General features: G+C 46.8%; 1 protein-coding gene across 3 annotated transcripts; it reads left to right on the top strand.

Moving 5' to 3' along the window:
* The first annotated feature begins 10,956 nt into the window (after positions 1-10,956).
* Positions 10,957-96,522, top strand: KLHL12 (kelch like family member 12). 3 transcript variants are annotated; one of them, XM_045012596.1, is made up of 11 exons: positions 10,979-11,440; positions 25,981-26,134; positions 26,695-26,912; positions 50,882-51,031; positions 52,119-52,233; positions 54,716-54,822; positions 66,656-66,851; positions 67,782-67,940; positions 68,978-69,076; positions 86,883-87,069; positions 87,643-89,250. In XM_045012596.1, exons 1-11 carry the CDS (start codon positions 11,258-11,260, stop codon positions 87,767-87,769), a joined length of 1,695 nt encoding a protein of 564 aa, XP_044868531.1. In that variant the 5' UTR covers positions 10,979-11,257; the 3' UTR covers positions 87,770-89,250. The 3 variants fall into 3 exon arrangements, with proteins under 3 accessions (XP_044868532.1, XP_044868531.1, XP_044868533.1); XM_045012597.1 differs by lacking the exons at positions 86,883-87,069; positions 87,643-89,250 and adding an exon at positions 93,582-96,522 and having other exon boundaries at positions 10,957-11,440; XM_045012598.1 differs by lacking the exons at positions 25,981-26,134; positions 26,695-26,912 and having other exon boundaries at positions 10,981-11,440.
* Positions 96,523-106,530: the final 10,008 nt, after the last annotated feature.

Raw genomic sequence — 106,530 nt, 5'->3', positions numbered from 1 at the left:
GTGTGCGTATGTGCCCAGTGTGCGTGTGTGCATGCCTAGTGTGCGTGCCCAGTCTGTCTCCTGCAGTGTGTGTATATGTGTGTTCCCAGTTTGTCTCCCGCCATGTGTATGTGTGCCCAGTATGTGTGCCCAGTGTGTGCATGTGTGTGTGTGCCAAGTGTATCTCCCTCTGTGTGTCTGTGTGTGCCCTGTGTGTCTCCCCCAGTGTGTGTGTGCGCTCAGTTTGTGTGCGTGCCTAGTGTATGTGTGTGTGCTCATTGTGTCTCTGCCTGTGTATGTATGTGCCCAGTGTTTCCCCCAGTGTGTGTGTGCATATGTGCCCAGTGTGCGTGTGTGCATGCCTAGTGTGCGTGCCCAGTCTGTCTCCTGCAGTGTGTGTATATGTGTGTTCCCAGTGTGTCTCCCACCATGTGTATGTGTGCCCAGTGTGTGCATGTGTGTGTGTGCCAAGTGTATCTCCCCATGTGTGTCTGTGTGTGCCCTGTGTGTCTCCCCCAGTGTGTGTGTGTGCTCAGTTTGTGTGCGTGCCTAGTGTATGTGTGTGTGCTCATTGTGTCTCTGCCTGTGTATGTATGTGCCCAGTGTCTCCCCCTGTTTGCGTGTGTGCCCAGTGTGTGTGTGTGCATGCCTAGTGTGCATGCCCAGTCTGTCTCCTGCAGTGTGTGTATATGTGTGTTCCCAGTGTGTCTCCCACCATGTGTATGTGTGCCCAGTGTGTCGAGCCCAGTGGGTGCGTTCACCCCCAGTGTGTCGAGTCCAGTGGGTGCGTTTGACCCCAGTGTGTGTCTGCCTCCAGTGCATGTTCACATACCCTGTGTGCGCGCCTAGTGTATGTGTGTGTCTGCCTGCAGTGTGTGTGTGCCCAGTGTGTCTCCCCCAGTGTGCGCATGCGTGCGTGCCCAGTGTGTGTGCGTGTGTGCGCATGTGTGCCGAGTGAGTCTCACCCAGTTAGGTTTGGAGTCTCTAGGAATTAAAGATATAGTTTAATTAAAGATTGTCATGTAATGAAACCTCCAGGAATATGTCCAACTAAAATTGGCAACCCTATCCCTCAGTGGGTGTGTGTGTGCCCCGTGTGTCTGCCCCAATTGTGTGTGTGCCCAGTGTGTGCACCCCCATCGTGTGCATACCCACTGTGTGTCCCCAGTTTGTGTGGGTGGGTGTCTGCTCCCAGTATGTGTGTCCCCAGTGTGAGTGTGTGTGAGCACACCCCCAATGTGTGTGTGCATGTGTCTGCCCCCAGTGTGTGTGTATGCCTAGAGTGTGTGTGTGTGTGTGACCCCAGTGAGTGAGTGTGTGCCCAGTGTGTGCATGGGTGGGTGTCCGCCCCAATGTGTATGTGTTTCCAATGTGTGTGTATCCACAATGTGTATGCATGTGCTCAGTGTAAATGTGGGTGTGCGTCCACTCTCAGTGTGTGTGTCTGCCTCCAGTGTGTGTGTCTACACAGTGTATGTGTGGGTGGGTGGGTGTGATGGCTTCCCCCCGGTGTGAAGCCTGGGACCAAGAGCCACTCATGAATCACACAGAGAAAGGCACCAGCCAAATCCCTCCAGTTCCCAGCACTGTACCTCAGGAATATACCATCTTGCACTGCTCAAGATGGGCAGTGCACATTTATTAATTGGTTCACCACTTCAACAATGGAAAGTGGACATACACCAGCTTTTGCCAACCTGAGCAGATTCGCTACACACTTCATACAAACTCACTGGTAAAGATAAACAAACAAATTTATTGACTATAAAAGGTAGATTTTAAGTGATATTAAGTGATCAGCAAAAAGTCAGAGTGGTTACCAAAATAAAATAAAATATAAGCACAGTCTGAACTCTCAACCCTATTAGACTGGGCAACATCTAGATTAACCCCACTGGATATTGCAGTCCTTAATATACAGGTTTGTTCCTTAAACCTGGGCCAATCTCCTCTTCTCAGTGTGTTGGTTGCTTGCAGCATAGGTGGGGGCAGGAGAAGGGCCCAGTATGTGTCTGCTCTGTCTGTTTTATACCCTTAGTCCATGTGCTTGGGGAGCACAAGTCCAGGCATGTCTGGGTGGGCATTACTGAATCTCCAGGCAAGGTTGAGCAATTCCCCTGATGTGGCCTCATACAGGTGAGTCATTGCATTGTAGCTCCTTTGCTGGACAATGGCTGTTGATGGGTTGTTTGACACCCCACCTGGATGTTGGTTACTTTCCTTGCTGTTGCCTCTAGGGAGCTAATATCTGGCTGAGTCCCCAACTTACAGCATGTTTTAGTGACAACCATACAACCCAATTCTCATAACTTCATATGCATTAATGATACACATACGGATAGAGAAATGACTTTCAGCAGATCATAACCTTTCCCCTGATACCTTACAAAGCATGCTTTATATTAAGATCATGATTATATGAAAATGAGGAATATGGGGTTACAGTACGCTCCCCCAAGGTATACAATGTCACAGTGGGTCTCTGCTCCAGTGTGTGTGTGTGTGTCTAACTACAGTGTGTGGGTATGTCCCCAGTGTGTGGGTATGTGCCCAGTATCTGTGTGTGTCAGCCCACAGTATGTGTGTGTGTGTCCAGTGTGCATGTCCCTGTGTGGGTGTGGGCGTCCCTGCCTCCAGTATGCATGTGTGAATGCACCTCCAGTGAGTGTGTGCGTGTGTGTCCAGTGTGAGTAGAGTGTTTCCAGTCTCTGCTCCCAGTGTGTGTGTGTAGGTGTGTGCCACCAGTATGTGCATGTGCCCCCTGTGTGTGGGTGTGTGCACGTGTGCCCCAATACATGCCCCCAATGTGTGTGTGCTTCCAGTGTGCCCCCAGTGTGCATGTGCACCCCCAGTGTCTATGCATGTGCACACCCCAGTGTGTGTACATGTGCATGCATGTGTGCACCCCAGTGGGTGGGTGTGAGAGGAGACATGGTGCATGTGCATGCTTCCCTCACTGTGAGCATACGAGTGGGTGTGAGACACAGCATGCATGCATGCACATTTCCAGTGTGTGCATGTCCATGTGCACACCCAGTGGGAGGCTAAGACAAGTATATGTGTGCATGTCTGCGAGGCGTGTGTGTGTGTATGCCCCCATGGATGAGTGTGAGACACAGTGTGTGTGCATGCCCCCCAGCAGGAGGGTGCGAGACAAGGGGTTTGTGTGTGAGAGAGAGAGTCATCAGGAGACTGGGTCCTGGCTAGGGGCCAGAGTCAGCCCATGTTCCCCAGGAGTAGAGAAGCTGCTCCCATGTCATTGATCCTTGGTGGCACTAGTATGAGATGAATTTGGTGGGTCTCCAATCCAGCTCCTATATCACAAACCCACCACTAGCTTTTGCAGTAACTTGCAGACTCAGCCGGCAGGCGAAGAGCTGCTTGGGCTATGGAGTGTGAATGACCCCTGACACCCCTAAAGGAAGTTCCCCTGGGATGAGGCCTGCTGGCAGGGCAGTGTGTCTGAGCAGTGTGCCCTGCTATTGCCTTGTAAATAGAGGATTCCATTCATCAGGATCGTCAAAGAAATGCCTTTCACCAACATTAAATCCACCCACCATTTGTTTTATACTTCTGTATATGGTCATGCAAATTATCTCAAAATATGCAAATTAACACATTAAATAATTTGCATACAATGATTGGGTAACAGGAAGCTGGTCCTTATTCTCCATTGCACTAGATACACACATAAACCAAGTTCTGTTTCCTAGGAGACTCTGCAGAAGGAAGATCATCTTTCTATGTTAATGCCCAGAGCAAAATGTTCATGGAAATCCGTCCAGAAAATATACCATAGAGGAGCAGGAGTTCCTCTTTCACAGGAATAATTGCCAGGAAGTGTTGGGAGCTCTTTAAAGTTGTGGGAATTGGGGAAGGCTCCCCTGACACTGTTGTCAGTGTGCCCCCAACTATATCACCATACAGAGATGCCTGCTGGGGAGTGGGTGATAGCAGGGTAATACCCGCATAGAGCCCCTTGCTGGGGAAGGAGATAGTATCACATGCACAATTCCTTTGCTGTGGGGTGGGGGGAAGGGGGATGGTAACAGAATAACACCCGCACAGATCCCCCTGCTGCGCGGGGGTTGGGGGAGGGGAAGGGGAATGGTAGCAGAGTAACACCTGCACAGAGCCTTCTATGGGGGAGGGGATGGTAACCATAGAATCATAGAATCTCAGGGTTGGAAGAGAACTCAGGAGGTCTTCTAGTCCAACCCCCTGCTCAAAGCAGAAACAACCCCAACTAAATCATCCCAGCCAGGGCTTTGTCAAGCTGGGCCTTAAAAATCTCTAAGGAAGGAGTTTCCACTACTTCCCTAGGTAACCCATTCCAGTACTTCACCACCCTCCTAGTGAAATAGTTTTTCCTAATATCCAACATAGACCTCCCCCACTGCAACTTGAAACCATTGCTCCTTGTTCTGTCATCTGCCACCACTGAGAACAGCCAAGCTCCATCCTCTTTGGAACCCCCCTTCAGGTAGTTGAAAGCTGGTATCAAATCCCTCCTCACTCTTCTCTTCTGCAGACTAAACAATCCCAGTTCCCTCAGTCTCTCCTCATAAGTCATGTGCCCCAACCCCCTAATCACTTTCGTTGCCCTCCGCTGGACTCTCTCCAATTTGTCCACATCCCTTCTGTAGTGGTAGGCCCAAAACTGGACACAGTATTCCAGATATAGCCTCACCAGTGCCAAAGAGAGGGGAATAATCACTTCCCTCGATCTGCTGGCAATGCTCCTAATAATGCAGCCCAATATGCTATTAGCCTTTTTGGCAACAAGGGCACACTGTTGACTCATATCCAGTTTCTTGTCCATTGTAATCTCCAGGTCCTTTTCTGCAGAACTGCCGTGTAGCCAGTTGGTCCCCAGCCTGTAGCAGTGCATGGTATTCTTCCATCTTAAGTGCAGGATTCTGCACTTGTCGTTGCTGAACCTCATCAAATTTCTTTTGGCCCAATCCTTCAATTTGTTTGCGTCACTCTGGACCCTATCCCTACCTTCCAGAATATCTACCTCTCCCCCCAGCTTAGTGTCATTCGTGAACTTGCTGAAGGTGCAATCCATCTCATCATCCAGATCATCAATGAAGATGTTGAACAAACCTGCTGGATACCGGCTGCCAACTAGACATGGAGCCATTGATCACTACCTGTTGAGCCCGACAATCTAGCCAGCTTTCTATCCACCTTATAGTCCAGGGGTCCCCAACCCCCGGTCCGCGGCCTGTTAGGAACCGGGCCGCAAACCGACCCCTAGCACATCAAGCGGCGTGTCTCCGGCGGGGCCCCTGAGCCCCGCCCCCTCAGAGCCGCGTGGTGAGGGGGTGGGGCTGTGAGCTCCGGGCTGAGCTCAGCTGCCTCCGCTCGGCGTGGAGCTCCCAGCCCTGCCCCCTCACCACGCGGCTCTGAGCGGGACGGAGCTCAGGCCCCGCGGGAGACACGCTGCAGCTGTCGGGCGAGGCGCTGAGGCTCCGGGTGAGGAGGGAGCCGGGGGTAAGAGGCTGGGGCCAGGGAGGTTGGCTAAGGGGCAGGGAGTCCTGGGGACAGTCAGGGCACAGAGAAGGGGCGGAGGTTGGGGGGGCAGTCAGGGGGCAGGGAACGGGGGGGTTTGGATTGTGGGTGTTCCGGGGGGGTCTGTCAGGACTCAGCGGGGGGGGGGATAGGGGTTGGGGCAGTCAGGGGACAGGGAGCAGGGGTGGGGTCCCAGGGTGGTGGGGGTCTCTGGGGGATGGTGAAGGGACAAGGAGCAGGATGGGTCAGGGATTCTGAGGGGGGCGGGCAGTCGGGGGGGCAGAAAGTGGGTGGGGGTCAGATAGGGGGCAGGGCTCCCACTAATTCTGCATTATGGTCAGTTGTATAATTATTTCATTATATATTACAATAATAATAGAAATAAAAGTACAAAAATAAATGTAATGCGCTTGAATTGTCCCAAAACCATCCCACAGGTCCGCGGAATTTTTTTTTTCTACGAAAACGGTCCCTGGTGCCAAAAAGGTTGGGGACCGCTGTTATAGTCCATTCATCCAATCCACACTTTTTTAACTTGCTGGCAAGAATACTGTAGGAGACTGTATCAAAAGCTTTGCTAAAGTCAAGATATATCACATCCACTGCTTTCCCCTCATCCACAGAGCCAGTTATCTCCTCATAGAAGGCATTCAGGTTGGTCAGGCACGACTTGACCTTGGGGAATCCATGTTGACTGTTCCTGATCACCTTCCTCTCCTCCAAGTGCTTCAAAATTGATTCCTTGAGGACCTGCTCCAAGATTTTTCCAGGGACTAAGGTGAGGCTGACTGGTCTGTAGTTTCCCAGATTCTCCTTCTTCTCTCTTTTAAAGATGAACACTACATTAGTCTTTTTCCTAATGTCTGGGACCTCCCTTGATTGCCATGAGTTTTCAGAGATAATGGCCAATGGCTCTGCAATCACAACAGCCAACAACCTCAGCACCCTCAGATGCATTGTATCCACCCCCATGGACTTGTGCATGTCCAGCTTTTCTAAATAGTCCTTAACCTGTTATTTCACCACTGAGGGCTGCTTACCTCCTCCCCATACTGTGCTGCAGTCTGTGAAGACCGAGGCAAAAAAAAAGCATTGAGTACTTCAGCTTTTTTCACATCATCTATCACTAGATTGCCTCCCCCATTCATTAAGGGTCCCACATTTTCCCTGACCTTTTTCTTGTTGCTAAAATAGCTGTAGAACCCCTTCTTGTTACCCTTCACATCCCTTGCTAGCTGCAACTCCAGTTGTGCTTTGGCCTTCCTGATTACACCCCTGCATGCTTGAGCAATATTTTTGTACTCCTCCTGAGTCATCTGTCCAAGTTTCCACTTCTTGTAAGCTTCCTTTTTGTGTTTAAGCTCACTGAAGATTTCTCTTTAGCCAAGCTGGTTGCCTGCCATATTTGCTATTCTTTCTGTACATCAGGATGGTTTGTTCCTGCGTCCTCAATAAGACTTCTTTAAAATACAGCCAGCTCTCCTGGACTCCTTTCCCTGTCATATAAGCCTCCCAGGGGATCCTGCCTATCAGTTCCCTGTGGGAGTCAAAGTCCACTTTTCTGAAGTCCAGGGTCCATATTCTGCTGCTCCTCTCTTCCTTATGTCAGGATCCTGAACTCAACCATCTCTTGGTCACTGCTCCCCAGATTGCCACTCACTTCTACTTCCCCTACCAATTCTTGCCTGTTAACACACGCACAGATCCTGCTGCTGTGGGAGAGCGGGGGGAGGAAGAAAGGGAATGGTAGTAGAGTAACACCTGCACAGAGCCCCCTGTTGGGGAGGGGATAGTAGCAGAGTAACACACACACAGATCTGGCTGCTGTGGGGCCTGTGGGAGGGTGATGGCAGCAGAGTAATACGCACACAGAGCCCCTTGCTGCGGTGGGAAGGGGGACGTAAGCAGAATAACACCGGCACAGAGCCCCCTGCAGAGGAGGAATGGTAGCAGAGTGACGTTCCTACAGAGCCCTCTGCTGAGCAGGTAGTAGACAGGGGCCCACACAGGGCAACTTACAGAGGAGAGGCATCAGCAGCTGGGATATTTCTTTTCCTCTGCCCCTCCAGCTGCCTGAAGGAATGTGCACCAGACCTCCAGGGTCTCCTGCTCCCACTGGTTTGCTGTAGTGCCAGGAACAATCAGTTGCACACATACAAAATGGGAAATGACTGCCTAGGAAGGAGTACTGCAGAAAGGGAGCTGGGGGTCATAGTGGATCACAAGCTAAATATGAGTCAACAGTGTAATGCTGTTGCAAAATAAGCAAACATCATTCTGGGATGTATTAGCAGGAGTACTGTAAGCAAGACATGAGAAGTAATTCTTCCGCTCTACTCCGCGCTGATTAGGCCTCACCTGCAGAATTGTGTCCAGTTCTGGGCACCACATTTCAGGAAGGATGTGGACAAATTGGAGAAAGTCCAGAGAAGAGCAACAAAAATGATTAAAAGTCTAGAAAACATGACCTGTGAGGGAAGATTGAAAAAATTGGGTTTGTTTAGTCTGGAGAAGAGAAGACTGAGAAGGGACATGATAACAGTTTTCAAGTACATAAAAGGTTGTTACAAGGAGGAGGGAGAAAAATTGTTCTTCTTAACTTCTGAGGATAGGACAAGAAGCAATGGGCTTAAATTGCAGCAAGGGCCGTTTAGGTTGGACATTAGGAAAAACTTCCTAACTGTCAGAGTGGTTAAGCACTGGAATAAATTGCCTAGGGAGGTGGTGGAATCTCCATCATTGGGAATTTTTAAGAGCAGGTTGGACAAACACCTGTCAGGGATGGTCTAGATAATACTTAGTCCTGCCATGAGTGCAGGGGACTGGACTAGACGACCTCTCGAGGTCCCTTCCAGTTCTATGATTCTATGAATATGCAGCTGACACACAGTTCTACCTTCCTTCACTGCATATGACCACACCACTACCACCAATATGAGCCAATGTTTGGATGAGATCAGCTCATGGATGTAGGGTTGCCAGGTGTCCCAGTCAAAAAGGGAAACCATCTGTGTCCAGTCAGTTACACAAAAAGTCCGATTACATGCAGTGACTGGCCACCACCAGGGGGCAGTAAGAACAGCAGCTGCTGCTGGAGTCTGGAGGAGCTCTGCTTACTAGCCGCTGCTGCTCTTCCTGCCCCACAGCCTGATGGAGAGAACTGGCTGGCTCCTGGACCGGGCTCCAAAGTAGGTACCTGCGCTGCCCAGGGAGTGGAACCTGTCTGGCCCCACTCGCTGTGCCCCAATTTCCCCACCTCTCGCTCCAGGGATAGATCCTTGCCACCTTGCTGTGCCCCAGTTTCCCCATCCCAGCCCCTCGCTTCGGGGACTGACCCCTGCCGTGCCCCGCTGTGCCCCAATTGGGCAGGCGGGTAGGCTCCGCATCAGCTCCTCCAAGCCTGGCTCTGCAGGGGATAGGTGAGTCCCATGGGACAATGGGATTGAGAAACTTGCCTCATGTGAAACTGTTCCTGTCCCATAAGGCATTGCAAACCCTTCCCAAAGCATCCTGCGATAGTTTCCCACAGTGTACTGCTCTCTGTGCCGATGCAAGAGCTGCTAGTGTGGATGGGCTCTGCCAACACAAGGAGCATAGTGTGGACATGCAACAGAGGTATAGTTAAAACGGTTGCTGTATGTTGGCATAACTTTTGTCAACAAAACTCTGTAGTGTAGACAAGGCCTACATTACGGCAAACTCCTCACAGGTGCCTTGCTGGGTGCTGTGAAAGGGAGCAGTGTTGGGCTGTGCAGACCCAGCACTGTTCCTGCACGGTGGGAATGCCTTCAGGGGACACTGCAGCCCTTGCACACCACTGGAGAAGAGAAGAGGAGCTGCAGGTAGGGCTGGACTCTGAAAGCTGAAGGACTGAGGACAGCAACACTGTGATTTGATGGATAAGACTGGAGATCTACGTTTTCTTCCTGGTTCTGCCACTTTACCTCACTGGGCTTCAGTTACTTTTTTGTAAAATAGTTCCCTGCCTCATAAGGGTGCTGTGAGGCCTCCCTAAGTAAGGTTTTGGAAGTGCACAATATTGCTAGGCCAGGCAGTGATGGTGATGCAATGGTGAGAAGTGCCATGGAAATGTCAAGAAATCAGAGGTGAGTTCCGGTTCAGCCCCCCTGCTCCCAGCCCAGGGCCCCAGCTTGCATGCAAATGAGCCATGCATTCTTGAAGGAACAATGGGTCAGGCCTCTCTCTACACAGTTATAGAACTTTTCACCATGTGGAGTAACTCTGCAGGTTACAGTACAACAGGGTTTGCACCATGTGGAGTACAGTGCAGTTTGTAGTGTAAAGGGGAGGTTGCACCATTCTGAGTAACACTGTATCTTAAAGTCTAACAGGGTTTGCACAATCTGGAGTAACACCGCAGCTTAAGTATAATGGGATTTGCACCATGCAGGATAACACAGCATCTTACAGTGTACCAGGGTTTGTACAGCACAGGGTAACTCTGCAACTTACAGTGTAATGGGGTTTGCACCACACAGAATACCATTGCAGCTTACAGTTTAATAGTGTTTGGACCACATTTCAGTGGGGGGGAGGGTAACATTGCATCTTACACTGTAAAAGGGTTTGTATCAGGCAGAGGTAACACTGATGCTTCCAGTGTAACAGGGTTTGCACCACATGGGGTGTAACACCACAACTTATAGTGTTAACAGGGTATGCACCACATGAGAGAGGGTGGTAACACTACAGTTGACAGTGTTTACACCACATGGGGGGTAATACTTCAGCTTACAATGTAACATGATTTGCAGGGGTGGTGGGGGTAACACTGTAATATATAGTATCAGAGGGGTAGCCGTGTAAGTCTGGATCTATAAAAGCAGCAAAGAGTTCTGTGGCACCTTATAGACTAACAAACGTATTGGAGCATGAGCTTTCGTGGGTGAATACCCACTTCACCCACGTACATGCATCCGACAAAGTGGGTATTCACCCATGAAAGCTCATGCTCCAATACGTTTGTTAGTCTATAAGGTGCCAAAGAACTCTTTGCCGCTACTGCAGTATATAATGTAACGGCCTGCACTGTGCATGACAGGATTGCATTGCACAGGATAACACTACACCTTATAGTGTAATTGCACCATGCACGGGATCAGTGCAGTGTACAGCGTAAAAGGATTTGCATCCCATGGAGTAACATTGCTGCTGACAGCAAAGTGGGGTTCGGGCCCCCGCTCAGTGACCCGCAGCTTACAAAGCAAGCTACAAACGTGCTCCCTCCCGTGGATTGGCCAGTGTGCAGAGCGTGGTCATTTTATCCCCACGCACGCCTCGCAGCTCTCGCAAGGCTCTTGCTCCCGGGCCCGAACGGAGCAGAGGCCATTTTGGAAATCCTGGGAGGTGGGTGGGCGCACACACCCTCCAGGGCTCGGGTACAGGGTCTGTTGCTGGGCAACAGGAGAGGGTTCCGTTGCTGGGTAACGAAGGGCGGGGTCTGCGCGGGGTCACGTCACCAGCGTGCGCCGGGTGGTGCCGCGCGGCCGCAGCGGAGCCCAGAGCTGGCGGTTGGCGCGGCGGAGGCGGCCGGGCCCCGCCGAGCAGCTCCGGGTGCGCTGCTGCCCTCGCCCCCCCGCAGCCGTTCCGTTTAGCCGGATCGGGCCCCGCTCCAGCCTCCGCGCGCAGGGGTCCCCTCAGCTGAGCCGCCCGGCCCGGGGGCCGCGTGACTCTCCCGGGCGCCCCCAGTGCTGGGAGAGCCCCGGCCAGGCGCCCGGGAGCTGGGCCCTCCCGTGCCGCCATGGCCCCCAAGGACATCATGACCAACTCCCACGCCAAGTCCATCCTGAACGCCATGAACGCCCTGCGGAAGAGCAGCACGCTCTGCGACGTGACTCTGCGCGTGGAGCAGAAGGACTTCGCCGCGCACCGCATTGTGCTGGCGGCCTGCAGCGACTACTTCTGCGCCATGTTCACTAGCGAGGTAGGGCGGGAGCCACTTGCTGGGCCCAGCGCTGGCAGGTGTCTTGGCCAGCGCACTCTCGTGCCGAGCCCCAGGATGGCTGCGTTGGGGTTTTGTCAAACTCCTGAGAGCATCCCCCGGCGCACTGCCATGGTAGCGCTTAGCCCTCTTGTCCTGAGTACAGCCAGAGACAGTTCCTGTCCCTCAGAGCTTACAGCCTGTCATAGAGAAGACTGAGAAATGGTTGGGAGGGGAGAGGTACAGACAAGAGAGGGGATTGGCTTATGGTCATACAACAGGTCAGTGGCAGAACCATAGCGCTGAGCTCCAGGTCTAGTGCCCTATTCACTGGACCAGGCTCTTCTTCATAATATTTGATAATGATTTACACTAATTGCAGATTCTTTCTTTGCAAAATGCTGAAAGGCGATAATGTTTGAGCTGCAGTTCACTGTTTGGTTCAGATTGCTAAATAGGCATGCTGTCTGTGGCTTTGATTCAAACTTAATGCTGGAGCAGATAGAAAAAAAACATGAAGGGGGTAGTAAGGGATTGTGGAACTGGGTTTATAAAAGATACATTTCTGTTGCCTCTTCTTACCAGAGAAGAGAAGATAATTTCCTTTTTCTAGTAGCCTCCGAGTTGGTATGGAGAGAACATGCTGAAGCAAACGGAGAGTCTATCTCCCTACAATGCCAGTAGCCCTTTCTGGAGATACCATTTCTCCCCAGATCTTAGCAAAAGATGTAAATAGATATATGCCTTTACCTTATGTTTCCTCATTTTCACGATTTTCAATTTTGCATTGTTGTCCTTCAGCAACCTTGGCTGGCTTTTATGCAGTGTTTGTGTAGATGAATATGTGATTTTAAAAAATTGGAGTGAATTTATTGCTGGTAAATATACAGGATTCGCTTTTCTGGAGATTGATGCTCTCTATCCAACAATAGTCACAACATGGGCAGCAAGCAATACAAACTTCCCTGTACACCAGCCACTAACTCCCTGTCAGTGAAATTTAGCCCTTATCAGAGGGAACACACCTAGCAGTAGCAAAGTCAGTCCTTGGGACCTCTGCTGAGACTGCCAGTAAGGGCCAATGGCAGCAGTGATTAGTGTGCATTAGGAACTAGGCTGAAACCGTTTCTCCATGACCCCCACAACACACCTTTTCAAGATCCATGGGTCCTACACGTCATGTGGTATACCTCATCCAGCATATTAAGGGTATGTTTACATTGCAGTCAAACCCACGGCTGGCCTGTGTCAGCTGATTTGAGCTCATGCTCCTTGGCCTAAGGAGCTGTTTAATTGCCGTGTAAATGTTTAGGCTGGAGCTCAGCCTCTAGGACCTTGTAAGGTGGGAGGGTCCCAGAGCTTGGGCTGAAACCCATGCTGAACCACCTACACTGTAGTTAAAAAGCACCTTAGCCTGAGGCCCACAAGCCCAAGTCAGCTGGTACGGGCCAGCTGCAAGTGTCTAATTACTGTGAAGGCATATCCTAAATACCCCAATAACTATGTGGGTGAAATGAAACAATCAAACTCTCAAATGAACTCTCACAGGGCAGGTCTACAGTTAAAATGCTGCATCAGTGCAGCTGCGCCGCTGTAGCAGTTAAATGAAGACATTTCTGTGTTGACAGGAGAGCTGCTCCCATCGGTGTAGTTAATCCATCTCTGCGAGGTGGAAGCTATGTTGATGGGAGAAGCTCTCCTGCCGACATAGCGTTGCCTACATTAGGGGTTAAGTCAGTATAACTATGTTGCTCGGGTGTGGATTTTTTGTAGTTATACCAATATAAGTTTGTAGTGTAGACAAACTTATATTGGTATAAGTTTGTCTACACACTTATAGACTGGCCACAAAAAAATGAGAATACAAAAACACCATATTACTCGTGGGTGGACACTTCACAAAATGATCATTCCATACCTGACCTCTTAGAAGAAACCTGCACAACATCTTCAAAAGATGAGCCTGGGAGCTTACATTCATAATTTTGTTAGATAGTAAAAATGAAGAACTCAATAAAGACATTGTTGAAATGAGCTATAAATCCAATCTGTAATCCACTAACCCTCTTTTGTCCTACCACTGCGAGGTATTAACTGTTCACTTCACCTTGAATGGTCTCTTGCAACATGTTAATGCCTTTCCTTAAGAATATGTTCCGTCTTGTATTAAGCTGTGGCACTCTGAGTACCTTTTCCAGACCTGAAGAAGAGCTCTGTGTAAGCTTGAAAGATTATTTCCTTTCACCGACAGAATTTGGTCCAATAAAAGATACTACCTCACCCACCTTTGTCTCTAATATCCAAATAGAATCACAGGCTATGCTTCTGTCTAGTTTCCTTCTTCTCCCTGAGTTTTTAATATTTACTTTAAACATTTTAAATCCCTGTTTTAATGTTAATTTTTCTCCTTCTCTGCTTTACAGGAGGAGAAGAAGCCACTGATCAACTGTTGAATCCCTGGCTGTTGACAGCACTTTTTCGCTGCCTCTGTGCTGAGTGGAGTGGGGAAGCTAAAACAACCCTTCAGTTTTAACTTCAAAGTTCTTCCTCATTGTGAAAACTGAGGGGCGGTTTCAGCGTGTTTGTATCCCTACTTCCTGATTTTGCACTGGGACTTCTGTCTCTGAGGAGTCTATCACAACATCCAAGGATGCTCTAAGAGCTGATCACTGGCTCCGATCCTGAAAAGCCCGTATGGTTTCAATGATTAGCAAAAGTCCTCTCTAGAAACTGTTTTGTCTGGTAAAAACAACATGTAGAAACATCTTTCTCATTTTGAAAATAAACTACCTTTGAGTCTGTTCAGGTTTTTGTCTGGGCATCATCACTGTAGTGTGAGCACTTTCCAATAGTGCATTAAGCCACAGGACTAGCATTTGTCATGTTTCTTTTTTCTCTCCATAGATGAAATTATAGTTTTTTGTTTGGGTTTTTTTAATCATTTAATGTGTCCTGTGTGTCTATATCAGCAAAGGCAAGGTGGAAGAAAGCCTTGCAGTCAGAGCAGAAGGTGGTGATGCTTTGGTTCGATGACCTTGGGCTTGCCCTAAGAAAGCCCTGTCTCCTGCACAGGATGAGCAGTACCCCTGGGGGACAGCAGCTTTGTGCCTGAGAAATGGAGCTGCCTGCATTCCTTGTCCAGGAGCTTTAAGTGATCTTTTAGGTATCCTAGGCCCAAACCATTGATGTTGCTAAAGGTCTTATAACTCCTTGAACCTTTTCTAATAGCACTAAACCGTATTGAGATGTGCTTTCCTGGACCTTCCTAAGGCATTCAGGAAAGCATGGGTTTTTGGTTTATTGCCTGAATAAAGATAGTAAAAATTCTAATCCTGGTCCCTTGTCACCCTAATTGGTGCTGGATGAACAGAACTAAGTGAATGCACTTGATAGTAAATATGAGGTAAATGATCTTAAATATTTCCAAGATATAGAGCTACATTAGGTGATTTAACAGCACTACATTTATACTAAAGAGAAACTTACCAAATCTCATTCCATTCTCTTAGCAATTGTCTGAATATCATTTGTTGTGCTCTTGTGTGTAGACAATAACTGAATCCAGTATAAGCAGCAAAGAATCCTGTGGCACCTTATAGACTAACAGACGTTTTGCAGCATGAGCTTTCGTGGGTGAATACCCACTTCTTCGGATGCAAGTAGTGGAAATTTCCAGGGACAGGTATATATAAGCAAGCAAGAAGCAAGCTAGAGATAACGAGGTTAGATCAATCAGGGAGGATGAGGCCCTGTTCTAGCAGTTGAGGTGTGAAAAGGATAAATGGACACAAATCAGACATTAGGAATGGCAATATACAAAAACCTGTAGGAGAACTCTTCAACCTCCCTGGCCACACAATAGCAGATCTTAAGGTGGCCATCCTGCAGCAAAAAAACTTTAGGACCAGACTTCAAAGAGAAACTGCTGAGCTCCAGTTCATCTGCAAATTTGACACCATCAGCTCAGGATTAAATAAAGACTGTGAATGGCTTGCCAATTACAGAACCAGTTTCTCCTCCCTTGGTTTTCACACCTCAACTGCTAGAAGAGGGCCTCATCCTCCCTGATTGATCTAACCTCGTTATCTCTAGCTTGCTTCTTGCTTGCTTATATATACCTGTCCCTGGAAATTTCCACTACTTGCATCCGAAGAAGTGGGTATTCACCCACGAAAGCTCATGCTGCAAAACGTCTGTTAGTCTATAAGGTGCCACAGGATTCTTTGCTGCTTCTACAGAACCAGACTAACACGGCTACCCCTCTGATACTTGAATCCAGTATGTGTTCAGTATTATTAGGTTTGTTCTTGGTCATTTTTTTTTAAATGGTGATAATGGAAAAATGATGGTAGGGTCCCCTCAGATACCCAGTCTAACTTCAAACTACCCGTATATTGATTAATGGGGATGAGACTTTCATCCTAGATGCATGCACTCTGATTTCATAGCACTGTTTGCTGCCTGGGTTGGTGAATGGAGGCTAAGGCAGAACATTCTCAAGAAATAAATGATTCCAAAATAATACAGATTTATAAAGCAAGGTCAGCTCCTCACACTGAATGTGTTAAAGGTCTTCATTCAACAGGGCATTGAGGCAGAAAGAATCATGGTGATGCAGTGGCTTATAATCTCTTTTATGGAAGATCATTTACAAGCAAGCTAAATGTTTTTGTGGTATTTGAAAGAGCCAAAATGAAGCAGAGTTTGGATGTCCTTGAATAAAAATCCCACCTGATAACCACAGAGACAAGCGGTATAGTTCTTGCAGATTGTAGGTGCTGTTCTTGATAATCTGGGCATTGAATTACTGTCAGTGTGTTATGAAATAGTAGCTATTGCTACCTTCTCATGATTAAAGTTGCTAGTGAGTATCTCAGAGCCCAGCTTTCCCCAACTGCCCTTCTTCCTGGTCCACAAGCAGAGGCTTCCAAATTGGTAGACTGGGTTTGGGGCCAAGGAAGAATTTTTCTACCAGATTTAAAGTGGATTGGACCAAGAGTGTTTCCTAACTATTCTAAATACTGGAGCTCTTCAAAATCTGAAAAGTTTGTGTGTTTTGGCACTTAGTTTCAAGAAAAGTTGAGAGAGAGAGAGAGAGCATGCATGCTTAGTTTTCTGGTCTCATCTAGTTTAAGAGTTGATGTCCAAGTCCAAAGCTTAGGTGAGTAAAAAGCTAAGAATTTAAATAGGAGCTTCACGTGCCAGCCCAGAAGGCAGAGGAGGTATCTGAGCAGGGATGGGTTCTTTGCTCCTCAGGACACCTGTATGTACTGTGTAAAGCCGAGGAAAATGACTGTGGGGAGCAGACTAGGAAGTCTTTGCCCCTTCACTTTCTTGGCATCCCTAGTCCCCCTTCAGATCCTGTCTCCTTGCTTTGCTTCCTGTACCTATATCATCCTCAGCAGACCTGCTAAGATGTTTACTTCCTGCTTATTTCAGGATGTTTACAGAAGTTGGAGAGGTATAGGGAAAGTATAGCGCTTGGGGACAGTAAGGTCAAAGATGGGAGAGTCACTCCTTCCTCTTTTTCATGAGCCTTGGGTGGGGCTCTTCAGGGACGTCCTACAATCCTTATTCTGTTCCTCAGCCCCCAACAAGACTACACATTGGCTTTTTGCATGGTTGACAACTCTGTCTAGTTCACTGGAGAGAGGGGTGTGTGCTTTGATTCTCCAAAGCATTGGCCCAAGTGCAGCACCATTCCTGCACTCCTTAGATTTTCATGTTTGGCTTTCCATCATCCACTCTTCTCAGTCTCCCATCCTCATCCTTGGTGACCTCAATCTCCACATTGATACCCTCCCCACCACACACACAAACACCTGACTTCTTGTCCTCCTGTCTTATGATTTTAAACCATGATATAGCTTGCTCACTTACCAAAATGGCCAGTCACCTGATTTTGTTTTCACTAAAAAACTGGTTCCTTCTTGATTTCTCTGTATCCAAAAGCTTCTTCAGTCAGAAAATCTGTCCTGGTAAAGAAGGAATGTGAAAGCAGCAATTTTATCAAATGGAAAAAGAGAAAGTTGATAGTAGTAAATTAGCAGTTATGCAGTGCAGACAATTGATAAGGCAGAAAGTAAAAGCATTATTGGGGGGAAAAAATACACAGTAAGATGTTAGTTGGCTAATTTATAATCCATTTGACAGATCTCAAAAAGTAACTAAATGGGGACTCATCATCTAAAAACATATTTAATAGTGTAACTAACTTACTTTGGGACATGCTGGATTCTCCATCTCTTGGAGTCTTTAAATCAGGAATGGATGTCTGTTTCTAAGAAATATGCTGTAACTCACCAGAAGTTATGGGCTTGAAGTCCTGCACTTAGGAAGGAAGAATCCCATGCACCGCTACAGGCTGGGGACTGACTGGCTAAGCAGCAGTTCTGCAGAAAAGGACCTGGGAATTACAGTGGACGAGAAGCTGGATATGAGTCAGCAGTGTGCCCTTGTTGCCAAGAAGGCCAATGGCATATTGGGCTGTATGAGTAGGAGTATTGCCAGCAGATTGAAGAAGTGATTATTCCCCTCCATTCGGCACTGATGAGGCCATATCTGGAGTATTGTGCCCAGTTTTCATCCCCCTACTACAGAAGGTATGTGGACAAATTGGAGAGAGTCCAGCGGAGGGCAACAAAAATGATTAGGGGGCTGGGGCACATGACTTACAAGGAGAGGCTGAGGGAACTGGGGTTATTTAGTCTGCAGAAGAGAAGAGTGAGGGGGGATTTGATAACAGCCTTCAACTACCTGAAGGGGGGTTCCAAAGAGGATGGAGCTAGACCGTTCTCAGGTGGTGGCAGATGACAGAACAAGGAGAAGTGGTCTCAAGTTGCAGTGGGAGAGGTCTAGGTTGGCTATTAGGAAACACTATTTCACTAGTAGGGTGGTGAAGCACTGGAATGGGTTACCTAGGGAATCTCCCTCCTTAAAAATCTCCAAGGCCTGGCTTGACAAAGCCTTGGCTGGGGTGATTTAGTTGGTGTTGGTCCTGCTTTGAGCAGAGGATTGGACTAGATGACCTCCTGAGGTTTCTTCAAACCCTAATATTCTATGATGTGAGAATCACTGGGTGAAGTTCTCTGGTCTGGCCTCTGTAGGAGATCACAGTAGATGATTTTAGTGGTTCCATCTGGCCTTAAGTTTTATGAATCCTCTCTCTCGGATTGCCACTCAGTCTCATTGTATATGATCCACTCACCTTCTACATCCCACTTCTCTGCAATCCTCAGGCTGCTGCCTTCCTACACTCTTCTTACCCACTTTCTTTTGCACCCTCATTCTGCTTTCTCCATCACCTTTGACTCCTGTTCCCCTCTCTTCTACTGTAAAGTGCATCCCAGTAACCCATGGCACTGGCTCAGTCTGTTTCCTCCGCTACTGGATTTCCTCCACTACTGGATTATTTTCTTTCCTTCAACTCTAGCAGTTCCGTGGCCAAGCAACAATCCTTCCTCACTGAATCCTTATCCATAACCATTTAATCTCATCTTTTACCAGAGAAGCTCAAGTGCTTTTCTCTGAATCATACTCGTCTGGTGCTGACACTGCCACCTTTAGCCATATACAGGCTTCAGGGGAAAAAAATCTGCTTCACAAGTCACATCCTGAAGACCTCATTAAAGGCCCGTGCATACTGACAGGAGATCCTCAACAGCTTGGAGGAGCAGGTTTTGTGGTTCTGTATGCTAGCCCATAGTGATTAGGTCCTATGATGGTGTCACTTGAATAGATATGTGGACAGAGTTGGCATCGGGCTTTGTTGCAAGGATAGGTTCCTGGGTTAATGTTTTTGTTGTATGGTGGGTGGCTGCTGGTGAGTGTTTGCTTCAGGTTGGGAGGCTGTCTGTAAGCGAGGACAGGTCTGTCTCCCAAGACCTGTGAGAGTGAGGGATCATCTTTCAGGATAGGTTGTAAATCTTTGATGCGCTGGAGAGATTTTAGTTGGGGGCTGAAGGTGACGGCTAGTGGTGTTGTTACTTTCTTTGTTGAGCCTGTCCTGTAGTAGGTGACTTCTGGGTACTCTTCTGGCTCTGTCGATCTGTTTTTTCACTTCAACAGGTGGGTATTGTAGTTGTAAGAATGCTTGATAGAGATCTTGTAGGTGTTTGTCTCTGAGAGATTGGAACAAACGCGGTTGTATCTTAGAGCATGACTGTAGACAATGGATCATGTGGTGTGTCCTGGATGGAAGCTGGAGGCATTTAGGTAAGTATAGTGGTCAGTAGGTTTCCGGTATAGGGTGGTGTTTATGTGACCATCGCTTATTAGCACAGTAGTGTCTAGGAAATGGACTGCTTGTGTGGACTGGTCTAGGCTGAGGTTGATGGTGGGATGGAAATTGTTGAAAACATGGTGGAATTCCTCAAGGGCTTCTTTTCCATGGGTACAGATGATGATGTCATCAGTGTAGCGCAAGTAGAGTTAGGGGCGTTAGGGGATGATACAACCACAGCTCTTCAAGAAGAAGATATTTATTTGGGAGCAAGACCTGTCCTCGCTTACAGACAGCCCTCCAAACCTGAAGCAAACACTCACCAGCAACCACACACCATACAACAAAAACACTAACCCAGGAACCTATCCTTGCAACAAAGCCCGATGCCAACTCTGTCCACATATCTATTCAAGTGACACCATCATAGGACCTAATCACATCAGCCACGCCATCAGGGGCTCGTTCACCTGCACATCTACCAATGTGATATATGCCATCATGTGCCAGCAGTGCCCCTCTGCTATGTACATTGGCCAAACCGGACGGTCTCTACACAAAAGAATAAACGGACACATCTGACATCAGGAATCAGAACATTCAAAAACCAGTAGGAGAACACTTCAGTCTCTCTAATCACTCAGTGACAGACGTTAAGGTGGCAATTTTGCAACAGAAAAGCTTCAAAAACAGACTCCAACAAGAAGCTGCTGAACTTGAATTAATATGCAAACTAGATACCATTAACTTAGGTTTGAACAGAGACTGGGAATGGCTCGGTCATTACACTAATTGAATCTATTTCCCCATGTTAAAGTATTCTCACACCTTCGTGTCAACTGTCCGAAATGGGCCATCTTGATTATCACTTCAAAAGTTTTTCTTCCCTGCTGATAATAGCTTCTCTTAATTAATTAGCTTCTTGCAGTTGGTATGAGTATTTCCACCTTTTCATGTTCTCTGTATGTATAAATATCTTACTGTGTATTCTATTCATCTGATGAAGTGGGCTGTAGTCCACGAAAGCTTATGCTCAAATAAATTTGTTAGGGCTTGGCTACACTTACAAGTTGCAGCGCTGGGAGTTACAGCGCTGGTCATGCAGCTGTGGAAGGGCCAGCGCTGGAGTGTGGCCACACTGACAGCTACCAGCGCTGCAGTGTGGCCACACTTGCAGCACTTTCCAGCGCTGTATTGAGAGGTGCATTGTGGGCAGCTATCCCACAGAGCACCTCGTCCCGTTTTGGCGCCGTTTTGGCGCTGAGTATTGTGGGAAGGGGAAGGAAGTGTGCGGGTCATTCCGCTTCCTGTTTGCCAGCGCCCCGTGGTGCATCGCTTCACATCCCAGCATTCACTCTTTCCAGCAGCGTTTGGCGCCATTGTGAGTGTCTTTCTGTTACTCTCTGTGTGAATCGCGATTTCTGTGGCAAATGGAGCCCGATCTGCTGAGGACTCTGCTGATGAGTGTCACCAGCACAACACGTTTGGCAGTCCAGCTATTCCTTCAGCTCCAAAGTGACAGTGAGGATTCCGACGATGATATCAATATGGATTTGCCTGCCGCGTGTGACACTAAAGTGCTTGCGGCATTTACGGAAATGCTCAGCACCGTTGAACGCCGCTTTTGGGCTCGGGAAACAAGCACTGAGTGGTGGGATCACATCGTCATGGAAGTCTGGGATGACGAGCAGTGGCTGCAGAACTTTCGTATGAGAAAAGCCACTTTCATGGGACTGTGTGCTGAGCTCGCCCCCACTCTGCGGCGCAAGGACACAAGATTGAGAGCTGCCCTGACGGTGGAAAAGCGAGTGGCTATTGCAATCTGGAAGCTGGCAACTCCAGACAGCTACCGGTCGGTCGGGAACCAGTTTGGTGTGGGAAAGTCGACCGTGGGAATCGTTTTGATGCAAGTTTGCAAGGCAATTAATCGCATCCTGCTAAGAAAGACCGTGACTCTGGGGAGCGTGCAGGACATTGTGGATGGCTTTGCACACATGGGTTTCCCTAACTGTGGAGGGGCGATAGATGGGACGCATATTCCTATTCTGGCCCCCCCCCACCTGGCATCAGAGTACGTTAATCGGAAGGGGTATTTCTCTATGGTTCTCCAGGCGCTTGTGGATCACCGCGGGCGTTTCATTGACATTTACACAGGCTGGCCTGGAAAGGTGCATGATGCACGCATCTTTCGGAACAGTGGCCTGTTCAGGAAGATGCAGGCAGGGACTTTTTTCCCAGACAGGAAGATCACAGTAGGGGATGTCGAAATGCCCACTGTGATCCTTGGAGACCCCGCGTACCCGTTACTGCCTTGGCTCATGAAACCCTATACAGGGAAGCTTGACAGGAGCAAGGACCGGTTCAACTACAGGCTGAGCCGGTGCAGAATGACTGTGGAGTGTGCTTTTGGGCGTTTAAAAGCCCGCTGGCGTTGCTTGTATGGGAAGCTAGACTTGGGGGAAAGCAGCATCCCCGCGGTTATATGCGCTTGCTGTACCCTCCATAATATTTGTGAAGGGAAGGGTGAAACATTCAGTGAGGCATGGACCACCGAGGTTCAAGTCCTGGAGGCTGAATATGCACAGCCAGAGAGCAGGGCTAATAGAGAGGCCCAGCACAGGGCTACAAGGATTAGGGATGCCTTGAGGGAAGAATTTGAGGCTGAAAGCCAACAATAATGTTTGCTGCCTTGCATGGGAGTGAATTGCACTGCTTACACTGTTATGCTATTATCCATAATAATAATATGATTTGTAGTGCCTCTTTCTTTACTGGGCTAAGGTATCTTTCACTATCTGCTATAATAAAGACTGTTTTCAAAGCCAAGAATTGTTTTATTGAAAAGAAAAAAACTTCCTTGACAGACAGACAGACACACAACATTTCATGAACACAAGAGGGCAGGGGTGTGGGTTGGTGAACTGTACAGTCACAAGTTTGCATATGCCCTGTCTGGATTGCTGTTTAATGAATCCTGCACTTCAGGGTTCATATACTGCATGGTGATGGGGGTTGAATGCAGAGGGTAAGGGTGGTGGTAGGTATCAGGGCTGGTTGGGGAACGTACAGGTGTTGGAGGCAGCTGGTGGTGGTAAGAACCTGGATGCTGGGGAAAGGTGGTTTGAGCTGACATTGGGGCACAAGGCACAAAGGACGGGGCGGGTGGGGGAGTAGCACGGTAGTGCTCTGCTTGCATGGCAACGAGTGACTCTATAGACTCCGCTTGGCGCTCCAGGATGCTTAGCAGCCGCTCCGTGGTTTTCCTCTTGGCCACTGCATTTCTCTTGCGTGTCCTGCTTTCTTTCTCTCGCCAATCCTTCAAGTCCTTACTCTCTCGAGCAGACTGATTAAGAACAGTTTTCAGCATGTCTTCTTTGCTCTTTCGGGGATTTTTTCTCAAATTTTGAAGCCTCTGTGATGTTGAACATCTGGGCAGTCCAGTAGTCAAGGTCACTGTAGAAACAGAAATGACAACATTTAACACGGGCAGCATTGTATCCACTATCTCCAGACATGAATTGTTACACTGAGGGAGTGAGTTCTTATTTAAGCATTCTTTTACCCACACGCATAACACTACAGAAGCCACGACATGGTGAGTGAGCAGTGCTTATATGGGGAGAAGTGGGGCTTGGGTGTAAGAGGGGAGCTGGTTGCTTCGGGTAATCTGGAGTGCTAGAGGGGTTGAGTGAAATGCAGATGCAGGGGTGATCTTATCTCCCTATCTCTTCACTAAAGAGTCTCCCAACATTTTTCACAGGACTTAATCCTGGAAGATGTTTCCCTACTGCGAGTCACTAGGGAACAGCGGGGGGCTCTTTTAGAGCAATGTGGATTCCGCCCGGGACCCTATGCGGCTTGCCTGTGTTCAGAAATGGTCCCCCCACCACTGGCAGAAGAGTGGCGCGGACGCGTCACCGTCACTGGGACAAGGGACACAGTGGCTCTGCCTATAAACCTGCGCAGGCATATTGCCCACGCTCTGGATGAAGCTTTTGCTGAGATAACTGAGGCAGATTACCGCGACGTGATAGACCACATCAACGGGCTATTCCACATCTAGAGGCTGGCATGCATGCATCCATAACCCCCCCTCCTCTCCAGAAACATTTCACCCAGAAAATAAAAGCCGCTTACCGGTAACACGCTCCTCTGCTTGTCCTTCTGCAACTGCTGGCTGCTGCGATTGGGTGCTTTCCTCCTGGCTTGAGAAGAGCTCCTGGCTGCATGCCTCCAGGGAATCTGCGGTTTCTTCCCCCATGCCAGGAGCTTCACTTGCGGTTTCCTCCCCCCCCCACGCCTCCGCCTCCGCCGCCTCCTCCTCCTGTCCCCCAGCCTGCTCAGAAGTGTCCATCGTTATCCTGGGATTGGCAGTGGGGTCACCCCCAAGTATCTCATCCATCTCCCTGTAAAAACGGCAGGTCGTGGGAGCAGCTCCGGATCGTCGATTCCCCTCTCGGGCTTTGTAATAGGCACTCCGCAGCTCTTTAATTTTCACCCTGCATTGTACTGCGTCCCGATCATGGCCCCGATCCAGCATGGCCCTTGATATCTGCTCAAAGATATCGTAATTCCTACGGCCGGAGCGCAGCTGTGCCTGAACAGATGCCTCACCCCAAACACTGATGAGGTCCTGCAATTCACCAGTGCTCCATGCTGGGGCTCGTTTGCCGCGTGGAGGCATGGTCACCTGTAACTGATTAAAACTGATTGCACTCCACACCTGGCTGCAGCAAACAGGAAGGAGATTTTTAAATTTCCCGGGGCATTTACAGGGCGGGTCACCTGAGCCAAGAGCAGTAGAGTGCAAACTGATGTGCAGAGTGGCTGAACAGGAATTCTGGGATACCTCCTTATTCCCTGGAGGACAGGTAAAGCGCTGGTGAGTGTCCACACCTGCTGGGCAGCGCTGGATCACCAGCGCTGCACTCCTTATACCCCTGCCGGGATGGGTTTTCAGCCAGCGCTGCAACCAGGGAGTTGCAGCGCTGGTTGTGCCCTGCAAGTGTGGACGGGGTGTTGTTGCAGCGCTGGAAAGCCTCCACCAGCGCTGCAACTTGTAAGTGTAGCCAAGCCCTGAGTCTCTAAGGTGCCACAAGTACTCCTGATCTCTTTATTAGAAACAGAGTCAGCAAGTTTATAATAGAGACATGAAACCAATTATAAACTGATGCTCTGTGAAGCACAATTTCAAGTATTTCACCTGCACATATATAATTACTATGGCTTCTCAGAATTTAATATGTCCATATTTGATGAATCCTTTAAAGCCTTTAGAAAAAGTATTTGATCCAAAATAACACATTTTAAAAAATTACAAAAGGAAGATGGAAGGTTGGCATTGCCAAGTTGGCCAGAGTTAAGGTTGATTGGGTACTTTAACTGTGCATTTCTCTATTTTCATGTTTTTCATGTAAATTTAACCTTGGCTCTGAAATTCCTGGCTTTTTAATAGAACGACGAAGTTCTTGTAAGGATTTTTATCCTTAAATTACTGATCTGTCCCTTCAATCTTAACTCTGGCTTAATGGAATATTTTGTGGTGTGATTATAAAGACAGGCGTGAGATGGCTGCTCCACACAACCCATAATGTGTCAGGTAGCCAGTCCAAGGTGAAGAGTTGGGGGCAGGGGACGGGACTCTCCTTCCCTCCTCACATCTGCATATCAAATGACACAGGTGCTGACTTTTATTTTTCCCGGTGGGTGCTCCACCCCAAGGCCCCACTCTTGCTTGGCCTGTTCTCCCAAGGCACTGCCCTCGCTCCACCTCTTTCTGCCCCACCCCCTCCCCTAAGTCCCCCTGCCTACTTGCTGCTCCCTTCTCTCTGCCCCCGAAGGGCCCCCCCCCCCAGCCTGCCCACCCACTGGTCCCTTGTCTCTGCCCCCTCTTCCAAGTGCTTACCAAATAGTTGATCAGGCCACCAGCACCAGGGTGAAACCACTGTGGATAGGGCAGTGCTTAGCACTGCCCTATTTTTTTCCCCTGGGTGCTTGAGCCCTGGAGCACCCGCCAGGTGATGTTAGTGAGTCTGCCATTCATCTTAGGTTAAATACTACCCATTAAGCTTCTGTTGTGTCAAATCTCATCTGGCTTCTTCCAAAATACAGTTTCCCTGAGGCATCCTTCTACACAAAATAAATACTGTCTCCTCTACACACCCTGAATTCTCCAAGGGAATTCCTTCATCTTTATCTTTTCCTTTTTACATGCACTGAAAAGGCAGAGTACTCTGAAAGGACAACTTTTAAGAGCCATCACTGGATTTTTGGTCTGACTTCTGGAAAATAAACCATTATCTCCCTTGCTTTTAATTTGTAGCTTTCAGAAAAAGATAAACCATATGTGGATATCCAAGGGTTGACAGCCTCTACTATGGAAATCCTGCTGGACTTTGTGTATACAGAAACGGTTCATGTGACAGTAGAAAATGTCCAGGAATTGCTCCCAGCAGCATGTCTGCTTCAGCTGAAAGGTAATTGCAAACCAATTAACCATGCAGTTGATGCTGTTTAGAGCTCTTGAATGTCTGACTTGCAAGTAAAGGAAAGATTGCAGAAGGCAGAATAGACTGCTGGGCTGTTTCCAGACCCAAGTCTTTTTGTCTTGAAATTGCATAATAGCTGTTTGTCAAATGTGCTGCTGCGTGTACTCTGTTCTCACTGATAAGAGAGTTTGAACCTCGTGGAGATATGGTGATAAAACAAACAAGTGTCCCAGGGCATCTCCCACTCTCAGGTCTTATAAATCCCCAAGCTCTGTAAGACTTCCTTTTGAGTCTCTCCTATATCTGTCAAGTTATTTTTAATATGTATAAATAGTCAATGGCCTAAACATACAGTCTGTTGCTTTATTTTTTTCCTGGCCCCTGAAGAAATGTTTGCCTATATGCCCCTTTGTGTGTGCATACCTCTAAGCAACGCTTTGGGGTTTACTTTTCAATATAGACTAGAGCTTAGTTTTCTAAATTACTTTCCAAAGCAGTGATTGGATAGCAGAAGTGCGTGAGCTCACTCACTCGTCTCATTTCCATAGGTGTGAAGCAGGCTTGTTGTGAGTTCTTGGAAAGCCAGCTGGATCCATCAAACTGTTTGGGCATCCGAGATTTTGCTGAGACACACAACTGCGTTGATCTAATGCAGGCAGCAGAGGTCTTCAGCCAGAAACACTTCCCAGAGGTGGTTCAGCATGAAGAGTTCATTCTCTTAAATCAGGAAGAGGTGGAAAAGCTCATCAAATGTGATGAAATTCAGGTAAAGGTAGCAGGAGCTGTTGTGCAAATCAGTGAGAGCAAAATACTACTTGAAAGAAAAGCAAATCGCGGTATGTCTAGCGCCATTGGTTAGCTCAGCCACTCCAAGAGTATTATATCTCAGGCAGGCTCTGAATGCTCTACTGACATCTGCTTCTTACTGAATCAGCTGCATAATCTGAAACTGACGGGTAGCGTGTAACCTCCCCTCTACAGCAAGGTAGCTATCCTTGGAACATGGAGAATGAAACATTGGTTACTGTGTTGGTTACTAGCTGATATGAAAAGACCAGTACTACAAACCGGAACCAAATTAATTACAGTCAAGGAGAAAAGCTAGGACACAACAGCCACGGAGGATATTTCTCTTTGGTGTAGAACAGAAATCGTGAACGTTGGCCTGGGCTTGACAGTTGGTGATCAGTTGGGTTAAAAGTTGTAGTGAAAACAAAAATAGTTACAATGGGATATATTTATTAGGCATCAGGTTATGCTTAGGCCAGTGTTGATTGTTGATAGGATAGTGCTTGTGGATTCTGCTTTCATCTCCAGTGTGTTCTGTACAGACAGGAAATATCTCACTCTTCTAGTTTCGCTGGCATTCATGGGATCCATGTCCCGGGATAAAGTTGTACCCCAACATAGCAGACACTTATGGAGCTGGTTTACATTAACTTTAGAAGTTCTGGAACAGAACAAATTTAGAGCAAATTAAAAAACACCCTGGCATTTGTATTGCTATTCTATAGGCATCACTAATACAATAGTGATTTTAAATTAATTGAAAGCTTTTTAATCCAGCTGCATTTTGTGAGGTGTGCTTGGCCAGCCCAATGTTGGGTAATGTCCTCTGTGGATGTGAAGTCTGAGCTCTTCCCCCTTGTCTCCCTTTGCTCATAGGCTTTAAGGCCAGAAGGGACCATTATGATCATCTAGTCTGACTTCCTGCACATCACAGGCCACAGATTCTCACCCATCCACACCTGCAATAGGGCCATAACCTCTGGCTGAGTTACTGAAGTCCTCAAATCTTGATTTAAAAACTAAAAAGTTAGAGAATCCATCGCTTACTCAAATCATCAATTGACCTGTGCCCCACACCACAGACGAAGGTGAAAACCCCCCAGGGTTAATGCCAATTGGACCTGGGACGGGAATTCCTTCTCAATCCCAAATATGGTGATCAGGTAGATCCTGAGCATGTGGGTGAGACCCACCCACCAACCAACCTCCTGGGAAGAATTCTTTGTAATAACTCTGAGCCTTCCCCATCTAGTGTCCATCTCTGGCCACTGAAGATATTTGTTAATAACAGTTGCAGATGGTCCATATGCCATTGTAGGCTACCTCATTGTACCATCCTCTACCTACATTTATCAAGCCCAGTCTTGAAAGAGGTTAGGTTTTTGCCCTTACTACTCTTCTTGGAAGGCTGTTCCAGAACTTGTTGATGGGCAGTGTATATCCCTTTTCTTTTGTGCCATCATTGGGCCTTAAGCACCAGGGAGAGAGAGGAGTTAAGTTATCCCTCTGATAGCAATTATATCTCCCTTCTGCCTTCGTTTTGTTAGGCTAAACCAGCCAACCTCCTTAAGTCTCCTCTTATAAAGTTGGTTTTACTTTACTCTGATCATCCTAGTAGCCCTTCTCTGCACCTGTTCCAGTTTGAATTCATCTTTCTTATACATAGGAGACCTCACCTGATGCATCCTAGGATTGTGTTAGCATTTTTCATGGCTGCATCACATTGGTGGTTCATAGTCATCCTGTGATCAACCAGTCCATCCAGGTCTTTCTCCTCTCTGTTGCTTGCAACTGATAAATCCCCAGCTTGTAGCAAAACTCCTGTCGTTAATCCCTAAATGCGTGATCTTGCACTCTCCACTATTAAATTTCATCCCATTTCTATTACTTCAGCTTCAAGGTTGTCCAAATCTTGTATGATATTCTGGTTCTCCTCCATATTGGCAATACCTCCAACTTTGTGTCATCTGCAAAATTTATTAGTACACTCCCACTTTTTGTGTCAAGGTCATTAATGAAAATGTTAAATAAGGTTGGTCTCAAGACTGATCCTTGAGGTGTTCCACTTGTACTTTCTCTCCAGCCCGATAGTTCACTTTTCAGTATGACCTGTTGTAGTTTCCCCTTTAACCAGTTTCTTACCCGCCTTTCGATTCTTGTATTAATCCTCATCTTTTCCAATTTAACTAATAATTACCCACATGGAACTGTATCAAATACTTTACTGAAATCCAGTTAGTTTAGATTGACTGCTTTTCCTTTGTCTAGATTAAAAGTCCTATCTCAAAGAAAGAGATCATGTTGGGTCTGGCACAATCTACCTTTTTGTGAAACCATGTTGTATTTTATACAAATTACCATTTATCTCTGTCTTTAATTACGCTCTCTTTCAGAATTTGTCCTAACATTCTGCCTACAACTGAGGTCAAACTACTGGGCTTGTAGTTTCCCTGATCACTTCCTCCACTTTCTTAAATATAGGTACAATAGTTGCAATTCTCTAGTCATAATGTATGAATCCTGAGTTTATTGATTCGTTAAAAATCTTTGCTACTGGGCTTTCAATTTCATTTGCCAGTTCCTTTAATATGCTTGGATGGAGATTATCCCGGCCTCCTGATTTGGTCCCATTAAGCAGTCTGAGTTTGGCTTCCACCTCATATGTGGTAATTTCTACTTCCATTTCCTTGTGCCCGTTAGCCATCTGGCCACTCCCCCCAAGATCCCCATTAGCTTTATTGAAAACTGAGGCAAAGTATTCATTTAGATGTTGGGCCATACCTAGATTATCTTTAATCTTTATGCTGGATTCCCCCTTCTTTTGTTGTTTTCTTTTTATTTATATGGCTAAAGAACCTTTTATAATTGGTTTTAATTTCCTTTGCAAGATCCAGCTCTGCTTGGCTTTTGGCAGTTCTCACTTTATCCTTATGCTTCCAGACCTCCAGGAGGTAGCTTTCCTTGCTAATCCATCCCTTCTTCCATGCCTTGTAGGCTTTCTGCTTTCTCTTAGTAAGCTGTTTTGAGATGTTTGGTCTGCAACCCTTCCCTATGAGTTCCCCCCCCCCCCCCCTTGCTTGGGTTGCAAGTTGCAGGTGGTTTCTATATCTTTGACTTAAAATAATTCCAAGCCTCCTTCATGTTTGCTGTTGTATACATCAGCTCTGGTCAGAGGGGCGAGTGTACAGATATTTTGGCTCCAAAAGCAGTGGAGACTTTCATGTTAGGAGCATTTTCTGCAAATAAATTAATAGCATTTTCTACCCAGTATTTTTGGTTGACCTAGAGAGCTCTTTTTGGTTCTTATGCAGAGCATCTTTTTCTCCATTTCCTGAAGGAGCTATCAGACATTCCAAAAACAATTTGTGTTGGTGCCCAGTGTCCTATTTCAGAAAGAAATTAAAGACCTAAATGTATATCAGTCATTCTTTGTATGCTGCTCAGCAGCATTAGGAGTGCATGCACCATTCCCATGAATGTGGGATTTTTCCACCTAGGTGAGCAGTAAACTGCAGGAGTGTATAGGGGATCTGTGATCTTCAGGAATTTAGGACCAGATTTACAGTCCCGCAAACTTAGCCTTTATTTTTTTTTTTTGAAGGTTTATTGGTTGCCTGAAACCTGGCAAATAATTGGTCTCAAGTTTTGTGGGAAAATTGATTCTTTTTCATAAATTTAAAATAAGTAAAACATTCCCCTGTATAAGAAACTCTGGTGTGTGTTACTTCTAATAGAAAAGTTTACTTATGTAGCTTAATACATTGATACCAACAATTACAAGATTGAAAGGGGCAATATTTGCGTGAAATGACTCTGCATTAACTGGACCAATGTGTAGATGCCTCTGCCTCTTCTCACTGTGTTACAGGACTGGCCCACCTGCTCCAGTAAAGATTTTGAACTCTACATTGGGTTTTGTGGCCTTAAATTATAATTAAAGCAAAGAAAAGTTAAATATGAAAAAATGAATTAAAATAACATTGAAGGGCCGTCTTAAATTCACCACTGCGGGAAATTCATAATTAATGTTTAAAGAGCCCAGCTGAGATTGGGACCTCATTGTGCTGGACACTGCACGGGCAAAGATTAAGAGACAGTCCCTGCCCTAAAGATCGTAGAGTCTCTAACTAAACCAAACATGGTGTGGGGGAGTGGCAGAACTCATCAGCAGAATGACAGGTGGCAAACGGCATGGTAATGCCACAATATCTTTTAAACTCTTTTGAGGGAAGATTTTCAACCAAACAGAAAAGGAGGGAGAAGAGTCACTGAAGACAGAGAGGCAAATGGTGTAAGAGAGGGGAGAAAAGGGAGAGGGATGGGAAGGGAGGAGGCTAGAGTGAGGCAGAGGTGAACTGACCATGGGCGGGGAAGCAAACAGCCAATCAGCAGATGGGAGAGACTGTCCAGTAAAGCTGTGAAACAGTCTGATAACATCAGGAGTCCCTGCTGCAGCCAATATCGTGTCAGCCTGGGCTGTCCTAGGCATACTCATAGAAATTTGGGGCACCACTGGGTCTTAGTGTCCACCCTCCCCCCCCCCCAGCCTCTTCCTGTCCCTGTTCTGACCCTTCCTGCAGGCTCCCACAGCTGGCTGTTGCTCCCTCCTGACTCTTATTACAGAGAGGATCTAGTAACTTAAAAGTGAAAAAGCCTGCCAGATCTATTAGCACAACATCAAAACTGTTAAAGAGCCATTCAATTGGTAATTAGGCCATTTAACAGGCATTTGCCAACCCCTAAGTATATACTGTCACTTTCAGAATTTACTGACAAAAACAGTTGTGCATCACTGTAGTAAGATCAAGTGTTTACTCAGAACATGTTAGTCTACAGGACCTTAGTTTAAAATTTGTTTTAAAAATATTTCATTAGTGAGTTGGTGTAACAATGTTGCCTCTGGCAGGACACAACTGAGAGTATCAATTCAGGACAAATTGCTTAGAGCAGGGCAGTCATAGCCCCAGGCTGGTGATTCTCCACCTCTAAGGCAAACCAAACCAGTCAAACAGAGGCCATGGCTACACTTGCAAATTTGCAGCACTGCAGCAGGGTGTGAAAACACACCCTCTCCAGCGCTGCAAATTGCGGCGCTGCAAAGCGCCAGTGTGGTCAAAGGTCCCAGCGCTGTACGTTATTCCCCACAGGGAGGTGGAGTACGGACAGCGGCGCTTTGACTACACTTAGCGCTTCAAAGCGCTGCCGCGGTAGCGCTTTGAAGTGCAAGTGTAGCCTCAGGCAGAGAGGACTTCGGTCTCACCCCCCTGGTTAACCTTAAATCATACAAGCAATTCCCTTAGACATTCCAGTTTCCCAGTATCACCACCAGTGCCACTCATTATGGGGATGAATGATTATGAAAACCAATACCCCAGTAAAAGAAAAAAGGTTCGCCCGATCCCAAAGGACCAGGCTCCAGACCCAGGTCAATATACCAGTCAGATCTTACCCACAAATCACACTGTTGCCAATCCTTTAGAATCTAAAATCAAAAGGTTTATTCATAAAAAGAAAGAAATATAGATGAGAGCTAGAATTGGTTAAGTGAAATCAATTACATACAATAATGACAAAGTCCTTGGTTCAGGCTTGTAGCACTGATGGAATAAATCAAGTCTCTGGAGTACATCCGCAGTTGGGATGGGTCATTCAGTCCTTTGTTCAGAGCTTCATTTTCTAGCAAGTTTCCTTCAGAAGTAAGAAGCAGGACTGAAGACAAGATGGAGGAGATGCAGCAGCCTTTTATAGTCTCTTGCCATGTGGCGTTTGCTTTCTTTGTTCCAAAACAAGCTACCCAGCACATGGCTTGGAAAAAAATCAAAATTCTGTCCATAGGCATGACCCTGCATGCCTTACTGAGTCACAAGGTGGATCTGCCTTCTCTCAATGGGTCAGTTGTATAGCTGATGGTCCTTAATGGGCCATCAAGCAAACTAGACAGCGCTGACGCCAAATTGTCTGGGGTGTCACCCAGAAGCACAGAACAAGTTCGAAATACAGACCGTATAGAGCCAATACTTACAACTTTAAATACAAAAATGATACATGCATACAGAAAGCATAATCATAACCAGAAAACCATAACCTTGTCTTAGACACCTTATTTGACCCCCTTTTATACAAGATTCGGTGCCACTACAGGACCTTGGTTGCAACAATGATCTATACAGTCCCAGTTCATATCAATAACGTCACAGTTGGTGAAGATTATAAAATCACATCTGTAAAAAATCCTTGCATAGATTTTTAGATGCACAATCATCTTTAGCTTTAGATGCTTGAATCTTCTCAAACACATTTTTTTAAAATAAATCCTTCAAAAGACCATCCTTCTCTAAAATACATATTTGTGTTTAAAAAAAAAAAATTGCTTCCAAAGTCTTCCTGTCCTTTGTCCATCCCTTTCTCCCTTGACCTCCCCCCCCCACCCCTGTTGAAGAGAGGCTTTAAAGGGACAAGATCCCTTTCTTTCCACATAGCTGGATAAAGAGTTTCCCTTTCTTTACTTCTGATTATCTGATGAACTAGTTTTAAGAGAACCCTCCAGCAAAATCAGTACTTAGTAAGATATAAAATCCTTTGTCATGCCTAAAATCTTTGGAAAAATATTTTTTAAAGTTGGTGAAACTTCATAAACGTCTATTGTTATGTAGATCACACACAGTAAATTAGTGTTCCCTTTTTCTAAAAGCAATGAACATTGTTATGAACAGACTAAATCTCTGTGACTGATTAATTTAAAATAATGTCTTTGTTTCAGTGAGTTAAATATGTAGTAATCTGGAATGATTACTTTATAAAGGCTTAAGAGTACATTTAAAATATAAAATCAGCTTAGAAATACTGATGAAGAAAATGTAAAACAGAGAAGAACTGCATCATGTATTTCATAATATTTAATGTTGTATTCAGCAAGATAGCTGACTCACCCTTACTACAAAGTTTTTGTAAATAAATCTCTGACAAACTTCAGGGTATATCAAAAAACCGGTGACTGACATTTTTAATTCCAAAATTTAGTGCTTTTAATTAGGTACCTTCTGCATAGCCAGTCTTCACCTTCTGGCATGCAGTGGAAAACATGCCCCATTTTCTTTAGAAAGAAATTGCAGAAGAGTGTTTCTCTCCCCCCCCCCCCATGTCATTTGCTTCATTTGGGTTCAGGGATTTGGCTGGAAGGGGATGAGCGTGGAGGGGGAGGGAAGAGAGGAGGGAGAGGGTGGGGCCTGGGCAGAGTGAGGGCGGGATCTGGGGCAGAGCCGGAGTGGAGTATGGGCAGGGCCACAGGCAGAAGAAGTGGAGAGCTACCCTTCCCAAGCAGCAGCTTCACCCACTCGCCCAGGACAGCAGGTAAGAGCAGGTCAGCACCTGGACACCCAGTGCGCACTGCAGTCTCCTTAGGCAGGGGCCATATTCACAGAGCCGAATGCACCTGCACCGCACATTCTGTATGAGGGAGAGGATACAGGGCTCTCTGTGGGGAACTGTGACTCTCCACCACCGTGAGGTGGGCCGGGCGGCTTGGTATCCTTGCTGCCTTGTGTGTCCCCCCCACCCCGTTCCCTGGCTGTGAGCCCAGGCTGCCGTAGGGCATAGGGGCACCAGTTTAATACTACGTAGTGCCTCATAAATCCTAAGGATGGCCTTAATGTCAGCAGCACTGTCTTGGAACTTCTGTCTTCCCCCCACCTACATGGTTGTGGGGCTGGGTGGTTCCACATAGGTTTCAGTGGAGGAGGAGTCTCTTCTGCATAGCTCTTGCACAAAGGGTGCTTTGGGTGGAGGTATGCCTGTTTGTAGAAATGCAAAAACAGGAAAGACTCAGGGCAGGTCTACACTACGGGGGAAAATCGATATAAGATACGCAACTTCAGCTACGTGAATAACGTAGCTGAAGTCGAAGTATCTTATATCGATTTACCTACCGTCCTCACGGCTCGGGATCGATGTCCGCGGCTCCCCATGTCGACTCTGCTACCGCCGTTCGGGTTGGTGGAGTTACGGAGTCGACAGGAGTGCGTTCGGGGATCGATATATCGCGTCTAGATGAGACGCGATATATCGATCCCCGAGAAATCGATTGCTACCCGCTGATACGGCCAGGATGGTGCTGAAAGAGGCTTAATTAAAAGAAGCCACCCTCCAGTTGACTTGCTGGATTAACTGAATTGTGATCGTCTAGCCTGACCTTGTGTATAACACAAGCCATAAAACTTCCCCCCAAAAAATTTGTAGTGAGTATCTTTTAGAAAAACATCCAACCTTAATTTAAAAATTGCCAGTGGTGGAGAATCCACCATGACCATTGGTAAATTGTTCTGATGGTTAATTATGCTGACTGTTGAAAAATATATGCCTTATTTCCTGTCTGAAGTTGTCTAACTTTGATTTCTAGCCATTGGATTGTGTTATATCTTTCTCTGCCAGATTGAAGAGCCCATTATTAAATATTTGTTCCCCATGTAGGTATTTACAGGCTGTGATCAAGTCACTCCTTAACCTTCTTTTTGTTAAGCTAAATAGATTGAGTTCCTTGAGTCTATTACTGTAAGGCATATTTCCTAATCCGTTAATCATTCTCGTGGTTCTTATCTGAACCCCCTTCAGTTTATCTGTATCCTTCTTTCTGTGAGCACCAGAACTGGACACAATATTCCAGCAGCAGTCACATCAGCACCAAGTATAGAGATAAAATAACCATTCTGCTCCTACTCGAGATTTCCCTGTTTATGCATCCACGGGTTGTATGACCCCAGGGGTCTCAAACTCAATTTACCTTAGGGCTAGTGCCAGTCCTCAAATCCTCCCAGAGGACCAATAATGTCACTGAAGATTGTGTTCATGCCACTTCCCAGCCTGTTTCCCACCCTTTTCCCTCGCTCCCTTGGCCTCATGCTGCCCTGGCTGACTCTGCCTGGCGATTAGTGACGCTGCCTCCATGGCTGACCTTGCCCAGCGACTAGTGATGGTATCTCTGTCCCTCTCCCCCAGCCAATGGGAGTTGTCAGGGGGGGGGCGGCTCCTGCAGCTGGCAGCATGGCTGAATTGTTCTCTCCTCGGCGGCTCCACCAGCAACAGCAGGAATAGGGAACTGCTTGCAGGGAGCCGAGCTGCCTGAGTTGAATGACATCAGGATGGAGCAGTGTTGTGAATCTCTCCTGCCCGCTCCCCTCCTGTCCCCTCGGGCCACGAGGGCCGGATGAAAGAACTTTTTAAAAAGTTTCCGTGGGCCACAGTGGGGAGGTTCTCTGGCTACAGATGGCCCGTGGGCCAGGACTTTGAGACCCCTGTATTAGCCGCTTTAGCCTTAGAATTACACTGGGAGCATATGTTCTTCAACTGGTTGCTCATGTGCATTCCAATAAGTGTGTGCGTGTGCTGCGTGCATGATCATTGGAAGGTTTTTCCCCTAGCAGTACCTGTTGGGTCGGCTGTGGAGACCCCTGCAGTGGCGCCTTTATGGCAGTGTATATAGGTCCCTGCTGACCCGCTGCCTGCTAGGTTCCTTCTTACCGCCAGTGACGGTCATTGGAGCAGCTCAGTCTCTTGCATTCGCAAGTGCCTATCTAGTGGTTCCCTTTTCTTAGTTGTTAGTTCATTATATAGTAGTTTGTAGTTGGACTGGACTCTTACTAGCTTCCCCAGGCACCGTGGCATGCCTTGGTCTCAGGGACTTAAGGCATGTGAGAGGTGTGCGAAACCTATGTCCACAGGTGATCCACATGCTACCTGTCTCAAGTGCCTAGGAGAAGGCCATCAGACAGATAAGTGCCCAATTTTCAGGAGTTTCAAACCTAGGACTAAGAGCAAGACTATCATTTGAAGCTCCTCCTGATGGAGTCGGCCTTCCATCCACAGCTGGCACCAGAAGCAGCACCGGAATCATCGGTAATATCAGAACCCAAGGCCTATGGCCCCACACAGAACTATCGCTGCATATCAACGTGAGGGAACTGAGGGGGGTTTGTCTGGCATGCCAAGTGTTTTAGGCCCACCTGCAGGGTGCACATGTGTCAGTGCTGACGGACGACACTGCAGCGATGTTCTATATAAACAATAGGGTGGTGCTCACTCCTCTCCCCTGTGTCAGGAAGCCCCTGAGCTGTGGGATTTTTGTATCACCCACTCGATACACCTAGAGGCATCCCATCTTCCGGGAGCGCAAAACAAACTAGCTGATTGCCTCAGCCATTCATTTCATGGTCACGAATGGTCCCTCAGGCTCTCCCCACATAGACCTGTTCGTGACACAGAGCAACAGGAAGTGAGAGCGGTTCTGTTCTTTCCTGAACCACAGCCCAGGCTCCATTTGGGGACACCTTTCACTTTTCAAGGATAAGTCACCTGCTGTATGCGTTCCCGCCCTTCTCTCTCATGCACAATGTCCTCCTCAAGACTCGCTGGGACGGGGCTTCCTTGATCCTCATAGTGCCAGTGTGGCCCCACCAGCAGTGGTTCACCGTGTTGATGAACCTCTCAGTGGACAGGCCAGCGGCGCTTCCTGTATGCCCGATCACAAGGACCACGGCCATCTGCAACACCCAAACCTGGAGTCCCTCCACCTCACGGCGTGGAAACTCTATGGCTGAACTCTCTTGAGCGTCAATGTTCGGACCCAGTAGGAAACCCTCCACTCATGCCATGTACCTGGCAAAGTGGGAAGCGTTTTTCCATCTGGTCTTGACAAAGGGGAACTGAACCGCAGCTAGCATCAATTCCCCTTGTTTTGGACTACCTGTTATACCTTAAGCAGCAGGAGTTAGCAATATCCTTTCTCAGGGTACACCTTGCTTCCATTTTGACTTTTCACTAGGGGGGGCAGCGGGTGGGTCAGTCTTCGGTAATCCCATGGTGGGCAGGTTTATCGAGGACTTAGACAGACTTTATCCCCAGGTATTACAGCCCGTTTCCCAGTGGGACCGTAACCTAGTCCTGTTTGCACTCATGGGGGCCCCCTTTCGAGCCCATGGCAACCTGCCCTCTGTCCTACCTCTCCTAGAGGGTGGCCTTTCTGGTGGTCATAACCTTGTCCAGAAGGATATCCGAGCTCAGAGTGCTGACTTCTGAGCCCTTCAGACAGTATTTTATAAAGACAAGGTGCAGCTATGCCCTCACCCTGCGTTTCTGCCAAAGGTAGTCTCTCAGTTTCATGTGAACCAAGACATATTTTTACCTGTGGTCTTCCCTAAGCCTCATGCCAGTAACAGAGAGCACATGTTCCAGTCCCTGGATGTTAGGCGTGCCCTAGCATTCTACATTGAGCGACAAAGCCATTTCGTAAGTCACTGCAGCTCTTTATTGCAATCCCAGAAAGGATGAGGGGGCTCCCGATCTCGTCCGAGTGCATTTCATCATGGATCATGTCCTGTATCAGGACTTGCTATGACCTGGCAAAACTTTCAGCCCCTCCGCTTACAACGCAGGTGCAGGTGTTGTCAGCGCAGGTGTTGTCAGCAGCGTTCCTGACGCAGGTCCCTATCCAGGACATATGCAAGGCAGCAACATGGTCTTCCATCCAGACCTTCACGTCACACTACGCCATTACTCAACAGGTGAGGGATGATGCAGCCTTTGGCAGGGCAGGCCTGCACTCAGCAACCAGGTGAACTCCAACCCCTCCCCCAGGGAAACTGCTTGGAAGTCACCTATAGGAATGCACATGAGCAATCACTTGAAGAAAAAACGGTTACCTACCTCTCATAACTGTTGTTCTTCAAGATGTGTTGCTCATGTCCATTCCAATTCCTGCCTGCCTCCCCTCTGTCGGAGTGTTCTGGCAAGAAGGAACTGAGCAGGAGGTGGGTCGGCAGGGACCTATATACACTGCCATAAAGGCGCCACTCCAGGGGTCTCCACAGCCGACCCAACAGGTACCGCTAGGGGAAAAACCTTCTGACGATTGTGCACACGGTGTGCTCACACACCTATTGGAATGGACATGAGCAACACATCTCGAAGAACAACAGTTACGGGAGATAGGTAACCGTTTTTAAAGATGATTATCATGACTCCCAAATCTGTTTGAGTAATTACTTCCAAGGATAAGAGTCCCCATCCTGTAAGTATGGCCCACGGTCTTTGTTCCTATATGTTTACATTCACATTTAGCCATATTAAAATGCATGTTGTTTGCTTGCACCCAGCTTACCAAGTGATCTAGATTGTACAGTGTTAGTGACCTGTCCTCTTCATTATTTACTATTCTCCCAATTTTTGTGTCATCGGCAAACTTTGTAAGTGATGATTTTATGGAATTATGGAGCTGGTCATCAAGGAATCGGAGAGAGAGGAAGTTAGAGAGGAGGTCTGGCGGTTTGTAACCACTAGTGAAAATGATCTTGAATGTTTGTGGATCAAAGTTCTAACAGATAAAACACAACCTGGGGTATTAGTTGCAGGGCCAGCTCTAGGTTTTTTGCCGCCCCAAACAAAAAATTTTTTTGGCTGCCCCAACCCCAGCCCTGGGCTCCCCCCCACACTCCCCTGCTGCCCCAGCCCTGGGCTCTCTTCCCCCCCCCCCCACCTACACCCACTGCTGCCCCAGCCCTGGGCTCTCTTCCCACCCCACCCCACCCCCTCGCACCCTCCTTCCACCCCAGCCCTGGGTCACTGCTAACTTGCTCCAGGGCGGGTCATTCAGCAGGAATTTTGGATGTGCACAGAACACAGACAGGATTGGTTCCCATATGGTTACAGAACTGCAGTAAAGTGGAACAATTTTTCAGCTTGTGTGATTGGAGGATATCTGGATGCATATTATAAGACTGTCCTCCATAAATGAGGAAAAGTTGAGGTGCCTTTATTATTCTTTTGTTCCACTCTTTGTTTCTATGGGGAATTTGCCAATGCAATATCACTGTCTTCCTTTTAAACAAATAAAACTTAAAAAAAAAAAAAAAAAAAAAGGCAATGTCTGTTGAAAATAGCAATTCCAGTCCTAAAACCACTCGGAAGCATTTCTTGCTCAATTTTATCCTACTTTTTCTACAGCAAATTACAGTGGATCAGTATATTTGATTTGGGAGAAATGCAGTAACAGCTGCCCAAATTGAGCTTGAGCACTCCTGAATTTTGAGGTGTTCAAATCTGGAAGACAGGTGCTAGATTCCCTTTCTGAATATTAGCTAAATCTGGAAAGGAAAAGTCAATTTCTGCTTCCATGGCTCAGAAGTGGAAATCCTCCTATGTGCCTGGTACTGTATCTAAAGCTGCTGAAGTCCCCTAGCAGAGCCTCCCATCCCTTACTTTTCATTTTAAATTCTAGTGGGATCCACATACCTCCCTTACTAGGTTTCAGATAGAGAGGGGCACTGTCCATTTAGTCCACACAATTCCTCCTTTGGGGGCTGCAAGGTGAAGTTACACCAGTATCCCTAATCCAGTCTGGGGATGGGTTCTGAAGGGGATATCTGGGCCAAAGCCTTCTACTCCTTGGGCACACTTGTTCCCCATTCACAGTGCCACCCTGCTCTAGCAGTGAGCTCTCCATTCACAGCAAGCTGCAGCATGGAGTTCAGCTGCCATACTCCCTCCCCCTCCCTTTCCTGTTGATAGCGGCCAAGGGCATGCTGGAAAATGTAGTTCTTTCCCTGCTCCAGGGCTGGCTCTATAGGCAGGGAACTAACCAAGGAACTACAGCTCCCAGGGCCCCCTGTTGGTTCTCAGCTCCCAGGCTCGATCCCTGTGGGCTGCCGCCCCTGCAAATGGGCTGCCCCAAGCACCTACTTGCTTTGCTGGTGCCTAGAGCCGCCCCTGATTAGTTGGTGTCTGCCACAAACCCATAAATCACACTAGGGAACAGAATAGTGCTCTCCTTATGAATCTTTCCAGATCTAATGCATCCAAGGGTGCTGAGGGAGTTGGCTGATGTGATTCCAGAGCCACTGGCTATTATCTTTGAAAATTAGTGCCAATCGGAGGAGGTCCCAGATGATTGGAAAAAGGCAGCCTCACTTCAGTCCCTGGCAAAATCATGGAGCAGGTCCTCAAGGAATCCATTTTGAAGCACTTAGAGGAGAGGTCATCCTGTTTATCCTTTTTAACAACTAGCACAACATTAGCTCTCTTCCAGCAGGGCTTTGGAGCTGTGCAAAAACCTGCAGCTCCACTGCTCCGGAGCTGCTCTGGGCTCCACTCCAAAGCCCTGTCTTCCAGTCTTCTGGAACTTCCCCATCCTCCAAGTTTGATTGAAAATCAACGTTAATGATCCAGCAGGCTCCTCAGACAGCTCTTTTTAAAAAACTCTTTGATGGATGTAATCCAGACCTGCTGACTTAAAAATGTCTAACTTTAGTAGCTGCTGTTTGACATCCTCCTAAGGTACTAGTGGAATGGAAAGAGTGTTATATGATATAACTACATCATCTGTGTTTTTTCCCTATTACAGAACAGAATAATTTTGTGAACACTTCTGTCTTTTCTGCACTATTATTGATACTTCTACCATTTCCATCTAATAATGGACCAATACCATTGTTAGAATTTTTTGTTCCTAATATATTTAAAACACTCCTTATTGTCCTTAATTCTGCTGACCATAGATTTCTCCTTTTGTTCCTTTTCTCTGATCAATTTTCAATAATTGTTTGCTTCTGATTTATATTCATTACTATTAACTTCCCCTTCCTTCCATTTGTTTATATATTTATTTTGTATACCAGCCTTCACTTCCCCTCTAAATCAGTATTTTTAACTAGTACAGCTAGTTCCTCAATTGTAGGATTGTGGCTTTTGGGTATCTAGAAAAGTGTTATTAATTCCCAAATATTCACATTTTTCTGATTCTTCTTCCCAGCTGATTTGGCTAATAATTGTTTCCAGCTTTATAAAATTGGTTCCTTTTAAAGCATCAAGTATGTGTATCACTGGTCTATAGTTTATTCTGCTTCCACATTATAAATGTGATCGACTTACGATCAGTTGTTCCTAAGCTACTGTATATTTTTAGTTCTGTGATCAGTTCCTCTTCATCAAGACAAGGTCTAATATAGAATTTCCCCCATGTTGGATGCAACACTTTTTGAATTAGGAAATTTTAACTACCTGAAAGGGGGTTCCAAAGAGGATGGATCTAGACTGTTCTCAGTGGTAGAAGATGACAGAACAAGGAGTAATGGTCTCAAGTTGCAGAGGGGGAGGTTTAGGCTGGATATTAGGAAAAACTTTTTCACTAGTAGGGTGGTGAAGAACTGGAATGGGTTACCTAGGGAGGTAGTGGAATCTCCTTCCTTAGAGGTTTTTAAGGTCAGGCTTGACAAAGCCCTGGCTGGGATGATTTAGTTGGGTTTGGTCCTGCTTTGAGCAGGGGGTTGGACTAGATGACCTCCTGAGGTCCCTTCCAACCCTGAGATTCTATGATTCTATGATATTCTCATCTACAGTGTTTAGAAAGGCAGGCATCCCCTGGGCCAGCAGCAGCAGTTTGGGTGTGTGGGAGGGAGCTCAGGGCTGGGGCAAGGGGTTGGGGTGTGGGGCGGCGCTTACCTCGGGGGGGGGGGGGGGGCACCTTGGCTCCGACCGGCATGTCCCTGCAGCTCCTAGGCAGAGGGGCAAGGGGGCTCTGAGCGCTGCAGTGCACCGCCCCTGTACCTCCCATTGACTGTGGTTTCTGGCCAATGGGTGCTGCGGAGCTGGTGCTTGTGGCAGGAGTTTCCCTGGCCACCCCTGCACCTAGAAGCTGCAGGGACGTGGCGGTCAGAGCCAGGAGCCTGCCAGCCCCACCAGCCTCACACACACGCCGCCCCCAGCACAAGTCCCAACCTGCGCGCCTCAGGGCTGGGACAGAGCGTGGTAGGGGTGTGGGGCAGCACTTACATTAGGGGAGGCTCCCTGGCTCCCACTGGCATGTCCCTGCAGCTCCTAGGTAGATGGGCAAAGGGGCTCTGTGCACTACCTGCCCCCCGCAGGCACCGCCCACCACAGCTCCCATTGGCTGCGGTTCCTGGCCAATGGGAGCTGCAGAGCCAGCACTTTTGGTGGGAGCAGTGCTCAGGGCTGCCCTTCCCCCTAGGAGCTGCAGGGACATGCCGGTGGGATCTGGGAGCCTTCCAGCCCTACCCACTCTCCTGCCCTTCCTCCACCAGCACCAGCAGGGGTCCTGGGCTGTGTGTTGCTGCCTGCCCTGCCCCACCCTCATGCACCAGCAGGAGTCCCGGGTTTCCCTCCCCCCCCCCCCCCCGTAGCTGCGCCGTCCACCCTCCCGAGCACCCACAGCCCCCTGCCCCAAGTTTTTAGTTAGGGGTATATTGTTTTAAAAAAAACAATACCCATGACTAAAATGTAACCTTAGTTATGAACTGTAAAGCCTCTTCTCTGACTTGACCTCTCTCACCACTTCTTGATGGCCAGCTCCTTTCGGTACTGATGTTTCCTGAACCTGGCTGTCAAGGAACTCCTCAGCTTCTCTTATTCTTAGTAGTGTCTCTACTTGTTCCTCCAATTCAAGAACCTTTTCTTCCAGCACAACCAGCAACTTTCATTTCATGCACAGGAAGCCCCCTTTGGCATCAGGCAGGAAAGAAAACATGGCTAAATCCATTGCAGAACACCATCTTGTTCCATTGTTACATTACTGGTCACCTTGAAATCACACACAGAGCTGAACCTTGCAGGAAAGCCTCTCTAAAATCCTCCAAAAGTCTTTTTGTTAGCTGCCTCTGTTTGTGGCTTTCAAGTTCACTTAGCAAGTGCCTTTTTATACCAAATCTCCCTGCTTAGCTCATCTTCGCCTCTGCCTCCTCTCTACCATGAAGAGATTGACCACTCAGAGACGTCAGAAAGCAGGGCAGATGGCAGCTCTAAGGGTCAGAGATATGCAGCCCTTTCCAAGGCACCGATCAACAGATCTGTCTCAGAGGCTTACTGTGAGGTCCATGGCCCAGCTATGCAGCATGTACGCACAAGTAAACAAACAACCCACAGACAAACCAAATGCACCACTTACCGAGTCTCACTACCTCCAAGCACAGAGTCCACAGTTGTGCCCTCCAAAATTCTCATGTTAGCTGCCTCTCTTCGCTTAGAGGAGCATAGAATCATAGGTACAAACCAACAAGTATATAAGACCTGTTTGAAGTCTGAATAAACAAATATAATAACAACTAGAGGAGAACTGTTGGGTACCCAGTTTGCTCTTCCCTTATATCTTACTTAATAATTTCCTCAGGCACTGGTGTACATCGGTCCCTTCTAGTCTCTGCCTATAGTACATAGTATTCTTGTCTCCTGTGGGCTGTAATAGTAGGTCTAATTTTAGTTGTTGGGTTTAGTGTGTGGGTGGTGGTGATGGCCTGTGATATAAGGGAGGTCAGACAAATGATCTGGTGGTCCTTTCTGGCCTTAAACTCCATGACTCTGCGACAGTTCCCAAGAGCATACTTGCTAATCGCAATATAAGAGGTCAAGTCCTGGCATCTATGGAAACCTGTTAAAGAAAAAGGAAGCAAAGTACAAGAAATTTTTTTGTCATGACGCAAGATTAATAGTGGGGTGCCCTGCGGATCTGTGCTAGGACTAGAATGCTATATATTTATGCTCCAAAAGAGGAAGTGACAGTAAGATGACAGAACGTATTGACCTAACATTTTTGGTTAGTCAACACGAGAGAGGAATTCCAGAAGGACCCAACCGAATTAACTCAACCCAACTTGTGGCTATGCAACGAGAAATGAAGTTCAGTATGGGGAAGTGCTAGGTAATATTCACTGGAAAGAACAGTTCAGGCTCTGTATGCATGCTGCTGGCTTCTGAATTAGTTATGTCGTCAGTATTTGCCAGGAGTAAATCTCGATATCTGTGCGCAGCTCAATGTATAGGAGCCACCAAAACAGTGAATATCATGTTAGCGTTTATCAAGGCAGTGATAGAAAATACTATGGAAAACATTATATTGGAGTGACATTTCCCAGGGTACAATCTGGACTGTTGAACCACTATGTCCCCTTAAATCTCCAACCTGGGGTGCCTTTTACACTGCTGTGACAACAAACCATTCCTGGTCCTGCTCTCACACAGCCTCTGTCATGCAAAATCACTCCCAGCTGAATTACATGAATGCTCAAACCAGCCACTCATGAATTTCATACAGGGCAACACCAGCAAACTCCCAGTCCCAGACTTGTCCCCAGAAGTGTGCATCTTGACTACCCAGCTCTCTCCTTCTGGGCAATACAAGCTCATAGAAAGTCCATCATTTCATCAATGGAAAATGATCTGCACCAGCCCTATTATCTCAAGTGGAGGTTCCCAAACAAATACACACTGTTTTAGGTAAAACAATAAAAGTTTATTAACTACAGAAGGATAGATTTGAAATGATTGCAAGTAAAGAGGCATAAAAGTCAGAATTGGTTACAAAGAAAATAAAAGGTAAAATGCAAACTGATATCTAATTTAACAAGCAAAGTGAATTGAAAAGCAAAAGGTTTTCTCACCACAAGCTTACAGATGGCTGGATTGCTTCAGCCAGGACCTTCCCTGAGTTTAATGATGCTTCCTTTGTCTTTCAAACATTGTTGGTGTCATGACTAGAGATGAAGGGAGAGAGGTGATTTGGGAGCCTCTTTTTCTCATTCTTATACCCTTCTCCCCTCTTGGAGGATCACCCCCAGCTGGGATTCAGGCGACAGTCACTCTGTTTGCACAGAAAACCCCCAATTGTTCCAGTACCAGTATGTGAAGTTCTCGCTCACACCCTCCTTCCTGCCAAAGAATGGCCATGTAACCAGATGATAGCTCATGATAATCTATTTGATTATTCTGATACCTGGCCGGGACATCAGTGTGTCTTTTGTCTCTGAAAAACTGGTTTGGGCCTGCTTTTCTAACTTTGGAACATGTCACAGCAATGTTCTACATTAGAATCTTATAACCTTACACACAATGTTGATACACAGATTTTACCAGAACAATAATGTTCAGCACATTGAGTTTTGAAATGATAACTCACAAGGCATACTTTGTATAAAATTTCTCATGGTCTTGTAAAAAGGATAAATATAGGGGTACAGTCTGTCACAATGGGCTATTACAGAAACTTGAGGGCAGGTTCTCACCTGGAACATTATGTTCAGTTTTGCTCATCACAAATCAAGCAGAGAAATAATGACTAGAAAAGGTCTACAGAAGAAGAAAACTGATAGATCTATCACAGAACATTCAGTTCAATAAGAGCTGAAAAAAGGCTACCCTTACTTAGTTTTCAAAGTAGGTGGGAAAAAAGAGAAATGCTCACTACCGTAATGAACTCCTAGTTATCCATTCCCAATAATACAAGCATAAAAGGCCATTCAAAACTAAAAAGTGGCAAATTTAAAATTGATGCAGTAGAAGAATTGTCTTAGGGTACGTCTATACTTACCTGCCGGGTCAACGCGTAGCATTCGACTTCTCGGAGTTTGAACTATCGCGTCTAATCTAGACGCGATAGTTCAAACTCCGAACGCGCTCCCGTCGACTCCGGAACTCCACCACCGCGAACGGCGGTGGCGGAGTCGACGGGGGAGCCGCGGACTTCGATCCCGCGGTGTCTGGACGGGTGAGTACTTCGAACTAAGGTAGTTCGAGTTCAGCTACGTTATTTGCGTAGCTGAACTTGCGTACCTTAGTTCGACCACCCCCCCCTTAGTGTAGACCAGGCCTTACACAATTAACCTGTAGAGTGCACTGCTGCAAGAAACTATTGAAATAAATCACTTTAGGCTTGGCTTAAAAATGTAACAGACACCTACTAGCTGGACAACTATATCTACCAACCAGAAAATATTTCTGTCTTTCTCTTTATCTAATGCCAGCTAACGGACACCTTAATAAGAAATTAGCAAACAAAATCTCTGTATAGTGAATCATAGAATATCAGGGTTGGAAGGGACCTCAGGAGGTCATCTAGTTCAACCCCCCACTCAAAGCAGGACCAATCCCCAACTAAATCATCCCAAGCCTGACATTAAAAACCTCTAAGGAAGGAGATTCCACCACATCCCCAGGTAACCCATTCCAGTGCTTTACCCACCCTCTTAGTGAAATAGCGTTTCTTAATATCAAACCTAGACCTCCCCCACTGCAACTTGAGACCATTGCTTCTTGTTCTGTCATCTGGTACCACTGAGAACAGTCTAGATCCATCCTCTTTGGAACCCCCTTTCAGGTAGTTGAAAGCAGCTATCAAATCCCCCCTCAGTCTTCTCTTCTGCAGACTAAATCATCCCAGTTCCCTCAGCCTCTCCTCATAAATCATGTGCTCCAGCCCCCTAATCATTTTTGTTGCCCTCTGCTGGACTCTTTCCAATTTTTCCACATCCTTGTAGTGTGGGACCCAAAACTGTACTCCAGATGAGGCCTCACCGATGCCAAATAGAGGGGAATGATCACGTCCCTCGATCTGCTGTCAGTGCTTCTACTAATGTAGCCCAAAATGCCGTTAGCCTTCTTGGCAACAAGGGTACACTGCTGACTCATATCCAGCTTTTCGTCCACTGTAACCCCTAGGTCCTTTTCTGCAGAACTGCTTCCTAGCCATTCGGTCCCTAGTCTGTAACAGTGAATGGGATTCTTCCATCCTAAGTGCAGGACTTTACACTTGTCCTTGTTGAACCTCATCAGGTTCCTTTTGGCCCAGTCCTCCAATTTGTCTAGGTCCTTCTGTATCCTATCCCTATACTCCAGCGTATCTACCACTCCTCCCAGTTTAGTGTCATCTGCAAACTTGCTGAGAGTGCAGTCCATGCCATCCTCCAGATCATTAATGAAGATATTAAACAAAACTGGCCCCTTGGTGCACTCCGCTTGAAACCAGCTGCCAACTAGACATGGAGCTCAACTACCCGTTGAGCCCGATGATCTAGCCAGCTTTCTATCCACCTTAGAGTCCATTCATCCAGCCCATACTTCTTTAACTTGCCAGCAAGAATACTGTGGGAGACTGTATCAAAAGCTTTGCTAAAGTCAAGGAATAACATGTCCACTGCTTTCCCCTCATCCACAGACCTCAGTTATCTCCTCATAGAAGGCAATTAGGTTAGTCAGGCATGACTTGCCCTTGGTGAATCCATGCTGACTGTTCCTGATCACTTTCCTCTCCTCTAAGTGCTTCAGAATTGATTCCTTGAGGACCTGCTCCATGATTTTTCCAGGGACTAAGGTGAGGCTGACTGTCCTGTAGTTCCCCGGATCCTCCTCCTTCCCTTTTTTAAAGATGGACACTACATTAGCTTTTTTCCAGTCATCCGGGACCTCCCCTGATTGCCATGAGTTTTTAAAGATAATGGCCAATGGCTCTGCAATCACATCCGCCAACTCCTTTAGCACCCTCGGATGCAGTGCATCCGGCCCCATGGACTTGTGCTCGTCCAGTCTTTCTAAATAGTCCCGAACCACTTCTTTCTTCATAGAGGGCTGGTCAGCTCCTCCCCATACTGTGCTGTCTAGTGGAGCAGTCTGGGAACTGACATTGTTTGTGAAGACAGAGGCAAAAAACCCATTGAGTATATTAGCTTTTTCCACATCCTCGGTCACTAGGTTGCCTCCCTCATTCAGTAAGGGGCCCACACTTTTCTTGTTGCTAACACACCTGAAGAAAGCCTTCTTGTTACTTTTAACATCTCTTGCTAGCTGCAGCTCCAAGTGTGATTTGGCCTTCCTGATTTCACTCCTGCATGTCTGAGCAATATTTTTATACTCCTCCCTGGTCATTTGTCCAATCTTCCTCTTCTTGTAAGCTTCTTTTTTGCGTTTAAGATCAGCAAGGATTTCACTGTTAAGCCAAGCTGGTCGCCCACCATATTTACTATTCTTTCTACACATTGGGATTTTTTTTCCTGCAACCTCAATAAGGATTCTTTAAAATACAGCCAGCTCTCCTGGACTCTCCCCCTCATGTTATTCTCCCAGGGGATCCTGCCCATCAGTTTCCTGAGGGAGTCAAAATCTGCTTTTCAGAAGTCCAGGGTCCGTATTCTGCTGCTCTCCTTTCTTCCTTGTGTCAGGATCCTGAACTCGACCATCTCATGGTCACTGCCTCCCAGATTCCCATCCACTTTTGCTTCCCCTACTAATTATTCCTGGGTTGTGAGCATAAAAGTTGATATCTAGATTGTTCAGCCATCTAACTGCTGCATTATCGAGCATGGTCTTGCAGTTCACCTTCCAATCTTCTAGTTGTGCACTCCTCCATCAAGTGTTGACTATATGCATTGCTGCCCTGCAGTCATTCTTGTAAAGATTGGGCTAAACCAAATTTATGTATTGTAGCAGCCATGATGGCTATTCCAGGAACAGTCCAAGATTTGCGTCCCAGGTTGCAAACAAGTGGGTGTAAATTTGGGCTTCTGAAGTTCACCAGCATGCCTGGATTGGGATTGTTGTTGCTCATGTGCTGGTCCTGTTGTCCCTCTGTTTTCCCATTTGCCTATTTTCTGTTTCAGTGGGGTGGGGGAATGGATGCAATGAGCTCTAAGTGTTTCTGGCAGCAGGAGGAGTGTTGGGGAGAGCAGGAGACAGCAACCCATGTGTGGATGGTAGTTTTACTCAGCTCAGGAGCTGAGATTTTAATGCTGTACCAGCCCGTACTCTGGAGATTGATTTTTTTTTTATCATGGGGACACTATATAAGTGGCAATATCACTTGTTTTCACAGAATTAAGGATCCTGTAACATTCAGATCTGCCTCAGCCATTATTTCAGTGAGTGCTCTATAGACGTTACAATGGGGAGGAAATGAAGCTGGTGTTGTTCAAATTCCTGGGGTTTACAGCAGCTTCTCCTGTCTCTAAAGTGGGATTTTAGCAGCAGATTTGTTAGGTATGGGGATCTGCTGTTCGAGTATTAACAGAGAAGGGCACGATCACTTCTACTTGCTTATGTATTTCAAGGATGCTCTCAGAGTATCAATTCATGCCTTTGATATGTTTAGATTTTATGCTGTGTTTTTGATCAAGCCCACCAAGTACAATACTGAAAGGAAGAAAATTAACTTCAGATATAGTTTTAAAGGGAAGTGACCAATCTTGGCTGTATGCTTTATGTTTCAGAGTGAGTTTCTGTATGTAGAACTGCCCCCTTATCCCTGGGACTGTGCTCTCTGAGCTCTCCTGGTAAGAGCTTTGCCTCATCTTTAAACCTACCGCATCCTCCAAGGGTTTGCTGATATGCTCACTTGGTTTGGCTGGGGTATCTATCTTGTGGCTGAAACCCATGAGGTTTTACCAGACCCCTACATCTGCCTAATATCTGGCCTGCCCTTACTTCTGAAGCAAGACCCATTTGAGATGCAGAATCCAAAGCATAGGAAGTGGAGCTGGCTTTCCTATATGACTGGAATGAAATCAGTAAGGTGGGTACTCGTGTCCCATTGCTGTTTCTTGCCCAACCCCAGTGACTTACTGAAACCTTAATTACTTACGAGCCTTCTCCTTAGTGATTGCACTTTTAGAGTGCCCTGGAATTACCAACAGTCAAACAATTTGTATTTTCAGAGCCTAGCTAAAGTGCTCAAGGCTGTCTGCAACAGATTTCAGTTTTACAGAGTCAGTAAATATCTTTGGGAGGGGGTGGGTATTTGAAGGTTGGTTTCTTCAAGTTGGGAGAAATGGACCAAGAAAGCCAGAGCATCTGGTGTTAAGAGGTTAGTGTTTGGGCATTTGAACATGGGCTGCAGAGGGTTAATGGGAGCACGATGCGTACATTTTAATGGCTATAGAAAGTTCCAGAAAGCTATTGGGAGTAGGGTGGTGATATAAAAGGAAACAATTGGGTGGCACTTTAAATAGGAAAAATCAAAGAGAACTTCTTGGTGATCATTTGTAAATACCCTCATGATAAACCGTTGCTTAAGAATTCAACCATTTTGCTAACTGAGTAGCAGAGTCAACAATTTGGGAAGTGATTGTTCATCCCAAATCCAGTCACTGGAACAACCCTCTCTGAAGTCTGATCAATGCTTTTTCTTTTTAGGTGGATTCTGAAGAACCTGTTTTTGAGGCAGTTATAAATTGGGTGAAACACTCAAAAAAGGAACGGGAGGACTCCTTGCCAGAGCTGCTGCAGTACGTGCGCATGCCGCTTCTTACCCCACGCTACATCACAGATGTCATAGACACCGAGGTATAAACAGCACAGTGATCCTGTGATATAGAAAGGTTAAGAGTCAATATTATTCCTTTGCATCCCATAGTTCAGCCCCACATATCTCAATAGAACACACTGGGGACTCTTTCCATACTGTTTCCCTTCAGCGATGGCTTATAATTAAGGCTACGTTTTAGTCACGGGTATTTTTAGTAAAAGTCATGGATAGGTCACGGGCAGTAAACCATGGACGTGACCTGTCCATGACTTTTACTATATACCCCTAACTAAAACTTGGGGCAGGGGGCCGTCGGTGATCTGGGATAGCGGTCTGGGGGTGCTGGAGGGAGCAGGTTGCAGCGCGCAGCCCAGGACCTGTGCTGGGGAGGGAGGGGCGGGTAGGCCCCCGTTGATGCTGGGTGGGAAGGGTTGGTGGGGCTGGCAGGCTCCCGACTCCTACTGGCATGTCTCTGCAGTTCCTAGGGGGAGGGGTGGCCAGGGAGGCTCTGTGCACTGCTCCCAACACAAGCGCTGGCACTGCAGCTCCCATTGGCCAGGAACCGCAGCCAATGGGAGCTGTGGGGGCTGTACCTCCGGGCACGGGAAGCGTGCGGAGCCCCCTGGCCCCTCCACCTTGGAGCTGCAGGGACATGCACTCCGCCCTGCACTCCAAGCCCCAGGTCTGAGCCCTCTCCCACACACTCAAACTTCGGCTGCTGGCCCGGAGGCTGCCCATGTTGTTTCCTGTGGCAAACTACATTAGAATGGTTTCACTGGTATAATGAAATTGATCTAAAACTAATATTATTACCTTGATGCCAATCCTCAGCATAGACGTAGTTGAACTAGTTTAAACATTGCTTAAATTGTTTTATCTTAGTTTGGTAATTTACTCGGTCTTGTTTGTTCTTCCACAGTTAGGGAGCCCTGCAGTATCTGGCACTGTGCAGGTTTTTGGCCTTTTTTCATCTGTAGCACTTGCAGCCTTTCTCTGTTGCCAGCAGGTCATCATGCAAGCCAGAGTTTTAATGTCATTTAAATCCAGTGGAACTGGTTCTAACATGATTGTTTCTAGGGAATTTAAAACAAATCAAACATACAACATATGCATGTTTTCTCCCAGCCTTTTATACGGTGCAGTTTGCCGTGCAGAGACCTTGTTGATGAAGCTAAGAAATTCCACTTAAGGCCTGAGCTCCGGAGTCAGATGCAGGGACCCAGGACCAGAGCACGTCTAGGTGAGCAACAAAGGAAAAGACACTCAGGAGGTTCTCTGGGACATTGCCAGGTATTGTATTTAGATGCTTGTCTACTGCCTTCTGACTGATGATCTCAGTGCTTCACAGATACTAATGAGCTAACTCTCACAACCCTTTGGGAAGCAAGTAATAGTCCCATTGTACAGAGGGGGAAACAGACAGAGAATGGAAGTGATTTGTCTCAGAACAAACACTGAATTTGTGGCAGAGCTCGGAATAGAGACCAGATCTCCTTAACTTCCAGTCCTGTGTGTTAGTGACAAGACTGTCTTTCCCCTCAAAGTCGTCCATGCTTCTAGATGTGTATCCCAATGTGTTGGGATAGTTTCTTTCTACCCCTTTACCCAGATCATTAAAAACACCAGGGAGGTAGGAAGTGAAGAGATACTTCAGTGTTAAAGAGCAAAAATAAGCTCTTTGTCTCTCTTTGACACATGCTTTAGCAAGCCCCCTTCTTGCTTGAAGTTACGATCTCCCTTTCTGACAGGTCTGCAGAGTTGAGCTCAGTTGATGGCAGTGTAGTTAGAGTTCAGTTGCTCTTGGCCTGCAGAAGCAGCATGCCAGTCCTTTTGCAGGGGAAAAATGCTTTTCATCTCTCTTGACAACTCCCACCCAGGAACTATTATAATCTAGTCTGACCTCCTGCATAACACAGGCCATAAAATTTCACCCAGTTAACCCTGCAGAAGACACAAGTGAGGGGGGATTTGATAGCAGCTTTTAACTACCTGAAGCGGGGTTCCAAATAGGATAGAGCTAGGCTGTTCTCAGTGGTGGCAGATGACAGAACAAGGAGGAGTAGGGGAAGTCAAAGAATCATAGAATATCAGGGTTGGAAGGGACCTCAGGAGGTCATCTAGTCCAACCCCCTGCTAAAAGCAGGACCAAGTCTAGGTTGGATATTAGAAAAAACTATTTCACTAGGAGGGTAGTGAAGCACTGGAATGGGTTACCTAGGGAGGTGGTGGAATCTCCCTCCTTAGAGGTTTTTAAGGCCCGGCTTGACAAAGCCCTGGCTGGGATGATTTAGTTGGGGTTGGTCCTGCCTTGAGCAGGGGATTGGAATAGATGACTTCCTGAGGTCTCTTCCAACTCTAATCTTCTATGATTCTATGACTCGGACCCTCCAGCCCTGCAGGGTCCTGGGATCCTGGGTCTGAGCCCTAGGTTAGCATATTTGCAGTGTGTATGCAAGGGGGGTTTGGCTTGAGCCTTGCCTGAGACCTGGGCTTAAATTGCTGTGTAGACATACACTCAGAGAACAGGCAGAAATCAGACAGAAATGGGAGAGAGCTCTGTGGAGCTTTGGGATAAAATACATGCTTCAAAATAATTTGCTTGTTTACATAGTTTTAAGGTGACTGCAAAGGAAAGAAATAGTTTGATTTTTTCCCCCCCTTCTCTGTGATGTACAAGGAAGGATTAGGCAGAATATTTAGCATTTTTTCTTTTCAGGGCTTGGCTATCCTTGTTTTACTTGGCACTATTATGGACAACTGGGGAAGTAGTAGGATGATGATGGAATGAGTAGCAAGGAGGTGAAACTGGGCAACTGAGTGGGGGAAGAGATTTTGAAACGATTACACTGTTCTTTGATGTATTTATTTACTTATTTAACTCAAACTCCTGACAAACATTGGAGGGAAAATAAGTTTCCTTGTTAAAGATCCAACACTGCTCCCCTTTAAGTAGGGGCTCAACAGGCTCCCATTCCACTAATCTGCGCCTTCAAGAGACCTACAGAAAAAAACAGAAGAGGAAACATTATATTCTTGATATTTCTAAGCTAAACAGAACAGGCAGGAAAAATCCTTTCAGGCCTTCTTTATACATGATAAAGAAGCAAAAAGGGCACAGAACTCTTTTCTTTCCTTTATAGGAGAAATATTCAACACAATTAACTTCATGGTCACCTGAAAATGACTTTATTTGTAATTTAATATTTTCAGAAAATAGTTCTTCCCCCAAATCATCCCTTCTGCCTTTAATTATGAGTATTTTGTAGCTGACTTGCTTCCTTCCATCAGGATAGGTCTCCTAACATGCTTCAGTGGGGTAGCTAGGTAAGTACAGCAGCAACTCTGGTTGCATGAGGAGGGGATAGGGCATTGATGCTCACAGTGAAATGGTGAATGAGGGAGGGTGCTCTCTCTGGCCTGCATCTGAGGGGTAGCTTAGATGATGAGAAAGGAGAACAATTCTTGTGAGAATAAGCTAGGGAGGAGCATGCACCCTCCACCAGCCGCTTTGAGCTGTGGGGAAGGCTGAATATTGTCTGTATGGAGTGGGGAGGGAGACAAAGAGCAGTGACAGCAATATTCAGTTAAAGAGGCAGCTGTGCCCCATCATTCCTGGCACAGACCATCCCTCCAGTGGATCCAAAAGTTTCATTAAAGGATTCTTTCTAGGTGACCTTTTGGTGGCAGAGGAATTAACTTGACTCTGGACTTTTCTTCTACAGGGGCTAACGAGGTTCTGCTAGTGATTGGAGGCTTTGGTAGTCAGCAGTCACCTATTGACGTGGTGGAAAAATATGACCCAAAGACCCAGGAGTGGAGTTTCTTGCCGGTAAGGAATCGTCTGCTTTCCCACATTTTTCACCACCAGTAGGTCCTGCAAATGTAATGGATCAAAATACTGATAGGTCTAAACATTCTGATAAGGGGATAATTGCTTAGTGTTCCCCATATGGACTGTCAATTCTCTTCTGCTTAGAATTGGAGATTTATGTTCAGAGGGACTGCTGAGGTTTAGATGTTGCCAGAAGTATTAATGATTCAGCATCCTTCCTCCGCTTGACTGAGATTTGCACCGGTGCCCCAACTCAGTACCAAGGCTCTTTGCTGTTTGTGAGACTGTCTTTTAGGTGAGATATTAAATTTAGATCCCAAGCTCTTATGGCTGTTAAAAATTCCCCTGAAACTTTTTGCAACTGTTTGTATGAGTTTCTGTGTTCCAGCTTGGATGATTGTAATCTACCTCCTTAAATTACGACTGCAGTTAGATTCTGTATTCTCCATTTCCTCTCCTAAGCTGTTGTGTAGTGTTGCTATTAGCTGTTAAACAGCTGCCACGCTGGAGGCTGTATTTCAGTGGTGAAATGATGCTAGTGTATAAACAGTGTGTAATAAATGAGAGAAGTTTGTAGAGCACAGTAAGATCTGTGGAGGAAAGACGCCACTAATTGATGGTCATTAGTCTTAATATTGATAGACATATCAGGTATTTTGGAAAGATTAATTAAAATATCATCTCAGGAAATATACATTGAGAAAAATGTCTTCATAGATTAATAGATTTCAAAGCCAGAAGGAACCACTGCATAACACAGGCTGTATATCTTCCCCAAAATAATTCCTAGAGCAGATCTTCTTTTAGAAAAACATCCAATCTTGATTTTAAAATTGTCAGTAATGGAGAATCCACCACAACACTCAGTAAGTTGTTCTAATGGTTAATTACTCTTGCAGTCAAACATTTACATCTTGTTTTCAGTCTAAATTTTCTCTAGCTTTCAGCCATTGGATTGTTTTTTACCTTTCTCTACTAGATTGAAGAGCCCATTCTTCTTCAAAATGAGTGTCCCTGTGGATGCTCCACTCCGTGTGTTGGTGCGTCCCTGCGCCTTTGCTCAGAGATTTTTACAGCCATACTCGCACGGGCCGTTCATGCGCGGTGCCTGCCTCATGCGCCCACCGTGTCTCAATAGCACACATGCATAGCCAGTCTTCTCAATTCCTTCTCTACTGTCCCTGGCCTGAAAGCAACTTCTTTGCTTTTAGCTAGTCTAGTTAGTTTTACACAGTTTTACCCTGTATTTAGTCAGATAAGTTTTATTTTTCCCTTCTCAGTCCCTCCAAACAAACAAACAAACAAACAAAAAAACCCAGTTTTTTCTTCTTTCCCGTTTTTCCTGTCAATTCATAATCTGACTGGCTCACCAGGTTTTAAGTGCTGCACTACGTGCAGAGACACCATCCCTATTTCAGATGGCCATTCTCAATGTGTTCGCTGCTTGGGGGAGTCCCACATCCCCCAGAAATGTATCTACTGTAGTAAATTAAAAGCCAGGGGGGAGGGATAGCTCAGTGGTTTGAGCATTGGCCTGCTAAACCCAGGGTTGCGAGTTCAATCCTTGAGGGGGCCATTTAGGGAACGGGGGTAAAAATCTGTCTGGGGATTGGTCCTGCTTTGAGCAGGGGGTTGAACTAGATGACCTTCTGAGGTCCCTTCCAACCCTAATCTTCTATGATTCTATGAAAAGACAGAGACCTCAGGCTCAAGTTAATATTAATGGAAAAGTCCCTCGTACCTGCCTCCAAACCAGGTGCGGATTCCTCAGCGACACAAAGCCCTCCTAGGTCAGCAAAAGAGTAATAAAAAAAAAAGCGGGGGGGAGGCAAAAAAACGACCACCTGTCTTGCCTCACAAACACTTACCACTTCCCAAACGATCTCCAAGCAGGTTTGTCTCCTCGGTGCCGACCACTCCATGGCTCAGCACATATGAAGCGCCAGGCACCTCTGGCACCGCACGTACCCTGGCTGCTTCCAAGGCACACCATCCCGATGCCAGGGCTTCAGGCTTAAAGTTGCCTGCCTCTTCTCGTGCAGCACTGAGCAGCACCCTGAAAGACCCGGTGCCAATTCAACTGAGCCTGCCCATGTCACAGCCTAGTGCAGTTGCTACTGTGGCACCGGCACCTCAAGGCACTATTCCTGCCCCTACGGCACAGCAGCATTCAGGACCACCTGACTCCATGGTATCACAATTGCAGCTAACAGAATGCACTCTGGCTGCAAACACTGCGGCACCACAGTTTGTTCATTCAAGGGATTTGCTGGTATCACTGACCCTATAGTTCCCTCTGCTTGATACTGATCTCTCACCAGACCTATCAATGTGGCCCCGACAGCTCCTGTTCCCTCTCACTTCTCTAGTTATGAGGATGCTGATGTTCAGGGTGGTTTTTCACCATACTATTCCTCCCAATTCCAGACCCCAGTCAGCATGGGATACAGGAGATCAAGATCTTCATACTCCAAGGACTTACCACCCTGGTATGCACACCCATGGATGGGACCACCCATGCCATTTCCCAGATAGTGGCATTAATGAGGCCCCTGGGAATCATACAGGAGACTCCATGGTGACTGACACAGCCCCAGAAAAGGTGACACCGCATCTCCTCTTGAACCTGTGCATACATCTGCGACTGAACTACAGGAACAACCCGCAATGCTGCACGCAGAAAAAGAGGCATCTGACACCTCTCCGAACAATATTAATTAACCCACCATCCCCACCGGATGAGGCTATTATGCCCCCACCTCCAACAACAGTGGATGATTTTTCTAATTTTCAGGATCTCTTCAAAAGAGTGGCTAATGAATTTAAGATTACCCTGGAGGAAGTACCTGAAAATCAGCATGAGCTGACAGACATCCTGCAACCTTCCAGTGCATCTAAGATTGCTCTCCTATTAATGCACCATTATGGATCCTGCCAAGACTATCTGGCAAACGCCAGCCACTATAACACCTACTTGCAAGCTAGCAGACTGGAAATACTATGTCCCTTCCAAGAGCTCAAGAGTTTCTTTTCATGCACCGAGCACGAAATTCACTGGTAGTTGAAGCAGCTAACCAGAGGAACAAACAACAGCATCTCCCGTCCATCCCCTTTAACAAAGACAGTACAGTAACTCCTCACTTAATGTTGTCCTGATTAATGTTTCGTTGTTATGTTACTGATCTATTAGGGAACAAGCTCGTTTAAAGTTGCACAGTGCTCCCTTATAAGGTTGTTTGGCAGCTGCCTGCTTTGTCCACTGCTCGCAGAATTCTCTGGAAGAGCAGCCCCTCCTTGTGGGGATTAGAACCAGAGGGGCCGCCCCCCATCAGCTCCCCTAAATTCCCTGTAAGGTGTGTGGCTCGGCAGCTGCCTAGCAGCAATTCAGGTGGCCCTCCCCCCACTGCCGTGCTGCTTCTGCCCTGCCCTCGAGCTGCTCCCTGGAGCTTTCTTCTTGTGAGGGGAGAGGGGTGCTGATATCAGGATGTGCCCCTGCTCCTGTCCACCCCCCCCCCCGTTCCTTACTCCCTCTCTCCAAAGTGGAGGAGGCAGGACAGGGCTCAGGCACAGAAAGGAGGGAGCTTCCTAGAAGCTGTTGCTTCCTGTCTGAACTGGCTGATCTGCTTAAAAGGGCAACATGCTTAAAGTGGGGTCGGTGTACTTAAAGGGGCAATGCATATCTCTCTCTCTCTCTCTCTCTCTCTCTCTCTCTCTCTCTCTCGCTCATGCACGCATCCCCCAGCAGTTTGGAAAGTCAGCACCTGTGCAGCCGTGCATGTGCTGTCAGGAGGAAGGAGTGGTGTGCTCCAGCTGGATAGCATGGGCTCATCATCATGTTCAGTTTTTGTAGGGAAGTGTTTGCAGCCACTGCCCTGCATCTGTTGTGTTTCCTCCCTCCTGCCTCAGTCCGTGCTGCCTTGTAGAGTGTGAGGCTACATTAACAACAGCGTATTAATCCTTGAGGGCTCAGCCGAGTGCTAGTTTATCATTTAGCAGCAAGGTATTCCCTGGGAAATATCCTACCCTCTTACTCCACCAACTCAACCAAGCGTCACAATCATTCATTGCCGTGTACAATATTAAACTCTTTGTTTAAAATTGTTTAAAACATATACTGTATGTGTATATAATGTCTTTTGTCTGGCGAAAAAAATTTCCCTGGAACCTAATCCCCCCTATTTACACTAATTCTTATGGGGAAATTGGATTCCCTTAACATCGTTTCACATAAAGTCGCATTTTTCAGGAACGTAACTACAACATTAAGTGAGGAGTTACCGTAAAAGGTTGGACCTACTTGGCTGAAAAGTTTGTGTCATCCACACTACATTTCAGGGTGGCTAATTACGTGGCCCTATTGGCCAAATGTGACCACAGAAGTTACAGGAAACTCATGGACTTTATTACCGATATTTCTGAGGACAAGAGCCAGCAATTCAAAGCCGTAGTCTCCGAGGGGCACTGCAACAGCAGTCGTGATGCGTTGGGCCTCATGGTTTACATCTTATAGATTCTAGGACTGGAAGGGACCTCGAGAGGTCATCGAATCCAGTCCCCTGCCCTCATGGCAGGACCAAATACTGTCTAGACCATCCCGGATAGACATTTATCTAACCTACTCTTAAATATCTCCAGAGATGGCGATTCCACAACCTACCTAGGCAGTTTATTCCAGTGTTTAACCACTCTGACAGTTAGGAACTTTTTCCTAATGTCCAACCTAAACCTCCCTTGCTGCAGTTTAAGCCCATTGCTTCTTTTTCTATCCTTAGAGGCTAAGGTGAACACATTTTTTCCCTCCTCCTTATGACACCCTTTTAGATACCTGAAAACTGCTATCATGTCCCCTCTGTCTTCTCTTTTCCAAACTAAACAAACCCAATTCTTTCAGCCTTCCTTCATAGGTCATGTTCTCATTCTTGTTGCTCTTCTCTGGACCCTGTCCAATTTCTCCACATCTTTCTTGAAATGCGGTGCCCAGAACTGGACACAATACTCCAGTTGAGGCCTAACCAACGCAGAGTAGAGCGGAAGAATGACTTCTCGTGTCTTGCTCACAACACACCTGTTAATGCATCCCAGAATAACGTTTGCTTTTTTTGCAACAGCATGACATCTTCTTCTTTCCCACACAAGATTCAGAATACTGTGGAAGATCTCCCCTTTGATGGAGACAAATTATTTGCCACAAAGACCAACAAAGTGTTGCATACCATGAAGGATTCCAGAGCAATGCTCAGATCCCTAAGCATCCACACACCATTGACTAGAAGGAGACAATATAGGTATCAGCCATATCAACGTCCACGATATCCGACCTACACTCAACAACACCAGAGGCTATATGATCACCAACAGCAACAATGCCAGAGACCTAGGTACCAATGTCGCTGCTCCACTCTGTCAACACCTTCCCAACCCCCTCTACCTAACAAGCAGATCTGAAGCCTTGCTCAAGGGTATAGAAGACTTCCCACCCACTCCAGCGCTCATATTACCTACCCATATTTTTAGGCACTGCTTGCTACTTTTTTTACCACAAATGGCAGAACATTACTACCGACAAATGGGCCTTAGAGGTCATCAGAATGGGTTACTCCATTCCCTTCCTGTCCATACCTCCCACCTACCTCATCCCTCTTCAGGAACCCCTCTCATGACCACTTGCTCCACCAAGAGGTACAACATCTCCTGCAAATAGGAGCCCGACCAGCACAAAGAAAAGGGGTTTTACTCCTGTTATTTTTTAATAGAAAAGAAAAATAGAGGATGACGGCCCATTCTCGACCTCAGGTGACTCAACAAGCTCATCAAAAAGCAAAAATTCAAAATGATTACCCTCACAACCATAATTCCAGCTCTGGAGCTGGGAGATTGGTTTTCAGCCCTTGACCTGCAGGATGCCTATTTTCGTGTAACTATACATCCTGCCCACAGGCATTTTCTCTGCTTTGTTCTGGGCTCACAGCACTACCAGTACAGAGTTTTGCCCTTGGGCCTCTCAATAGCTCCCCACATCTTTTCCAAAATTCTCACGGGGGTAACGGCTCACCTAAGGAAAAAAGGAGTCATAATTTTACCTTACCTGGATGATTGCCTCCTCAAAGTGCGGCGTCTTGAGGAGGCTGTTTGATCCACCCAGATGACTGTCAACTGTTTCCAGGGTCTTGGCCTACATATAAACAAACAAATCCACATTGATTCCTACCCAACAACTGGAGTTCATAGGTGCACACCTCGTTTTGTTAACATCTCTCCCATTCGACAGATTCAACACCATAAGAAATCTGATCGCCAAGTTGCAGAACATCCCTCAGGTCACTTTCTGAGACTCCTTACAACTTCTGGGCCATATGGCCTCTTGTACTTTTGTGGTCAAAAATGCACGCCTCTATATGTGGTGCTTCCAAGGCTGGATGACCAGTGTCTACAGACCAAATGTACACGGTCTAAACAGACTTCTATCCATCCCTACCAAAGTCAAGGACTCACTCATATGATGGATTCTTCCACACAATCTCTGCTCTGGAGTCTCATTCCCACAGGACTCCCCCTCCATTATAATTACTACAGACACCCCCCACACCGAAGCTTCTTTACACATAAACCTTCTAGAACTACGAGCAGTCTGCAGTGCCTGCCTCCAATTCCTCCCCTTCATCAAAAACCAAAACAGGATCAAGACTGAAACATCGCCTGCATGTTTTATCTAAACAGACAAGGAGAAGCTCAATCCCATCTCTTTGCACCAAAGCTATGAAGCTTTGGAATTGGTGTCTCCAACACAATATCCAGTTTTCAGCTTCTTACCTACCCGGTTTTTTAAACACTGCCGCGGACGAGCTCAGCAGACCATTTTCCCTAGATCACGAATGGGAGAGAAACAAGACCATCCTACACAATGTATTTAAAATATGGGATTACCCGAAACTGGAACTTTTTGCAACCACAAAACCAATTATCCGGAATTCTGCTCCAGAGTTGGCCTAGGGAAACACTCCTTGGAGGACACGTTCATGATCCAATGGAGCGGCAAATCACTGTACGCATTCCCCCCCGCCCCCCCCCCCCGATGCCACTTCTACACAGAGTGTTGCTCAAAATATGGACCGACTGTGCCAGGGTCATACTAATAGCCCCTACGTGGCCCAGGCAGGCGTGGTACGCTTTTCTTACTGGGATGTCTATTTGCCCGCTGATTCCACTGCCCCTTCTTCCGAACCTATTATCAAAGTGATTGACTACACCACCCCAGCCTCTTTATCATGAAAGTGTAACTTACAAATGTAGATTTATTTTTTTTAACATAACTGCACTCAAAAATAAAACAGTGTAAAACTTTAGAGACTATAAGTCCACTCGGCCCTACTTCTTTTTCAGCCAGTCGCTAAGGCAAACAAGTTTGTTTACATTTACGGGAGATACTGTTACCTACTTCTTATTTATTATGTCACCAGAAAGTGAGAACAGGCGTTTGCATGCACTTTTGTATCTGGTGTTGCCAAGGTAGTTACGTACCAGATATTCTAAACATCCGTATGTCCCTTCATGCTTTGGTCACCATTCCAGAGGACATGCTTCCATGCAGATGATGCTCATTTAAAAAAATGGTGATTAATTAAATTTGTGACTGAACTTCTTTGGGGAGAATGGTATGTCCCCTGCTCTGTTTTACCCGCATTCTGCCATATATTTCATGTTATAGCAGGCTCAGATGATGACCCAGCACATGTTCGTTTTAAGAACATTTTCACAGGAGATTGGACAAAGCGCAAAGAAGGTACCAATGTGAGATTTCTAAAAATAGCTACATCACTCCACCCAAGGTTTAAGAATCTGAAGTGCCTTCCAAAATCTGAGAGGGATGAGGTGTGGCGCATGCTTTCAGAAGTTTTAAAAGAGCAACAGTCCGATGAGGAAACTACAGAACCCAAACCACCAAAAAAGAAAATCAGCCTGCTGATGGCATCTGATTCAGATGATGAAAATGAACATGCATCGGTCTGCTCTGCTTTGGATCGTTATCGAGCAGAACCCATCTTCAGCATGGACGCATGTCCTCTGGAATGGTGATTGAAGCATGAAGGGACATATAAATCTTTAGCACACCTGGCACGTAAATATCTTGCGACGCCGGCTACAACAGTGCCATGAGAACTCCTGTTCTCACTTTCAGGTGACATTGTAAACAAGAAGTGGGCAGCATTATCTCCTGCAAATTGTAACCAAACTTGTTTTGTCTGAGCGATTGGCTGAAGTAGGACTGAGTGGACTTGTAGACTCTAAAGTTTTACATTTGTTTTATTTTTGAATGCAGTTTTTTTTTGTACATTACATAATTGTACTTTCATGATAAAGAGATTGCTCTACAGTACTTATATTAGGTGAATTGAGAAATACTATTTCTTTGTTTTTTTACAGTGCAAATATTTGAAATAAAAATAATAATGTAAAGTAAGCACTGAACACTTTGTATTCTGTGTTGTAATTGAAATCAATATATTTGAAAATGTAGAAAATATAAAAAAAAATTAAATGGTATTCTATCATTGTTTAACAGTGCGATTGATCGCACGATTAATTTTTTTTAATCGTGTGACAGCCCTACATATTTTTTTTGTTTTTGTTTGTTTTTTTAAATAATATGGCATTTTTCCTTGATTGAGGGATTGTGGCTTTTGGGGCATCTAGTAAAGTGTTCTTTAGTTGTTTCCAGCTGTATGCTAGAGCAACAAAGATATGGAAACATGGTTTAGTTAGTATGTGATGCACAACTTCTGAAACTTCCTTATGAGTTGACTAGCTAAAGAAACCTGTGAGAGAATTAGAATGTAAATATAATTTACTTTATTGAAGTACACTAAGAACTCATAACATAAATACTGTAGAGCAGTGGTTCTCAAAGCTGGTCCGCTGCTTGTTCAGGGAAAGCCCCTGGCGGGTCGGGCCGGTTTGTTTACCTGCTGCGTCCGCAGGTTTGGCCGATCACGACTCCCACTGGCTGTGGTTTGCGCTATAGGCCAATGGGGGCTGCGGGAAGTGGTGGCAAGCGCATCCCTCGGTCTGCGTCGCTTCCTGCACCCCACATTGGCCATGAGTGGTGAACCGTGGCCAGTGGGAGCTGTGATCAGCCGAACCTGTGGACGCGGCAGGTAAACAAACCGGCCCAGCCCACCAGGGGCTTTCCCTGAACAAGTGGCGGACCAGCTTTGAGAACCACTGCTGTAGAGCACTCTTCCTTTTGTTGGAAACGTGTGTTTTGCCTCTGCAGAGCTAAAGTTGAGTCTAGATTTCCATTTTAAGCCTCCCTCTAACTACTGATTGGAGCAACTGATTTGTTTGTAAATGTCAATGTTTACTATAGGGCAGGCAATTTTTTTTTTAAGATCTGGGAAAAGTGTTGGATTCCAGATGTTTGTGTGCTGCTTAATTAAAATGGGCTGTGTTCTAATGTGTCGTCCCCCTTCTTCTCTCCTCCCTCCCCCCCCCCCCATGCCCCAACAAGTAAATCTTACTTATTTTTGGCTTCCTTGTTCTCAGTTGTGGAAAATGTGAAGAACTCCCAATTTTATGCACCGCTGCAACTCCTTATGTACTTGAGAGTAGGGCTTTTTTGAAATCACAGGAAAGGATTATACAGGAATCTTAATATTTTAGCCATAGAGATTAGTAAAGGATTAGGGTAGAGAAGCCAGTTTCATTATCCAGGAAAGTGCCATTCCTGCTTGCTACTATTTTCTGTGAGCTAGAGGACTAAAGATGTTCTCCAAGATCAGAAAAGGAGAAAGGAGTGGGGGAGAGGGAGGAAGAGAAAAGGTAAGGGGGAGAAATTAGAGACTGAAGAGGGAAATTCCAGGGCAGGAGAGGAGTGGTGGAAGTATGCTGTCTCTCCTGCAACACTAAATCAAAACCCTCTGTGTGATGTGATTACAGGGCTGTATAAATGGCTGCATCATTGCCGATTTGTTTTAAGTTGCTACATAAGCTTTGCATCCAAAAAAATATATATAAATATATAAACCTGCAAAGGACTTTATCAGATTGGGCCTCTGACCTTTTTGGTCCTTTTAAGATGGATAAAAAAAAGGAATGGAAGGGTTTTTGTTTGTTTCTGGCTTTAAAAAAAATATATTTTTATTTTTTTTACCTCAGAAGTATCTATCAGGAGTGTCAACTCTGATCTGCCCTGGTTTTGCTGAGTGTCTCAGAGCATGTGCACTATCTGCTTTCCCACCTTAATTGCAGGTATGAGGTTGGGGAATTGTAAACCAATACATCCTTTCTCCAAAATATTAATATGTTGTTGACATTAAATAGCTGTTTGTTTTTTGGTTTTTTTTTTAAGTTTTTAAGGGATTAAAAATCCCTTCTCTCAATTACTATAACTCTCGGTTTCTTATGATGTCATCACATCACTAAGTCTACAGTCACCATAGAGTGTGTCTACACAGCAACTAGATACCCATGGCTCGGGTGTCTGGGCTCAGGACCCTGTGGGGCTGAAGGATCCCAGACCTAGGGCCCAAGCCTGGACATCTACACAGCAATGAAACAGCCCGAGCCCTGCGAGTCCGAATGAGCTGGCGCGGGCCAGCCACAAGTTTTTCTTTGGTGTGTAGACATACCCTCAGAGCCTAGACAGAACCTGAATTTCTATTATAGGAAAAAAAACAAGGGAAAAAACTTACAAAAAACCATTCACATTCTTCTTTTATCCATTGTAAAGAATTTTTTTAGAAAAGGCTGTAGTCCTATTCTTTCCTTTGCAGGTCACCATTAAGTCTCATATGGTCCAGGAAAAAAAATCAAACTATGAATGGAAATTGAGCCATGCAGTGATGTTTTGGAGGTGCCAGGACTCAGGAGACCTGAGTTCTGTCCCCAGCCCTGCTTCTAGGACACACTGGATTTTGGTCACCTTTCTGTGCCTCAGTTTGATTATCTGAAATGGGGATAGTGATACCTTCTTTTTAATCACTTTTTGATCTGCTGATAACAAGCACTGTATGAAGGCTAATTATTACTATTATTTCATTAACTGAGTGTGCAGAGACACTCTCATGGAGCTATAGTTTCAGTGTGGCTTGCCCCATTCATCTCAGTGGGGCCTTAAAACTGTGAAGTTTATTGATGATCATTTAAATGTCAACAGTAACTATTTCACCACTGATATTTTAACAGAGACACCTTGCTAACATGCATGTTTGTTGCTGAATGTAATGGGAGATAGTGGAGAGAGGACACTGGAGGAGCTAGTGGCTCCTGGGATGGAGAATGAGGAACACCACTCCCCAAATGTAAAGACACCCCCACCCCTATCAAGTGAGGGGAGGTGGGAGAAGGGAGGGAGGAGCTGCATTTCCTACCTAGAAGAGCCTGGATGCCATGAATTCCCAAATCCCATTCTGCTCTGGGAGTGAAACCCCCAAGATGTTCCCTACACATCTGCCAAACTTTCCAGCTCTCCCTCTTGACAATTACTACAGTGCTGACAAGTGGTGGGAATGCAAACATCTCCGGAACGTTGAAATTTTGGGAGCATCAGAAAGTAAACTGAATTTAATTGCAAAATAAATAGTGCAAAGGATATTGGACTGGGAGGTGGGAGGCTGAGGGGGAGATCATAGGGAAGGGGATCCATGCACACAGATCCAGGATTCCTACATATAATTTTCACCCAGTATGCCACATAGAATTGAGGGCTTTGGCTATATAAACAGGTCCCTTTCAGTGTAAGAGCAAAAAGGGATGGAATAATCTAGAGAGAGACTGATAGTTTTCAATGTATTGGTGTCATTTTCTGTCTTTGACACTTCTTCAAATGTGTTAGAGCATCACCCGTAAGAGGCGCTATGTTGCCACGGTGTCCCTGCATGATCGGATTTATGTGATTGGGGGATACGACGGCCGCTCCCGTCTCAGCTCTGTGGAGTGCTTGGATTATACGTCGGATGAGGATGGCATCTGGTACTCGGTGGCTCCAATGAATGTTCGTCGAGGCCTGGCAGGGGCCACTACCCTAGGAGGTACACTCTGATCAGCACTTGTCACAGAGGCCAGACAGGTTCATTGCCAGCATGAAGTACAGTGTGTCAGCACCTTCTGAGGGCAGGTAGCCGATAAGGGAAGAGGAGTAACTGATTGGAGATTGTATCTCTCAGCATTTGGAGTTTGAGAAAGAAAATCACTTGCCCATTAACCGTAAGAGCAGCTCTTCCTCTTCTTCATCCTAAGAGTATGTGTTTCTAGCTCCAGGGAGTGGGAATCTTCCATTCTATACCCTGAAGTTCAGAATTCATCTCCCAGGCAGTTGTTAGAAACATGCTGCTTCCAGAGACCAACTTCTGTGTGTCCCAGCTGGAAGTCACTGCTGGGACCTGGTGCTAACTAGGGTGACCAGACAGCAAGTGTGAAAAACCGGGACAGATGGTGGGGGGTAATAGGAGCCTATATAAGAAAAAGACCCAAAAATCGGGACTGTCCCTATAAAATCGGGACATCTGGTCAGCCTAGTGCTAACAGATTGGCCCCATTCCCCCTCTCTCGGCTGGGAGCACCTTCAGGGGCCTGTATTGATTCATTTGCTGCAGTTTAACATGTTTTTAAACATTTGATGAAATGTCATTTGCAGTGAACAATTTGAATATAACCAATACATGTAGATATTTTTCAGTAAAACTGTATGAGGGAATATAGCTAAGGAAGGCCTTTGGGCTGGTATTTATGCAGCAGGTTTCAAGCATAGTGTGTTGCATCTTTTAAATATTCATTCTAAGGAAGTGCTGATGTAACATCAATGAATGGCAGTGTCCAAGTGACCCTAAGCCTCTTCTGTGCACAGGGAGACACATACATGGTGTGCACGAAATAGTATAAAGGGTGGGAAGTGCTGGAGAGGGAAGGACATGTGTGTGTATTCGTGTCTCTCTGAATCTGCTCCCTGTATTATGTTGCAGATATGATCTACGTTTCTGGTGGTTTTGATGGAAGCCGGCGTCACACCAGTATGGAAAGATATGACCCAAATATTGATCAGTGGAGTATGCTGGGAGACATGCAAACAGCTCGGGAAGGAGCAGGACTGGTTGTAGCTAATGGTGTTATCTACTGCCTCGGTAGGTGACCTTAGGATCCATCAGCATTCTGCAAGTATTAGTGTTCCACCCAGAATTCAGGGCAAATACCATCTATAACGGGCTCCTGGGATGTGCAGAATACAGCCTAAAAGAGAATCCCAGTTGTTGTATACTTCGCTCTCCTGAGATATTGGGTAGCTCAGTCAGCAGACAGATTTCTCACATAGTCACTGCTGAGGAGACATTTTGATGGCTTGTACTGAAGCCATGGGAGGTGTGCTGGGCCATGTGCCAGCTGAGATATGAGGAAGTTGGGGGATGTGTGCTTGCTGGAATGTGCAGGCTATGGGATAACTAGTTCCTGGGAGTAGCTTTGGCTATGGTGCCATTGGAACATGGAAAGGCTGAAGTGGCCTGTCCTGAGCTGCTTGTGTTCCAGCTCCTCTCTCTGGAGACCAGAAGGCCCCAGCTACCCATACTGAATGTTGTGAGTCCCAGATGGAGAATGGTTTTAAACTCTTAAATGAGCTCATTCTTTGGATGCTTCTCCATGGCCCTTGGTCAAGGCAGCGCCATGGCTTTGTTTTCTGACCACCCTCGTCATGGTCCTATTCTAGGGGAATCTCGTGTCTCGCGCTGTCTGCTACGTTTTCACTTACTGCTCCATCCTAGGTTTCCCAACCTTCTCTTGTTCCCTTCTTCTCCTTGCCCTCTGGGCTGGTAGCACAGTGTTCTTCCCCTGCTGAGGCAGTGTGACATGGCCACTCTGTGTACAATTTCCTGAAAAAGTTGCAATGGCTGCCTGTGCCTTCCACCTCAGGTCATCCCCAACCCCTCCTGTCTGTGGCCTCCAGAACTTCGATCCCTGCCTGGTGCAGGCTAGATTCTGTGTTTGCTTTTGTTCAGCCTTGCGAGGTGCTGTGAGTAGTGTTGCTCACACTGCCAAGGAGTCACTAAGCCAGAGCCATCTGGGATGGAGCAGACACAGTGATCCAATGTTCCAATGAATTGCAATGTTCTCGTTGCAGAAACAGTGATCGGGGTTGAACCCACTGTTTGTTCCCATGTTGTTTCAGGTGGCTATGATGGGCTGAACATCCTGAACTCTGTAGAGAGGTATGACCCTCACACTGGACACTGGACAAATGTCACCCCAATGGCCACCAAGCGCTCAGGTGAGAACTCTGATATGCAGGGTGCACTGCTAGATTGAATAGAGCAGTGATTTCTGGCCTGCCTTCATATCCTGGAGGCCATCGTATATCTGCTGGCCTGTGGGGCTTAGCACTGTTATAGATGCACAGCGATCCTAGCAGCAGTCTTTACGCAGCCCTGGGTGACAGTTGACTTAGCTCCACAATGAGGCTTTTCTTGCTCTCTCCATTATAGCCCTGATGCCAATGGGACAGTGTTGTTCCCAAACGACAGGTCAGGATATGCCCTGGCCAGCAGTGTTCCTCTGTCTCTATCAGGCACTCAGTACCCTAACTTCAGAATGCCTCCCACAAATGAAAAAGATCAGCAGTGCACTTTCTTTCTGGTCACCAAAAGGCAACCTTAGGGGTCTGATGGGTTTTATATTTGGTTTGCTTTTTAGTTTTTTTAAAGTGACCACAAAGGTGCTAGTGTGGGAGAACCTGAGTGAAGAGGGTGTTCACATTCAGCTTTGAATGTTATGAAGTTAGTTGTCATTCTGATTTCATCTTGCAGTAAGTTTCCATGGATTTTCTCTATCTGCTATGATGGTTCTGTCTTCCATAGTCACTAAACCTCCTTAGTGGCTGACAATTTCATTGTCGAATTCAGTGTAGCCATTGGAGGGTGTCATGGTCACAGACACACAGATACTTGGGCCAGTTCCATGCAGAGAATCAGGACAGTGACCTTGCAGTCTGTATTCAATGAAGAGCCAGTGCAGAAAGCGGTGTATCATAGAGATGTGTTCCTAGTGGCCTGTGTTGTTGAGCAGCTGGGCTGCTGAGTTTATTGTGGGCACTAACTACAGTAGTTGTATGGTAGTGCACACTAGAGTTCAGGATGTATTCCTGCGTCCATTCAACTTCCCTTCTCATTTTTTGAAAACAATTCATTTGGGGCTGAAATCATTCATCTTCTTGGTACTTACACTCTATGAATATGTGTAGATTATTACCATGTGATTCTGTTCTCCCTACTTAGTCAGATTAGACAGTTCTAGCTCTTCTAACCATTCCTAGTACATTGATCCCTCCAGCCCCCAATTATATTGCTGCTTTTCTTTGAACTCCCTCCAGTTTGTCATCATGCCCAAAAGGAGCATTATAAAATATTTTCTATAAAGTGTAGGAAACGAAATAGCCAAAACCTTTGGTCAAGTGACACATAAGCTTGTGAAGTGAAAAATTAAGAACTGATGTACCAGTAGGTACTTCTTTAACAAAATAACCCTTACAAAGCAAGAAGTTCTCAAACTAATGTTCCATAAACAGTCCTGCTGCCAGCTTTACTGTCCAGTTCATGCATACAGACCATTAAACAGAAACCTCCGTGAGGAGCTTCAAAACAACCAGAACTCTGCCTTAATAAAACAAATAAACATTATCTATTCAGTGCATAGATTCTCTCAAAATTACACCTAAACATTTTAACACATTACTTTTATTCATGCAAAGTTTATAAAAAGCCTGTCTTTTCATTCAGCCATATACAGTCTACAAAATCAAACTAGCTATTCAAGACCATTTGCATGTCTTAGGTTTTTTAATAGCACCCGTCATAGTAGAAATCTTTCCCTACTGAGGGAAATAATTCTATGTTCCCATATTTAGAAAATGATCATTAGAGACAAAGCTACTGGATGAACATACATTAAAATTAATTCTTACACCAAATCATAAAATGTGTCCATTACGCAGGAGCTATTCATATCTCAGTGAATGAGCCAAATTGCTCAGACAGAACAAACAATATACACATATTATCAGTTATCCAAACAGATTGTGTTTAAGGGGGATGTGATGTCCATGTTCAGCTGTCATTAAAGTGAAAGGAAAAACAACCATTGATTTCAGTGGAATTTGGATCTGACTATAAAATGTTAGGGAACACAAAGCTTGGGTCAGAGTAAAGGTTTGGGTGCTGGTCACATTTTTTTTTTCCCCAGACTGGGTGTTACGGTTGGTATCAGAATGTTTATGTAACTTTTAACTTACAATTTCCACATGTTTTAACATGTTAACGTATTTACAGATGTGCTTGTTGATATAGCTCCCCTTGAACTGCTCTTAGCAACATTAAATGCAATTTACTGGAGTCTATTGTTAATTATTGTATTATTCGGTAACTAATATATAAAGTGAAATCTTGTACAAGAGATCACTATTTATTACACAGCTTTCTGTCGAGACTACCCCAAAAATACCCTTAAATGTATCAAGTACGGCTGTCGATTAACTGCAGTTAACTCATGCAATTAACTCAAAAAAATTAATCACAATCACAGGTTTAATCGCACTGTTAAACACTAGAATGCCAATTGAAACGTATGAAATATTGTGGATGTTTTTTCTACATTTTCATAGATATTGTATTCTGTGTTGTAATTGAAATCAAAGTGTATATTATTCTTGATTACAAATATTTGTACTATAAAAGATAAACAAAAGAAATAATATTTTTCAGTTTACCTCATACAAGTACTGTAGCACAATCTCTGTGTGGTGAAAGTGCAACTTACAAATGTAGATTTTGTTGTTGTTACATAACTGCAGTCAAAAACAAAACTTCAGCGCCTACAAGTCCAGTAAGTCCTACTTCTTGTTCAACCAATCGCTAAGACAAACAAGTTTGTTTACATTTACGGGAGATACCGTTACCTACTTCTTATTTATTATGTCACCAGAAAGTGAGAACAGGCGTTTGCATGGCACTTTTGTAGCTGGTGTTGCCAAGGTAGTTACGTACCAGATATTCTAAACATTCGTATGTCCCTTCATGCTTTGGTCACCATTCCAGAGGACATGCTTCCATGCAGATGATGCTCATTTTAAAAAATGGTGATTAATTAAATTTGTGACTGAACTTCTTTGGGGAGAATGGTATGTCCCCTGCTCTGTTTTACCCGCATTCTGCCATATATTTCATGTTATAGCAGGCTCAGATGATGACCCAGCACATGTTCGTTTTAAGAACATTTTCACAGGAGATTGGACAAAGCGCAAAGAAGGTACCAATGTGAGATTTCTAAAAATAGCTACATCACTCCACCCAAGGTTTAAGAATCTGAAGTGCCTTCCAAAATCTGAGAGGGATGAGGTGTGGTGCATGCTTTCAGAAGTTTTAAAAGAGCAACAGTCCGATGAGGAAACTACAGAACCCAAACCACCAAAAAAAAAAATCAACTTTCTGCTGGTGGCATCTGACTCAGATAATGAAAATGAACATGCATCGGTCCGCACTGCTTTGGATTGTTATCGAGCAGAACCTATCTTCAGCATGGACGCATGTCCTCTGGAATGGTGATTGAAGCATGAAGGGACATATGAACCTTTAGCACACCGGGCACATAAATATCTTGCGACGCTGGCTACAACAGTGCCATGAGAACGCCTGTTCTTATTTTCAGGTGACATTGTAAACAAGAAGTAGGCAGCATTATCTCCTGTAAATGTAAACAAACTTGTTTGTCTGAGTGATTGGCTGAACAAGAAGTAGGACTGAGTAGCTCTAAAGGCTCTAAAGCTTTACATTGTTTTATTTTTTAATGTAGTTATTTTTTGTACATAATTCTACATTTGTAAGTTCAACTTTCATGATAAAGAGATTGCACTACAGTATTTGTATTAAGTGAATTTAAAAATACTATTTATTTTGTTTTTTACAGTGCAAGTACTTGTAATCAAAAATATAAAGTGAGCCCTGTACACTTTGTATTTTATGTTGTAATTCAAATCAGTATATTTGAAAATGTAGAAGACATCCCCAAAAAATTAAATAAATGGTATTCTATTATTGTTTAACAATGAAATGAATTGTGCGATTGATTTTTTTAATCTCCTGACAGCCCTAGTATCAAGTATAATTTGCTCCACTCTGGGATAGCTTGGGAATACTGGTTCTTCTACAAGTGCGTGCCCATGTCGATTCCATTTTAGGTGTGCATGTATCCACATGCACAGTTGTCATAGATTTCTGCTTTAGTGGTATCTATGTAGGGCTGGCTGTGGTGCCCCCTGGAGTGGTGCTCCAATGCGGCAGTATATCAGGCAATGCTGGCCCTGTGCCCTCTCAGTTCCTTTTTACCGCCCGTGACAGTTGGTTGAGTGCCTTGTCTTGCTTCGCAAGAACAGTAGCGGTTTATCCTTTGAGTTGCTAGTTGTGGTTGTAAATAGTTTCATAGTTAATTAGCTAATAGTGTTAGTTAGTCAAGAGACTCCTCATCACACCGCTGCTCGCCTACTAGGGTCAGTAGGCACACTCAGGCCACAATGGCTCCACCGTGGTCACCGGAGGGACAGTCATAGGATTGGACCATGACTTCTCAGCCTGTCACCGAGGCAGGGTGACTCCCCTCCGACGCAGGAGACAGGCGGCACTGGATGCAGTGCTGACACAGCAGGGGCCATCTCCTCCTCTCCTCCCCCTCCACCCCCGGTGGCAGTCCTGGAATCCATGGGGGGTGCCGGTGATGTCAGTCCAGTACTCCCAGCCCTCCCTGGCCACATTGGACAAACCGGCCAAGGTGCAGCCGGTTCCACAATCGGAGCACGGCACCGTAGCGGAGGCGGAACCCGCACCCCGTACTCTGGCGCCAAGATGATAAAGCTATTCCGGAGAAACTAAATGGATTCTTTGCGCCAGTCTTCAAGGCTGAGGATGTTAGGGAGATTCCCAAACCTGAGCCGGCTTTTGTAGGTGACAAATCTGAAGAAGTGTCACTAGAGGAGATTTTGGAATTAATTGATAAACTTGACATTGACAAGTCACCGGGACCGGATGGCATTCACCCAAGAGTTCTGAAAGAACTCAAATGTGAAGTTGCGGAACTATTAACTAGGGTTTGTAACCAGTCCTTTAAATTGGCCTCTGTACCCAACAACTGGACGATAGCTAATGTAACCCCAATGTTTAAAAAGGGCTGTAGAAGTGATCCCAGCAATTACAGACCGCTAAGTCTAACGTCAGTACCGGGCAAGTTAGTCGAAACAATAGTAAAGAATAAAATTGTCAGACACACATAAGAACATAAATTGTTGGGCAAAAGTCAACATGGTTTCTGTAAAGGGAAATCATGTCTTACTAATCTATTAGAGTTCTTTGAAGGGGTCAACAAACATGTGGACAAGGGGGATACAGTGGACATGGTGTACTTAGATTTCCAGAAAGCCTTTCCCAAGGTCCCTCACCAGAGGCTCTTGCGTAAATTAAGTTGTCATGGGATAAGAGGGAAGGTCCGTTCATGGATTGAGAACTGGTTAAAAGACAGGGAACAAAGGGTAGGAATTAATGGTAAATTCTCACAATGGAGAGGGGTAACTAGTGGTGTTCCCCAAGGGTCAGTCCTAGGACCAATCCTATTCAATTTATTCATAAATGATCTGGAGAAAGGAGTGAAAAGTGAGGTGACAAAGTTTGCAGATGATACTAAACTGCTCAGGATAGTTAAGACCAAAGCAGACTGTGAAGAACTTCAAAAAGATCTCACAAAACTAAGTGATTGGGCAACAAAATGGCAAATGAAATTTATTGTGGATAAATGTAAAGTAATGCACACTGGAAAAAATAACCCCAACTGTATATACAATATGATGGGGCCTAATTTAGCTACAACAAACCAGGAAAAAGATCTTGGAGTCATCGTGGATAGTTCTCTGAAGATGTCCACACAGTGTGCAGAGGCGGTCAAAAAAGCAAACAAGATGTTAGGAATCATAAAAAAGGGGATAGAGAATAAGAAGGAGAATACATTATTGCCCTTATATAAATCGATCGTACGCCCACATCTTGAATACTGCGTACAGATGTGGTCTCATCTCAAAAAAGATATACTGGCACTAGAAAAGGTTCAGAGAAGGGCAACTAAAATGATTAGGGGTTTGGAATGGGTCCCATATGAGGAGAGATTAAAGAGACTAGGACTTTTCAGCTTGGAAAAGAGGAGACTAAGGGGGCATATGATAGAGGTATATAAAATCATGAGTGATGTGGAGAAAGTAGATAAGGAAGAGTTATTTACTTATTCCCATAATACAAGAATTACGGGTCACCAAATGAAATTAATAGGCAGCAGGTTTAAAACAAATAAAAGGAAGGTCTTTTTCACACAGCGCACAGTCAACTTGTGGAACTCCTTACCTGAGGAGGTTGTGAAGGCTAGGACTATAACAGCGTTTTAAAAGAGAACTGGATAAATTCATGGAGGTTAAGTCCATTAATGCCTGCTCAACCTGACCCTCCCACAAGTCAGGGAGGCCATAAGCAGTCATTCTGAGGGTGCGCTCGAGGACAGAGCCCCAGCCACTGTACTGGATCCAACCTTCCCTTTCCTCAACCGCCTCCGTGTCACCTTGGACCAGTGGGTACTAGGTATGGTTTCCTTTGGTTATACCTTGCAGTTCACAGCTGACCACCCCTCCCACTTCTCCCTTGTCCCTCTTCAGGGACCCTTCTCACAAGCAACTCCCTGTTCAGGAGACCTCCTTCACCTTGGGGCAGTGGAAAAGGTTCCTCAGAATGTGGAAGGCAGAGGATTCTACTCCTGCTACTTCCTATTTCTGAAGGCAAAAGGAGGCCTCAGACCCACCTGCGTCACCTCAACAAGTCACTCCAGAAGTTGAAGTTCCACATGGTCTCCCTGTCCTCCATCAATCCCTCCCTGGATCCAGGAGACTGGTACACCGCCCTCGATTTAAAGGATGCATACTTCCATATTTCCATCTTCCTGGGGCACAGGTGCGTCATAAACTCATAGACTTTAAGGTCAGAAGGGACCATTATGATCATCTAGTCTGAACTCCTGCACAATGCAGGCCACAGAATCTCACCCACCCACTCCTGTAACAAATCCCTAACCTATGTCTGAGTTATTGAAGTCCTCAAATCATGGGAGGGCATCATTTCCAGTTTACAGCGATGCCCTTTGGTCTTTCGTCAGCCCCAAGGATATTCACAAAATGTGTAGCACCAGTGGCTGCTTACCTGAGACTTCAGGGAGTCTAAATATACCTGTACCTCGATGACTGGTTGATAAAGGGCTGGTCTCTGGGTCAGGTGCGGAGGCATCTCAACCTGGTCTGTTCCACTTGTTGCGACCTGGGGTTTATAATAAATGAGACAAAGGAAACCTTAACCCCTGTACAACACATAGAGTTCATCAGTTCGGTCCTCGACTTCACTCGGGCCAGGGCTTTCCTCCCTGAGACTCAGTTCCAGGCCATGTCGGACCTTATTGCAGGCCTGCAGGCCCACCCCTCACCACCACCCACATGTGCCTGAGGCTGCTGTGCCACAAGGCAGCATGTATTTGCATGGTCTGGCACACACAACTCCACCTCAGACCGGTTCAGTGTGGCTGGTGTCAGTCTACGTCCCCAACTGGTAGGGTGGTCAGGATTCCGGACAGCGTCCTGGTGTCCCTCATCTGGCCGCAGGATCCCGCGTCAGTGTTGGAAGGTGTTCTCTTTGCCATCCTCATCGGTGACCCCTGTCTCTGACGCCTTGGACCTGGACTGTGGAGCCCACCTCGGCAATCTCAACACTCAAGGCCATTGGTCCAGTCAAGATCGTTTCCTTTTTATGTCAGGGAACTCAGGGCGGTCTGACTGGCCTGCCAGGCCTTTCTACCTCATATTACAAGACAGGGTGGTACAGGTCCTGACGGACAACATGGCTACAGTTTTCTATATCAACAGGCAGGGTTCCTTTGCCAGGAAACCCTCTGGCTCTGGGGCTTCTGTCTACAGTACAACATCCATCTTGTAGCCGCTCACCTTCCGGGGTCCAAGAACCCATTGGTAGATCGCCTCAGCAGGACGTTCTTGTCTCGCCATGAGTGGACCCTTCATCCAGAGGTGGTCAGCTCCATCTTCCACAGGTGGGGAATTCCCCAGGTGGACTTGTTCGCTTCCAGGCAGAACAGGAAGTACCATGTCTTCTGCTCAGTTGGGGGCAGGGACGGAGTAGCCCTGTCTGATGTCTTTCTGCTCCTATGGTCGGGGGCTTTGATGTACACCTTCCCTCCAGTACTGTTGCTTCCCAAGATTCTCATGAAGATCAAACAGGACAGGGCAACAACACTGGTTCAGCACCCTCTTGGGCCTCGGTAGCAACCCTGTTCCAGCTACCGCTCAGGTCGGACATGTTGTCCCAGAACCACAGAGCAGTCTTCTGCACCCCAACCTGCCGGCACTGCATCTGACAGCCTGGCTGCTGTGTGGTTAAACGCGCAAGAGCAGCAGTGCTCGGCAGAGGTTCAGCATGTTCTGTTGGGAAGCAGTAAGCCCTCCACCAGAGCGAACTACGTGGCCAAGTGGAGACGGTTCACCTGTTGGATTGGTGACAAAGCTGTTAGTCCCGAGCGGGCTTCACTGCAGCTTATTCTGGACTACCTCCTGCATCTCAAGCTCCAGGACTTGTCCCTCTCATTGATCAAGGTCTTTCTAGCAGCCATCTCGGCCTTCCACCCGCCGTTACAGAGTAGGTCTGTTTTTGCTTGGGATATCAATTCCTTAAAGGCTTGGAGTGCCTCTACCCACAAGTCAGAGACACTGTCCCTCCATGAGACTTGAATCTGGTGCTGTCTCAGCTCACGGGTCCTCCCTTTGAGCCCTTGGCTTCCTGTTCTCTCCTCTCCTGGAAGGTCGCGTTCCTGGTTGCAGTGATGTCGGCCTGCTGGGTATCTGAGATTCAGGTGCTCACCTCAGAGCCGCCGTATATGGTCTTCTACAAGGACAAGGTCCAGCTAAGGCCGCACCCGGCTTTTCTTCCTAAAGTAGTCTCTCAGTTTCATTGGAGCCAGGATATTTATTTACCGGTCTTCTTTCCAAAGCTGCATAAGTCAGAAGAGGAGCGCAGGCTACATGCCCTGTACATTAGGAGGGCTCTGACTTTCTATGTGGACAGGACCAAGTCGTTCCGTAAGTCGATGCAATTGTTCGTCGCAGTGTCCGACAGGATGAAAGGTCGCCCAGTATCTACTCAAAGAATTTCTTCTTGGATCACTGCCTGCATTCGCTTCTGCTATGACCGAGGGAAGATGCCATCCCCGGCTATTGTCACCGCCCACTCTACCAGGGTGCAGGCCTCTTTGGCAGCCTTTCTGGCCCATGTGCCTATCCATGGCATCTGTAGAGCAGCCACATGGTCGTCTGTCCACACTTTTAGATCCCACTATGCGCTGACCCAGCAGGCCTGGGACAATACTGGCTTTGGTAGGGCAGTACTGCAAGCCACTAAGCTGTGAACTCTGAGCCCACCTCTGTTGATACTGCTTGTGAGTCACCTACAATGGAATCAACATAAACAAGCACTCGAAGAAGAAAAAACAGTTACCTACCTTTCATAACTGTTGTTCTTCAAGACGTGTTGCTCATATCCATTCCATTTCACGCCCTCTCACCCCTCTTTTGGAGTTGCCGGCAAGAAGGAACTGAGAGGGCGCCAGGCCGGCGGCACCTGATATATGGGAGTGCCACTCTAGGGGGCGCCACAGCTGGCCCTACGGATATCGCTAAGGCAGAAATCTCCGACAACTGTGCACATGGGCATGTGCACATCTAGAATGGAATGGACATGAGCAACACATCTCGAAGAACAACAGTTACGAAAGATCGGTGACTGTTTTTTACTCTCCCACACAATCATCTGGCACAATGGAACTTTCAACAATAAAAGTAAAGCTCCTCTCTGCAGGAGACAGAACTCATGTCTGGGTTAGCCTGAGACTATGGAACAAAGTCTACGTTCCTGGGGGAGTATCAAAAACCTCACTACTTTCTGCGAGTTCTTTCCCCTTGCTTTCTTTACTATAAGCACATTCTTTCCCCTTGCTTTCTTTACTATAAGCACATAGCAACAGGTATACCTATATTTAAAAATAATAGATGCTACCAACCCAAGATACCCCACTTCATGTGCTTCTCCATATGGGGAGAAAATGAGAGAATAAACAACATGTGACAGATATATAGTCACATGGCTTAATGCATTACTGGAAGGCTCTTGGATACTATGGTGGTGAGTGCAGTATAAAACAATAGAGTATAGAATAGAATCCCAGGGTAGCTGGCTGTTTCTGTGAAGATGATCAGCAGTAAAATAGTTAATAGTGTTGACTGTAACAAGGTGTCAGTATTTACAACCCTGACTAGAGATACAGATTGAGACTGGAAATAAGATATACACTGTTAACAGGTAATTAACCACTGGAACAACTGACCAAGGGTCACGGTAGATTCTCCATCACTGACCATTTTTAAATCAAGAAGGGAGGTTTTTAACTGATGTGCTCAGGAATTCTTTTGGGGACGTTCTTTGGCCTGTGTTTTACAGGAGGTCAGACTAGATGATCACAGTGGTCCTTTCTGGCCTTGGAATCTATGACTCTATCCAGGGCTCAGCTGTTAACCTTCACTCTTAGCAGGATTTAGAACCCTGCATAAAGTTACTGAGCACATTCTGCTGGCTCAGTGTGGTAGGTGCTTCACAGCTGCACCAGATCTGAAAGGTAATGTGGCTAGGAACAATCAGGCTGGGAAAGAGTTTAGGGTGAGGTTTATTTTCTGTTGTTTGAGTTACCAGTAAACCACATCCCAGGGAAAGGGTAACTTTGACCTTATCCAATAGGTATGGTCATTTTGGAGCAAGGTGGGATTTTAATTCTGCTGTGCTTCAGTGCCACCACATCACTGAGGTTGATGACAGGTTCATGTCCTTAGAGCCAGATATTGCCTGGCTGGGTGAAGAAGGTCTAAGAGGGATGGGGTAAAGGAATTCCATCCCCAGCTTGGTGCAGAGCAGTTGCCTTCTCCCCACTACAGCCAATGAGCTGAGTAGCAGCCAGAGATGAATGCATTCACTGTGCAGGGGTTAGACCTATGTGTGCATATTAATGGATCCACTCATTTGTACGGCCATCAAACTACTCCTCTGTACTGAGTCCCCAGCATGGCCTCCCACACACTCAGTAGAATCACGGCAGTTCAATTGGGTTTAAACCTTTCTGCACCCTTGAGTTGGGCGAGCATGTTTAGAGCTATTGCTTCAGCTCTGTCTGCAGCCTGACCCCAGTGCCCTGCCCCCTCCTCATGCATATTGCCCAAACTGTCCACTAAAAGCAGAGAAATCCAGTTGTTGTTCTTCGAGTGCTTGCTCATATTGATTCCAATTAGGTGTGTGTGTGCTGCATGCATGGCCGTTGGTGAACTTTTACCCTAGCAACACCCAGTAGGTCGGTCGTGGAGCCCCCTGGAGTAGCACCTTCATGGCGCTGGATATATACCCCTGCCGACCCAGCGCCCCCTCAGTTCCTTCTTACCACCCGTGACGGTCGTTGGAACTGTGGAGCCCGGCTTTGCTGCTCTCCACTCTCCCTAGCGTTATTCCTCTGAACAGTGTTAATAGTTTATAGTTAGTATAATTAGTTTTTATATAGTATAGTATAAATAGTTCTATTTAGCGGGTTGGCAGGGATCTTCCCTCCTCCTCACTGGTAGCTTGGGCTCATGTCCAAGGCTCTGGGCTTTAAACCCTGCATGTCCTGCTCCAAGCCCATGCCAACAGGCGACCCCCATGACTCTTGCCTAAAGTGTCTGGGGGAGTCTCATCAGACCGAGAAGTGCAGGATCTGCAAAGGTTTTTGGCCCTGGACTAAAAAGGAGTGGGACTTTCGTTTGCGACAGCTCCTCATAGAGGTGGCTCTTAGCCCTCAACCTCCAGCACCGTGCCAAGACCCAGCACCAAGCGCTTCGGTGCGCAGCACCCCGGTGGCAACAGTAGGAACTGCACCGCGGTCAGACTCTGATAGAGACCCACGGCACCGGCGTTCCCTGTCACCGCAGCCGGCATCATCGGTCTGGCACCGCTCGCACTCACCTGGTCAGAAGCGGCACTATAGACCAGTAAATGCTGGTCCACCTCAGCAGACACCAGCTTCCCTGGACCCACCCTCGGCGCCGCATCCCATAAAGGAGCGACCAGGGGCACAAGTGCCGACTTCGGCACCACTGACTCCGGCACTGAGAGCGCAGCCAGTGAGTCTGGACTCCCCGACACATAGTGTGGTTGAAGTCCAGTTGCCATCGACTCCAGACACATTTGCGGCTGCAAGGGATCTGATTGGTATGACAGCGTCGGCATCCCCTCAGCAGAGAAAGGCTGCTCGTGTGGTCCCCTCCTGGGGCAAGCCGGCTTTTATCCACCTGGCACTGTCGGTTGAGCCACAGCACTGTTCCTGCTCTCGGCACCATTCCTGCTCCCAACACCACTCGCAGTCCCGACCTCGCTCATAGTCCCAGCACCGCTCTCCTTCACGGCACTGGTTGTACTCGCAGCACTGATCAGACTCCCGGCACCGGTCTGTACGCCATTCTCGGTCCAGACGCCACTCCCAACGACTATCACCGTCGAGGTCTAGGTCCAGATCTTGGCACAGGTCCAGACCCCGGCACGAATCTAGGTCACGGCACCTCTCCCCCTCGCGGCATTGCTTTCCATCTTCGTGGTACCAATCTCCATCGCGTCGACGCGACTCAGCGCAGACCCACTTGGCACCACCGTGGCCATCGCCCTCTGCCTCTCATTCGACAGAGTCAGATGCGGGGTCGCGTCTATCAGACCGCTGCCACTTGGATCACGTCTGAATTCAGGGGCTGCTTATTGGCAGGCACAGGGACAAGGTCCAGTCCAAGGGTCTACTCAGTGGCCCTTTTGGATGTCGTGGGCGTACCACCAGGCCCAGGGTGCTCCGTCAGGGGCTTCATTCAGCCCCTTCCGAGCCGCGGGTGCCAGAGGCCTCTGTCAGCCATCTTGCTCCTGGGGGCATGGAACCCGGGGCGTTGTCCATCCAGGCTCCAGACCCTCCTCCAACCCCACTTCTGGATCCGGACGCTGAGATCGCGGGCTCAGGACTCTGAGACACAGCTGACCAAGAGGGCCCAGATGATCCTCTTCCTCCTGTGGCCTCCTCCTCCTCCTCACCTGATGAGGCAGTGGCAGGCACTGCTATTTCGGGTCCCCCCCCAATAGACCACTGTGCCCACCAGGACCTCTTATGTAGGGTGGTGCAGAATATGAACCTCCAAGCGGAGGAGGTTCTAGAGGTGGAGGACCCTGTGGTTGACATTTTGTCCGCAGAGGCTCCATCCAGGGTGGCCCTACCGCTCATCTGGACCATTCAGACCATGGCCAGAACAATCTGGCAAATACGCACGTACATTCCTCCAACTGCTAAAGGGGTGGAGCGGAAGTACTTCGTCCCCTCCAAGGGATATGACTATCTGTACACACATGCACAGCCTTTTTCATTGGTGGTAGCCTCAGTGAATGAGAAGGAGTGCCATGGTCAGCAAGCCCCAGCACTCAAATCAAAAGAGGCCAAACGCCTCAATTTATTTGGGCGCAAAGTTTACTCCTCAGGCGGTCTTCAGCTCCAGATCGCAAACCAGCAGGTGCTCCTGAGCCAATACAACTATAACTCTTGGAACTCCATGTTAAAGTTCAAGGAGCTGGTTCCTTTGGAGTTGAGAGAGAAGTTTGGAGCCTTGGTGAAAGAGGGCAAGATGGTGGCGAGGACCTCATTACAGGCCTTGTTGGACACCGCAGACTCTGCTGCTTGGACCCTCTCTTCGGGCATTGCAATGAGACATATATCTTGGCTGTAAGCTTCTGGCTTACCACTGGAGCTTCAGCAAACATTACATGATCTCCCCTTTGATGGAGAGGGCCTGTTTTCAGACAAAACTGACTCGAGGCTTCAGAGCCTTAAGGACTCAAGGGCCATAATGTGATTGCTGGGGATGCACACACCAGCTACCCAGCGGAAGCCATTTAAGCCTCAGCCCCAAAGCTCCTATCCTCGGCCGAGGCAGGACTTCTATAGGAGGCGGGGGTGCAATACCAGGAGGAAACCCTCCAACCACCAACCCGGCCAAGGCCCCTCCAAGCCCTCAGCAAAACTTTTGAAGGGATGTTCGATGTACTGGATGATATACCGGACCTCGGTCAGGATCCTACCCCACCCTTCCTGAATTGTTTATCCCATTTCCACTGTGCTTGGTCCCGTATAACCACGGACCATAGGGTTCTTCGCACAGTGAAAAGGGGATACTCTGTCCAATTTTCTTTCTCCCCACCCTCCCTCCCCTTCCCTCTTCAGGGACCCTTCTCACGAGCAACTCCTCATTCAGGAGATTCAAACACTCTTATCCATGGGGGCAATCGAAGATGTTCCAAGAGAACTAAGGGACAAGGGGTTTTACTCCCGTTACTTCCTAATACCCAAGGCAAAGGGCGGGCTTCGGCCTATTCTGGACTTGCGCGGACTCAACAAATTCATTAAGTTCTGCATGATCTCCTTGGGTACCATTATACCTTCCCTGGATCCTGGAGACTGGTATGCCGCCCTCGACATGAAGGACGCATATTTCCACAGAGCAATTCATCCGGCACACAGACGCTTCCTCCGCTTTGTTGTCAACCGCGAACACTACCTGTTGACGGTCCTTCCGTTCTGCCTTTCCACGGCGTTCACCAGGTGTTCACCAATGTATGGCAGTTGTGGCAGCCTCTCTTTGTCGGAGACGGATACAGGTATACCCATATCTCGACGACTGGCTCATCCAAGGTCACACCAAAGAACAGGTGCAATCCCACGTTCAAGTGGTCATGGACACATTTTCTCTGTTAGGTCTTCTCTTCAGTGTGGCGAAGTTGACTCTAGAACCAACCCAGAGAATAGAGTAGAATTGAATGGGGCAATCCTAGATTCCATGCATGCCCAAGCCCTCCTGCCGGACGCACGTTTCCACACTCTGACGGGCCTCAACCAGAGCCTTCAGAGGTTTCTAACCTCAACGGCAAGAACATGCCTGAGTCTCCTGGGTCATATGGCTTCCTGCACATACGTGACCAGACATGCTAGACTTCGGCTCCGACCGCTTCAGCCCTCCCTGGCATCTGTCTACCGCCCAGGTCAAGACAGCCTGAACCTGGTGGTCACTGTTCTGGAAAGGGTCCTGGCCTCCTTCCAATGGTGGCTAGACCCAAGGGTGGTATGCGAAGGAGTCCCTTTCCACACCCCTCAACCCTCCTTGTCCCTCATCACGGACGTGTCAGCCCTGGGATGGGGCGCCCACCTCGGGGACATCCAGACGCAAGGTTTGTGGGCCCCATCCGATCTCTCTGTCCATATCAATGTACGGGAGCTGATGGCAGTGAATCTTGCATGACAAGCCTTTTGGGAGCGGTTGCATGGTCATTGTGTGGTGGTCCTCACAGACAACACCACGGCCATGTTCTACATCAACAAGCAAGGGGTGGCTCGTTCCTCCCCCCTCTGTCAAGAGGCCATTCGACTCTGGGAGTTCTGCATAGCCCATTCCATTCACCTGGTGGCATTGTTTCTCCCAGGGGTCCAGAACACGTTGTTGGACCACCTCAGTAAGTCCTTCCAATCCCATGAGTGGTCACTCCAACCCGATGTCATCCATCCCATTTTCCTAAAGTGGGGGTTTCCCCAGGTTGACCTGTTTGCCTCACGCAGCAACTGGAAGTCCCAGCAACTGGAAGTCCCTCCAGAGCCACTCCCCAGGCTTGCTCACAGACGCCTTCCTACTCCCGTGGACGAGCAGGTTGTTGTACACTTTCCCACCGTTTCCCCTTGTACGCAAGGTCCCGATCAAGGCGCACAGGAACAGATCACGACTGATTCTGGTCGCCCCAGTGTGGCCCAGGCAGCATTGGTACACCACGCTGTTAGAGATTTCGATGGACACCCCGATTCTGCTGCCTCTCTTTCCGGACCTGATCACGCAGGATCGTAGCCGCCTCTGTCACCCCAACTTGTGGTCCCTCCACCTCATGGCATGGATGCTGCATGGCTGAGCCACTCTGAACTTCTCTGTTCTCGTTTGGTGCATCAGGTCCTGTTGAGCATCAGGAAACCTTCCACTCAAGCTACGTATATGGCTAAATGGAAGCGATTCTCATGCTGGTGCTCTCTCCACGACACGCTTCCCCTCCAAGTGTCCGTGCCTCTCATTCTAGACTATCTCCTGGAACTAAAACAGCAGGGCTTGGTGATATCATCCATCAGAGTTTACCTGGCAGCCATCTCAGCTTTCCACCTGGGAGCGAATGGGCGATCTGTCTTCGCCAACCCCATGGTTGGTAGGTTCCTCAAGGGCCTGGATCATCTATATCCACAGGTACAGCAGCCTATACCCACGTGGGACCTCAACTTGGTCCTCTCCAGACTTATGGAACCCCCGTTTGAACCTTTGGCCACATGTTCCCTTTTGTACCTCTCTTGGAAAACAGCTTTCCTCGTTGCGATCACTTTGGCGAGGCGGGTCTCTGAGCTCAAGGCTCTTACATCGGAACCACCTTACACAATCTTCCCATATGGATAAGGTGCAGCTACAACCTCACCCTGCCTTTCTTCCCAAGATGGTATCAACTTTTCATATCAACCAGGATATCTTCCTCCTGGTTTTCTTCACAAAACCTCATGCCAATAGTCAGGAACAACGGCTTCACTCCCTCAATGTTCGTAGGGCTCTTGTCTTCTACACTGAATGTACGAAACCATTCCAGAAAACGACACAGCTCTTCATCGCGGTAGCAGACCGGATGAAGGGTCTTCTAGTCACCTCCCAGTGCATCTCTTCTTGGATCACGTCATGTATTTTTGCTTGCTATGATCTGGCCGGGATCCCAACCCCCCCATCTCACTGCTCACTCCACAAGGGCTCAAGTCTCGTCGGCAGACTTCCTGGCCCAGGTGCCAATCCAGGAGATCTGCAGAGCTGCTACTTGGTCTTCAGTGCATACGTTTGCCTCACACTATGCCATCGTTAGACAAGCCAGAGATGATGCAGCATTTGGTAGGGCGATCCTACAATCCAAGGCACTTCACTCCGACCCCACTGCCTAGGTAAGGCTTGGGAGTCACCTAATTGGAATCAATGAGCAAGCACTCGAAGAAGAAAAGACGGTTACTTACCTTTAATAATAATATCCTATATGGAGATATACCTATCTCATAGAACTGGAAGGGACCATGAAAGGTCATTGAGTCTAGTCCCCTGCCTTCACTAGCAGGACCAAGTACTGTCCCTGACAGGGTACCCCGATCCCTAAATGGTCCCCTCAAGGATTGAACTCACGACCCTGGGTTTAGAAGGCCAGTGCTTAAACCACTGAGCTATCCCTTCTCCTTTGTAACTGTTGTTCTTCGAGATGTGTTGCTCATATCCATTCCAAACCTGCCCTCCTTCCCCTTTATTGGAGTAGCTGGCAAGAAGGAACTGAGGGGGCGCTGGGTTGCCCAGGGTATATATCCAGCGCCATGAAGGCACCACTCCAGGGGGCTCCGCGGCCAACCCACCGGGTGTTGCTAGGGTAAAAGTTCCTCCGACGGCCGTGCACACAGCGCACGCACACCTAATTAGAATGGATATGAGCAACACATCTCGAAGAAAACAGTTACAAAGGTGAGTAACTATCTTTTTTTCAGTTGGATGGATGAATGAAAACCACAAAGTTTACCAAACTTTCACCAAAGTGTCTCCTTTGAGGTAAGAACAATCAGGAAACACTTGAACCCTAACAATCTATTTTGCAGAAAGTTGAAGCAAGTAAGAAATGTCCTTTCCATCACTGTTAAGTGCAGTAGCATCCCTGCCATAGAGTTGCAGTTATGGGGAGAGGGCTTTCCATCCAGCCTAGCTGCAGTGATAATCGTGTGCTGGTCACTGTTGCTCAGCGTAACTCCCCTTCCCCTTCCAGGAGCAGGAGTAGCGTTGTTGAACGATCACATTTACGTTGTTGGTGGGTTTGATGGGACAGCGCATCTTTCCTCTGTGGAAGCCTATAACGTTCGCACTGATTCCTGGACTACTGTGACGAGTATGACAACGCCTCGTTGCTACGTGGGTGCCACTGTGCTGAGGGGACGGCTGTATGCAATAGCTGGGTAAGAAGGGTGGGTCTTGCTGGTCTTTGAGGGGTTGTCTACACTGGGAACTTGTTTGGTGGTAGGAAAAGAGTCCTCTAACACGCTGCTAAACAAGACTTAATCCTTAGTGCAGACGAGGACAGCCATGTTTAAAACGTATTAGCAGGGAGCGTCCAACCCAGGCTGGGGGAGGGGGAGTGGTTTGTTGTCACTAAGCAAACTAATAGCCAGCAAGTAAGTTTAGTGCAGTGAATGCAGATCCTGCAGTAGAGCTTCAAAACAGGGGCTCTCCATGTATTTCCCTTTTGGCGTACCCAAAGAATGACAGGCCATGGTATCACCATAGTGAATTAAACAAGCAGCGCCACGTGCTGGGACGCTGCTGAGCTGGCCAGGGAGATAGTGGGAGAGGTGCTCTGGAACTGCTGTACTGATCTTAATTCAGCCCTCCTTCCCTGTACACAGAACTTTAGCAGCATTTTGGGCCTTCGAATGCCCAGGGTAACTCCTTAAGCTCCCACCCAGGGCTCCGTACTCCCCTCTCTCCCTCTCAGAAATTATTACTCACCTGTAGCCCTCTGTCCTTTGCAGGTATGATGGCAACTCGCTGCTGAGCAGCATTGAGTGCTATGATCCTATCATTGACAGCTGGGAAGTGGTGACCTCACTGGGGACACAGCGTTGTGATGCTGGTGTTTGTGTCCTTCGGGAGAAGTGACTTTGGAGAAGCCCAGGTGAGAGAAACTCCTTGAGAAGGACAGGCTGAAGGAGGAGAGTCTCACGTGGTTTGCAGGGACTGTTCCTGATAGCTGGGGATGCAGGGACTGCAGGCACCAGTGCAGCATTCTTTCTGTGCTGCTTGAAATACGTTGTGTGGACAAAGACATCTCCCCAGCAGCCACTTGAAATCAAGAGCTCTGTGTGAAGCTAGAAAAAGGTACTTGAGTGTGTCAGGAGAAGTTGCATCCTCTGCCAACCTGCCATCCCAACAGCTAACTTTATCAACACAGCAGATATGCTTGGAGCTTTGGCTGGTCAGCCAGCCTAATGAATGTTTAGGAAGATACGTACTTACAGCTGATCTGACAGTCACCTCTGCACCTGCAGTCCTTGCAGGGTCACTGGCAGCTCTGAGCTGCCTGCGTGTTTGAGGGTGGAATCCAAACTGTTCTTGATGTACCAGCTTCAGATTCTCATACAAACTAAATGTTTAAAGCTAAGTGTTCTATGTACCAAGTGCACTTCCATGCAGATGATTGCCAGTATGCGCTACACTGGAACTACACCTGCAGGTTATACATGGACCTGTGTACAAAGGACAGAATTCGCACACTAATGCTTTCAACTACTGAGATCCAGATGTGGTGAAGGAGGAGAAAGGCTGGCACTCCAGGTAATAGTGAAGGAGGGAGAAGCGGAGATTGGGGTGTTGGCAAGACTGCAGTATCCCAGTCTGCCTACTGGAAACAGACTGGAAGAGGTGAGAATAATGTGTTTAACATGGTCGAATTTTCTTCAAGAAGATTGATGGACTTGTCTTGGGAGTGAGAGCTTTTTCTGGCAGCAGAAACCTCACTCTGCTGCTCACCACAACCCTGTTAGTGTTTGTCATCGTGCAGAACAGTGGAACCAGCAGATCCCTTGGTGACTGAGACATGGGAGGGTAGACAGGACTCAGGATCAATTTAGAACGTACATGTACTACTGAATAAGAACCATTCCCTGCCTCAAGACACAAGGCATTTAGAACTGGCACTTCAAACCCCTTTCATGCCTTTACTCTCAGCTGTTTACTTCCTTGGCTCCTAACACCTCGTCTTCTCATGCCCATAATGCTGTGTACAAAACATACAGTCCAAGCTCCACAGCTGAAGCTGCAAATAATGCAGCTTCATCCATTGGCTTGCTAGACTGCCCTCCCCTTCAGCTCATCTTACATCTTTGGATCAAAGACCAGAAGCCCCAGTCACTCCTGCCAAGCCTCCCACAATGTCTGGGTTTTGGGTGGTGGTGCTCTTTTCGTGTGCTGTTGATTCTGTGCTTCAGGGATGGGGTGGGACCAGGGACACGGTAGAAGGAGTTAATGATGCACTTTCAGCCAACACTCTGAATTCCTCCATTTGTTCCTATCACATGTTTTGTGTTTCATTTCCTATGTATCTTTTTAGTGAAAGTATCAAAAATAAAATATCTGTAGGAGTTTGTTCTCTGCCCTCTAGTCATGCATTTAAGGGCTATGTTGGGGATACACCTGTATAGTTGCCTTAAAAGACCCTCATTAGACGAGTTAGTCATCCATGTTGAAGTTCTCTTTAGTTGTGACTTTTTGACCTGCAGTTTACAAGCCTGGCTGGGTGGTTCTTAATAGATGTGTCCTGTCCATTGTGGTCAGTGTTACAAACATCTTTTGGGGATAGGAGGTCTAGAAGAATTTGCTGCTGCCAAATCGATTTGAGTCCAATTTAGGAGGATTCAGGAAAGGATTGGACATTTATGTGATTCATGGAACATCTAATCTAGATGGAGATTGAGAAATGTGTTACTTTTGAGCTAGTGGGGTGAGGCACCGCTTGTTGTGTGTTGTATTTCCTGTTGAGCCTGAAAACAGCAGCTTGTATTTGCTTTCTTGCCAATGGTGTAATTGCAAAATACCCTCAGTGCCTCCCTCCCCACCCTCACCAAATCCTTCAGTGATCCTGGTCCTGGGTTGAGGGCGCTCTTGCAATCCTCTTGCTTGTGACTTAGTTCCCTTGCAAACATCGTCTCCTCATGTTTTCTGGATTTTAAACATGCAGGTTTCCTGCAGTACTGACCCTCTCTGCATTAAGGGGAGAGCAGAGGTACTGGCTGGACCACTCTCTAGCCCTCCTCCTAAGCAATGAGTATATGAGGAAATGCCTTTCTGATGAAGTGTGAGCTCCCATGTAGGAATAAGATCCAAACAGGAGCCCTATCCAGTACTCACTGGGAAGCACTAACTATTTCCATAACTGCATGCAGGACCCCAGAGCAGTAAATAGGAAATGGCCTAAGCCAAACCTCCTATGAGTTACTGGCATGAGGAGAGAGACTCCTGAGAGTTCCCAGGCTATAATCACAGCAAAGGGGTGGTGGTCTACACTCGAAGCATGCAGCAGCTCCTCTGACCTTTTTTGGGTCAGCTTCCATGCAGAGGCCTTTTGTGCTGCTTTCTAACATCAGGCCCCAGGCTTCTACCTCCAGTTTCCCTATTGTCCACCCCCCACCAGTGATGGTGGTCGATGCTTGGTTCTGCTGACTTCATTTCATTCCAACGAATGAAATAACAGGGTCTAAACCAGGTTATAGGGGACCTTTCTAGGAAGAGCTGTATTGTAAAGGTTGTATTTGCTGGAGGGGCATGGCATTGCTAAATATATCACAAATAAAAGAAATCCTAACAATAGTCTAGGTTGATTAGTGATGGAGATAGTAAAATTGTGTATATTGATTGAGAAAAGGCAGAAGTGCTCAATAAATATTTCTTCTCTGTTTCCAAAGAAGCTAGATGATGATTTCACACCTTACAGTGATAATGAAATACTCTGTTCCAACAGCAACTGGGGAGGATGTTAAACAGCAGCAGTTAAAGTTAAGCATTCTTAAATCAGCAAACCGGATAACTTGCACCCAAGAGTTTTAAAAGAGTTGGCTTAGGAGTTCTCTTGACCATTGATGTGGAATTTTTAAAATCTTGGACTGTTTCAGAAGTTTCAGAGGACTGCTTTTTAAAAAAAAAAAAAAGGGGGGGGGGCAATGTAGTATCAGGGTTTTAAAAGGGTAAATGGGACAACCCAGGTAACTCTAATGTGGTTAGCCTAACATCGATCCTTGGTAAAATAATGGAAAAGCTGAGGTTGGATGCAGTCAGTAAACAATTAAAGAATGGCAGCATAATTCAGGCCATTCAGTATGGTTTTGTGGAAAATAGATCTTGCCAAGCAAACTTGATACTGTTTTTTGATGAAATTACAAATTTGGTTGATAAAGGTAAGTGTGATATATTTAGACTATGTTTTTGACTGGCTACTGTTATGGAATTCTGATTTAAAAATAGCACTGAACAAACTCAAAGCAGCACATACTAAATGGATTAAAAACTAGCTGGACAAGGTGGGTGAAGTGATATTTTTTGAACTTCTGTTGGTGAGAGGGACACGCTATTGAGCTTACACCGCACTCTTCTTGGTGAAGAAGGTCTCTGTGTAAGCTTGAAAGCTTGTCTCTCTCACCAACAGAAGTTGGTCCAATAAGATATCACCTCCCCCACCTTGTCTGTCCAATATCCTGGGCCCACCACAGTTAAACCAACACTGTGTAAAAACTACCTAGCTGACAAACTGGTTACGTTATAGTTCTGAAAAAATAATTATCGAATGGGCTGTCTATTACCACCGATCTCCTCGCTACCCCGTTAGCAGAAACATCATTCATCTCCAGATTAGTGGTGAGGCCTGCTGGCTTGACAGCATGGAGAAGAATGAAGGCTCAGCAGTGCTGTCAAATAGATGATGCCTTCACCAGCACTAAATCCAGGCCATTTTTGTAAAGGTGAAATTATGGTTATATGCAAATTATTTTCACATATGCAATTTAGTGTATTATATTTACATTAGATGTTCCACATAAAGATGAACAAAACTTGGCAGTGATGCCACTGTAGAGGCTAATCTCTGGTATGTCTAGACTGGGATAAAAGGTGTTTTTCGTGTTAGCTAATAACTTCTAACAAACGTGTTTTACAACTCCAGTTTAGAAGGGGTGAGGCTTACTTTCATACGTGCTAAATAGTGCATATTGGAGCCTGGGGGAGCCAAACATCAACTCGCCCAGTGTAGTGCATGCTGAAATCCACACTGCCCTGTTTCCACCAGAGTGTAGGGTGAGTGTTAGGAGACATCAGCTAAGGCACGCTATCATCACACCTTTAAATCCTAGTCAGGACAAAGCTAACATGGAAAGGGATGTGTCAAGTCACATTAACCCAATCAAACTAGTTACCATATATACTTGTTCATTAGCCATTCATTTATAAGCCGACCCCCCAAGATGAATAGGTAAAAATAGCAAAAACTGTATGACCCTTTCATAAGCTGTCCTTATATTTCAGGGGTTGGCAAAGTTTGGCTCCTGACCCATTAGGCTAAGCCACTAGTGGGCCTGGACGTTTCGTTTACCTGGAGCGTTCGCAGGCACGGAGCCTTTCAGCTCCCAATGGCCGTGGTTTGCCATTCCCAGCCAATGGGAGCTGTGGGAAGTAACACCACTTCCCACAGCTCCCATTGGCTGGGAACGGCAAACCGCGGCCACTGGGAGCTGAGGGACTTTGTGCCTGTAGGCGCTCCAAGTAAACAAAACCTCCCACCCGCCAGCGGCTTACGTTGACAGGCCAGGAGACAAAGTTTGCCAACCCCTGCTATATTTTAAAACTTGGCATCACAAGAAATGCTCAAAAGTTTTGCCAGAATTATTTTAATGTAATCTAACAAAAAACCTGTTGTTATAATAATAACTGAACTAATATTTATTCACCTTCAAAATTACAGTCAATATTTAAAATCAGCAAATGGATATTTAAATAAGTACCTTAGAACAATATGAGACTTTAAAAAGTCTTAAAATCCTTCAAAGTCTGAATCAGTCTCTGATTCAACAAGCAGTTCACTAAACTCGGCTTCAGTCACAGCTGCACCTGCATTGTCATCGTAGATGTCAGCAGTGTCATCTTCAGACTCAGATTCCTTCTTATCATCAGTCTCTGTTGTGTCATCATCAAATATGGCATCATCTTCTGACCCATCGAGTGCATTGCTGATACAGCATTTCCAAAATGATTTTTCTGTCATTTCCGAGGGAAAGGACATCCACGCGTCCTTGACCCACTGAGTGATCAGATTGATTTCGGATTTCATAAGATTCCCGCCTTTTGTCAACTTCACCATGCCCGAGCACATCCATTCAGACCACATTTTGCGTAGCCTGTCTTTAAAGGGTTTGTTCAGGCAGACATCAAAAACTGAAGTTAAGCCACCAGGTTTTACAGCCAAAGTGGTTTTAATATTTTTGGCCACATTTTTCACCTCATCCATCCTGTGTGCCCTGAACATGTCCCAAACGAGCATAGCAGGTTTCTTGAAAAGTGCTCCTGGTCTCTTATTCCACACTTCTCCAGCCATTCAATAGTCCCACTTTCATCCATCCCTTTTCGTGTGCACGTACGATTACATCAGCAGGAAATTTCATGTTTTTAGGTAAGGTTTTTCTTTTAAAAATAACAAGCGGGAGCTTTGATCCATTTGCCAAACACAATAAAACCACCATAAAATGGATTTTTTCATGGCCAGTGGTTTTAATTAAAACTTTTTTCACCAACACCGGTTGCCGTTCTGTTGCTCGGAAGATGGAATGTCATCGGTGTTTCGTCCATATTTGCTATTTGTGACAGTTCAAATGCATATTCCTTTCGATATTTTATAATAAACCTTTGGAAAGATTCGATTTTTTTCTTCCAGATCTCTCGGCAGCTTTTGTGCTGTCTTTGTTCGCCGACGAAGACTGAGACTATGACAGTTCATGAAGCAAGTACTCCAACCTGCTGATGCGACAAACATTGACAGCTTTACTGACTTGTATTTGTCGTCTTTCAACATTTGCAGAGCACGCAGACGAATTCCAGTTCTAGTGACAATGTACCTATTTTGTCGTCATTCAACAACCCAATTATTGAGATATTTTTCTAGCTCAGGAAAGGAAGCACACTTCGTTGGATGTTTTTTCTTGCTTCTTGGCATGTCTTTTAGTGTTTTATTTTTTCACCATTCTCTTACTTGCTTCTCATTGATACAGAATTCATGAGCAGTGGCGCAATTATTGTTTGCTTCTGCATATTCAACAACTTTAAGTTTGAACGCTGCATGATAAGCAGACCATTTTCTTTTGATTTCACCGTTCATTTTAAATACTAGTATGAAAATAGATTATTATAGTTATAGATTTTTTAGGACTTTATATAGGAATGTCACCAGCTTTATCACTGTCAAATTATTATTGTTCTTTGTTTATTTCAAAGCAGCCTTGTAGATTGGCATGTCTGTGGTGATAACAGGCTATTTAAATTTTATTAGCAATTCCATCGATTCGGTATGTTATATTTTCATATTTGCTCGAGACTTACGAGGTCCATTGGCAGAAATGCATGAAGAGATCAAATTACACACTAGCAGACTGACACCAGTGCTATAGTACTATTGTTCATGGGTTTTTTTCTGATTGGCTTGTAAGGCATAGCATTTTGTGAAATGCATGAGGCAAATATCATGCAGATCTGCAACACTGCTCTTTTAGTATTCATTTCAAGCCAATCTAGTCCACTAAACAAAGCCTTTGCAACTTTAAAAGGCTGCAGTATTGACATCAATAAATGGGCGGCAAACTTTGGCTCCTGGCTAGTCAGGGTAAGCTGCTGGTGGGTTCAGACGTTTTGTTTACCTGGAGCGTCTGCAGGCATGAAGCCCCTCAGCTCCCTCTAGCTGCGCTGAGCCATTCCCAGCCACTTCCTGCAGCTCCTATTGACTGGGAACGGCGAACCACGGCCACAGGGAGCTGAGGGTCTCTGTGCCTGCGGATACTCCAAGTAAACAAAACAACAGTGTATTAGATATTCAATAATTCCATAGTGTTTAAAATCATCAAATTTTGGTGTAGATCTGTTTATAAGCTGATCCCCGCTCTTTGATGCTTCACTTCTTTACCAAAAATATTTGGCTTATGAACAAGTGTATATATAGTAATTTGGTTTTTAAAAGCCACCTTTGTGCTGTATTTTGTGAAAGCACCTTTATCACAGACCCCCAGGCCAAACCTTAAACTTTTGACTCCCGCAACAGACCTTTGTGAAGTATCTAGACTAGCATTTAGAGGCCTATTAGTTAACTTGCATTAATTGGTAATTAATTGAGTTGCAACAGGGCCACAAATTCTAGCGTAGACAAATCCCGGAGGCCAGGTTTCCAGAACTCAACATGTTAGGTCATAGCTGAGGTCACAGTAGGAGATGAACACTTTTGCTAATCTGGCCCAGAGCTCAGCTTCCATTTGACAGTCAGGCTCCAGTTTCAGGTGCTGAGCTCTGGAAAATCAGATCTTTCATGACCTGGCCTGTCTTTTTCCCCTTGACTAATGAAACCGCAACTGGGTCAGACATTGCTTCAGCTACTGCCTTAGCAAGAGTAGAATGGTGGCTAAATGCTTTTATTTCAACATGTTGGGTGTTGCACATTTGTGAAATCAAGGGCGCAGTTTTCTGCAGAGAATGGAATGAAAATGCTGCTGAACTGTTTGGGCTTTCAAAGGCATTCTGCAGTCTGGCTGAATCCAGTTGTCTGTTCTGCTGCACCTCTTCTGGGTAGGTGTGCGTGTGTTGTTCTGTCCCAGCATCTCACGCAGGGGAGGGAAATAGAAACTGGCAATATAACAATGCCTTAGTCCTCCTTAACCAAACCTTCCATTATCTCTGTGCCTGGCACAACTCCAAGATGAAGGGAAGGGTGCAGTACTGTGGTCTTCCTGAGGGATTCTTCAAGGCAGGGCTCAAAGGGGACAGAGTTAAGGACATGTGGAAAGTGTCACTTAAACTTTGCATTCCTGGTTTTTGTAAGTGTCTCCCCCAGCTATCAGTGATTGGTGATATCAGTAGAAGTGTGTGGGCAGCCCTTAACTCAGCATTTCCTGGATTGCTAATGTTCCAATGTGGGGTTGCAGAGTCCCACTTTCTGGATAGGTGTGGGGAGCAAAAAGCCCTGGTGTATGTGAGGAATCAGAACTGCCGCTTAAGGATACATTGTGTAAGAAATTGAGGGTTTGTCTACGCTACAGAGATATATGGTGTGATGCTCCTCCTGCCAGTTTAACTTTCCTGCTGCACCAACATAATAAAATCACCTTGATGAGAGGTGTAGCACCTAGGGCGATGTAGGTAGAGTGATGCAGCGTCAGTGTAGATGCTGCATTGCTTATGTTGCCCTAAGTGGCCTCCAGGCGGTGTCCCACAATGTCCATTGTGACTGCTCCAGTTGCCGTTTTGAAGGTTACTGCCCTGCAGCCAGATACACAGGCATGTGCCCCTCCCCCTTTAAAGCCCCAGGTAGTTTTGAACTTGCTCTTCCTGTTTGCTAGGTGTGGAGAGCTCACATAGCAGCTGCCCAGCTGTGCAGGATGGCTTCAGGCAGCAAACATGCTCCTGCCTGGAGTACACAGGAGGTAGTGGATCTCCTGGGTCTGTGGGAAGAGGAGGCCCAGCTCTGCTCCAGCTGCAGGAACTTCTTGGGGGCATGGAGGAGAAGGGCTATAATAGGGGGACATGTAAAGAATTAAAAAGTTGCAGCAGGCATAGCAGAAGACAAGGGAGGCAAATAGTCACTCTGGTCCAGATTTGCAGGCATGCTGCTTCTACAAGAGGGGGCTGGGGTCAGGGTGCTGACATGCAGGTGGGGGAGCAGTCAGGGTGAGGGCTGTGGGGGAATAAGTGGGCTGGGGACGGGGTTGTGGGAGCAGCCAGGGTACTGGTATAAGGGTGAGGAGCTTTTGGAGGGAGCAGTCAGGGTGCTTAGCCTCAGACTATAGAAAAGCGGGCATGGTTTTAAGGAAGAAAGAAAGATACCACTGGCATTCACTTTTGCATATAGATGTAAACTGCACAGGATTAAATTACTGATGGAGAGTGGGAAATAGGTACAATTTTTGTATGCCTATTGTAGATTATTCATTAAAGAAAAGGGATTTACTTCTTTTGAGGAAGGTTTTTGTGTTTTAATTCTGGCTGAAACCTTCTCCACTCATACAAAGCTTAATTAGAAAAGAAACAGCATTCCAGGGGACAGCATTCCAGGACCTCCCTACACTCCCCTTCCCACCCCCCATTCCATGTATCTTCCAGGGCCGCAGCAGCACCCAAGGCACTCTGCCCCGTAGGAAATTAAATAGAACAGCCACACATACACCCAGCTGTGAAAGCTGTGTTGGTTCACCCTGTTCCCTCCCCTTTAAAGATACTTTCCCCTGCATATATGAAGTTTTCCTCCACATTACATAAGTAGGTTTTGTGGAAGAAAACAAGTCCTCACTCTGCATTTGTTAGCAACAAGCTAGAGACAGTTTATTATGAGTAATTGCAAGGGAAGACTGTGGCCAGACAGGGGGTCCCCCTGACCTTAGGCAGATCTTTGTTTTACAAGCAATATTAGGCAAGTATTTATACCTTCCTATTACATACATCAACGGCTAACGGTTATCCTTTGTTTATACAAACTCCCTTCAGACTCTACCTTATCTCAAGGTTTCTGCTTAAATCAGCTTAAATCCTTATCAGCAAAAAGTGAGGCGAGAATTCTGCATCTCTAAGAACTCTCGCATTGTTAGGGTTACTCTATCCTTAAATTGACTAAAACATTTATCCTGCTTTTTAATTCAGCTTCCACATGGGTATGGGTGTGGAATAAAATTCTATGTATGGAAACTGAAGTTATCATAGAATATCAGGGTTGGAAGGGACCTCAGGAGGTCATCTAGTCCAACTCCCTGCTCAAAGCAGGACCAATTCCCAACTAAATCATCCCAGACAGGGCTTTGTCAAGCCTGACCTTAAAAACCTCTAAGGAAGGGGATTCCACCACCTCCCTAGGTAACCCATTCCAGTGCTTCACCACTCTCCGAGTGAAAAAGTTTTTCCTAATATCCAACCTAAACCTTCCCCACTGTACCTTGTTCTGTCATCAGGTACCACTGAGAACAGTCTAGATCCATCCTCTTTGGAACCCCCTTTCAGGTAGTTGAAAGCAGCTATCAAATCCCTCCTCATTCTTCTCTAATGCAGACTAAACAATCCCAGTTCCCTCAGCCTCTCCTCATAAGTCTTGTGCTCCAGCCCCCTAATCATTTTTGTTGCCCTCCGCTGGACTCTTTCCAATTTTTCCACATCCTCCTTGTAGTGTGAGGCCCAAAACTGGACACAGTACTCCAGATGAGGCCTCACCAGTGTTGAATAGAGGGGAATGATCACGTCCCTCGATCAGCTGGCAATGCCCCTACTCATACAGCCCAAAATGCCGTTAGCCTTCTTGGCAACAAGGGCACACTGTTGACTCATATCCAGCTTCTCATCCACTGTAACCCCTAGGTCCTTTTCTGCAGAACTGCTTCCTAGCCATTCGGTCCCCAGTCTGTAACAGTGAATGGGATTCTTCTGTCCTAAGTGCAGGACTCTGCACTTGTCCTTGTTGAACCTCATTAGGTTTCTTTTGGCCCAAACCTCTAATTTGTCTAGGTCCCTCTGTATCCTATCCCTACCTTCCAGCATATCTACCACTCCTCCAAATTTAGTGTCAGAATATCTGCTAACATTCACCAACAATAGCAATAGGTGCATGTGAATTGTTATAGTTGAACACACACAGCAATCACTACAAGGTACATAGCACAATGCTAACAAACAATGCCAGGCTCAGCACATTACAGCAACACACGTTACTGTGGCTCATTATTAAAATGCTCCTTCAAGGCCTCCCTCAGCCAAATAGCCCCCCATTGGGCTCCTCTTATCGCCTTGTGTTGTTAACACACAGCTCAGTACTGAAGAGCAGTGCAGGATCCAGGCTTTCTGACACAATGGCTGGCTCGCAGGTTACCAGGGCAGTTGAAAAGCAGCTGGAAACCTAGTAGGATACCCATGGAATTATGGGATTGAAAAACCTGCATCATGTGACACTGAATCTGCCCCTATGAGGCATTGCAAACCCTTCCCAAAGCACCCTGCGGCCAGTTGCACAGTGGGATAGCTACCCACAGTGCACTGCTCTCTGGGTCAATACAAGAGCTTCTACTGTAGATGCGCACCACCAACACAAGGAGCATAGTGTGGACATGCAACAGAGGTTAAATTACAGCAGTGGCTGTATGTCGGTGTAACTTAAGTTGACATAACTTTGTAGTGTAGTTTCTGTTAATTTGGGGTATGTCTACACACATAGGCGCCGACTCCTTGGGTGCTCCAGCACCCACCGGCAGCTCCCCGTGGCCCCATCCCGCCCCCCTGCTCCAGCTCACCTCCGTGAGCACGCCACCACATCCTGCTTCTCCCCCTCCCTCCCAGCGCTTGCACTGCAAAACAGCTGATTTGCGGAGCAGGGAAGAGGGGGAACGTGGCACGCTGGGGGAAGAGGCAGGGCCTGGAATTTGGGGAAGGGATCCAATAGGGGCAGGGAGGGGACGGAGTTAGGGCAGGAACTTTGGGGGTGGGATTGGAATGGGGGTGAGAAATTGTGAAACAATTAAAGTCTTGTTTTCACAGGGGTTTCCTAAATTAAAAATCAAAACTAAAAACCTGTGGGCCAAACAAGACAGGCACCACTTTGTCTCAGAAGATGGGTTTTCAAAGGGCTGGTCTACACTACGGGGGGAAATCGATCTAAGATACGCAACTACGTGAATAACGTAGCTGAAGTCGAAGTATCTTAGATCGAATTACCTACCGTCCTCACGGCGCGGGATCGACGTCCGCGGCTCCCCATGTCAACTCCGCTACCGCCGTTCGGGTTGGTGGAGTTCTGGAGTCGACAGGAGCTCATTTGGGGATTGATATATCGCGTCTAGATGAGACGCGATATATCGATCCCCGAGAAATCGATTGCTACCTGCTGTATCGATTGCTACCCCCCACTGTGCGGGTAGTGATACGGCGGGTAGTGAAGACGTAGCCAAAGTTTTCTACAAGGTAGCTCCTCTTTAGGCCAGGGGCAGGAGTGGGTGAGAATGAGTCACTGCTTCTTTTGGACTGCTCATCCCCAATAACTCCCTCTGGGTAATACCTGCCAGGGACTGGCTCGCTGGCTCTTTTATTGACACTGTGCAGAGCCAGGTCCCTAGGGAAACCTTGCCTGCCAAGCCACCAGCGCGGCGCTTTGCTGAACCCCCCTGCTGCTTGCCCCCTTTCCAGCAGCCGCCATGTGAAAAGCAGCAGCCGCACAAAAGAGAAGCGAGAACGCAGCAGGCACCTGCCCAGTGCTGTCAAGAGCAAGCGGGGCCGGGCTCGTCACCATGGGGGTGCAGAGGCTGCTTTCCCCCAGTGATTTGGCGGCCCGGCTGGGGGGATGGGCCGAGGCCAGCAGGTGGGGGAGAGGCGGCGCCCGGCTGACAGCGAGCTAGCGGCAGGCAGGGAGCATGAAGAGGCGGATTTCCTCTGCGTGGCCGGTGACTCCTCCCCGGGGGAAGGGATCCAATAGGGGCAGGGAGGGGGCAGAGTTAGGGCGTGGACTTGGGGGGGTGGAGTTGGGGCGTGGGGGCGTGGGCACCCACCAGCGCCAGAGCCAGAGGAAGTTGGCACCTATGTCTACACAGCAAAAGAAACCCCACTACACTATCAGAGTCTCAGTCAGCAGACTTGGGATCACACTACGGTGGAGAAACTAGCTGTGTAGACATTTGGGCTCCAGCGGGAGCTCAGGCTTTGAACCCAGCCCTGTCCCTGGGCTTCAGAGCTCAAGCTTCTGCCCAAGCCCTAATGTCTATGAGCTTCTTGTAGTGCTAATGAGCCTAAGTCTGTTGACCTGGGCTCTGAGACTCTCTGCCACAGGATTTGTGGGGTTTTTGTTTTGTTTTGTTTTTTGCCACGTTGATGTACCTTAGGGGCTGCACAAGGCCACTTTGGGCTGATCTTGGGAGAACCCAGTCTCCAAATATGACAGAGGAAGTCTCATCCACCTGACCATGCTGTGACATGACCTCGCTGGCTCCTTATTGGTACGTTAGCATGAGCAGGCAAAGTCCATGGAATATTGTCACAGGCATAAGCTCATTTAGCAACAGACTATTGTTCACTGGAAGAGGGTACAGAGGCAGCGCCAATCTTGCTGCTGGTACTGCTGTACAGTAGGATGAACTAATTTTGCTTTCTCCCAGTGGCAGGGAGCACAAACACACCCTAAACTTTCCCCCAGTGTTACTTCCTGACATTTCTTACCCTTGGAGAGCTGTATCGGGGGGTTGCCAAAAAACCCAGCCAACCAACAAGACCAGTAACCCTGTTACAAGGCTAACTCTGTGTGCACCCCATCCAGTCCATAACCCCAGCTCTCACCTCATGTAGCACTCTTCTCCCAGAACCTGGCATAAACCTCAAGTTTCCTAATCCCAGCATCCTGCAGCTATTTAACAAATAGTTGTATGACCCGCTGTCTAAATGTGTGTCATGTCCCAGCTAATAGTTGGGCCACCCAAAAGATAAATCATAGAATAATAGAATATTAGGGTTGGAAGAGACCTCAGGAGGTCATCTAGTCTAATCTCTCAAAGCAGGACCAACACCAACTAAATCATCACAGCCAGGGCTTTGTCAAGCCAGGCCTTAAAAACGTCTAAGGATGGAGATTCCACCACCTTCCTAGGTAACCCATTCTAGTGCTTCACCACCCTCCTAGTGAAATAGTGTTTCCTAATAGCCAACCTAGACCTCCCACACTGCAACTTGAGATCATTGCTTCTTGTGTCATCTGCCACCACTGAGAACAGCCTAGCTCCATCCTCTTTGGAACTCCCCTTCAGGTAGTTGAAGGCTGCTATCAAATCCCCCCTCACTCTTCTCTTCTGCAGACTAAACAATCCCAGTTCCCTCAGCCTCTCCTCATGTCATGTGCCCCAACCCCCTAATCATTTTCGTTGCCCTCCGCTGGACTCTCCAATTTGTCCACATCTCTTCTCTAGTGGGGGGACCAAAACTGGATGCTATACTCCAGAAGTAGCCTTACCAGTGCTGAATAGAGGGGAATAATCACTTCCCTTGATCTGCTGGCAATGCTCCTACGAATACAGCCCAATATGCCGTTAGCCTTCTTGGCAACAAGGGCACACTGCTGACTCATATCCAGCTTTTCATCCACTGTAATCCCCAGGTCCTTTTCTGCAGAACTGCTACTTAGTCAGTCGGTCCCCAGCCTGTAGGGGTGCATGGGATTCTTCCTTCCTAAGTGCAGGACTCTGCACTTGTCCTTGTTGAACATAATGAGATTTCTTTTAGCCCAATCCTCCAATTTGTCAAGGTCACTCTGGGCCCTATCCCTACCCTCCAGCTTATCTACCTCTCCCCCCAGCTTAGTGTCATCTGCGAACTTGTTGAAGGTGCAGTTCATCCCATCATCCAGATCATTAATAAAGATGTTAAACAAAACTGGCCCCAGGACCAACCCCTGGGGCACTCCGCTTGATACCGGCTGCCAACTAGACATCAAGCCATTGATCACTGCCTGTTGAGCCCGACAATCTAGCCATCTTTCTGTCCACCTTATAGTCCATTCATCCAATCCATACTTCTTTAACTTGCTGGCAAGACTACCGTATCAAAAGCTTTGCTAAAGTCAAGATATATCACATCCACTGCTTTCCCCATATCCACAGAGCCAGTTATCTCATCATAGAAAGTAATCACATTGGTCAGGCATGACTTGCCCTTGGTGAATCCATGTTGACTGTTCCTGATCATCTTCCTTTCCTTCAAGTGCTTCAAAACTGATTCCTTGAGGACCTGCTCCATGATTTTGCCGGGGACTGAAGTAAAGCTGACTGGTCTGTAGTTCCCCGGGTTCTCTTTCTTCCCTTTTTAAAATATGGGCACTGTATTTGCCTTTTTCCAATCGTCTGGGACCTCCCCCAATTGCCACAAATTTTCAAAAATAATGGCTTTGCAATCACATCAGCCAACTCCCTCCGCACCCTTGGATGCATTAGATCTGGACCCATGTACTTGTGCATGTCCAGCTTTTCTAAATTGTCCTTAACCTGTTCTTTTACCACTGAGGGCTGCTCACCCCCTCCCCATACTGTGCTGCCCAGTGCAGCAGTCTGGGAGCTGATCTGGTCTGTGAAGACCGAGGCAAAAAATGCATTGAGTACTTCAGCTTTTTCCACATCATCTGTCACTATGTTGCCTCCCCCATTCAGTAAGGGTCCCCCACTTTCCCTGACCACCTTCTTGTTGCTAACATATCTGTAGAAACCTTTTCTTGTTACCCTTCACCAGGGCCGGCTCCAGACCCCAGCGCGCCAAGCAGGTGCGTGGGGCGGCATTTTATCGGCAGGGCGGCATTTGGCTCCGGCGGACCTCCCGCAGTTATGCCTGCGGGAGGTCCACCGGAGCCCCGGGACGAGCGGACCTGCCGCAGGCATGACTGCGGAGGGTCCCCTCTTCCCGCGGCTCCGCTCGAGCTCTAGCAGGCATGACTGCGGCGGGTGTGCTGGTCCCGCGGCTCGGACGGAGCTCCCGCAGGCATGCCTGCGGATGCTCCACCGGAGCCGCGGGACCACTGGACGGTCCGCAGGCACTTCTGCCCCGGCCGCGGGACCGGGGAAGGGCGACGCGAGGGGCACGGCACGCCGCCCTGCTTGGGGCGGCGGATTTTCTAGAGCCGCCCCTGCCCTTCACATACCTTGCTAGCTGCAACTCCAATTGTGCTATGGCCTTCCTGATTACACCCTTGCATGCTCTAGCAATATTTTTATACTCCTCCCTAATCATCTGTCCAAATTTCTACTTCTTGTAAGCTTCCTTTTTGAGTTTAAGCTCCGAAGATTTCACTGTTAAGCCAAGCTGGTTGCCTGCCATATTTGCTATTCTTTCTATACATCGGGATGGTTTGTTCCTGTGCCCTCAATGAGGCTTATTTAAAATACAGCCAGCTCCCCTGGACTCCTTGCCCCCTCATATTAGAGTCCCAGAGGATCCTGCCCATCAGTTCCCTAAGGAGAAGTCTGCTTTTCTGAACTCCAGATGTGGCGGTGCCCCCGATAAGGCTTTATGGAAATATGCTTATATATGACATAACTGGAATGTATATATGACATAATTGGAATATGTTTTATGCTACATATGCCATGTAACATATCTTGGTAAAGGTTATGATCTACTGAATACATTCCTCATCTTTGCATGCATGTATCATTTTTGTACTTGAAGTTATGAATATTGGCTGTATACTTGCTTGATTTCTAAGTAGGCTTTGTAAAGCATTTTGTCAGCTTCTTTGGAAAGGAATTTGCAAAGTGCCCAATCAAGAAGCACGTAAGGAACAATTAATCTTGGAATGCTCCAATCCACATAAGAAGACTACCTGAGGACATTCAAGGAAGCATGTGAACCATGGCTGCTACCCTGTAAGTTCTGAGTCATGAATGGACATGTGACTTGCCCATGTGACTCAAAAACTCCATCTTGGAGCTGGACTTTGCATAGGAGAGAGGAGGGGGTCTCCACCCACAGGAGAAAGTCTATTTAAACCCCTGGGAGACCCCTCCATTTTGTCTTCAGCTGGCAAAAGAGAGAGCCTCTCCACACCCAAGGATACCTGAAAGAAACTGGAACAAAGGACAGTAGCTACAGGGGGTGTGAGTGATTGCTGGATGCAGACTAGCAGGAGACTAGTCTGTAAAAGGAAGCTTACTGGAACTGGTGACGTTTTATTTGTATTCAGTTTCCTAGACATAGACTTGCATGTTCTGTTTTATTTTACTTGGTAATTCACTTAGTTCTGTCTGTTACTACTGGGAACCACTTAAAATCCTATTTTCTGTATTTAATAAAATCACTTTTTACTTATTAATTAACCCAGAGTATGTATTAATACCTGGGAGGGCAAACAGCTGTGCGTATCTCTCTATCAGTGTTATAGAGGGCGAACAATTTATGAGTTTACCCTGTATAAGCTTTATACAGGGTAAAATGGATTTATTTGGGGTTTGGACCCCATTGGGAGTTGGACATCTGAGTGTTAAACAGACAGCTGTTAAGGGACGTGGTTCAGACCTGGATCTGGGTTTGCAGCAGACTAGCAAGTCTGGCTCAAACCAGGCAGGGCATTGAAGTCCTAAGCTGCCAGGAAAGCAGGGGCAGAAATAGCCTTGGCACATCAGTTGGCAGCCCCAAGGGTTTTCTGTGATCCAACCCATCACACCAGGGTCTGTATTTTGCTACTCTCTTTTCTTCCTTTTGTCAGGATCCTGCACTCAGCCATTTCATGGTCACTGCTGCACAGGTTGCCACCCACTTCTACTTCCCCTACCAATTCTTCCCTGTTTGTGAGCAGCAGGTAAAGAGGAGCACGGCCCCTAGTTGGTTGCTCCAGCACTTGCACCAGGAAGTTGTCCCCAACACTCTCCAAAAACTTCCTGGATTGTCTGTGCATTGCTTTTTGCTCTCCCAGCAGATGTCAGGGTGATTGAAGTCCCCTATGAGAACCAGGTCCTGTGATCTGGAAACTTCAGTGAGTTGTCCGAAGAAAGCCTTGTCTACCTCATCCTTCTGATCCGGTGGTCTATAGCTCATGCCCACCACAACATCACCCTTGTTGCTCTCACCTCTAAACTTAACCCAAAGACTCTCATCAGGCTTTTCTCCAGTTTCATACTGGAGCTCTAAGCAATCATACCACTCTCTTACATACAGTGCAACTCCTCCACCTTTCCTCCCGTACCTGTCCTTCCTGAACAGTTTATACCCATCCATAAATCACTCCTGCAACAGAAGTCTGTGGTGGGGATCTGAAGCTCCAATGCTCAAGCCCTGCCGATGAGCCACAGGAGAATCCTTGTGCTTGTATATAATGTCATTTATTTGTTTTTATAAAATTATTTCTTTAAGTCGCATAGTGAGTATGTCCTGAATCAGGTGTTGCAGTTAAAAGCTGATGATTGCTCAGTTATGGTGGGATGCACAACACAACCCAAGTGCCGTTCTAGTCATTTTGCTGGCTTGTGTGGCCTGCAGCCAGGTGGGAAAGCTGAGAGGTCAGTGCAGGATAGCTAGTGTGAGAAGAGCTGCTACTTTGTCATGCTGCTCCCTTGAGCACATAGTCCACCAGTCCTTGGTCTGGTGAACATGTGTTTCTTATTTACTATTTGTAACTTGCCCATGTGTGGGTCCTCATGAGTGGGGGAGAGGTTCCCAGTATGAGTGGAGCAGTTTGGGACTCCTAATGGGGTCTGGGAGCTGGATTCTCAGCAGGGGAAGGAAACAAGTTTAGAATTAGCAGCTCAAGGGAGTTCTGTTCTCTGGCTGCAGTTTTGCCCTTCTGATAATAAGGGCATAAGTTCCTGGATTCTCAATCCTTGTCAGTCTTGCCACTAACAATGGCAGCACCCAGTAATGGCTGTTCCTGGGGTCTGAATAAACCCACTCAGCCCTCAAGCACCTAGTAAAACAAAGAACAGATGCAACACAGTTGTGTAGAACCCAGTATGTGATGTCCAGAGGGCCTGTCTCTGCCTACAGGAACCTCAAACCACCCTGAGAGCAGTTCCACAGCATGTTGTCGGCCTCAGCCTCCCAGCAAGCAGATGATGTATATTACATTGGTGGACATGCAGGTGAATGAACCAGTGATGTTGTAGCTGATCTGGTTAGGTCCTATGATAGTGTCGCTGGTG

Source organism: Mauremys mutica, chromosome 4 (assembly GCF_020497125.1).
Source record: "Mauremys mutica isolate MM-2020 ecotype Southern chromosome 4, ASM2049712v1, whole genome shotgun sequence".
In the NCBI taxonomy this organism is placed as follows: domain Eukaryota; kingdom Metazoa; phylum Chordata; order Testudines; family Geoemydidae; genus Mauremys; species Mauremys mutica.
Note: the sequence above shows the minus strand (reverse complement) of the source record. Positions and strands in the feature narration are given on the sequence as shown.

What these genes read in the sequence shown, in the direction of transcription:
- KLHL12 (XM_045012596.1), top strand. Translation starts at nt 11,258, where the DNA reads ATGGCCCCCAAGGACATCATGACCAACTCCCACGCCAAGTCCATCCTG. An exon ending in AGGGGCCACTACCCTAGGAG is followed by an intron (nt 66,852 to 67,781) that starts GTACACTCTGAT and finishes ATTATGTTGCAG; the next exon opens with ATATGATCTACGTTTCTGGT. An exon ending in AATGGCCACCAAGCGCTCAG is followed by an intron (nt 69,077 to 86,882) that starts GTGAGAACTCTG and finishes TTCCCCTTCCAG; the next exon opens with GAGCAGGAGTAGCGTTGTTG.